The 144,179-nt window shown below is 39.8% G+C and overlaps 3 protein-coding genes and 1 pseudogene across 4 annotated transcripts; 2 read left to right on the top strand and 2 right to left on the bottom strand.

Moving 5' to 3' along the window:
• Positions 1–89,676: 89,676 nt before the first annotated feature.
• nuak1 (NUAK family kinase 1) lies at positions 89,677–111,778 on the bottom strand. Of its 2 annotated transcripts, none has more exons than XM_023348667.1 (7): positions 110,538–111,778; positions 103,076–103,196; positions 97,979–98,130; positions 96,794–96,859; positions 96,549–96,710; positions 94,806–94,938; positions 89,677–94,078 (listed from the first exon to the last, which is right to left on the bottom strand). In XM_023348667.1, the coding sequence occupies exons 1-7, from the start codon at positions 110,835–110,837 to the stop codon at positions 92,985–92,987; spliced, it is 2,028 nt and encodes a 675-aa protein (XP_023204435.1). In that variant the 5' UTR covers positions 110,838–111,778; the 3' UTR covers positions 89,677–92,984. The 2 variants fall into 2 exon arrangements, with proteins under 2 accessions (XP_023204435.1, XP_005814516.2); XM_005814459.3 differs by having other exon boundaries at positions 96,591–96,710; positions 110,538–111,777.
• Positions 111,779–115,551: 3,773 nt separating this feature from the next.
• On the top strand, positions 115,552–127,918 carry mov10l1 (Mov10 RISC complex RNA helicase like 1). Its single transcript, XM_023324800.1, has 26 exons — positions 115,552–115,675; positions 115,792–115,979; positions 116,129–116,288; positions 116,788–116,900; positions 117,053–117,240; positions 117,958–118,098; positions 118,185–118,475; positions 119,542–119,739; positions 120,224–120,338; positions 121,209–121,386; positions 121,453–121,523; positions 121,602–121,693; positions 121,807–121,862; positions 122,755–122,816; positions 122,894–122,972; positions 123,063–123,241; positions 123,352–123,498; positions 124,203–124,324; positions 124,414–124,513; positions 125,673–125,819; positions 126,075–126,248; positions 126,378–126,527; positions 126,633–126,740; positions 127,291–127,431; positions 127,569–127,660; positions 127,861–127,918. Exons 1-26 carry the CDS (start codon positions 115,579–115,581, stop codon positions 127,877–127,879), a joined length of 3,408 nt encoding a protein of 1,135 aa, XP_023180568.1. The 5' UTR covers positions 115,552–115,578; the 3' UTR covers positions 127,880–127,918.
• A 3,948-nt stretch (positions 127,919–131,866) lies between these two features.
• LOC102229549 lies at positions 131,867–133,146 on the top strand (annotated as a pseudogene).
• A 3,899-nt stretch (positions 133,147–137,045) lies between these two features.
• On the bottom strand, positions 137,046–143,889 carry dbx2 (developing brain homeobox 2). Its single transcript, XM_023325760.1, has 4 exons — positions 143,539–143,889; positions 140,711–140,794; positions 137,866–138,050; positions 137,046–137,698 (listed from the first exon to the last, which is right to left on the bottom strand). Exons 1-4 carry the CDS (start codon positions 143,798–143,800, stop codon positions 137,507–137,509), a joined length of 723 nt encoding a protein of 240 aa, XP_023181528.1. The 5' UTR covers positions 143,801–143,889; the 3' UTR covers positions 137,046–137,506.
• Between the last annotated feature and the right edge of the window lie 290 nt (positions 143,890–144,179).

Here is a 144,179-nt window from a genome sequence, read left to right as displayed (position 1 = left end):
ATCTTAGACAGGAGGAGAAACATTACTTACTGATGTTAGCGTTTTGACCACTGCAAGCTAACCAAGCGACCTTCCTACTGAAGTGCGACCAAATAAAAAAAACCAAATGCAGGCATAAAGAAAACGGGTGAGATAGTCTCCCTTTATGCTCCACACCCATCATGAGGTAATTAATTAGATGACAGGTATCCTCATTCCTGGGGAAGGCTTCATCCTGCTACAAAAGAAAACATTTATCATAAATTTACCTCTTAACAGAATGAAAATTCAAATTAACTAATGATTCAGAAGAGCTTACTTCTCAATCACTGGCTTGGATGTAAATTGTAACATAATGCTATCACTAGCAAACACAAGACAGTATATGAAGTCAAAAAAGCGACGTTAAACTAAAGCATCATGAAAAGCAATAAAACAAGATGCAATAAATCATGGAAATGTTAATGGGACAAATGGTGAATAAGTAAAAAGTAAAGCAGTTTCTGACACTCACTGTAATTTAGGAGGGAGCAAGAAATAAAAGTGGATTAAAATATGGTACCCCAACATTTTAGTTACTTTTTTTTTGTAGTAAATCAGCTTTTGGTATCACACCACCAACAAGTAAAAAGCCTTGTTGTTCAGCTCTCTTGTTTTGGAACTAAGTTGTTTTCCCCAGATAAATGGTCACACTCCCGTTAAGGATATTTAATGTTTTCTGTAAACAAACAGTTGCTTGTCCAGTCGGGTGGCCAATCAGGACGAAGGAGGGGAATATCTGATGCAGGCAGGAAATAAGAATTAGACACTGCTGCTTTTTTTTTAAAATCAATTACACTGCTGCAAAACTGCATAAAATCTTAGGTTTCATGAACTAGTTTCACACAAATTATAACAAATAAATGTGCAGACTGTGTAGGAGAAATGGATAATATCATAAGCATTTCTCTGTTTAGCCCTTTTGTATTCCATTCCCTCTTCAGCTGGCCTCCCCCTGTACCGACCAGAGGCCAGGCTGTGGCGTTTCCAGCATGTTGTGCTGCCTGTCTGTCCCTCTTTTATCAGTCTCACGATGCCCTTTACAGTTGCTCCTCCTGTATGTGATGAATTTCACTTCCTTTGCCCTATCTGTTTAGTTACCAGGCTGCAGGGTGTAGAACATGGAAGACTGAAATGGTCTGATGTAATTTACTGTAGAAATCCCATCCAGATGCTGCGGTACAGCATGCTGCGTTAATGTAAGAGGCGTAGGCGTAGCTGAGAGGTAGCATGTTGATAAGGTGTAATGTAGGACTGATGCTAATGATGGGCTCAGATGCTTTCTTTTGGGCAGATCCTTTTTTTCCACAATGTAGCTTACAAACCATCTGGATTTGGTAACAGTGGTGAGAAAAGCCATGAAATATATTATATTTTTTCAGCGTTTTTTCAGTCATTTACAGTGCTACCAGCACACAGTCTTTCAAATTTCCCAGCGTCACATTAAGGTAGGAGCAGGTGTTAAATTTACTGATGGAAAGGGAATGGCAGACAGGACTAGGACAGATTTAACTGTTTCTTTTGAAAAAACAGATTTATCTTTAGAGACCAAAATTTTCCTTTTATTTTGATGCACTGACCAGACGCACCACAGATGCCAGATTTAACCTTTCACACACATTTACCTGTTCCTACAAGTATGTTGAAATTGCCCCTGCTAGACGGTTAGTCAAAAGCCTTTTACTCCAGGCCAACAATATATTCGAGTCTCGCACGAATATATTTTATGTGTTTGAGGTGCTATGATTGAAATCTGTTAACCTGGATGTCTGTCTGTACATTCAAGGGTCATTTAATTACAAATGATTAATTACACTTTAAATAATGATTCATTTGTTAAATTTTGAAAGTGAGACTTTTTATTCCTCAGAATGATTGCATTTCTGAAGCCTTAGAGGAGGAACACAAGTCTGGAAATAGTTTTAAATGTCGTACACCTTTGATTTAAAGATTGAGTTGGCAAAAAAATATTCAAAGTGTGTATTTTTTTTGTTCTTGTTAACAAAATGCCCTAAATGCTCCCCTGGTTGCCTAATCAGCTTGTGATGTTGTTTTTGTCCTTAGAGTTTTCATGGTACCATAATTTCTGGACTACAAGTGTTAAATAGTCTGGGATTTATGGCAGTTGGAAATAATGTGATTGACAGTAAACATAGTCTTATTTTTTAGCATTATTAACTGATAACATATTTTAGTTGTGGTAAGCATAACTAAAATATGTTAAATATTTACTAAAATATCTCTTCAATTCTTTTTAAATATTTTGAAGAAGAATTCCTCCATCAGATTAATTTTTCTTCAGATGAACTTACAAAAATTGTGCAGTTTTACAGTGACTGCTCGATTTTTGTCCAAATCTATCATTTTGAGACATTTTTTTTTATGTCAGACACCTCAGCTCTAAACCATTTTGGGCTGAAATCTATTTTGATTTTACAGAAAATGATGGTACCACACTCGCTTAAGTCATTTACACGTCAACAGTCGCTCTTTCAAACTCTGAGTTCAAATTAAAATTCAAGCACCTCCTCTCTCCCTGCTTCACACCTGTGCAAAAAGCTGTCCAAATCGCTGACAAAAATAAACTAACTGTGAAGGTAGGAAAAGATACAGTGGGGAAAACGAGATGAACACATCACCAATTTTTTGAATAAGTCTATTTTTAAAGGTGCTACTGATGTGAAATTCTCAGGAGACGTTGATGACAACCCATCCAGTCCAGATGTGCAAAGAAAACACCGCTGTCCATAAATTACGTGCAATAAAATTTAATGGGGGGAAAAGTATTGCACACATAACAAAGGGAGGTGCTTGGAGGAATGGAAAGCCATGACATCAGCTTAAATCTATCAGTAATTGGAAAGCAACGCTGCTACTTAATGCAAATTAATACCGGCTGGTTCAGTCCCAACTGACGGCCCATAAAAAGGTTTCTCATTAGCAAAGTGTCGCACAACGAACATCTCAAGAACGTCTAAGCCTTATTGTTGCATAAAGTGCTGATTGTCATTTGATATTGTAGAGGTAAAGGTAAAGGTAATTTTATTTATATAGCACATTTTCAGCAACAAGGCAATACAAAGTGCTTGTATCGTCTCTGCAGGACCCAACTGCAGAGACGATACAGCTTTTAATTTAAAAATGATTTGTGGATATCTGCGGTTGGATTTCTTTGCATGTGGGGACAGAAATGGTCCCTATTGACATTTGGACATCTTTCATGTCATTTGCGCACTTGGAAGGACATTTTATGAAAGCAAATTGATGTGATTCTCGTATTTGTCTATATTAATAATTTCTAAAAACCCAAAAGTATTCCTGAAAAATTTGGATTTATTGATATTTTCAGTGAACCGAGAAGCTTGCATCTGCAATGACATTTTCTAATTCACACCCCCCTCAATGATCAGTGGAAAATTAATTATTGACACTACAGCAAAAAACTTTCTTGTAATTGATGAGCAGCTTTTTGAATGTTTTTTTTGGGGGACTTTAAGACTTTAGTCTAAGACTTTAGACTGAAGTCTAAAGTCTTTAGTCTTTAGTGATGAGCTCTCAGTCTTTGAGGTTGGAAGCCCTCCCTGCCATGACCCTAATTTGCAGCTCCCTCACGATCAGATAGAAATCGGGACTGTTGTATTTCGATGTGCTACAGCTTCTTTATCCCAGAAGGGTTAAAAAAAATTTATTTTGTAAACCATGCATGTAAAAAATCTTATTGAAATACTCCTACTGAACCAAATAGTCTACACTCAATTAGATGGAAAAAAAAATTAAAATAAATCTCTTGCTTTCCAAATTAGATTTTTTTATTTTAAATGGGTAGTGCAAATGTTTCCTTTCTGAAAAGTCATCATTATAAGGAGAACAGAATGTGCTTAGATGGGAACCAATTTCCATGAGCCACTATGTTACTTTTCAGCAAATTTGATCAGATGCCCTATTTATAAAAACTAGTTATTGGTCATTTAAGTAAAGTACACATTAATAATGAATAATGCACAGTTTGAAAATTGACCTTCAACCACTGCAATATTAATAACTACTCTTAAATTATTTATGGTACAATACTCATTAGCTAGTTTATGTGAGCAGATGCGAGGCTGAACTACTGTTTCATATTGCTTAGTTGTTGTATCAATATTTAGCCATTATTAATGCCCCTTTTAAACTTAATATTTTATTTTGAAGTGTGGTCTTTTACTTTATTAATGATATGAATGCCTAAATAATTAAAAGCTATTGAAAAGCATTGATAAAAAAAAGACCAATTTATTCTACTGAAATTGTCTGCATCACTACAACTTAAAAAAAAAGATTCCATTGGAATTGTTGATGATAAATCTTAACCACAGGAATACACTTTTCCAACCGAACAGACAAGCAGAGGAGAACGACACATTACAAAGCCATCAGTAGTTAAACTATTATTCAGAGGTTCCATTTTTTTCCTCTCCAAGTCTTTAAGTAGTTGGGTTAGCCAGGCTCTTCTCGAGCCAAGAGCACTCCTGCAGATGGTCGAGCAATAATTTTACAGCCTGGATTGTACCAGTTCCACAAAAGCTAGTCATGAATCAGTCACAGCTCGCTGGGATGACCCAGCTCCCTCTGGGGCCTTACAGAGAAAGAGGAAGAGAAAAGGAACAGGGATTATGGTGTCAAATCCAGCAGAGAGCTCAAGAGGATGAGAAGACGGACAGGTCCAGAGTCTGCAGCCGTTAGCACATATAGCGTAATTGTTTGAAGGGCATTCTCTGCATAATCTCTTTGTATGGTGTGAAATAATAATCGTTAGTTTTTTAATCAAAACACCAAAAAAAAAAAAACCGTTTCTCATTTATTTTAAACACCCAAAAAAAATGCATGTAAATGCACTCCCTGAAAAACGACTATTCATTACTTAAGAAGTGGTATTTACCATTAGGATTTGTGTCTAATATTGTGTCAGATGTAACTAAGTGCTTATTCTGCAATTAGTCCTTGGTCAGTGTTCATCGTTAGCTCCTCTCTAAACTAACGTTGCTCTCCTAATTACAAAGTATAATTACCGTGTAAACACCGCTGCTCCAAGCTAACCGAGAAAAATAGACAAGTCAAAATCTTAGATTCATATTCCAAATATATGTGAAATCTATTCTACATAATTATTTTTTGCATTTCACACATGGTAAATGTACTATAACTCCAGCTTTATCACCCAAACCAGTAACACATGTAATAGTAACTGGCTGTTCGCCGAGATGTGAACTTAAGTCATTTAACACAATGGTTACAGTCCCTTTCAGTTGATTGATTTATTGATCGATGTGTTCGTACTCACCATTCAGTGAATGAAGTAAAATAATGAATTTGAATTAAAACCACCATGGAAGCAGAGCTTTTTTAAAACCCCGATTTGATCATCTTCGCCTCACTTCTTGCTTAAATATATATAAAGAGAGATAAATTGCATAAAGCTAAACGCTAAAATCAAACATAAAGTTACACAGATTGTGTTATAGAACTGGCACACACTGATATTTAATTTGTCTTGACAACAACATGGACAAATTGACATTTTATTAGTTATGGTATTAAAAAAAAACATTGCAAACGATTAAACTTCAATTCCTGCATATATGAACATATTAAAATGCGACCAGCTGCTGTTAGATTGTGCCTGTTTTCTCTGAATTTAACCTAAAAATGAACACATTCTATGTTAATCACTGATGTTTATGTATTTTAAAACGCCTACGAGCAATTATTGACAAGGAAAAAACATAAGATTGATTAAGTACAGCCGTTCATGATGAAAGACCGTCAAATTATTTAATGCGCGCATTTGTGGGTATTGATTGTGGTCTTTGCTGAAACATATCTACCTTCTAGTACCGCTAGTATCCGACTCGTGGGATTGAACTCGTTCCTCTGAGTTGCCGCAGACAAACAGCCTGACGAAATGAAATGAGGATTGCCGAATAGAGAGAACATTTGTCATTATTGAACCAAAAACCTTTGTGCAGTCCTTGTACAGAGCGATCAATCGCACCTCCATCTTTGCAATTGGCTGTGTCGGTTGTGGATTGAGGGAAAGGGGAAGTCGGGTCAGCTTTTCATTGCACAGAAACTGGAAGTGTGCTGCAAGAAATCACTTGAGGTTTTCATACTCAGTGCAGTGTAACAAAAGTTTACTGTTAGATCAGGTTTATTTCACATTCCCTTTGTATGCATGGAGTCGTAAGTCAGCAACAAATATGTCATCTGAAGGTAAATAAGGTATCTTTACTTTCGGTGTCATTTTCACAAGCAACAAAAATCTCATCCACATCTAACAATGGCGAATTTTTTTGTTGATGAAAACCAGCACTAGCTCCACTGGCAGATTATTTTACTTATAAAACGGTAAATATGTTTTAGGAGTCAAATGCTACTTTTTAAATCGATATTGACTTAAAACGAGCCCTTATATCTTGCTGAAAAGTCATTTAAGTTAGTTTAATCTTAATTCAAGTGTACTAAGATGTTTGCACTAGAAACTGGACCAAAAAAGATTAAGATTTTGTATTTCAGCATTGTTCTCTGATGTTCTTTAACAGACCTGAACAGAACAGCCATATTTATATACTGTACATATTCAAGTGACACACAGACTGACTCGGACTCACTAATTAGGTGAATTTTGAAGGCGTCTTGTTCTGTTGTAATTCATTTTGGGGTAACATAGTGAATACAATTGCAAAAAACACTTTTCAAGTATTTATTTGCAAAAGTTTTGAAAATTATCTATCCAATCAATCTTTCCTCGGTTTTAAAGATATTTTAAAGATTTTACAGATATATACCAATTTTCCTTGAACCTTCACATCAACTCAAATAAAAAACTTTTAGGTTTGTAGCTGAAACGAGGCAAAATCTGAGAAGGTGCACAAGGCATGGATACTTTTGCACGGCATTGTATACTGCGCTAAATAAGGAGCAGTGCTATTTAAAAGAAGTGTGTAAGATAGAAACTTTTAGAAGGCTGATTGTATCTTATTGCACATCTTTTCCACAAAATCCTTACTGAAATCAAGCTGAAACTGGGATTTTAGATAGTAGAACCATCAAATTAAGTCAATGCTCTCTACAACGTCAGCCTACACAGGAGGATAGACATGTTTAATAGTCCAGCGCAAGCTTTTACTGTCATTATCCATGTTTTCACTTTAGAAGGTCCAGGCAGCAATGCTTTGCAGAGTGAGCGCCCACTTTAGCGGCGTGCCTCTTGTCTCAATGCAGACCTTTTGACCTCAGCTTATACAAAGCAGAGTTTCGATAACATATACCTCCTCTCACACATGTACTGTGTGTTTTACGTCAGATAGAGATCTCAGAATGTGTGAACTGCTGGCGCTACGTGATGGAGAACACGTCCTTAATCGCATCATCGGTGCATCTGGCCCATTAGGACTGTTCTTTCTCCGGCTGAAATTTGGTAAACACCGGCGTTTCCCCTGATCTGCTCCTCGCTGTTGTTGTCTCTGCTTAATTCACTCCAAACTGCAACTGTACTGCCAGATTGTGTTGAGCAAAATAAAATGCCAACTGTTTTATTATAAACTATTTTTAAATGTATATTTAGTTGTTATCCATGTCATGACTAATGCCCATAATTACATTAATTAATCAGCAATATTATGTTATATATATCAGAAACATAAAACAGTCCTTCATTTTATAAAACATCACTGTTTATTGGTGCATGTGCAGCAGTCAAATTTTGCTTTCATATAGCTGTATGTGTAAAGCCACTTTCTACCAGCAGGTGGCACTGCAGTAGCGGCCAAACTCCAACTCTATTAAGTCCTGCATGGCTTTTTTTTTTTTTTTGCTGCTTTTGAGGACCGTAGGACAGTAAACGGATCAAAGTCAGCCAAATAAAAACCAGACAAGCCAACAATACATAAAATAAGTCCCAAGAGCTTTCTAGTTGTTGTTTGTGAGACGGGAGAGATGGCCTAATCTTCAACACTGCAGATGGTTTTCTAGTTCAATAATTGTAACTGTCTGTTCATTAATATTTTGGAGAAGAATGAGTGATTAGCTTTTGCTGATTGGCCAAAAGGCCCTCGTGAGTCGTTTTTGAGAAATGTGCAGCTGCTTGTTAAGCGCAATCAAGGATAATGCTTAGTGATTTTTAGACTAATGCGTCTGAAGGCTGATAATTGTTTCGAAAGCAAAAAATTCCCAGTAATTATCCCAGCTTTTAGTCCTCCGCCGAGGATAAATAAACTGCTGACTGAAAGAAAAAATACAAACCAAAACAAAATGTACATTTTGTTTAGTTTTAGAGAAAACAAACTTCTATAAAGAGAGCTTTATCTGCTGTCAAATGTTACCGTGTGAGTTGAGGAGCACATGGTGTAAAATCATTAACTCAGTCTTGTTCAAAGTGGAATCCACCATTTTCAGTGAATCTAAATTACATCGCACAATACAGATAAAACACTTTTAATCTGCAATATGCAAATAAACAAATACCGAAATAAAACATGTGGAAACAGTGGGAACATGAAATTTGCTCTTTATTTTAATATGTGGTTTTGTGTTGCCATGAATTGTTGCATTCATTTTCTGAACAATTTCGAAAGAGTAAAACATAATTGTCTTACAATTTATTTCTCATGCAGACGAATTTGCAGAATTGTTTTTGAAATCCATCAAAGGTGATGTAATATCAAGAATTTGTCTTCTTAAAAATGATCCTATTTGTCAAATAGACTTGTGGTGCTTTATCGGATTTTTCTTGCCATATGAAGCCACATTTGAGCTGCGGAATTTCTTCCCACTGCTTTCCTTGTGGGTGACATTTGTGTTATTTATTGAAGTTCATGAATATTTATCACTCTTCAGCAACTTGTGCTCGACTTATCCTATCATTCCTGTTTGGACGCACTTCGCAGTCTTGGACATAGAGTGCAACTTATGCGAGCTACAAGCCTGAACACAATTTAAAAGGAAAAGCAGTCAGAATGACAGCTGCGCCCTTTACAACTTCGAGTTTAAGTTTGAATTGGCTTTGTTTTGGTTTGTTTGGGATTTTGCAATTCAGTTCTCTTTACCTGACATCTGTCTGACACTGCAAAGAGAGACTGAACAATAAATCACTTTTTGCTATTTGCTTATTCCAGCTGTTTAAATGTTGCTTCCCTTTTCCTGGCTTATAACACAGATTTCCCTGTGTCCTTAAGAGACATGGTAAATGAAAATGACTGATTAGCTTAAGACACAGGTGTCAAACTTATGGCACATCTAAAAACTGCAGGACAGTGGCCCTTGAAGGCTGGAGTTTGACACCCCTGGCTTAAGAAATACCATGCATTCCTTCCTCATGTAATTCTGTCTATGTAAAATACAAGAAGTGACTGTTTTCTCTGTGTTCAGACATCACAGACTGCAGATAATTAGGCATACAGTACAGCTTGCATTCTTAAATCATGTCAGGCTCTTTGCCCAAGCCTTTTTCCCTAGTTGACTCCAGTCTGTCTCTCATATTTAACTGTGAGGACCTAAAAGATTCACAGGAACACAGCACAGTCATCCCTTCAAACTCAATTTGACATGTTGCGCCAGGTCGATAAATGATATAAGGTTCTGCATTGTGTCCCCGACCTAAACGTGGCTCCCCGAATCTCAGAGGGGACAAAAAACAAACAAGAAAAAGAGCGGGAAGAGGAGAGAATGCCTGTTCTGCTTTACAGTGTCCTGTTTAACATGTGGATCCATTTAGAGCAGGTGAAGCAATGTTGGAAAGTAGATCCATCTTCTGTTGCATTCCAGGGGCCACTGAAAAACATAAACGTTAATCCAGGGTGAAGCGGGTGTCACAAGTCATCTAACACTGCACAACGCCCTGAACACTACATACGTACCATGAAACACGGGAAGAAAGACTGAAATGCTATTCAAGTTTATATGTAAGAAAAGGTGCAGTGTGGGATGGGTGGCAGCAGAGGGAGGGGACCCTGGCGGTCCGATCCTCGGTTGCAGAAACTGGCTCTTGGGACGTGGAATGTCACCTCTCTGGTGGGGAAGGAGCCGGAGCTAGTGCGTGGGGTCGAGAGGTTCCGGCTAGAAATAGTCGGTCTCACCTCGACGCGCGGCTCTGGTTCTGGAACCAGTCTCCTTGAGAGGGGCTGGACATACTTCCACTCTGGAGTTGCCCAAGGTGAGAGGCGTCGGGCAGGAGTGGGCATACTTGTTGCTCCCCATCTCGGCGCCTGTACGTTGGGGTTTACCCCGGTGAACGAGAGGGTAGCATCCCTCCGCCTACGGGTGGGGGGACGGGTTCTGACTGTCGTTTGTGCTTACGGGCCGAACGACAGTTCAGATTACCCACCCTTTTTGGAGTCCTTAGAGGGGGTACTGGAGAGTGCTCCTCCTGGGGACTCCCTTGTTCTGCTGGGGGACTTCAACGCTCACGTGGGCAATGACAGTGAGACCTGGAGGGGCGTGGTTGGGAGGAACGGCCCGCCCGACCTGAACTCGAGCGGTGTTCTGTTGCTGGACTTCTGTGCTCGCCATGGATTGTCCATAACGAACACCATGTTCAAGCATAAGGGTGTCCATATGTGCACTTGGCACCAGGACACCCTAGGCCGCAGTTCGATGATCGACTTTGTCATCGTTTCATCGGATCTGCGGCTGTATGTCTTGGACACTCGGGTGAAGAGAGGTGCGGAGCTGTCCACTGACCACTACCTGGTGGTGAGTTGGCTCCGGTGGTGGGGGCGAAAGCCGGTCAGACCTGGCAGGCCCAAACGTGTTGTGAGGGTCTGCTGGGAACGTCTGGCGGAATCCCCTGTGAGACGGAGCTTTAACTCCCATCTCCGGCAAAACTTCGAACACGTCCCGGGGGAGGTGGGGGACATGGAGTCCGAGTGGACCGTGTTCCGTGCCTCCATTGTCGAGGCGGCCGATCGGAGCTGTGGCCGCAAGGTTGTCGGTGCCTGTCGCGGCGGCAACCCTCGAACCCGCTGGTGGACACCTTCGGTGAGGGATGCCGTCAGGCTGAAGAAGGAGTCCTATCGGGCCTTTTTGGCCAGTGGGACTCCGGAAGCAGCTGATGGGTACCGGCGGGCGAAGCGGCATGCGGCTCGGGCGGTTGCTGAGGCAAAAACTCGGGCGTGGGAGGAGTTTGGAGAGGCCATGGAGAAAGACTTCCATACGGCTTCGAGGCGATTCTGGTCCACCATCCGGCGTCTCAGGGGGGGGGAAGCGGTGCAGCACCAACACTGTTTATAGTGGGGATGGTGTGCTGCTGACCTCTACTCGGGACGTTGTGGGCCGGTGGGCGGAGTACTTCGAAGACCTCCTCAATCCCACCAACATGCCTTCCACTGAGGAAGCGGAGCCTGGGGACTCTGGGTTGGGCTCTCCAATCTCTGGGGACGAGGTCACTGAGGTGGTTAAAAAGCTCCTCGGTGGCAGGGCCCCGGGGGTGGATGAGATCCGCCCGGAGTTCCTTAAGGCTCTGGATGTTGTGGGGTTGTGTTGGTTGACGCGACTCTGCAATGTCGCATGGACATCGGGGGCAGTTCCCCTGGATTGGCAGACTGGGGTGGTGGTCCCCCTGTTCAAAAAGGGGGACCGGAGGGTGTGCTCCAATTATAGAGGGGTCACACTCTTAAGCCTCCCTGGCAAGGTCTATTCAGGGGTCCTGGAGAGGAGGGTCCGTCGGATAGTCGAACCTCGGATCCAGGAAGAGCAGTGTGGTTTTCGTCCTGGTCGTGGAACACTGGACCAGCTCTACACCCTCGGCAGGGTCCTGGAGGGTGCATGGGAGTTCGCCCAACCAGTCTACATGTGTTTTGTGGACTTGGAGAAGGCGTTCGACCGTGTCCCTCGGGGAGCCCTGCGGGGGGTTCTCCGGGAGTATGGGGTACCGGGCCCTTTGATACGGGCTGTCAGGTCCCTGTATGACCGGTGTCAGAGTCTGGTCCGCATTGCCGGCAGTAAGTCGGGCTCGTTTCCGGTGAGAGTTGGACTCCGCCAGGGCTGCCCTTTGTCACCGATTCTGTTCATCACTTTCATGGACAGAATTTCTAGGCGCAGCCAAGGTGTTGAGGGGGTCCGATTTGGTGGCCTTAGGATCTCATCTCTGCTTTTCGCAGACGATGTGGTCCTTTTGGCTTCATCAGATCGTGATCTGCAGCTCTCGCTGGAGCGGTTCGCAGCCGAGTGTGAAGCGGCCGGGATGGGGATCAGTGCCTCCAAATCCGAGGCCATGGTCTTGAGCCGGAAAAGGGTAGAGTGCCTTCTCCGGGTCAGGGGGGGTGTCCTGCCCCAAGTGGAGGAGTTTAAGTATCTCGGGATCTTGTTCACGAATGGGGGAAGAAGGGAGCGGGAGATCGACAGGCGGATTGGCGCAGCGTCTACTGTCAAGCGGGCGCTGTACCGGTCCGTCGTGGTGAAGAGAGAGCTGAGCCAAAAAGCGAAGCTCTCGATTTACCGGTCGATCTACGTTCCCACCCTCATCTATGGTCATGAGCTTTGGGTCATGACCGAAAGAACGAGATCGCGGATACAAGCGGCCGAAATGGGTTTTCTCCGTAGGGTGGCTGGGCTCTCCCTTAGAGATAGGGTGAGAAGCTCAGTCATCCGGGAGGGACTCAGAGTAGAGCCGCTGCTCCTTCACATCGAGAGGAGCCAGTTGAGGTGGCTCGGGCATCTGGTCAGGATGCCTCCTGGACGCCTCCCTGGTGAGGTGTTCCGGGCACGTCCCACCGGGAGGAGGCCCCGGGGAAGACCCAGGACACACTGGAGGGACTATGTCTCTCGGCTGGCCTGGGAACGCCTCGGGATTCCCCCGGAGGAGCTAGAAGAAGTGGCTGGGGAGAGGGAAGTCTGGGCCTCCCTTCTGAAGCTGCTACCCCCGCGACCCGACCTCGGATAAGCGGAAGAAGATGGATGGATGGATGGATGTAAGAAAAGGCAGAAGACCAATTTTGACAAATATGCAACTCGGAGAAATTCTTTAAATATGTGATTCCTCACCTTAGAACTGTAAGGCAGAAACGTTTGGAAACTTATATTAACATTTCATTCTTTCTACAATGCGCTAAATCTGAGTACCAAATGGCATTTTATTTTCTTACATAAAAACAATAAAAGAAAATCCATGTCAAGCTCAAATGACTGTTTACATGATTTCTTTCACACACTGCAAAGCCAGTTCTTTTGGTCCTTTTCCTTTGCACTTGGATTAAGACGGAACTAACTTACAAATAACTTTTCAGCAAGACATAGGGGATTGTTTTAACGCAATTCCTTAATAGTGATGAAAAAGTGCTAGTTCCGCTTTCAGATTATTTCACTCATAACATGAGGAAAATGTATTGTTATAAGTTAAATTATTTGCAGGATTTTCAGCATTAAGTAACTGTATTGATAATTACTCCTATATCTTGCTAAAAAAGTCACTTACAAGTTTTTTCACATGTACTAAGACATTTGCAGCACAAACCGGACCAAAAATACGTAGCAAAGATTTTGTGGTTTTGCAAATCGTGGGAAATTGTTGCAGCCCTCGTTGTCAATTTCGTTTTTGTTTAAAACCTTTATGCATCTCAGTTTCCCTCGCAGCGTCCCGTTATGCAGACGCCACGCAGCTGATCGTCACAAGAAGAAAACATGCACACCGACAGTAACGACTCAAAGAGCAGCACTTCCTCCTGGAACCCAAAGCCGGCCTGGAATCGTGCAGGTACAATTCTCTTCTCACCTCACAATTAACCCAGCAATAAATCATTTCACAGCTGCACCGTTACATGCGGCCCATTATCCTCTGCAGGCCCTCACTCTGTGATAGGGGTCGATGAAAGAAGGCATGGGGCTGCAGCTGGAGCGTTTGAAGTCTGAGAGGTAATGCCCAGGGACCCTCTTGAGAGGTTGTTTGGGGTTCGGGTTGAGAGACTTGCACATTGTTTTACATTAGGCTTCTAATCCCTCTAATGAAGGCCAACTTCGGGGCTCCACTGTTGTGTAAACTCTCGTGCTTTTAATGCCAGTGCGGCGGTGACCGAACCAGCTCCCTTTCTTTCATCAGCGCAGCAGTTACACACACAAACAGTTGTTAATCAAGTCAAACTGATGGTGGAAAATCGTGCCGCGTGTATAAACACACACATTCTCGAACGCAATTAGCCCGCAGTGTGCAGAAGTGAGTTGGGAAGCGTGCATGTTCAGCTGCATGTGTTTAATCTGCTCTTAGCAAACAAACCGTAGCGCACCAAATCTGGAGACGGAATGATTTTCGTTTCAAGTGGAAAATGATTTTGTCATTCACGGCCTAATTATTGTAAATGTTAATTTCCTGCTTCCTGAACACGGCCTTGATGTGTTTGTAGGTTTAACCACATTCTGATTCTGGGGCTCCTAAATGACCCGGGTGTTTAGTTAAAGCCTGATTTTCAATCAGAGCTGTGGGGAATTGTTTAGAAAAGGTTTCCTGCATTTAAAAAGTCAGAAAAAGTTATATCACAGACCTAACTGTACATTCAAAATGTATGTCTTCTCTTCTTTTGGATTAGTCATTTCTCAAAGTGATAAAAAGATCAAAAATAATTTCACATGTGCTACTTCTCACATAAATAGGTTAATTTCCTCATCAAAATATTCAAGACGAATTCAAAAATGTTCCCTTTTCCAAACTATTTTTAACAAATCTATTTGTAGAAACACCACTTCTCATGACATTTTGCAATATTTGTCATCTTACAACCAAAGATTCCAGTTAATCTTTTTATGATTTCATGTATCATGCTAACACAAAGAAAAATGACAGTCTTCATAAAAAATAACGCAATTTCTTTGAGCTCCCCTGAGTCAGCTTTTTATAGAAACAAGTTTTGCTGTATTTACAGCTTTAAGTTTTTTTTTTTTGTATCTCCATCAGCTCCATCATCTAGAGACTGAAATTTTTGCTCATTCTTCTTTGCACAATAGTTAAAGCTTAGTTAGATTAGAATGGTAGCATCTATGAATGTCAGTTTTAATTCTTTTTGCCTCATATTCTTCTTTTAACTTAGACCTGTGCTTTGACTGGGCCATTCTAACACATGCATGTGCTTTCATCTAAACCATTCCATCATAACTCTGGGGTGTTCAGACTTGTTCTTCTTCTCCTGCTGCAAGGTGAACCTCCACTCTTGTCTTTTTCAGGAGTGAACGTCCCAGCTGCTGCCCAGCAACTGCAACTTGCCGGCAAATCAGGTGAGTCTCTAATGGTTCAAGCACATATCCGATCCAAAACTCAAACCACACCACAGGAAAGGTTAAATGGATAATCTCACTCTGAAATAGTGCAGAGCAGGATAAGGAGCAGCAGGGTAAGGGAGGGTCTCTGAGCAGATGAGCAAATAAAGATCTTCCATGAAATAGTCTTAAAGTCGATGTATTAACAAGCTAATGCCACAAGGTGGAGCTGTGGTGAAGAAAGTCAGAATGTGCAGAGGATAATATTTAAAGCTAAGCACCCAAGAGATTTCTTTCTGAAATTGAGATGGAATGAAAAAAAAAATACAAAATGATGTTTCTTGACAAATGTTCTAAAGTAAATAAAAATAAAATGCTATTTACATACTAATATTTATTCGTCTTGTGCTTGACTTGTGTCTGACCCAGACAGTGTGAACCACTCATGTTTAGCTTCACCACTGAGTGTCTGCAGTCAAGATATTATATTTCTTTTCTTTCCACTCAGACAGGAAGCTTATTATAGCATATAGTGGAAACAAAAAGAATGGCAGACACTGGAGATTGATCTTATTCTAGCTGGATTATTCTTTATAGACAATCTCAACATTAAAGTGTGTTTTCATAACATTTAATGTGAGAAATGCACAGGTTATGTAATCCTTCTAAAACTGAATGAACATATAACACACATTTTACGTGCTTGGTCAAAGATGATGAAAAGGTCAGCTTTTTTCAGTTTAACATTTCATGTATCAGATTGCAATAATCTTTACTGTACTTTCACATAAAGCAAAACTACACTAAACACTGTCATGATTTGATACCTTTGCTTGACTGAATGGATGGATGGATGGATGGATGGATGGATGGATGGATGGATGGATGGACTTGACTGAAATGCAGAGAACCACTATTGCTGGTCACTTTTTTATTAGTACTCCAAAACGCTAGTCTGGTAGAAACCATCCACTTGTTTTACGCTTTGTTTAATACTAAAAGTCTCGACCCTTGGTTATTGAGAAACAATTGCTCGCTGGAGGTGTGGACTCTGTCGAAGTTTGAAATGTTATCTAGTGGCTGAAGTTTAGCCACTGGGTATCTTCTGCCAGAGTCCACCTCTTCAGTTACTTGGCACTGGGTCAAATCTGGACCAAGATTTGATTGGGATTCATAGTCTGTGTCAACTGATCTAAATAGGGATAGCAATTCAAATAAATGGCTACACTTCAGTCACTGGGTATCATTTCAAACTTCGACAGAGTCGTTCATCATTTCTCAATAACCAAGGGTCCACACCCTCAGTGTGAAGCAAAACTGTGTAATGAGCTACTTCAACATTATGAAGCTCATCGAAAATTGCTTGCAACAGTCATCCTGCTCTGTGAAGAGAGAAACCGAGATGAACAACAATTCAGTATTTGGAAGCATGGCCAACACGGACTGAACTGCTTTGTTCACTTTCTTTGCTGCAATTGCTAAAACTACTGGTATACTACAATTCTAAAATAGCGTAGAAAATCAGCATTATTGTTCAAAACTTCTCCTTCTGTTCACTGACTGGCCCGGTTAAAATTCTAGCAGAAAAATTAACATCAATGGGAGAAACCCCAGACGGAGCAGTGAAGGGTGACAGAGCAGAATTGCGTAGGAAGGCAATGGCCAGGCTAATCAAAACAAAGACGTGGCTCTGTAGACTTTCAGACATGTACCTGGGCAAAATACTGTGGGGTAAACTGAAGAGACCGGCACATAAATAAATTCCTGACGTGTTGTGAGAAGTTGTCGGATAATCCTCTAATAATAATGGTGTTAAGTAACACATCCTGTTAGTTCTATGATTTACTGAATCATGTGGTTTTCTGTCTCTGCATCTGAGTTTATGTAATGACGACGAGGCTGAATATGTCAATGCACTTTCCTTTTATCTAAACAGTGCAGGTATAATTTGGCTTGTTCTTAAAAAAATAGAGCAGCAGTATCTTAATGACGTGTATTCAACACAATGATTTCTCCCTTGCATAACTGAGCAACATGGTACATTAAAAATGACTGATGAGCTTAATAATTACCATCCGCTCTTTTCTCATGCAATCCATGTCTGTGTAACAAAGCAGGGAGGTGAGATTAGGTGATTCCTCTCCTCTCTCCCTGGCTTGTCTCTGTTCTCGGACATCACAGACGACACAGAATGAAAAGCTCACTTCAGCCTGTGTTCTCAAAGCATGTCAAACTCATTGTCAAGGCCTCCTTCCACAGCGAACTCCAGACTGTCATTCCCATTTAGCTGTAAGCACTTGAAAGAGCTGCTGGACACATGATACAGTCATGCTATTGAACTGAATTTGACATGTTGTGCCTGATCAATAAATGATCTCAGGTTCTGCACTGTGGCCTTCGACTTGGCCCGGACCAGAATGTGGCACCCCGAGTCTGGGGCGGTTAGAGGAAAGCGGGGAGGGGGGGAGGCCTGTGAGTTGTGCCGGCCTCGGCCTGCTTTTGCCTTTGCCGTACATGCTCTTCCAATTACAGACAAAAGAGAGGCAGTCCCGTCCAACATGTGGTTCCGTTTAGAGCAGGTGAAACAATGTAGGAAAGTAGATCCATCTTCCGTCGCATTCCAGGGGCCAGTGAGAAGCAGCTCTAAATCACAGCAGAGTTAATCCGGAGGAGAACTGGTAGGGTAAAAGGTGGCCGAGGGTCCTGGAGGCTTCCTCATCAGGGGCCTGAAACCCCGGGGCAAAGTATACAGCATTTCAAAGGATTATGGGAAGCTGATAGGAGTATCACCTTCCCCTTTACCTTTTGTTATGCTTTAGACTTCTACTTCCAGCGCCATCACTCTTCTCCTACATTTAAGACCTCTAGTATTGCCTTGGACGTTGTTTTCAAGCAGGGAGAAACTTTGACCTACATTGAACCGTTCTAACCGCTCATTTACATGGCTTGCCTGGAAGACAAACTTTTTTTGGGGGGGAGAATTTATAGCATAACCCTGAATTGTTGGTAGTCAAATATGACCAGATCCCATTTTCTAGGGCTTCCCCGTGCGCTCCCCCGTGTCCTGGCACCAAATTGTTAAAATATTCCACTGGAAAATTATACACTCTTTCAAAAAACTGATACATCCTCAGGTTCCATGATTTAATATGCCTGTATGCTGATATCAGTTCTGCAGCAGCATTATTTGTCTTTAAGGGAAAAGACATGTACCTAGTAAAAACCAGAACTACTTTGATGTATTTATCATGTGTATATATTTTTGATAATGTATTTCCAATATTAGAACAACAAACTACCCTACTTGGTTTATACACATTTAATATACTAAATGCATTTACATTAGGGCAATGCCTCAGCATACATCACATTAGACATTTCAGTATTTTTTTTCTTTTGCCTTTGCCCTTGCAGGCAAATATTTTGAACTGAAATGTAAAATAATGGTTTGTTGGTATGCATCAAACTACACAGCATGTTTGATAGGGCTACATAGTCTGTGTCAACTGATCTAAATAGGAATAGCAAGCCAAATAAATGGCTACACAATGTAATAGCAAGTTTTCAGAAAATAATGTACAATAGAATAAAGTTGTGAAATTTGGGTATTTTTAATAAAAATGTATCTCCGTAATTCATTAAAACATCTAACTACATTTAAAAAGTGGCTCCCCATGATTAAAGTATATTGCTATTGAGTGTTTTGGGTTTGGTTACAAGTGTAAAATTTAAGTACCAAGGGAGTGGCAACATTTTGTTTAAACATGGAGGTGCTAAGGGTCTTATTAACCCAAAGTTTTCACATTGTCTACAAGGACTTGCAGACAAACAGTTGAATCTGGATCACATAATTATCAACATTTAACAACACAAATTCTGTTAAATTTGGCCAAAGTGTGGATGATTAACAAAGCACTGACTTGCGGTAGCAGTTGAAAGGCTAATGTTATGTTATGTGAAAAGACTTTTTCTCTGATAGTTGACGGCATTAACACAACCCATCGACATTACCATAATGCTGACATTTTCCCCATACTTATTAAATCTGGCACAGGAGTTTCAGTGAAGTCTGATTATGTTGTTGTTTTTCTTAAATTGGGCATTTGTGATGACTGAGGAGACGCCATTTTAGGCTCTCCAAACCCAAATGGAGTTGTTTGGCTGAAACATCCCAAGCTTCAGTTTCCATACAGCATAAACCCAGCACTTGGGTTAAGCAGATGTCTGTATTTGGTCATGAACAGGTACTCGAGATTATATGATTGAAACTAAAAAAAAAACAAACAAAAAAACCCTCTTTTGGTCAGGCTGACTGGAAATGCAAAAGCATTTAAGTCCAGACGGTACTGTGGATGCAGTGTGGTGTATGAGAGAAGGCTGCTCTCTACAGCATGCAGGAGAAGGTCAGCAGCTGATTTGATCAGAGCCTTTCCTTCATTTGGCCTTCACGTGAGTGCTCTGTTGGGGTTTGGCAGGTTTGTCTCTTTTCAGCATGTGGTTATATTGGGTTCATGTAGCCACTTTACTCTACTGGAAAGAATGTAGGTTAATATAGCAAGTGGGATCTGGACATCATGCTCTCGTTTGGCATTTACAGACCATAGGAGAGAGAGCAGAGCGTGTGCCTTGAGCTGTAAATCAGGGGATGTTTGGCGTCGCACTATTTTACCAGAGGGGGGAGTCTAGGCCTTGTGTTGGGCCATGGACCAGCAGCACCCAGTAAAGCTCAGACATGCAGAATGAGGGAGGAAAGATGAAAGTAAAGGAGGCATATTTTTACACTGGATAGAAGCCCAGAAAGTTTCAACTAGATACTGAGTTAACAAGGACGTTTTTTGGGGATGACTTCACAGCTTAAAGTTTCAAAGGGATACCTTTTGCTATTTGCTTCCGCCATTGCCAATATTATGGGAAATAGTAAAGGTATAGAACTGACCATGGAGTCACAGACGAAATACTTTGGCAGCAGAGAAACGACTCAAATCAACATTGAGATTTCATAGGCTGGTCAAGGATTTTGTGTGTTAAAAGCAAATATTAAAGCTGGCATTTATTTCTGTTTCCAATTTCATTGTAAGCTAATAGTATGAATGCAATTTTTTTCTTACCCACAAAGCCAACATCTTAGTTTAATGGAAATAAAAGATTCACAATTTTAAAATAGGGAGCACATAATTGTTTCTGTTCTGAAATGTGTTTTCATAAGGCAACAGATTGCTGTGTAGGTTGATTGCTGATTGCAGCTAATATCAGGAAACCGAAGATTTCAGTCTATTAGCTTTGACCCTCTTGATTGTTATGCCATTATTCATTCAGCTCCCTAAAGCTGATTCCTGTCAGCTAATACTCTTTTTATTCAACTTGATTTTGGTTCGACAAAAACTCTCATGTTCTGTTTAGCCTACTCTGTTTGAATGTTGGCAGAATTTTTTTTTTAATAAATTTTCTTTTTAAACGGATAATACTTTTTTTTTTTAAATGTCATTTTTTGTGACAAGATCCAAAGAATTGGCTTTGAATTCAAAACAGTGGCAAATTAAATTTGTACACTTAGATACGAAACAACTTTTACAGAATACAGCAGCTTTAAAGCATTTGTTTTTCTTAACATAGAAAAAAATGTACGTGGAGCTTACGGGATGTTCATCAAGTATCACCATGCTGCTTTCAAGTGTATACAGGATAATTGCTAAGCTCTTATACGCTACTTTCCAAAATCGATGAGGTATTGATTTGCTTTGTGCTATTTAGGAGTACAGCTCTGGGATATTTGTAAGACACCTTTAGTGTATGTAGCACTACTTAATGTAGTTAAGGGACTAACTAACACCAGAAGACTAGATTCATCTACTGGAGCTGTTGTCAGTAATCAATAAAACAATACAAAAGAATAACTGCTTTCAATATTATGTATTTTAAAGAAAAAAATTAAGTGAACACCACAAGACACAAACATACATGGAAACCAAAAAAAGAAATAAATAAATACAATATATATACACAGTACTGCAGTAGATCTTCTATATAAATGTGCACAAAGAGTCCTAACTTTCCCCGCTGGTCAGCACATTGTCTGACCGACACACATTTAAAAGTCCATGTTTTAATTGTCCAGTTATTTGAGATGAAAAAATGTCCAAGCGCAATTTGTTTCCACCAGAAAAGAGAATAATAATGGATTGTGTGTCTAGGTAGTGAGATGGAGCGGGAAATGTTATGGACCATCAGACTCCTACCAGACCAGTATGGAGTAAATTTCAGGTTCTCCTGGCTGCAGCCAGTTGTCAGAAGCTTGCCATCCTTTAACCCTACAAAGGGATCACCTGGCCTGTATTGAAATAAACAGGACCAGTAAATTACCAGCCTGCTAGTTAACTAGACTTGTTTCAGTTATTATATACAGAAATAAATGCAATTATATCCACAATCTAATCTTTCAAACAAATTAAAGACATCAGCATTCATCTCATTATCTTAAACACATATTGAATTTAAGAAGCTACAATTGATGATCAAACAATTAGCATTGGCTACCACCACCAACATGCCAACCAAACAAACATTTGTGTTCACTACTCACCAATTCCATAAATAGTTCAGTGCATGACAACTTCATGGCTCCAAGCTCACTGGATGTTCAGATCTACATGATTTTTTATATTGTGAGTTTCAAAAGTGCATAATAAACAAAGAGATAAACTAATTGTTTGGAAGAACAAACCTGTGGCTCCTTTGTCTCCAGCTCTCCCCCTCACACCTGACTGGGAAAGCTGGATCAGGCCTAATTAACCACTCAAGATGCAGTGATTGGCTGAATGCACTGTGTGACTGACTGTCACTCTAACCAATGGAGCACCAAAGGCGGGATTAAGGGCAGTTTTTACCCTGGGTTACATGTAGTTACTTATCCTTACTGGGTAAATACTGGGTAAGTATAAGTATAATGGCACTTTTTCAGCAACTCAAGGTGTACTTACTGGTTAACTACAGGATAGTTACTGGGCATCAACAAGACACTTAATGGCTACCTATGTTATACTCACTGGTTATCTACAGTATGATAACTTGGGTAGTCAAAGCACACTTACTGACTCCCTAAAAAACTTTCAGGGGCACTACAAGCCACTTATTCCTTAACTATGGTGTACTTATTGGTTTTCTACCAAGTTCTTAATGGGTATCGGCACGGTACCTTTTGGTCACCAAATGAGTAACTATTGTGTACATATTTGGAAGTTATTTGATACATATTCATGAACTTCTAAGGTAACGTTTGGTTCTAACCAGGTACTTACAGAATACCTTTTAAGGTACATACCAGATACTGATTTTTACAAACGGGATACCTAAATAATTACTTATCCCTAACCCCAAACACTGGATATCTATAAAGTAACTGCTGTGTACATCATTATTATGAGTATTATTTGAAACCTTAACCCTAATACTATCTTTTTGATGTATTGTTCTCACTACATACTTACGCAAGGTTGGCTTTGTGATTTTTCTTTGCCGTGATTTTATTGATCACATGTTGTTGATGCAATTTGTGTTTGTAGCTTTTTGTAGAAAAGAAATTCACTTTTTTGTTTTGCTGAAATATTTTTATTCACAAAACTAGAGTGAGAAAAGTAAAGAAGTCCCCCCCTGAATGAACAACCATTACAGACAGACAAAAACAGGTAAAAGGAAAAGAACGTTTTGTTTCACATAGGGGCAATGACTCTTCTTCCATTTAACAGTCCAATTATTAAGGGAGTGAAGAACTTTGGAGACAAATGCACCTTAGTTCTTGTTAAATTTTCATCTATATAGGGCAAAATACGTAATGAGAAAAAACTCACAGGTAGCCAGACCAACACATGCAAGGATTTAAAAAGCACAACAGAAACCAATGAAGGGTAAACAGAGGGAGGAAATGATTTCTGACACAAGACAGGTGTGATTTTGAATCCAGGACATGGCAGGCATGGAAGTAAAAGGTAAAACAAATTGAGACAAACCAGAGAGCAGACCAAGAAAATAGAATACAGGTGCAACAAACCAAACTAGTGGGATCCAAACCACCACACAAAATCATGGAAAAATAACAAAAATACCAAAGAAACTGGTCATCTCTCACAACTGCCTCTTAATTTAATTAGATCTGCCTCGGACGGAATAAATAGCTATACGCCATATATTACCAAGACCATTTGCTTACTAACTCTGAACAGAAGGCATGAAAAATGTCGTATACTAATTAAAAACAGTGAAACATTACCTGAAAGGGGCAAAAATTAAAAAGTTACTTAAAAACAAAACCAACTTCAGTCACCAAAACTTAGATATCTTCTTATCTCTCTGGATTTATGAATAGAACTAAGAACTGTAGACTACATACCTGATGTATATGAGAATGTTCCTCCATGCATACGCGTAGAGGCTGATGATGGAGAACCACTGTGCAGCTAGCCAGCACAGGAAGAAAACAATAAACCTCTGCTAGTTGGAAAAATAGGACTATATACTTAATTTTCTGGAGCTCGAGTGCTTTCTCCGTTGTCTTACTTGTCCTTGAAAAGGGTCAGAAGGAGACGTAGGCCCCATTAACCTGATAATTAACTGCACATAATATTGCATGGTGGGTGAACCTGTAATCACACCTGGAGCAAACAGCCTGTGGGGACAATTTCCTTCTCCCCCAACAATTAACCTACCAATAAATCCTTCCACAGCTGCTCCATTACATGAGGTTCTTCTCCCTCTACAGACCTCATCTTTATGACGGGGTTGCTGCTTGGGGTTTGTGATCCACATTGTTTCACCTTAGGCTTTTAATCCTTATAATGAAGGCCAGCTTTAGGGCTCCACTGCTGTAAACCCCTTTGCCTGTAACCGCCATGCTGCAGTGACTGAGGCAGCTCAGTTTGTTTCATCACTTATACACATAAACAGTTAATCAAGTCAGACTGATGTTGGAAAATAGTGTTGTGGGTATGAGCACACAGATCCATGGATCCAGTTAGCTCACAGTGTATAAAAGTGGATTTGGAAGTGTGTACGTTCAGCTGCTTGCGTTAAATTTGCTCCTTGTTAGCAGATGTAAATCTGGAGAAATCTGAAGTGATGATGCTTTTTCTTTTCCTGGAGTGGAAAGTGATTATGTTGTTCACAGCTTAATTATTGTAAATGATCACTTCCTGCTTCCTGAGCACAGCCTTGATGTGTGTGCGTGTTCGTTTAACCACTCGCTGATTTTTAAGATGTGATGATAGGCTACTGCACAACCCTGCTGTTTAGTTAAAGGATGAGTTTTAATCAGAATGTTTGGGAGTTGTTCATTAAATGCTTCCTGCATCTGTAATATCAGAAACGGTAATGTTGGAGATCTAAATATATCTTTATCAGGCATTCAGACAGAGAAGTGCTCCTCTATATCATGTATTTCCTGAAACTAATAAACATTTTAAACTGGAAGCTTCTCCAAAACCTATAAAAAGCACGGCAAAATCTGGTCAGGCAGGTGAGAAGGAGGCCGACAGAGACACTGAAGGAGCTACGGGGCGTTTTGTGTGATTTTGTGATGAAAATCGAACTTTTTCTTTATAAATCTTGCAATGTATTAGCCTGTAGAAAAGTTGCCTTGTAGGCTAGAATAAAATATTCTGGAATAAACTCACAAAACACAAAAGCAACATTGAACATTACCAAAAGAACACCACCACAGCGAAGCACGGTGGCGGCAGCATTATTATTTGGTCAAACTTGGCTGTTTGTCAAGAGAGATGAACATAATGAAAACTTTTTAATAACAGCAGGTTTTGTTTAACCCACATTATTCAGATTTTTACAAGAGAGTTGAAGATGAGGAGGGATTTAATTCTTTTCCTCATCACAGTCAGTCCAAACAAAATCACTCAAAACCTGACTCAATGACAGGAAAATTCAAGTCTTAAATTTAAATCTAAATTTAGTTCACACCGTACTCCTAAACCAAAACAAACAACCCAAAAACATCACTTCTTCCTTGTCGGTTCTCACAATGTACCATTTATTTGGAAAATTGTCCTTACAATGCATCAAACTCAAGGCTACACACACACACACACACACACACACACACGCATGCGCACATACAATAAGCCTTTCTCTCTAATTTTCTTTCTAAATATGCTATTCCAGGAGCTATAATGATCACTCTGTCCTCTCTTCACTTTCACTCTATAAAAACCCTCCAGTGTTTTGCTAAATGGCACAAAGTTCTCCATTATCCAGCCAGCAATGATCAACCCTCGCACACAGTTTTTGTGCCAAGCCACTACTGTCCTCCCCACATCCTCTCAGCTTCCTCCACCTCCTTTTACCACCCATAACTTCCTTAGAGCAAGTCAACACAAAGACAACTGCCTGTTGTTACCAACTTGGCTCAAAATAAGAGAAGAGGCTGCACAGACAAAGCTTAGCTTGCTAAATTAGTTTATTTAACAAAGACATTAAAAATATGCGAAGTGAGTAACAATACTCACAAGGTTTATTAAATATGTTGTAAAAAGATGTATGACGCAAAAATATTTCCCATGTTGGCAAGCAGCCTTCTAGAGAGAGAGGCGTTTTGCACGAGCTTGCTTTATAGACTCCCGTCACTCCCACCTCTCAGGTGCAGCTAGCTCTTTAATGACCTAACTCTGGGCTGCAGGAAAGGAAAAACAAAACAAAACAGTACTAGCAGGCCATCACGCGCCCACTCTTTTAAAAATATGGCTTAGCTAGTCATCTAATAAGTTGCTTTAAACTTTTGAACTTCCTCTGACTTACTGACTTTACGTATTAATAATTGGTGCATAAAAGAGAAAAAGCTTCTAACATTTTGCCAACAAATTATAAGGCTATGTTACCAGCCACTGGTAATGAAAATGCCTAAATATTGTCTGCACCTTTTAGCTAAATGCCGAACATCTCAATGATATGACTGAAAACAAACCAGAAAGGTGCAGCTACCATAGAAAAGTTCTTACAGAACTGTCTGTAAACAACTGACTGTTCTCCCGTGTGTTATACTTCACTTAGGCTTCATAAATATCTATACTATAATGTAAATAAAAGGAATTCATAGCAAATGACTGGTACTGTATGTCTCCAATGCTAACTTGTTAGTCATGGAAGCTAAAACTAATGACAAATTCGAGAGGAGCAAAACCAAAGTGGACTTCAACCTTCCTAAATCTTCTCTACTTTCAAAGACATCATAGTCGTTTATGCTACATTAACATATAATCACATTTGCATAGCTAGTGTATAAATAGTCATTATTTAAACATTAAAGTTGAGGTAAAATGGAACATGTTTGTCCACAAAGTAACTCGTATATCACTTTAACTTAGGAATTGTACAAATCACAAAGACATCATTCACTACTACTTTTTACACCACTTTGGTAACGAATTGGTACATGTTTCATACAGGAAGATTGGTGATGGCTCACCACCTCCCATCTTCCTTTTTGATGTGTCATTGTCTCCTGCAAACATGCAATGGCTTAAAGTTACAGTGGCTCATATGAACTTCTTGAGATTAGAGTTGCTTTAACATTGTGGAAATACGCCACATCTGGAATTATTCTAAATGAAGATGCAGAGATAGTTGAGATGTTAACTGCTTATTCATTTCACTTATGTCAGGTAATTTTTGGTGTATTTTGTTATGTACTAACTCGGCAACAACTCCAAGATCTTTTTTATTCTTATTTTTTGAAAGACTGGAATGACTAAAAACACAAGTGCTACCGGAAAGAAATAAAATGAAACACGAAAGAGCCGAGGAATGCTAATTTGACTGGAATCAGGTGGCTTTTCATGATAAAAGTCACATGGTTTGTCAACTATGATCAAACATTGTTTCAACACCAACTTTCATGTCATGGTCCTGTTTCCTGTCAGAACCTGAAGGAGAGCGCTGATGGTCGTCAGGGACAAGAAAGGACGGGTCCTACAGTCGTACCCTCACACAAAGGCCTCTGTAAGTTCAACATCTCAAACCTTTCACTGACACACCACTAAATAAACTGTGACAGGGTCTATAATCAGGAGCCATTTGTGAAATGTGAGTGAGACCAGGAGCTACACGGTTTGACCCCCTCGGGTGTGCTTGTCCTGACCTGGGGTCACACAGACATATCACGTAGCTGGTTTAAACTTTGCTCCAAATGGGAAATGACAGCGCTTAATGTAGAATCCAGTGATGAAGGTTTTTTTGATGACATCTTGGCCCAGGACTTGTGCATGGATAGTTTCATAGAACTCACAACATCACAATGAGAAATGCTTGATAGGAAAAAAAAGAGAAAGTTTTAAAAAGTTCCATGTGTTTGTGTATAAATAGTTTCTCATAGCGATATAATTATTTTGATGTTTTGTTATGTTAATTTATCCATCCATTTTTCATAATCCATCTTTTTTATGAGGGCTTTTAAAGAGGAGGTGAAATACAGGGTGCATGCAAGATTTTCTTTTGTCTTAAAGGCACAGTATTATGTAATATTAACTTTTTTGAGCTTCACATCACGTCATGATTTTATATCCTCATCAAAATGAGCAAACACCTGATGCATCCGTTGAACTTATTGTATGAACTATTTCTCAGTCCAGTGCTCCGACGAATGTTTGCAAGCGCTTCATAGAGGAATGTTGATGTGATGACGGGCTGAAGGTGAAGTGTGGCAAAGGGCAGAAACTTCTTAAAGAGAGAGAGACCCAATTGACATGATGCCGGGGATGATCGTAAAGACAGACAGCCTCCAATCAGTCCAAGCCATTTGTCAGCAACTGACCAATCATCATCGCATGTACACTCCTCTCCTCTAGAGGAACTGACCTCCGACAATATTGACAGTGTTTATCATAGCAAACACGCTGTGGTCAGAGAGGTAACATGCCCCTTTAACCTATTAAGTCTATATAAATAGGGTGGTATTTGTATGTACTTTTATACTTACTGTATATGTATTTAACCTGCTAAGATGACTTCAGACAAAGAAATTCAGTAAAACTATGATCATATTAGTTAGTTTCTCAACTTAAACAGTAATGTATTGGTTTCTATACTCTCTTCTGAACTCCTGACTGACCTTTAACTTGATCTCCATGTTTATCGTGTACTCGATCTGCAGACAGGTGAAGCACTACTGTTGTAACAGCTGTTTTTCTGAACTTCTTGTGAATGCGCTGACCTGTGAGTCAAAGTGGCTGAAAGATCCAAGCAGAGGTGTGGAAATAGCTTAGGGGTCAACAGTGACAGACACACAGATGGAGGCCATGCAAAAAGGCTGAAAGACAAAATGCTGTGACTAAGTCTTCAGTTTGACTCTTTGCGTGCAAGCGTGTGCCTTTGAGTTATGACTGCATATGTTTCTGTGTGAGTGTGAGTGAATGTGTGTAGAGTTTTCTGACAGCAGCACCCTGTCATTACCACTCTTCGTCGCTGATTACTGGAAGTACATGGCCTGTGGAAGTGCACCTGGGAAGCTCACACCTGTCCCAGCGCCTCCTCAGGTTAAGAATTGCTGTAAGGGCCTGTTTTCGATCCCCTGTCCAAGTCGCGTTCAGCACACTACTCATTTCCATGTTTTTATAATGTTTTTTTTAAACTTGTAAATCAACATGTAAGAATGTTCTGGCCTAGTCGGATGGCTCTTATGTAATGCCAGGACAGCTTGTATTACCTCCCACACAAACTACACCGGCTCCAACATGTTGCGTTGAGTGTATTTGCATGCACAGATGTTTGTCAAAGGTAGCTAGCATTACATCTAAGGCATTGTTCAATCTAAGTTGGGTGATAACGTGTCAATGCTTGATAACGTATAGGCATATAAAACAACCTTTCTGATGCCTTTCTTTGCATATGGAAAAGTTTATAATAGATGATGGCATGTTAACATTAGTGCTAACATGGCAATGTTAGCTGTTCTAATTAGCAGCTTCATAGCCAAAAAGGTTTTTTAATGTCCAGCTTGTGAACACACACATTTGCTGGTCTAGAAGTGTTATGCCACAGTTAAAAACTTGGCTGAAAATGTCACTAGATGAATGTCTTCACATTTTCTCAGCACATTTAACCTGCCTGATGGACTGAGCTTTCCATTTTCTTTAATGGAAAGGCTCTATTCCCTTCTTCTATCAAAATGAGTACTTTCTATAATGTTGTCTTCCTCCTAAAAAACTATATTTTTGACTCTATGTGCTACAATAGAGGCTTCTGCTTCCAATTTTAGACTAAGATAAGGTTGATCTTCGATGTTGTATAGAGGATGATGGATGTCTGAAGGCGACTGATGAGGTGTAGCCCAGCTGGTCAAATTGACCGAGTGAAATAGCATGGCATTTGCTGATCTTGAAAATTCAAGAATAGAGCCTTTAATCTGATGGTGCTTAAAACTGACGTGAAGGAAACAACAGTCACTGTTGTGACATTATAATTATTGCTTCATTGGATAAGAGGTTGGATCATTTGAAGCGTCGAGTACACACACAATGTACAGGAGTATAAACACAAACCAGTGCCGACACAAACATTATTGCCGACCGATGTGCCTCCAGAGTAAATCTAGTTTTAAATTACATCAGACTTCATTTCTGATTAGTGTGAAAATCAAATGGCAGTCCTGTTCCGTTGTCAGCTGTCATCTGAAACAAGTACAGATCTGTTGCTTTTGACGTATGATTGAAAAGGTTAAAGGTGAATACCACAAGAGGAAAACCTTCAAGTCTACACTTCAGAGTGACTAAACAGTAGATGATCCCTGAGGCACTGTTGAATGGTCAGATACATAACTTTTTTCCCCCCAGATGACCCCTATTTTTGTTTTTTCTTCTGCAGATCTAATTAGTCCGGCTTATGATATTTTGAATGTTTTCTTAATTTTCCCCGTGGATTCATCAAGGCCTCCATATTCTCGCTGCCTTCCGGACTCGTGAGCTGAATATTTTATATCTTCAGCATACTCCCACTCAAGCGGGAATTCAAACGATAACCATGATTCCAATTTTCTCCGTTTTTTCTGGAGTTTTGATTGGCCTTGTTTTTGCAGAAAGGCCGTAGTGATTTTTATCTTCTTTTCCACAAAGACAACAACAGCATGGAGAAGAGGTGAATGGCTCGTGTCGTGTACGTTCACAGAGGTGTGTGATGTCGGAGACCCCGTTTTGCCCCCATCATTGGGTTAGTCCTGAACTCCCAAAATGCTCGCTCCACATATCATCTGTGCAGCACTGCAAAAAGTAGGTCAGCAAAAGAAAGTTTTGACTGCGGTTTTCAGAAAGTAAAACAGGACAAAGTCTCAGCAGTAGCAGAGGATGTAATGTACCAGTGAGAATGATTGGGTTTCCCGCAGTAATCATTTTTCCAGGACAGCCTTTGCATGAACAAATAAGGAAATATAACTTCTTGATTCAAATGGACACACTTTTAATTTTAATGGGTATACCCACAAATTTATTCACACAAGCATTTCACTTTATTGCCAATTTAGCTGAGGGGTTAAAACAATATCTGTATTTAAATTAGAGAAATGTTACTGATTAAACACTGTGTATATCTTTGTGGATATGATTTCCATATAAGCTTTTTTATATTTGTTTTCATAATACACTGGAAAATAGGAGTGGGAACACAAACCTTATACTACTAACTTTAAAACAAACAAAACGCACTTTTGCATAGATGTATTTGTATTTCTTTTAAACATATATACGTATGTTATAAGCCAATGTCAACTTTTTCAAAACATATTCAAAATGAAGATACTCTTAGGGTGTTTTCACACATGATAGTCCAGTAGACTCAGTTCAACATTTGTGACATTTTCAGTTGGTGCGGTTCTCCTTCACACTGCACAGTGTCAAACAAATCAAACCCTGTTCACCCCCTTCGCCTGTGGTGGTGCTGCACCAAGAACCACTGAAGGAAACATGAAGACCTCTGAAGAAGACATGAGCGCAACTTCCTTCTTCATGAAATGTAAACAAAAATGAAGTAGCGTCAGATTTTAGCGGTTGTAGGACTTCTCTTTTGTCTTTGGTAAAAGATCACAAGTCATTTCCTGCACTAGCAGCGGACTTGTGCGTTTGTTTTGTTTGTATTTTCACCAAAATGCCCAGGCCCACACTGGGCCTGGAAATGTAATAATAACAAAGACTGGTATTCTAGAAAATATTACAGCAACGGTAACAGAGACTAGCTTGATGTAAAGTGATCTGAGTAAATAATAAAATAAATAAAGTAGCCTTGGAGAAATAGTTTTATTTTATCTTTTATAGTCAAATCATATTCTAGATTATATAAGTTTGTCTTTTTCATCATTCTTGTTTCTGTTAATGGCAATGAGTGATAAAAGATCTTCTAATTCTTCTTCCTTACCTGATTTCCATAGCCTACAGTAACACAGAATTATGAATATGAATTTATATAAAAATATACATGCAGTAGCTAGGCTAAACTGTCAGATTGCTCCCTCCTTGTTTCAGAGACATTGCTTCTTCAATTGCCGCCACCTCTTTGGCATGCACACGCTAAGATGACAACCAAGCCACACGCTCACACAAAGAAGCTAGTATGTGCACAAGACCACAGCCATTAAGCGATCTAACAGAGTGACAAGAAGGTAGATCCAGTTTCGTTTGCAGTTTCCAGGGGACTACCTTCTGTTTACCTCCATTATGACTCAAATTGTAAGGTATGCAAAAGGCTGCAGCAGCTTACAAGCTCCCTCAAGAGCTTGGCTTCCCACCTAGTGCTATCTGGTGAGCGGAGAACCGGTTTACAAGACGTGTAGTGTAAAGCTACATGCCAAAACAGAGAGCATGGAAAAACTCTGCCACTGCATCTTTTTGGGCTCAAAAAACGTTGCACATCAGCTGAACATTACCAACCTGCTTACTGTGCTTCTTTACTACCTGGGACTTAAATTAATTATTGTTTTTGAGGAAAATCATGTTTTGGAGCTGTAGTCAAAAAATGGAAAATTCCCAGGACGCTAAAGAAGAAATGCACTCTGGGATTAACTGTAATTTTATTTATTTGGTGGGGACAATGCACTAACATTTTTCTAAATGTGCCATGATTGGCCAAAATCTTATTTTTGATATGCTGTCCTTTGACAACAAGTAGTTTGTCTTTCTAAACACAAGCAAAAGTTAAACAAACACGGTTTACGACTTGACTACACCAATTTTGTTAATAAATGCAATCAATCCAAACAGTAATACAAAATAAGGAATCAACAATACAATCATTATAAAAAGTAGTAGTACTGACAATATCTTTTAGAACAGAGGACAACTGGTATATGTAGTCTGTGCGCTACTGTAATTTTTCGGAAAAGCCGCTATGAAGACATTACTGTTGACAGGGTAGGCAGATTTTTGCTTCTGACTTTTTCAGTCACACCTGCCAACCTTGCAGAGCATATCTGGAAAAATTCAGAGCTCCAGCGGATGTGGGAACGCAGCAAAAGGAAGACGAAGAACCACCAAGGGGGAACAACGTGAACACGAGTAAACATAAACCATACTATTTCCTTGGAACTGCTGTATGTACACATAACTCTTTCCTTCAGTTTTGATCAGAAGTTTACAAGTGCTCTAAGACAACGTTTGGGTTTTTGGCGATCAGTTCTGCTTCAAATCCAATCCATGTCATCAAATCCATGTCTGATGTAATGGATTTGACAAATGAAAATTGGGTGCATTTACTTGACTTTGTGTATTATTATTATTCTAATCTACACTAACGTGTGTTCATCACACAATCTTTGTAGCAATTTACATGCTTATGGCATAATTCCACTTAGATATTTTATTACTTCTCTTATCAAATTTGATATACTTAATTTAAACTTACTTCTACTAACATGTTCTACTAACATGTTTTTGGTTTTTCAATTGTCTGTCTGTTGATTGGCGGTTGGTTAGAGGTAAAGTTGACGGATTTACAGGTACGTTTGTTTTTAGATTCACTTCTTGAAATGCAACATGACTCTTCCAAACATAAATGGCTTGATTTTATTTCTGCCTTATTGTGAAACCTTTCTTCTTCTTCTTCTTCCAAAAACCTTGCGGCTCCAAGGTGTTGATTTTGAGGCAGCCACTGTGTACAGGCTGGGACCTTCTTAGTCCATAAAATTCACAATGACCCTGATTTTTGATCAGTTTCCAGTTTGTTGCAGTTTCCGAATTCTGTAAATTTAATACTTATTTTCCTTAGATCACCACTGAACCCAAATATAAGTCAGTTCAAAGAATGCAGATAAACATTTTTATTTGCTTATTTATTTTGCTGATGAGAACCAGGATAGTGTGTCAACAGCAATCATAATGGTCACCAAAAGGAAGCTAATTGACCTTAGCCATGTTGTGTTCAGGCATCAGACTCTTCAGGTCCACTTATTAAAAGATTTTTGATTAATTTATGTATATATGAGTCTGTGTTCAAAATTTAGACTCTTTGTGCCTCTGAGAAAATCAAATTGTGATTTCAAGACTAATCAGACTGACCAATGTAAAAATAATTTTAACCCTGGATAAAACATAATTTAAAGAAAAAACTAAATCTGAAAATGAGGCGATACTTTTAGCCAAAATGATAATTTCAATACAAGTTACACTGGGCTTCTGACCCAAATTAATCCAATTAAAACACACTACAGTTTTGTTGTTTTTTTTTTGTTTGCTTTTTTAAGAAAAGTTTTAATGTATCTTTAAGAAATTGACCTTTCAGAGTTCAGGGATTCAACTTGTTTGATTTAACCCTACAAGTCTCCATTTGGCTCTGCTAACTGTGAACTTCTTTCAAAGCCTCCCAGCCTCAGAGGAATGCACCATAAGCTCTCACATGTCAAGATGCACAGGGTCAGATGCCTCGGAAGACGGGAATCAAAACAAAAAATTAGGGGATGAAAGGAAAGAAGAACATTAGAAGGTGAGGCTGAGACGCATGTTGACTTCAGACATTCATATGCGCTTCCACCCATGAATTCCTGTTAAATGAAGGCCAAGCATGAGAGCTCGGATCACGTTGTCTGTCTGTCTGTTTCTGTTGTTCTTTGGCGCAGGTTTAAAAAAGCACAAGTCGATGGATCTGCTTTTACTAGAACAGGAAATATATCAAGTTACTCTGCCACCCCTGTTTGCTCCTGGGTCTGTTTAGTAAGTCATGCCCGACCGTAATAGCATTTAGTTGAACTGATCTAATAAAGTCAGAAAGTGAGAAAAATAGACCAAAAAAAGTTTTTGAAAAAAAGTTGTTGCTGAACTTCAAAAAAATGTCATTTCAGAATAAGGGGTATGTTTAATGAGAAGCACATTTAAAGTTAAATATATATATATTTTTTTAAAAAGTAAGATCAATTAATGGTGACCTTTGTGTGAACAGTGTTAGGTTAAAAATGCATCTGGCATGTTTGAAAGAGAAATGTTTGAAGAACGAAGGCCAAGCTGTCTGCGGCAAACCTTATACATGCTCACTAATGGAGGATATAACAAAAGCAAGAAGAAGTATGGAGGAAAGGAGGTTGAAGGAGAAAAGGGCGTCCCAGTGGATTTTATGTTTTAAAAACACCTAGCATCTGGGTCTCATTCAGCTCAAGAACCCGAGTATCATCTCTGTTATGCAACACAGTTAAACCAGTAATGTCTTTATATGAATTGATCCTGCTTAAGACAATAGCTGGGAAGGTTTTGAGGATAAGTAAAGTTTAAGAATCCAAGTTTTCTCCTTGACTTTTCTGTGCCTGGCTTTTAAACGTCTATGGAATGAAATGCCTGGAGAAAGATCTCATTTATCTGCTGAAAAAGTGCATGTTTACAAGCCAGAGACGATGCTTAGTGTTTGGAGGCCAACTCCGAGCCAAAAACCAACTGTGGGATCTCTCTCTGGGCACCAGGAAGCAGAGGAGGCAGCTGTGTTTTCCGGATCTGAAACGAGCTCTTCCTCACTGCCGTGAGTTTGTTGTTGCAACGAAAGCGGAGAGGATTGATGCCTATAGGTAGCAAGGGAGCGGCTTGTGCAGCCAGAGTGTCTGGAATGCATTACATATCCCTCTCCCAGTCGAAAAAATACCTCACCTCTCAACATCGCGCTCCCCATGTGGTCCAAGTCGCAACACAGGCTTCATGTTACAGAAGGATCAGGGAATCGCACGCTAACGGACAGTGGAATAAACGCGTTTGGGTTTCACTCTCACATGAGCTCATGTGAAAGGTTGAACAAATGAACAATTTAAAAGGTCAAATGTTTAAACCAAAACAATACAGTTTTTGGCATCAAATAACTCAATTCACTTGAAAACGAAAGTTGGGTAATGTTAAAATTTTACCCAAAATATGATCGAGGTGGTCAGTTGTTGTCAATTCACAAAGGTTTGGATTTATTAGACAAAATGGTTAAATGATAACATCATTACAAGGTTTATTTTCTGATTTTATGTTGGTGACAAACCGACTTGGTGCTGCTATTAAGCAGACCTGACTCGTGATAAGTGATAACTGATTCCAGGCCATTCACAAGCAGAGAGTGGATTGATTACAATGTGTGTGTTCTGTCGAGTGGTGCTTTTTGATATGGGCCAGACACACAGTTTCCCAGGGCTGAGTTAGTAAGGGCCATGTAAACACCAGTTACAAAAAGATACATTGTATTTGTTTTGGTATTCCTTGAACAAATTTTCTATTGCTTTGGTGCATTTGCAGTCAAAGGGAAGTTGGTGCCTGCAGCTTGCTGCTGATGATGCCGAGACAATTTTACCTGTTTCACACAGAACTGCAGTGGGTTATATTCAGCCCCCAAATTTAGAAGATTTTATGCATTTTGACTAGTAGGGGGCAGCAGAAGAAGAGGTTTGCCCAAAGTACCATTCATGTAAGACCCATTGCCGTTTCTGTAAGTTTATTTTCTAAATGTTGCAGACCTTTTGCTGATCTACACCATTTTCCCCCTGTGACTTGTTGCAGGACCTCCATTTGTTGGTTTCTCTTACAGTTTCTTAACTGGCTCACTGGTTCAGTAAACCTATGGATTCATTGTTGGACTCCATATGGAGACTAAGACTCTTTTCAGCAGTTTGTGCAGTATTGATCAGTAGTTTCTTTTTTTGATAATCATCATACTTCAAAGTGTTACTCCAACTGGACTAGGGCCCTTAGTCTAAATGATCAAATCTCTTAAGACCGTGGGAGGGTTGATGCTACATTTACTAATCATGCTAATCACTAATAAGATGCTAAATGTGTTTTGTATTTGTATACTCTACTAATATCCTCAAATCTTCCTTCTTACTTTGTGACACCACAGGTTGTTGCTGTAATAAAGTGGTAAAAATACTTGTTTTGTTTCTCCTGTATGAACCACATGTTTGCAGACTGAGTTGCCTCTTTGGAAAATGTTGCAAAACATTGCATTAGTTATTTGTGGACAGATGATGAGTTGCATTCCAAACATGATACTTTTATCTTGTAGTGCCCACCCTCACGTCTAGAAAAAAACAAGCAGCTGGGTGGAAACTGTACAAACGTTACTGACAAAACCACCTTAATGAGGCCAATCGTCACCTCCTGTGGCATTTCTGGATTCCCCGTACACAAGCATTTTATCCAAAGTCGTTAAAGCCACACGTTTACCATTGCTTGCCTTTCTATATGAATTTCATTGAAGACCTCTGAGGCTTTCTCTCATCAAAGGCCGATGATTACAGTTGAGCACTTGAGCCAATGGCTCTCATTCTACCATTTGCACATGCTGCCTAACACATGGTGTGTGTCCAGTGTTGCTGTACCGTAAGGATCGGACTTTGCTGGATCACATACGTTCAAATCCCATTGGGGTAATGTATAGACTTGTTCTAATCCAAACACCCTCTTAGCAGCTTAGTCAATGCTCATGCTGCATCCCAGTCTATCCGAAAATGTGGGGCCCAACATGATCTAAAGACAACCATCTTCTTTTTATTTGATAGTGCGTGATTAAGCCCAAATACACCCCCCTCACCTCCCTTACAAACACAGACACGCTATGACTAATGTTTTTATGCAATTATATATTTGCCTCGTCGGAGAAGCTCTCAAATGAATTCATCAGTTGTTGGTAATCATGAGATCTACGTTTTCCCTCCAGAGCCCCGACAATCTGGCTTGTGTTAGCCTGTCCCGGGGTAATATTTAGAGGGACATACCTTAGAAGTAATATGTCTGCTTCGTCCACATGTTGGCTGGAAGGCTGTCAAACAAAAGACAAAGGCCCTTTTCTGTTGTCTCTTGAAAGGCAGCCCCCTTTTGGGATTGACCATGGGCCATGTTAGGGAGACTATTTGAAGAGCAACCAGATGTCCGCAGGCTCAAGTCGGAGCAGGCTGCCATCAAGTGGGGCATTGCATGTGGAGAGTTATTACGCAGCTTTGGAAATTGCCCCGTTATTAAAGCTGCTGGCTTATTTTGGGCTTCACCAGAGCTCTTTGTCTTTGAAACAACGGAGGAGAAAGTGCAGGGTGGTGTGGGTTAGGGTCATCAAATGGAGGGCAAGGGATCCTCAGAGTTCATTATATCAATAAGTAAACATGTGAAGATGCTTGGTGATCATAAAGACATACTGAATATGAATATTTAATAGAAGTTTGGCTTCATTTCAGTAGCAAAACTGTGTGCTCATTTGCTGTCTTTTGACCTCAAATGTTGCAGACCTTTAGCTGATCTACACCATTTTCCCTCTGTGACTTGTTGCAGGACCTCTATTTGTTGGTTTCTCTTACAGTTTCTTAACTGGCTCACTGGTTCAGCGAACCTATGGATTCATTGTTTTTTAAATTTTTTTATCTCGACTGTGCAACAGAGAGCTGTGGGATGGAATCCAGCTTATTTATTATTCAAGACACTTTCCTCTAGAGACTGCACACGTGAAAGTTCAAGTCCTGATGATAGCTTTGCTTCAGTTGTATAGCCAGTTGAGAAGCTTTGGAGTTTAGTCAGATGTAAAGTGAAACTCCTCAATCAAGATTACCTTGCCACTCAAAAAAAGCTTTGGTGAAATCAGTGTTTGGTACCATGAACGTATGTTTGTATTTTAGGTTTCAGGTGACCAGCACTGATCATGTTTCGGGTTCATTTTAAATTCAAATATCCAGTGTGTCTTCAGTTTGTTGTGGCGAAAAGGAGCTGAGATGAAAAATAATATATGATAAATATGGATTATAGGAAGTGGCCATAGCGACGAACAGCGAACTGCCTCCGCACTCTCACAAGAATCATCAAAGCATTAAAAAGAATAAAACTGGAATATACAAAAATATAAACACTAAACAGTAAGGAAGAAAAACTAATAAAAGCTGGAACATGTAACACCCTATTGAAAAAACATATACCCTACTTTGTACAGTATGAAAGCAATTAGCAATCATATAATTTTTTATATTATACAAAATATAATACACAAAATAAATACAAATGATGCATGTACGGATATTTTGTTTTTGTTATCTATTTATTACTTATGATGTGGTGTGTTGGGGGAAGTGTTAGTATCACAGCCTAGCAGCTGCTGGGAGGAACGATCCACAGCTTCACTCTGTCAATATCTGATAATTCTGTGATACTTTTATGGTGTGTTTCAACAATAGTTGACCACTCACTCACACTAGCCCCCTGAATGTTATCATTTCCTCCTTACAACTATCCTATGTTTTGCTCACACATGTGTAAAACAACAAATGATTACAGCAATGGATATTTATTAATGGTAAATATTTAATGGAGGATCTTGAAACCGTTTGTTTTCCTGTACATGCAAATCTTTATAGCTTTAGCTTTGTGGAAATACAAAAACAATCTATATAAATCACTCGTCTGCCTGAGCAGTAAAACTGACAACATATGAGTCATTATTGTACATAAGAGCTGAAACCACAGTTGGACTCACACACCTTAAACATTTCATCATGACAGCAAGAACATTTTGTTCCATCTGTTTGAAAGATATGTGAACTTCTATCAGCGTTGGGTCTGTAGAACCTGTGTTTAGGTAGTGTGTTAACCAACACCCTGGAAAAGTTTCTAAACCCAAACACATGAGGAGATATAATACCAATGTGACATCCAGGGTCACCACCATGAACATACACAATAACAAAATGACAGCATGTTGGCAGTAATACAGAGCAAGAATAAGACGTATTTGGCAAACATGCGAAGCTGACTTTCAGTCAGAGGAACACTGAAACCTACCGCTCACATGTGATTAGAGCAGCTGAGCTGTTTTTGGGACCAAAGTTGCTGCACAAGAATTGACTAGAGAAGAAAACACAGTTCCTTTCAAAATGATTCACATCGTTTAAAGAGGGGGTATTATGTAAAAAATCGATTTCAGTAAGTAATTTTTGAAGCCGTGCATGCTGTTCGTTTAACTCAGGGGTTCCCAAAGTCGGTCCTCGAGGGCCGACATCCTGCATGTTTTAGTTCTCTCCATGGTGGCAGTAACAACCTTTCCAACATGTCAATGTTCTTCTTAGGCCTTCCAGTGAAACATCATTTGATCCAGGTACACTAAACCAGGGAGAGAACTAAAACATGTAGGATGCCGGCCCTCAAGGACCGACTTTGGGCACCACTGGTTTAACTTGAGTGGTATGTGTTGCTTTATTTTTGGTTTATTACCCAACATAACAATAAAACATATCAAAATTAGGCTATAATGTGACAAAATCTTAAAGGGGCAGTTTATGTAAAATCGACTATTTTGAGCTTTACATCATGTGATAATGTTATTTCCTCATTAAAAACATCCTTGGAGTGCTGCTTTGTTTCTTTCATGCATGTTTGAGAAATCCTTTACTCTCTCCTGGTAGCCATTCTGTTTCAGAAACGCTTGGTCTCACTATGCGCTGCCTTTTTCATGAAGCTCCTCCACCAAGCTTCCACCTCATAGCACAACTCCCCCACTCAGCTCCTACAGACTAGCCAGCAGCAATTAGCAAACACCTGGTGGAACTACAAGTCTGCTGTGCTCATCTTGCAAACTACTTCTCAGTGAAATTCTGGTTAAAAACATTGTTAAAGGGTCAGTAGAAGTAGAGGAATGTTGCTGTGATGACATGAGCTCCTGCTCTTTCCGGAGCTTCTTAAACAGACAGCAGCCTACATTTAAGGTGTTAAATTCCAAAGTTATGTTTTATATAGACAGTATTTTAATTAAGTTTTTAAGTGGCCTTTATTTGATAGTGAATTGACAGGAAAGTGGGTAATGAGAGAAAGGGGAAGACGTGACAAAGGTCACCAGGCCGGGAACAAACCTGTGCCAGTTGCATTGAGGACTAAGGCCTCCTTATGTGGGTTGTGCTTAATCCCTGCACCACCACAGCACCTGTATAGACAATATTTTTATAGCAGCTAAGAGGAACATAATTACTTGATTGTGTTATGAAATGTCTAGGAAACATATAATGCTGCCCCTTTAAAAACTTGATATAAAGTGTGATAATGTTCTAAAAGTATCAATACTTTTCAGAGGCACTGCATGTCAAAATCTCTCACTCAGGCATAATCTCTCACTAGTTATTACTAAAAGCAGTGAAACCACATCCTAACCACCTTAAACCTACTGTATTTGCCACATTGTGATTCACATCTGCCCAGCTTTCCTTCACACGTTCCTTCATCCTGCACCTTCAGTTTGGCTTTATTGTGGACCTGGAATGCCTGGTATGTCCACAGGCACACCCGTCCTCTTCATCCACACACACATGCGCACCTCTACACACGCACACACACACACACACACACATACACAAACAGACAATGCGAAGGCATGCCTGGGCTTGTACTTATGGTTTTCCACAGCAAAGCATCCTCTACTGGCAATTCTGGCATGGATAAAAATCAGACATGGTTAAACCCAAAACCCCAAGACACATCCCCGGCTCCGGGGCCTCATCTGCATGTCCGTCCCGTTGACCAGGTGCTGCCTTCAAGCTATACAGTTTGCAATTTCACCTCCGGTCACCCCACGCCTGAACTCACCCAGGGACTTTTCTTTTGTCGGGTGGCACAGAGGAATCATGTTGCCGCTTTGAAATATGCATGCAGCGCCATTCTTGATCAAAAGACACATTTCTTCTCACTCAGGAAATGTTAAAGAGGGCAAATCGAGGTGCTGTTAAAGTGAGTAAGGAACTCAGAGTCAGATATCCAAAAGAGAGCGAGAGAGAGAATGGATAGATTCTTAAGATGGAAACAAAGGCACTCATACACTCCTAGTCATGCTTTATTTGCTAGAAAATGATGGATGATGAGCATTAAATTTCGCACCACTTTGCTGAACCTTACCTCTCCTACATCCTTTTCTCCCTCAGTGGGAATGCTTAAAGGTCCTCTTACATTTTAGTTGTCCCACGGGAAATGTAAAGGGGGAAGAAGAAGAAAAAAAGGTCCTACATGTGGTGTACATAATGACTCCTTTTGGAAGTTTACTGTCTTAATGATATAACTTCACACATGCCAAGTAAAACAAAAGCCTCTGGTTTGAAAGACAAACAAAAGTCGCACACATGCTGTTTTGTTCTTATTGTTCCGTGAACAGAGAATAAACAGTGTAAAACTCAGAATAGCTGCCGGATGTAGCATGTTAAAGGCTGCGCTGCTTCGTAAAGTATTTCACGTGATTTGAACTTTTCCACATTTTTTCACATTACGACCACAAACATCGATGTGTTTTAGGGGGAATTTGGTGTGACAGACAGACAAAAAGTCAAATAATACTTGGGTTTTAAAAATTATTTTACAAATAACAGATATAACAAGTGTGATGCGCATATTTATTCAGCTTTTATTTACTCTCAGTCTCTTAGGAAAGTTCATTGTAAGCTGTCCGTTGCACGTTGGTCTACATACTACTATCTCAGTGAAACATAGTAACAAAAATTATTTGTTAAAAAAAAAGAAAACAATGCATCATATTTATTCTACTGTATAATAATACTGTATGTATTTTGTGCTGGTATATCATATAAAACTCCATTAAAATAAGTTAAAGTTGGGCGTGCTGTGGTGGTGTGGGGGATAGCGCGACCCACATTTGGAGGCCTTGAGTCCTCGTCGCGGGTTCGATTCCTGGACCCGGCAATATTTGCCGCATGTCTTCCCCCTCTAATTCCTACCTTTCCTGTCAGCCTACTTTCATATAAGGGACACTAGAGCCCACAAAAGACCCCCTGGAGGGGAGAAAAAAAAACTTTATGCTTCTAATATCAGAGAATGATATAAAAAGTCCAAGCGTTATGAATACTTCTGCAACTTCTGCATGTGGACGACTGCGTCTCAAACCACCTGGAATTCACTGAAAAATAATGTCGTGAATAATCTAAAGAGAACACAGATTAATGCTTGCAAACGTGAAATGGCAAAAATACAAGCACTAATGATAATACATGCTGATGAGGTAAAATGTAATCCAGGCAGGAAGCTGATAGCACTTGAGAGCGTAATCTAAAGGTTCTTTGACAAATGACTTTAAGGTAACGGCATTAACAGAGCTTTCAGCCCAGACTCATTAGTCACCTTGTAAATCCATGTAAGCAGAAGATGTGTTTGTCTTACAGCTTTATGTGACTGTTTGTTAATACATGTCTGCATTCCTGTGCATGCAGACAGTGTCCTCACAGAACCTCAGTTGTTTTGGGAGGTGCTCGCAGTGCTCTTTATGTGCCGTTGACTCTGAAAAGCGCCACTTCAGTGGAATAAGCCTAGCCTGTCATTAGCGAGCATGGCATGGGCATGCTTTTTAACCATTAGTGAGGAGTGCAGTTCCAGCATCAGGCTCTTCCAAGAACAGCACTGCTATGCCACGAGGGCAGAAGGGAGGAGAGAAGATTTCTGCAGACGCTTTTGTATTTGAGAGAGTTCTGCTGTGTGAGTTTGTGTGAGAACTGATTTTATACTCATTGTTTTTTGATTTTGGGAATTTTTATGGTTGCCTCACAAAAAAAAAAACAGTCAAACTGCGTTTTTTCTATTTTTTTTGTTTCCCCCGTAACTATTTCTCACTCTCCCAATCCTCCAGCATTTCAAAACCACACAGTTCACATTGATCGACAGCCTGCAGGACCCCAGTCTCCTCCTGCAGCTTTTCAGCGTGTTTCACAGAGCTGCGGGCGATGTGGGGAACTCAGACGGACGTACTAGTGACGCAGGCTGGCCTGGAGAGCCATGGAGTTGATGTCTCTGAATTACAGAGTACATTTGAAGGCATGCTGCTGCAGCTAAACCACCTCATTAGATTGCGGCGACTGCATTTAGCCGGCATTTCCCCCATCACACATCCAGAGAGGCCGCATCAGACATGGTGATTAACGGCAGAGTAAACACGTCCATCTCCAAGGTCTCAGGTCTCCACTGTGCAGTACGGAGGCCATCCCAGCTTCCTTTAACTACCAACCAAGAAGCATTGCAGGTCCCCCATGAGTGACAAACCTGTAACTGCTTTGACACATACAGCTCACCACAAAAACGCTCTAGACATTACGTGGAAATGCCTGACAAATTATGCATTTTACATTTAGACCAGACGCTGCTGGGTCTTGCTGGACCTATATAGTTCTTCAAGTGCATAAGGCCATTGGGATTTCATTTTGCCACTGTGTTTGTAAGTTTCTCCCTCAAGTTCAACATGTGGTGATAGCAAGGCGGTTTTTCTAATATTTTAGTTGGGGGGGGGAGGAACAAAGCTTAAAGATTGATTTGTCACTAGGTATTTGTAGTCATCATTCTCAGTTTAATCCTTTTGCCATTCTTAATTTCTTCTTAATTGTAACGTTCAGTCCTAAATTTACGAACAATCCAACTGTATAAGCCAAACATCCAACCGTTGTCTATACCCGCTTGTTCTTTCAGAGTCAGAGGTGAACTGATGCATATCGCCAGTGGCCAGAGGGAGATTGGAGAGGTCACTAAGTCATCACAGGGCAGCATATATGCTCAGAAGACAGACAACCATGCACATACGCACACACCCTGCACACACACCCCCACACACACACCAAAGGGCAATTTAATCAATTAACCTAACAATCAAGTTTTTGAACTGTGGGAAAGTATGATGGGAAAGCGCTAGTCATTTTATGGGTAGAACATGCAAACTGCATGCAGAAAGACACTAGACTGGGATTCAAACCCATGACCTTCTTACTGCAAGGCAACAGTGCTACCAGCTGTGTCACCATTCAGACCTCCCTGTATAAGTAGAGTTGTAATGGTTAAATGGACTGAATTTGTATACTACTTTTCTAGTCATACTGACCACTTGAAAAGCTCTACAACAGAGCTACATTCACCCAAACATATTGGAGCTAAGTGATTGGTTGGCAGCTTAAGGTTAGATGAGTAGGAATCAATACCACAGCTTTCAGATTGCAAGACAACTACTCTTTGCACTAAGCAGTAGCCGCCCCTGCTCATGTGGACTCTGTAGCTATGTATTGGAGTTCTTGATACATTTATGTGGTTTCAATAGTTAGTGGGTTTTTAATAGGATATTGTCTTCCATCCATCCATTGTTTATTCCTGCTTATCATTGCAGGATAATGGGAGTACTGGTGCCTAACTCCAGCAGCCACTGGATGCACCCAGGACAGGTCGCTGGTTTATCAAGCTAACTTGATGTTCATTCCTTTTGAGAAAGCAGTAATAACCACACATGGCAGGTACAATACAATAATATTTTTTGTTATTTTTCTGGACAATGCCAAGTTCCTGTGTTTCTGTAAAACGTTGAAACTGGGTCAAAGTGATAAAAATAAACCTTTTATAATTTTCTGCAATGATCATAAACCAGAGTAAGAAATCAGGAATTCTTAAGGCAGAATAGATGTGACAGTCAAGATTACATAGGAGGTCTGTGTCTGCTCTGTTTGTATCGAGATGGTCTCTTTTACTGTTAAAGTTTCCAGGCTGGTACTTTGGCTAAGCCCATTGATAGTTCTTTTATAGACCTGAAGATGGCATTCCGAGACTAGTGGATATATATTGTGTGTGTGTATTTCAAAGGGCTAAATTGACTGATTTTGGATATTATCTTAGCACATGCACATAAAATTGCAAGTAAATCTAGACAGTAAATGGCAATTTAGATGCTTAAGGAAGACTGAGTACATTTTAATTCAGGATGAACAGTATAACTTTCATCCTGGCTATTAAATAGTAGGCCAGAGCTTTTCTTCTGCAGATCTGCTGAGAGGGTCTTGGGAGTTTGGGTTTTGTGGATGTGGGGTAGCCAGGTTGCTTTTGAGGGCTATTTGGTCCCTGAATAGCAAAAGCAAGAGCTGTGTCTGCATTCTGAGCAAAAAGTAAAGCTCGTTTCCAGGGTGGGCTGTATTCTGCCAAGTATGCTCCTTATCCTGGACCCAGGCTATAGTGTTCATGGACAGTATCTCAAAGTGTAGTAGAGTGGAGTGCTATTTGGTCTGTGGTAGGTAAGAACGAGCTGGGCCAAAACCCAATGTTGTCAATTTACAGATCTATCTCTGTTTTAACCATCCCTTAAATAAGATGTATCGAAGTGATTAAAAGAACAAGATCCTGAACACAAACTGAAGTGAGGTTCCTCTGTTGAGTGAGTGGACTTAGCCGTATAGATAAGGAGAGGAACCCTATCACGGAGTAAAGCTGCTTCTTGATTTTGATCTTGGACCAGTTACCATTGCAACCTGGTATAAGATAAGTGGATGGATGGATGGATGAATGGATGGATGGATGGATGGACAAAGGATCTGACAGCACATATTATGCTGTGACTGTTCTGGCAATCTTTTGGAAGCACCTGTAGCAAGCAAGAATTGCATCATCAGAGTTGATTATTTCATAAAGCAGTGACATGAGTTGCTTTCAACAATTCTGCGTGAAGCATTTCATTCATAACAGATGTAGGATATTTGGTGGGAGTTTTTTTTGTCATTTGCTTAAATGTTTGGAAAACTCATGGGTTTTGGGTCCGGTAACAAAGAGTCTTCCTGTCCAGCAGAAACGACATGCAAAAATACAACACAAGACTACGTCTTGACCTAGTTTTTTGCCCACTAACCTGAATGTGTGAGACCAGCAATGATGGACAAAAAAAAAAAAGGTTTTGCACGATGTTGCTTCATGAGTTGCTGTTATTCATTCAAACTACTTATATTATTTCTGAGTTGCAGCATCTGTGTAATTATCCTGGAACTCAGGAAAAACACAGCTATGTAAACCTTTCAGATAATTCTTTCAAAAATAATGACTCGGTTTATAATGCAATGTAAGATACCACGAACCCATACTCACGATGAACCCATTTCATGCATATAAAATGGAGCTGAAGGTTGTTCAAGTCTCTTGTTTGGAATCCACGTGGACAAAAAGCCAGAATACAACAGCAGAAAAATATGTAAGCGGTGGATTAATCTTTGGAATAGCTACAGGAAAGCAGTGCTCAGTTTTTACACACTTCATTTATTTACTACCGCTTTTCTCATGGGCTGTAAATGAAGTTTACCTTACTCTTGCCACATTTTTGTTTTACTGATTTATTTGTGGAGTTATGGAGATGCTGCCAAAGCTACACTTTTGCTATATGGATGAGAAAAAAAAGAGGGGGGGGAGTGTTTATTTGCCTGTAAACATTACACACTTAAAGCTATTTCTAATTTTATAGCACTCCAAAAGTGCAGAATGCATTTTGGCGCGTGTGTGTGTATTGTGTGTTTCTATTCTGCACATTTTAATGTGCTTGAACCTACCCAGCACAAATGTGGTATGCATGTGGGTGGCTCGACAGAAAACATGTAGTTATGCTATCGGTGTCACGCTCAGGTCATGATGGATGCTGCGAAGAAAAGGAGACAGAGGTGTTGGGAAAGCGGTCTGTGCTGCAGGGTACATGACCCACCTCTGGAGCTGCAACTCGGCTTTTGCACCGACAGCTGCAGACACCCTGTCTGGATGAGCAGTTGGCCAAGATGTCTGAGAGAAAAAGGAGGGGCAGGAAGAAAGTCCAAGACTGAGAAAAGGAGAAAGGTGGATGATAAATAGGCACGAAAAGTAGAAGAAGGAATGTGAAACAGGAAAAAGGGGGAGAAGGGAGAGGTAGGCCGAGGTGACAAAAAAAGTACTGGACTAGATATAATACATCCAGAAGCTCCGGAGAGGGGCCTCTCTGTGGGAAAAGACTGGTGGAGGCTCATAAATCTGACCGGGCTTTGCTTGTCCTGGTTGCCTGGTTCCACACTGGGTTTATTCAGGTGGCCCTTTCCATCAGGCTGCTGCTGCATCCTCAGAGTGCTGGGAAAAAAAAAAAAAAAAAGCACAGCTTATAGAGAAATTTGTCGGAGGAAAGGAAGAGAAAGCCCTTTATGGTTTCATGGTTTCCTTGTCTCTGCAGGCACTCGTACAGTCTGAGCGAAACAGGCTAAGTGGCGTGACCGGTCTGGACAAGAGTTATGAGGTTGAACTTTACTCTGCGGACTTTTTAAATCTTTGACGTTCCAGGGAAAAGTTTGCCATTGGTCCTCTAAAATCTCAGCTGCATTAATGCTTCAGAATCGTCAACGTCTTCTATATGTTACTAAAAAACCTTTTTGCATTTGAGTCATGGCCTTCCGCTGAAGCTGTATTGGTGAACTGTACCAATCAAAGAAGAGCATCAATGATGTAATTTTATTAGGGAGGGATCGATTGCAGAGTTTTCCGGCCAAATGCTGATTATCGATCTTTAAAAATTCTAACCTGCCGATTTTGATTTTCACAGATATTGATTTTTTTTTTTTTTTTATCTGAAATGTTGCTAAATATAGCAAGAAAGTGGCTGGGTTGGTAACAGTGGGGTGACGATTGTTAACTGCAAATGTGTTGAAATGACCTGCTGGGCCGATCTGTCAGTCAAACCTCTCACAGCAGAGAAAAAGAGGGCAGTGGTTGAGTTTTAGTCCTTTGCCGAGGTAGATAAGATTGGTGTTTAGGATCAGCTTCACATGTAAGAATTGGCCGATCATCAAACTCCCAAAATTAAAGAAATCGGGGCCGATTTATTTGTTCATCCCTCAGCACATTTAATACATTTAGTTTTCCCCATTTTAAAAAAAGATTAAGCTCATTCAGATTGATTGACTCGTGTTTGTAAAAATGCCTTTTAATATTTTGCTTATTCATATATGTCTTGATTGTATATAACTCCATATACCATTGTATGAACTGATTGTGATTTTCTGGTAGGAGAAGGCATGGCCAGCATTTTGTGGGGGAGGCCATGGCCCCTCCGGTTCTTCCTCTTGGGTGCGCCACTGACTTGGAATAGACAAGTGGTTAAAAAACATCCCTGTCTAAATGTCAGTGATGTGATTTAAATTTGAAAAAAAAAAAAAAAGTTTTATTTTTTTATTCCCATATCTGTGGGTCCCCAAACAACCAATAAGAATGGGCCAAAAATTCTTTGACTGAACATGATCAGCCAAACCTTAAGAAAACCTTGGAAGGACCTTCAGATGGCCTGGAGTGCTTTTGATCAAGGCGACTTTAAACGATAACAAAGTCTGGCTCCATGGAAGCAAAAACATAAAGAAATGAGGTATGACTGAAGACTGAAAAGACCATATGTGTCTAATATGTGTCTGTGATTAGGGCCAATTTTTAAAAGACCTCAATCAATCAGTGCAGGGAATCAATCCTGCAACCACCAGCCAGAAGCTGGATACTTATTGGGTCTCTGGGTCAGCTAAGTTCAAGCGGAGATTTTTCAGCTCACACCACTGGAGCCAGAAAATGGCCTCTCCATGGCTGAAGTCCAGAAACACTGGCCTAGTGGGCAGACTGACAATGGGAGACGATGTGAAGAACCAGTGGAGTCAAGGATGAGGAGGGGGCTAAATGGAAAATGAGAGAGAGACAGAGAGAGAGAGAGAGAAAAGACACTCCATGCAACTCAAGCACATAAAACGGCACTACAAGTTGTTGCTCGGTTTATCTGAGTCACTTTCATCAAGACATAAAACATGGCATGAATGTTTTAATTATAGCTGAATGGACTGAAAAAAATGCAGATGAAACCCAAAACATGCCACAAACTTTCCCTCTTCGTCTAACTTCCTGGCACGAGGGAGCGTGAGTGGGATGTGAGGACGGGCCCCATTTTTCTCCTTTTTTGTGTGACTGGGGATTTATTTTCACAACCCTCCAGAGGGAGAACACTGTATTTGCTGAATCTGAAACATTTAAAGTAACTGAGGCCCTCCGTCCCTGTTTCACATTAGAGAAACGCTCCATTCATTTGGACCTGTCAGGCTGCATAATGGCTCTTAGATCATGTCTGCTTACAACTCGTCAAGCCGGGTCACACAAACACTCCAGCCCTTGATCTCATTATGTAATTTACCTCTTGTACTTGCACGGGCTCAGTAAAGGTTAGATCTTCCCTCCGCAAAAAGTGTGAGTGATCCACGGGGAGATTAGGGTAATGAAAAACGGCCATGCTGAGATACAGTATGTGTTTGCGTTTGGAAGAGGTTTCTCATTTCAGATAAACCTTGGTGTTGGGAAAGGGGGATATTACCTCTAACTGCTCTGTTTGGCACATGGCTGTCTTTACTTCTTTCAGCTCCTACAGGAAGTAATTTCATCTAATGGCTATTGAAAGATCTGACTCAAACTGAAAGGCCGGTTTTCCTAAATCGTCTGTCAAAGAGGGGTAATGTATATGAGTTCAAAGTGAAACGCAGGTCCTGCACCCAGAAATTGGGCCATCGACAGTTGGTGATTATTTGCCATATGCAGTGTCTTTTCTCTGGCGAGTTATCCACACTGCTGATAGCTTCTTCTGTCTGCTGAGGCCTTCCTCTCCCGCTGCTCCTGTGCTCACATTACACAGGAGTTTAGCACAGAGGGTTTTTCACGTTGACAGCGGTCCAACGTGAAACACGCTCTTTCGTCTCGGATTTGATCCCCTTAAGATAATTAAATTTGACTCGAGCATTTTTCTCCATTACCGGCTGCCTGGCTGCAACTTCCTTCATTTCAAAATTGAATTGGGAAGAAGCAAACGATCCATCTAATATCTGTTTCTCAGAACTCCCAGGCTGCATGCACACACTCTTGAACAAACACAACCAATAAATATCAAGGTCAGCTGTCCCCCAGTGAAATGTTCCAGTTGAGAAAGGTCTAACTAAGAACTAGGACAGATATTTTCAGTCTTACCAAGGATACTATTTCTCTGATCTTAGTTGTTTCTTTTATGTGTACTTGAATTCCCTCTATGAAGCAAAGATTGCTTGGTTCATCTTAAAATGAATACGATCCTCCCTAGAGCTCCTTGATAAGGTTTTTGACAGAATGGTTTACCATGTTGACCCAGACACAGTGGACCTTGACAAGACATCTCTTTGATTAATTGGTATATGTTTCTATGTCATGTCATGTGTTTGCTAGCTACAGCTACTGTTCTGGTCAGAAATGTATATACACTCACCATCTGAATGAACTTGATTATGTTTGGCCTTTTAGTAAACCATGTTAAGTATTCCTATATCAGTTTTAAATGACGTTGCAATGTATAATTTCAATAAGAATGGGGAGAGCATGTTTGACTCTATTGTAGAATTTTCTTAGTCTAAATGAACACCCCCACTAAAATTTGGTTTAATTTCTCTCAAACGCTTGCACTTGTTTTTGTTGCCACTATCAAGTTTCTGTCTATGTCAGGGATGTTCACAAGTCATTTTTTCAAGTCCAAGTCAAGTCTCAAGTCTTTAGGGTCCAAGTAAAATCTGAAGTCTTTTAGTTTTGTGGTTTAAGCGCGACTCGAGTCGGAATCCTGAATTCAAGTTGCCATCTCTGGTATTGGTGATTACTCCTCTTCTCAGAATAGGTAAAGCAAATTTTAACTGGTTGGTTTCCCAGTAAAACTTTGCTTTTTAGGGTAGCTTGTAAAAATTTTCAGAAGGTTGCAAGGTCATTCCAGAAGCTTGATCTAAGCATGCTCTATCTATACCATATGGGATCGTTTTCTGTTTGAACTATGTTCTTGTTCTGCCGTCCTTTTGTGATGCACAAGTACTTCTGGCAGCAATGGCCCGCTGTCATTCATGTTCGCAATCAAAACGAGAAAGTCAAGAGCTTATTTCCATCATGATCCTCTTACTTGTATTTTCTGCTGCTGATTGGTTTTGAAAATAACAACTAAACTTTTCTGACTGGATTCAAAAAGGTCTAATCTTTGTAGTAAAACTAATGACGAAAAATTTTCAAATCCACAATTTTTTTTTTCCTTTGGAAATTTTGTGAGAATTAGGTTTTATAAAATGTGCTCATTATGAAGAACAGGTCTTAGCCATGTTAAAACTGTGAAGTGACACCTTTCTAACTTTTCTTATTACATCTATCCAAAATGGAAAGCTTTTTGTGGACACTTTTTTTTCCTCCCCTCCAGAGGGGAGAAAAAAAATAGGGGCTCTAGTGTCCCTTAAATGAAAGTAGGCTGACAGGAATGGAGAGGGGGGAAGACATGCGGTAAATGTCGCCGGGTCCAGGAATCGAACTCGCGACAGCTGCGTCGAGGACTCAAGGCCTCCAAATGTGGGTCGTGCTCTCCCCTATGCCCCTTTGTGGACACTTTCAATGTTTTTACCTTGGTATTTCTCTCAGGCAACTGTACGTTCATCTAATATCAATGTTGACATTGTCCTTTTTCCGATCACCGCAGCCCTAAAACAGTCACACTTATAGTTCAGCTAACAATACTAGCAAAATAACAACATTCTTTTGTCTATCAATGTCTCTTCTTCGTGTGTTTACAAGACAACTCTCGCATTGCCAGAACTCCTCATCTGCTTCGGTCACAGTTACAAAGTCCAGTATTAGTCATCTGAGGTTTTATTTTACCTAAAGTGACTAATTTTCCAAGTAGTGTTTTTTTAAGAGCTCTTTCTGAGTTGAGAACCTCTTTTATGAGAGTCAGTGTTGCATCTGAATGCTTCTCAGGCTTCATCCAGGCAACACAACCCAACAGACATTGACTGATGGAGGTGTTGTATGCACAGACCTGCTCAAATGCCATGTTCAGTGAAGAACAAAGTCTTGATTGAGTCTTCACTGCAACACATGAACACTTGGGGTATCTCAGGTCCATTAACTCAAAAAGCAGTCGCATGGTTTGACCAGCTGACATGTTAAAAACTTTTCAAACCCCATGAACTTATGAGCCCTACCTCAATGTATTTTGGGGGGACTTTTTGTGATAGGATAACCTAAATATACCATAATTGTGAAATGAAACGGTGACAGTACATTGTTTTTACTTATGTTTTCAAATAGATCTCTTAAAAGATGGGATGGCATATGTGTTTAAAAATAAATAGTTTATATGAAAGAAAACTAAAACTGCTTGACGCTGAATACTCAACTTGAAGTGTGACAGTGACATCAGCAGTGTGGATGCTTTTCTTCAGCGGAGAAAGAGGAGCTGTGTTGTGGCATAGGAGAAGATGGTTGGAGCGTTTTCTAGGCGTCCTAGAAACCACCTATTAAAAATAGTAACATCAAAGCATATTCATTAGTTTGAATGCCCTAGTCAAAGTCTAGATCCATTTGAAATGCAGTTGTTTTGTGCGTTTTTAAATGGATATCTGATAGACAAGAACTAATGTACAAGGATGTTCTTTGTTCAGTTTTGCAAATAAAAACACATGTATACATTTGATGGGCTTTATATGGAACAATGTTCATTTCCTCAGTCTGCTTCATGTAGGCGGGTGTGAAAGCTCATCTGAACTCAGGGTTTTAGTCTGCTTGTAAGTGAAACCCTGGTGGAGTTTATGGCGGGAACGCAACTAGACCATCCAGTGAATGAAATTGAGCAAGTGAACAACAGGCAGAAAATAACATTTCTTAAATCTGTTCACACACATAGGCAACGTTAGAGAGGGGCGAATGAGCATCTGATATGAACATTTACACCTTGAACAAGTTTTCTATTGCTTTTATGCATGTGTAGTCAATGGCGACATGCCAACCTTTGTGTGCTACTGAGAACAGGGGGACTATTTTATGTGCTTTGTAAAGAATTGCACAGCATTTCATCCTGCCCAGAACTTAGGAGATTTCCTGCTTCAAGATTGACTGGAGGGCAGGAGGAGGGGCTCGGACAGTCCGTCTTTAATGCTGTCTTGCCTGCTGATACTGAGCAGCTTGAAAAAGCAGCATTTTTTTTTTTTTATCATTCCCTGCTTCATCTAACTAGGGCACCTGGACTATCTAGGAGATTGTAAGCCTCTGAACTGGTAGAGACACTATTAACAAAACCACTCTGGAAACCACACTGAGATTTTTTTTTAATTTTTTTTATGCACTATTCTGTGTTGGTCGATTGCATAAAATCCTAGTGAAATACGCTGCAGCTTACACTAATGTGAAAGTTTAAGAGCCAAGAAGACTCTGCAGAGGCAGTATGTGTCAGGACACGAGTTCTGTGTGAATCACCTGTTTTTCTCCGTAACTGTGCAGAGCTCTGTCACTCACTGCCTATAACATGTGGTTTGTGTTTGTCTGTGTTTATGTATGACCGTGGTATATATTTGGATTTACGTTTTCATTCACACACACTAAAGGGGCTCACGTAATGACATATAGCTTTTGCATATACATGGCCACTTTTTGTGGCTTGTTACGGCACATTAAGGTTCCCCTCGTCAGTCAACATGTATGTTTTTCTATTTTTTTTTTTTCTTAAACATGGGTAAGCCTTTGTGTAAAAAGAAAGTCACTATGCCCACATGCACACTCTTCAGACCCTCCTCTCCCCCCGTCATGTGTGCTCTCTAGCTTTATTAATTTTCCAAGTCAAGCTGCTTATCTGTGGGAACAAACCATTTCAACACTGGTATGATCGCAGGGTTTGACCATCATATTTCAGTGGCGAAAGACAGAGAGCGAAGGCATGTGGACTTGACAGCGTACAGCAGACTGAGTAGTTCAGTGAAAGCTATGCGAGGTTACTGTTGTGATTTACCTGTCAGAGACGCCAAACGTCAAGTGTCGGCGTTAAGGAGGGAATTTCGAGAAGCGGGGGAGGCGCTGCCAGTGATTCGAAGGAGGCGGGGCCTGGCTGCAGACGTCTACTGCATTAACGCCACTCCATCACTTACATCAAGGGTGCGATCAAAGGCTGCAATTGTAGCTCCTACGTTGGAGAGGCAATGCCAGACGGCTTCACATCAAAGATCAAATGACCTTATGTGGGTGCCTGACCGGTAGCCAAATCAGGGAGGAGAGGACAAGCCAAGGCACCAAGGACACAGACGAGAGGAGGCAGAGGGTTAAAGTTGGAAAATGAGAGACAGTGCCCAGATCAAATATTACCACTAATTGATTAATATCTTTTTATTTAATATTTTTTCTGTTATTTTTAGAGTGAGTAAAGCACACTATCAACAAACAAATCAGTAACTTTTTAAATTCTGTTCAGCATTGAGATGGAAAAAAGTATGCAACAGAGTTACGTAATTCTGTACAAAACAACTGAGCAAATATAACAGAAGTATCCCTGACTTGCATTAAATGTGAAATGGAGAAATGTAGACTCTGTCAGTGTGTTTGGCAGTGCAGCGAGTCAGTGGTGAGATTATGTATTTAAAATATTTTTAAAATTCAGTTACCTTTAACCCCAAGCTTAATTATGTTAGGCTTTATCCTGAGAAATATTGAGTAAAAAGATCAATAAATATTTATTTACTTAGGCATACTATTGTCAAAAAAATATATACATATATATATACTGTATATATAAAAGACCAAAGGTGAGTAGATGACTTCTTTAGAAAAATAACTTAAAAAACATACATTTGGTCAGATTTGGGAGCATTTTATTGTTTATACAAAAGGGGCTGATTTATTATATATGATGGAGGTGCCTGCTGATGGGCCGTAGCCATTTGAAATATTATAGGGGGAAAAAATATTTTATAAATTTAAATTAAAGCTATACTGTGAATTCCCAATTTAGGAATTTCGGTTCTGTTCTAAGTTATAACGTGAAGAACTTAAAGTGATAGGAACTTCTGTAAATAAATAATTAGTCAAATTTTGAATACCGCCAAGAAATGTCGGTATACCTACCTTCAACAATCAATTCAGATTTTTATTCTGTATCATCTCTAATTATTCGAACTGTCAAACAGGCAGTTAGAAATATGTTTCTCTTCTTTCTTCCTTCCTTTAATCTCCAGGTAGCCATCTTTTTCTCTTTTTTTCCCCTTCCTCAAACAGGTTAGGACAACAAGCTGTGAAGTCAATATGTAAATAACACCAGAACAAAGTGACCAGAGGAGAGCGGTCCTCTGCATGATCTACACAGCACCTGTTTTACTGCTGGCTCTGTATTGGAATGGAACAGCATGGTCAGAGTAGGTGCAGGCGACTCAGTGAGTCAGTAGGAGTCTATTAAATAAAATCTTTTCACATTTAAAAAGTTATGGCAGGGAATACTTTTGCCAATCAGTTTGACATAATGAACTCTCTGGGAACGAGCGGCTTTGACAGGCTTTCACTGACTTCCTTAGTTCTTTCTGACTTGGGCCTATAATTGTGTCCGAAACATTCCTCTGAAATCTTCTGCCCATAATAACATGATGGGACTTTCCTTATTTCTGAGCCACGTCAGGCATGGCAATTTGAGTGAATCTTCATCAGTGCAGACAGAGTGTCTGCATGGGATTAAGTAATCATTGTCAGGTCATTGCTTTGACATTTCAGTAGCTCTTGGGTAGACTCTGTGACAGTGATGCATAAGTGTGGTATGACCTCTCTAACGTGCTTAAAATAACCTCTCTGTATGCATGGGTCGCTCGGACCTCTGACAAGCATGTGGCTCTAGTCATGCTATTGTTAGCCTAGCTGAGTCATGTCACGCAGACTTTGAAAATTCAAATCTCTGACTCAGTAAAGCTGACGATGAGGTATGAATTCGGCTTAATTTTCACCATTTATGTCGCTGATTATTTTGAAAAAAGAAAACAAAAATGAATAGCAGCTTCACTTAGATGGAGGTCACCTTAGAAATGTAAATATCAGAGGCTTGGAAACGGGATGCGGCAGGGCTAATTGCTCAAATCTGCATTAAAATGCAAAACACGGATACTTAATTCTGTGACGGGTGTTTAAGTTAGTTTTAAAATCGCCACTAACCCAGCATTCCTGTTCTTGGTTAGTGGGAAGAAATGGACCATGGACATGATTTAAACTTGTTCTTTGAGAGACTGATGAGAAAGCCTACCACCTCCTGCATAAATAATAAAACATAAGAAAGAACATGTGAACAAAAATGATTGAAACTTTTCTCTGGTTTGTTTGCTTTTTAAGTTTAATTTTTACAAAACAAATACATGTGGCATGTTTTGAAATTATTTATCACCTCATTTATTTGCTTAGCAGAAACCTAGCATTTTTACAGAGCTGTGTGCACTTCAGGACCCTTTGCCACGCAATAAGAACCAGGAATGTGTAAATTGTTATTACATTTTCACTTCTTTCTGCTTTCTCCTTTCACACTTTTTTTTTCTGATTGTAAGAAATAATTTTCAGTTCTGCGTATAATTTTTTCTCTTACTGATGATTCGTCTCTTTCTTTTATTTTATTCAGAAAACCTAATGCTACTCAGCTCTGTTAGGCTCACTTGCACATATTCCGGTAAAAGTTAAGAAGATTAACTAATTAAATTTGCCATCATACTTCCAAGAAAACACATTTTGTTTCCTCTTCAGAGTTGGTTTGGCCCGTTTCTTCTCTTGTACTGGCACACTACATTTGCATTATGGAGACAAGTCTGTTAATGTGAGACCAGTGTGGGTCTGACTTAATGGTGCAGCCACCGCAGAGCACTCTCATTCCAAACTCTTAACTAACTCCACATTAAATTGCTTCGGCATCTGTTTTCTTTTCCCACTCTTACACAGCCTAAACAAGGGAGCGGATTTGTGTGGAAAAAGATATGAGATCACTCTTTCCTTTTGTTCTCCCTGGGGTGTCGCATCATCATACGTTATTGAATGTGAGACGCAGAACACTGCTATACCCGTCTGCTACTTATGGAGGACTTTGGGAGGCATCAGAAAAAAGAAAAGGCCACACGACACAACGCGCAGATCCGACCGCAGATGAACATGGGTGAGGAACTCGTGCATTTGGAAGAGGATAAAACATGTAGGAAAAGGAAGGCAGTATATCACTGCAAAAAAAGAAAAATGACAAGGGTCACATATGCTTGTGGAGAGGGAAGAATGCAGCCACGAAGATCACAAGCTGAGAAATAATTTATCACTGCTCCCTCTATCGTTTCTTCTGGCAGAGACAGATGGCCTGGAATCCTGTCGGATCCTTTCTGGTTTGGCTTGAAATTTTTGCCGGTTATGTGTCTTATGCACATGCACAGATTAACTTGCTCACACACACAGGAGGCTGGTTTTTATCCAGTTGTGCCAGAACTCAAGTGTATATTTATCCCCCCACTTTATGAACTAAAGCAGTGGTTCCCAAAGGGTGGGGGAGAGGCGCAGGAAGCGGTACGGATGAATGAAAAAATAAATAAAACAGTTACACAAAAGTGTTTCACTGTAAAGATGATTAGTAGTGTGTTTTGTTGCAATCTGAAGTGTGAAACAATGTCTGTGCCCAGTTGATTGTTTTTTTTTTCTTTTTTATGGGGGATTTTATTGTAATCCATAGTGGGGCCCAGAAGAAAATCTTTGGAAACCACTGAGCTAAAGAAACATGTGCATGTCTTATCTACACGTGTTATGCTGAATTTACGCTAATAATTTCTTTTTAACTGCTGATATGAAGGCTGGCCGTAAAGGTCCGCTGCTATGAGCAAAGACCTAAATTTATTTTATTTAAAGATGTAACAGTTGGTATGTTACTTTAAACTTAACTAATGTACATAAAAACCACGTCTTCGTCAGTCTAAAAATCTTTATTATAAAACAATATGATGGAGAGACTTTGTATGTTGGCGTTTTTTGAACAGAAAACACTATAAACATGTAGAAAATAAACATTAACAAGTTCTCTCCTAAATACAAGCATTTATTAAGTAACACTCAAACCCTAATAATCAGTCCACAATGCAAGGCAGAAGGGAAAATTCAACCTTATTTTTAAAATAATGTCTCCTAAACAATTTACTAAATGAGGAATGAATCAATTGGGGAATTGATTCTTAATGTTGTGTTAATTAGCCATCATGGTGACAGATGATGTTACATGGTGAATAAGCATTTTAGTTACCAATGTAAAACAGTGGCTGAGATGCTGTTTAGCAACCCCTTTAAAACAAAACCGACTACACCGCAAACACAGCAGAGCTAATGGTGGCAATCATGTTAGCATTAGCAGCTGGGATACCAGAAACAACATTTTAAATGTTTATTAACATTATGAAGACATATTATTTTGCGGGGTAGTAACATGAGAGGAAGGGAAAACGTATAAAATGGCACCAGCTTACGTTACTGGAGTAAAATGGCTCTTTGCAAATCAACTTCTCAAAACAACCTGCAGCTCTGATAGCGTTGGGCAGTTTGCCTAAGGGCCTGAATAATTAAATGCCTTTAAATTAAAGGCCTGACTAAAAAAAATAATTAAAGCACAACAAAACAAAGCAAAACACGCAGAAATAAGATCGTTTTAAGCTAATTGATGAAGTAAGTATCTCTGCCCAGACACAACCTCCTGCTGTGAACCATTCTAATAAACAGTCTGGGGTTCAGCACATCCAACGAGCCAGAGAGTTGGGTGGCGGTTTCTTCTGGGAACAGCGGCTGGAGCTGGCTAGCACTAGTACACTTGTTCAGAGCTGCAGCTTCAACGCCTCCTTCTTTAGGCAGGAGGGAAAACTGCCTTGTCAACAAAATCAGAGACGCCATCTCTTCTTGAGGAATCTATAATCTGATTCTTTGTGCAGGAGTTAAGTGAGTTTCAGGCAGCTTGTGCTGCCCTTAAGACATTTCTCTAAATAAATAAGTTCATAGGTTTAAGTATCTAAAAATATTTCTATGTAATTAAAAATTCTTGCAAGTTGTTTAGATGATCAGTTCATGCTTTATGTAAGTTTTGCTTGAAAATATCACCCGTAAATTGTGCTTCCGGTTTTGGCCGCGCACTTCCGGTTTCTGCAAGGAACCAAGTATGGGAATGTAATCGGATGCTATCCAGGCTGAATTAACAAACAGGAAGGCCGTTAGTGGAATTATTTGACAGTTTATACTGACGGCTTTGGATAGTATTGCTTATTTTTTGTGTTACTGAGCATGATGGACTTTATTTATGTAAACATCTCTCCATGTGTTGTGACAGAGTGTATTTTCCATCATTTCAGTTTTCACCATATGTTTGTGAAGACAAACTATTCTCCAGGGTCTTCATTTTGGGTCAACATCCTTGTTTAAGACACTACATGGCTAATCTTTTTTTTGTTTTTTCAGCTGGGGTAGTGTCACAACAGGTTATACTTTACTTTGGATTTGAGGTTTCTGCAAAGATGAATGTCTTTTATTTGGCCAGGGATATCGAGATGTTTATGCCCATGTGCTTGTTTCCTCCTGTGGCTGGACCTAACGGCGTTCAGCAACAAGACACTCATTGTGTCTTGTTAGGATATAATTACTGTTCTCATATGTACTGTTATACTTTAGTTTTATTTGATTGGATTAGATTCATTACCGCTTGTCTACATCTTTCCTTAGTTTGTCCCTGTTCTAGATAACTTTGTCCTGGTTTCTGTAAAGAATACATTCATTCCATTTCACATCCTGCCACTGAGTCACACCTGATTTGTGTCTCAGATTGTTACACCTGCTTTACATTAAGTCTTTACTTCTATCCATATACAGAATACTGTCCTAGTTTTCTTCTGTTTAGTGTGAGAGCCTTGCCACTGATCGCTTCAGTTGTGCCAAGCTAAGTTTTGTTTACCCTCTCTCCCCCTCCCTCCCTCCTTACCCTCCTTTCTTTTCTGGGTTTGTAATTTAGAATAACATGCCGCGGCGGTGCGTTTGGTTAGTTTCAAAATAAAGCTAAATTTGTTCCTTTCTTGTCTTTGCTGCCAAGTCCTGCATTTGGGTACTCATTACATATGTAACATTTTATGTGCGCATAAATAACTTTGGTTGTGGAGGCTTCTGATTCAGTTCAGTAAATAGAGAATATGCCAATAAATGTGCTCCTAGATGGGGTCCAATTGCAAAAGCTCACATCTGGGGACTGTGGATTCTCTTCCACTGACTCACAGCAAAGCCCATCAAAGCTTGTGGACGGTGGGGCTGTGATGCTTTGCCAAGATAATATTAACTTTTCCAGCCAAAAAAATATGCTGCTGCCATATTCTTTCCAACACCAAACACAGGTGTAACTAATCCCAGGACTTAGGATTCGATTCAGATATTCCAGTGCCAAGACTTCATACTGTACTGTTGCCTAAATGGAAACAGTTAAAGTAATAGTTACACCTGCAACGTGTGAAAGGCATGTGTGAAAAATTGTTAATGGTTGAAACTTGTTTTTATTTCCCGGGCACTCGGCGCCAGTGTTTGGAAAAGAAAGGTAAAGCTTTCAGAGGAAAGCAGAGCTTGACATGAGTGAAGTTTCTGTAATGAATGTGCTTCTTTGATTACAAGCAGCGAATTTGATGTTTATGGCCCAAATCCTGCCGCTTGTCGCACCAACAAAACGGCACCGTGACACCCACATGTTTTTACATTGTTAAATCTTGCACTACCTACCACAGTAAATAAGCACAGATTTCTGTCTCAACCAATGAGCATCCTCAAAAGCTACATTTTCTCCTTTAATGTGGACATACTTGCCCCAGACAGCAAGAATCCCATAAAACAGATATACCGAACGCTTTAAGTTACAGTGTTCCCACTTTGGCCGATAATTTCGTGCGGTAGTCAGTTTTTGGTGAAGTTTGACGAGTTTATGAAAACAATTAAGGCCTCCAATGCGCTGCATAAAGTGGCAGGATAATAATAAGAAATCTTGCAATTACAATAGGCCCTCGCCTCAGTTTCGCCGCTCGGCGACCACTGTGAGTCATGTGTGGTCGGACCACAGATGAACAGATTTTGCTCACGAGCATTTAAAAGTCAGATGGTGAATCTTGTAAAACCTTGCGAGATCAAAAGTCACTTCGAAGTAAATAAACACGACAGACGAGGACAAACCGACGGCGATCATTGTGGTCTACTTTTAACGGAGAAAAAAAAAAAACTATACATAAAGTAGAGGCGTTGGTTAAATGAAACCTTTTTATCCAGACACATACAAGACCCATAACAAACCAAAACAAGCAGAACAACAACAACAAGAAGAGACAATAAAAATCACATGAATATCCACTGCCATATAAACTAAGGCGCCAGTGATTCCACAAACTGGAGAGAAGAAGCTAACTGAGCTTTGAACAGAGTCGGTCAAAGTGGTTTAAGGAGAGTAGACACGCGAGCAAAGGCTCTGCTTACTTTTTACTTGACTTTTTTTTTTTTTAGCTCAGGCATTATTGTCTTGGAATCCCCTCTGGCTCCCAGTCTCCTCGCTTTCTGATTGGCTACACATCACGTCCAACAGGTGCCTGTTCTTTGAGGAACACCCACAAGCTGAAATATCGGGCCACGACTATCCAAATGTTGAATCTCCACAATTTGAGGTCAGAGGGTCACAACATCAATCAGCACAAAGAAGTGATTATTTTTACGACGATCCATGAGATTATCAGAAACTAAAGATCAGGTAAAAAATGGGCATAAAAATCTTGCCATGTGAACCGGGCATTACAATGTGATCGTTCTAACTTGCGTTTTGTTGCTTTGAATTGTTGTACCTTTTTCCTTGCAGAACCTACAGAAAGTAAGTAGGTGTGGAAAACATGGAAGGATGATAGCAGAGTAAAATCTTTATTTTATATTTCCTTGCTTCTATTTTTGGGTGTCACACTGGTGTATCTCTGTAGAGTTTTGCGTTTGTTGTTGGATTCTGGTGAATTTCCTGAATTAGGCTACTTTACGGCGGATATAACTTATCTAATAACAAATAAAACAGAAAACAATCGTCATGTTCTGAAATTCACATGGAAGACGAACTGAAAATTTATGTAACAATCATAAAAAATTCTTTAAATAATTAAAGAAAAGATCAATGTTTTGGTTGTTGTTTTTTTTTTTAGATGTTAAAGTTGCTGCTTTCCATTTCTTACAAGACACATTGCCAGATATAGGTTTGCCTTATGAACTTCAAATTCACGTATGTTGGGGACTTATTCAAATTCAAAATTCAAAAAAACTTTATTAATCTCAAAGGGAAATTAAATTAAATCTCACTGAAAGCACTGAGCTACTCCAACGTGCTGCCACCTTCAGCACCACAATTCATGTCAGAGTTCTGGATTATCATCACCTTTTCAGCAACTTTTGGCTGAAAAGTGTTTCTTTCTTTGCATCTTTGTTTGTTTCTTTCTTTCCTTCTTTCTTTTCTACTGTCTTTCTTAACCTTTGACATGTGATTGGATATAGCAATTGGAAGGGTGAAGGTTGTAACAAAAATCATACATGCACTTTAATGTAACTCTGGCTCAGTTTGTTGCAGATGGAAAACATACTTCATGTGTGTGTGTGTGTGTGTGTGTGTGTGTGTGTGTCTGTTCGCAGAAAAGGAAAAGGAAAAACTCTCTGCCGTCATGTATTTTTAATCCGATGAGTGATCACAGCCACTATCTCGCAAACACACACTTGTAAACATGTAAACACTGCAGGGCATGAACACTCACAAGGTCAGTTTCACCCACATTATCATGGTTAAAACATGCAAACAAAGAAGGTCTGCTGTGGTGGGATGGTGGGGGGGTTGACCCTTACGTAAGTTAAATTAAACCAGGAGGAAGATGATGCCAAAGCAAAGGAATGAGCTAATTGCTGATTTGTGTTACAACAAAAGTTAAAACTGCATTGCACCTGACTTCCCTCTTTGATGTTAATGAGATTCTGCTGGGTAACTCGGTTCGTTTCCACAAAAGGGGCACAGCAGCCCGGTTATAAAATGAAAAGAGGATGTTGTTGTTTTTTCTTCTTCTTCTTCTTTTAGACGATCAAAGTGAGCAAAGATTAGCAGACATTTCACTATCCTTGTCCTTTGCCCTCTCCACTTTGCACACACACACCTTCATAATTTCATGCTGTTTGGGGAAAAGTGAGAATGTTTGGAATTTCTTCCCCCTCCTACACACAACCAACTTGGTGTGAAGATAGTCATGCCTTGCGTTCCTCCCCTCGCAGGTGTTCCCATCAATATTCCCCGGCCATCTAATCTGTCAGATTAATCGCTGATTTGGTGAGTGACCTTTCATTGGACTTGCCCAGGATGTTTGGGAATGCCACAGGGCCTTGTTTTCCATTTGAGGCCCTGCATGCGTCTTGGTGATGGATACGCCGACCGTCACTCAAGCAGAGGGAGTAAAGCATGAGCGGGAACGACGGCCGCAAGCGAAGACAGTGACTGGAGTTAAACCCCCACAGGAGTCAGCCACGCGTATTTGAACTCGAAATGTCATATGCCTCATTTGAAACCTCAAACTCCCACATGTTGCGGTGCCCCTGCGAGCGTCATTCCTCAAAATAAAAGAGAGCCCCATGATGTGCATCATCGCACCCAAGATGGGGATAATAAAATAAAGATTAAAGAGAATCTTTAAGTATGAAAATTGCACCGGATTAAACACTTCACCAAGTCTCACACCCTCTGACACACGCACTCATCCTCCAATTCGAGACGCAACGATGTGACCCCACATCTAAGTGATGATAAATACTGTGCAAGATCCTCCCCCACCCCCTGAGCTTTATAATTACAGTTATCACACGTGGCTGTAATTCTCACTTAACACACTGACTTTAACACTTCTCAGTCTCGCCGACTGGCACGGACACGCCACGCCAATAAAAGTGCATTCCTTCTCTTAAGCGTGCAAAGATTAAGGCAGAGTTTAATGCATTAATTACTCTTAGGATGACTTGAAAGTGTCTGCTTTCAACAGCATTTGCTATTTTTCTACAGTAAAATCTTCAGAAGAGAAGTCTCTGTGTGATATTTGCTGACAAAGTGCCAAATTTAGTGACGCTAACACCAAATACCAAGTGGCATGAAGAAGTAGAAAGACAAGATTCAAAATCACCCAGAGCTTTTTCACAAAACATATGACCGAACATATCGGAGCAACAGAAAAACAGCTGTACTGTGTAATGCCTCTCATACGTTGTCATCCCTTAACTTCTTCTTGCCAGTTAATGACAACACTAGATGGTGATTTGTCTGAAACTGTGTAAAGGATCAGCATCTGCTGAAAATCCATCCATTCATCAAAACCTATATTTCCAAACTAACACAGTCATTTGTATTGCTTGCCTTTACAAACATTTGAACTTCAGTGACATGAAATTTTTAATAAAAAGACTTTAAAGTGATATCACCCCATTAGCTTTAACAGCTTCTTTTTTTTTCTCTCTGATGGCTTTTCCACAAGGTTTTGGTGTGTTAATACAAAGTTTGGATCAATTGATTCAGAAGCACATTCATAAGGTCAGACTCTGATGTGGGATGAGAAGGCCACCTTATGTTGAGAGGTCTGTAGCTATTCCCCGCATAACGTTGGTGACTTCAGCACACTCAGCCCCTAAGCAAGATTTTTCCAATGCCGCCTTGCTGAGTTAAGATAATACCCTTAGCATTTGACTGTTTTGAATATTTAGCATGAAGGAAATTGAACACATGCTCCTGGACTAAATGCTTAGCAAACACCAGGCAATATTTTTGTAAAAAATCTGTCAATAACTGAGTCCCGTTCCACAAAATAATCTATGAATATGTGAATCTATGAATACTGAACCACACATAGTTAACTCAACTCAAACTGAAGGTTTGATTTTTTTTTTTCTAAATATTTTAGGAAGGGACTATCACACCAAAATACAAGATGAATTTTAGGCCTTTTTACACATTTTTACCAGAAATGTCACTACCTGCTAAGAGGTCTGTTTCTGAATACGTTTAGCATCTATCAATTGAGGATAAGCTGTTTGACATAATTTAGGTTTACAAAGTTTTGTACTTAACTTAGTAGATAGGAATGATGATTGAATTTCCTAAAAGCATTTATTGTTCTATGATTTTTTTTTAAGGAATTACATGTGAAAGCATGTTTTTTGAGGTGTGGTGTATTTATTCTCTGATGGCTGAGTAGTCCATCAGGTATTCGTGATTGTTGAACACATAGTAGCATGAGCTAATGCTCTACAGAACATACTCTGTAAAGGTCAGTGAAATGTTAAGGAGCAGCTCTAAATATCAGGCCCAGAGACTGAATTAAAACAAGGCAGACGGGAAAACCTGGAATTGATTCACAGTCCTTTCTCATTTTTAATTAGTCAGGACATAGTGCAAATATCCAAGCCTACGTGGGAGAGTAACGTCAAATAAACATTCAATATTATCAAGTCAGGCTGTAAATGCGACCGTACGTATTTAAGAACTTTCTTTTTAGCTCTTTTGATCTTGGATAATTTCTCCACATCATGGTCTGATTTTTTTGAAGCAAGAATCTGATGTTTTCATCAGGTGCAAATATCAGTCAGGTGCATCTTATCAGATGCACTTCATTAACTGATCATCAGTGAGTCTGACCATAAAAGCAGAAGCTGTAACAGTGTGCTGGTCTTTAACATTCAGTAAATTAAGCACAAGGTCGAAGAGAACCGGCAAGGTCTCACTGCAATCGTTATGTAGACAGTGTTATGATACAATATCCAAGTAAAAGGAAATTATCCACAAGTGGAAAACACTCAGTAAAGTTGCCAAAGAGAAACCGTCTGCAGTTGGCAGCTCAACCCTGGCCTTTCCTTAACCCTGCGTTGCTCCTAATTTGTTTATATGCTTAATAGTCTCAATATAAGCATATCTGGCATGTAATGTAAAAGTCTTTTGGATCGTAGGGTTAGGGCTATACAAGGAAACTTTAATTTCATGAGCACAATAAACAGTGCGCAGTCTAAAACAAAAAAACAAAAACATTTGCTCTACCACTGGGCCAAGCGGCGGCCCAGGCGACTCCTGTTTGAACTCAGAAAGGTTTGAAACTAAACAACCAAAACTCCAAAAGTATAAACTACCAAAAGGGTGAGAGGACCAGCATCCACTGTGGTGGGACAGTGAGAAAGGTGGACATAATCAAAACCAAAGACACCTCAATGAGGAAGCTTCTGAAAGAAATATTAACTTTACATTTCATTCAACGTGAGAAGGTTAATAACCCGCTCAGAAGAAAGCAATGACAAAGGGTAAGACTGACTTTGAGAGGAAGTTCTTTGGTCCTGTGCATACTCCTGAAAGCATTAGGCCCAAACGGACCCTCTGGGACAACTGCTGGTACTATAAGTAGTCTTAATTGTTTTTGAACCCCCACCCTACCTAAAGTGCCCCCCCTCCCTCCACACTTCTCTGCATTGTTTTGTTATCGTAGACATCCAAGAAGCTTCCCCAAAACAATCCAGCATTCCAGTACATTCCGCACCATCCACTACCCATAAACCTTATCTGCAAAGTAAATAAGGGCTCCCATCCTTGTCTGCAGGGGTTATGTCTCTTTCTACACTAGGCCGTGTCTGCCAACGGTCATTAAAACATGGACAGAGGGAAAGAAAGAGGAGGGCTTAAGAGTGAACACAAGCCAAACAGGTAGTATCCCCATGGTGCTTAGGAATATTTCTGTCTTTTATTTTGGAAAATGTTGAATATTGGGAAAGGGTCCTACTTCGGTTTCATCTGGAAATATTTATTCCATGTCAAGAAGTAATTATTTTAATCTGCACTGTTTACTAAAAAGTTATTTGTGCTAGCTTTTTTCTCGCACAAAAAAAATCAAGAATGGAAACGGATGATAACAGCTCTCGAGTAAAAATAAACCCTTTCTTTTATTGTTGAGACACGCAACAACATTTTATGCCTTATTTGTTCCCCCTTTTCTTCCTTTATTGAGATTGTTAGGACAGTTTCAGTTGCAAGCTGAATAAATTGACTTTAAATACCTAAATTCTTCAGAGTAATTTTCTATTTTGAGCATAAAAGCCAGAAAACGGCAACAGAAAATAGTTCCTTGGCAAACTACAGGATAACTGTGAGTTGTACGGGATGAAAACACACACGCGCACGCCCTCTCCACCCCCCCCCCCCCCCCCCCACACACCCCCCCCCCCCACACACACACATACGGACAGGAGAGACGGGTTCAAAGATATAAACAAAGTAGTGGCATTAAAAGCCACCCGTAGATGCAGACAAGTCCGTCGCACAAATAGCTGTACCAGCATCACAAGCTGTGGGAAACCAGTCATAAACTGTCATTCAGCGGAAACACATGAAGGATCAACAAGTGGGTGCAGGCAAGCAGTATTTACTGTACGTACAGTGCCTTACAAAAATATTCACAACCTTGAACTTTTTCACATTTTGTGTCACAATCCTTGGCTGTTGGTGTTTTGGTTTTCTTGTTTTGATTGTATTCAGTTCATTTGTTTTCTCTATCATTGCTATAAATATGTGACCATATCAGCTCATTTCTTGGTGACTAGTAGCTCTTAGATGCGTGTCAGAGATTTGTTCTTCCTTTTAAGTCTTACTTCAATGCCTTTTGCATTAATTAAGCCCTTTTCTCCATTAAGTCTCATTCTACCCGGTCAATGTCCTTGCCAAGTTGTGTGTGTTTCCATTGGGAGTGTGTTCCTCACTGTGTGGGCGCAAATACGGGCGAGAACGTGGGCTGAGAGGCCTCTGCCCCAGTATTGCTGGACTCTTGCGTTACACTGCCTCCACTCTGCCTCGCAAGCTTCAACAAGACAGTTTTCTGGAACAATAACAATAGTGAACAAACACTATTGTGAAGACCAAGAACCACAGCAGACAAGGCAGAGACAAAGTTGTGGGTAATACTAAAGCGTTAAAGGGTTGGTTAATAAGACCAAACTTTGAACATAAAGAATAAAGGATATTTCTATTGTGTTTAGTAAAATAAATAAAAGGGAACAGCTTATGGAACAACTTCAGCACCTCCAAGAGCATTGATGAGGAAAAACAGAGTGGTAGGTAACTGTGGAGGAGCTGCAGAGGTCCACAGCTCTGGTGGGGTAATCTGTAGGAAAAAAGTTGCTGTAGTCAGATGAGACCAAAGCCTAAGCTTATGAAAAACTAACTCCATTATCATTTCGAGCACAGAATCCCCATGGTGAGACTTGGTGGTGGCAGCATCAGGCTGTAGGAATGCTATCTATCGTTAGCAGCAGCTGGGAAGCTGTGAAAGTTTGGTGATAAGATGGGTGGAGACAAATGTAAAGCAGACTTGGATCTAAACCAATTAGCGGATTCAAAGGTCTCCTTGCAGCAGGACAACCATCCTAACCATAATGCAATGGCTTAGGTCGAAGCATATTAATGTGTTGGAATTGCCTAGTAAAAAGTTCAGCCATAGTCTGGGGCGAGATGTTGAAGAATTGATGTTCACAGACGCTTTCTATCCAAATGCTGCTGCTTGGCATATTCTGAAAAGAAAAATGGGCAAAATACTTTATCTGTAAAAGATGCTGCAAAGAATGCTTCTTTTCTCCAACTTCACAGCTGTGCACTACATCAACTTCCAAACACACAAGGGAAACTCACAATGTGACAAACTGGGAGCGTAACTTTAAAAGTCTCTGTGAGAATGCGGAGGCTAGGTGGCAATTAAACGAAAAGTTAATCTACAAATAATTGTGCTTTCAACACATATAAATCTGCACTCTGTCTTTTATGCAAATCTGTTACAATTAGTAAGTGTTACAGGGATGCTTTGGTCGGGTTTATTTATTTTTTATTCGTATGGCCTCGCGTATCTTCTTTACTGTTTATTTACAATATCGTAAAATTATTTGATCGCCACATCTTAGCAAGCTCGGATCGTAAACCAAAATGAGCAGCAGCTCTCATAACTTGACATCCTCAGCCCTCCATAAACGTTTTGTAGGTTGCACGGAAAGTGCGGCAACCATCTATAAACCAATGCCTCAAGAGGCTCCTGTGGTCGAGCTGTTACGTGTTCAAACATAATGTTGTTACTTGGCGCCATGGAAATAAATGGAGGTAAAAATAGCCAAGGTAAAAATAACACATTCCTACTCTGTGACAGATTGACATTTGCCTATTCTGCTCGAATGTTGCCGCTGTACTCCTGTGACCGCAAGGAGAAATATTTGAGGGAGGCACGTTCCCAGAAAAAGGGCCCTTTTGTTTTTTTTCTCCCCACCTCCTGCGAGCTGAAAAGGATAATTGCTCATCTGAGCTCACAGAAGATGACTCCGTCCCGTTTCCAATGGCAACACACCGGTCCCGTTTTATCATTCTCGAGCGAGGAGTAGGGTTGACCCTCCGCTCCGTCTCCGGGCGCAGGGGGGGAAGACTGACTGCGCGTGCGTGAGTTGAAAGCACGTCTGCGCTCGCGCACGGTTTCAGTACAGTGGGACTCGTGCGTGAGAAGTGCACGGGCCATGGACGGTGATTATAAAAGCAGACGGACCTTTTCTGCAGCGGACGAGTTGTTTCATAGAAGGAAAAGAGTTTGCAGCCACAACGGCTGTAGGAAAATATTTTGGGGAGGCGAAGAAGAGGGTGAGGGGGACGGAGGGGGCGTCTAAACAGAACTGTTTAGATGTTTTGTGAGTCAGACTTTAGCAATGAGGGAGTAACAGAGGCCATGAATGAGAGAGCCTGTTTATGCGGTTCACTGTTCTACTGTTTAACCCTTCAGTTTAACTACTTCTGCAGAAGAGTTTGTTCAACTTGAGGTTGAGCCCCGACTGAAAGGACACATTGTGTTAAATCTGAAAACTCTGGTGTATATTTGCTACAGTTACAACACAGTTAGAGTGCATTCACACCAGCCCCTGCTCGGTCCCATTTAATCAAACTCTAGTTTGTTTGCCTAGATAGAAAGTCTGGTTTGTTTGGGGATGTGTGAATGCGCAATCAAACTCTGATGCATACCAAAGGAGCAAAGTCAAACCTGGGCTTCGGTTAGGTGGAAGTGAACCTGACCACCACATTCGCATAAGCATAAATACTTATACGAATGCGTAGTGGACCAGAGACCACTCCGAAAGCAGGAAGCAAACTCTAGTGCAGAGCATTCTGGGTAAATAGAACCAAAACAAACGCAAGAATCTAACGCTAGAGGGAGAAATAGGTCGTGGTCTTTTACCAAAGACAAAGGAGAAATCTTACAACTGCTAAAACTTGATGCCTCTATTTTTCCTTACATTTTGTGGAGAATGAAGTTGCACTCGTCTTCTTCGGAGGTTGGCTTTCTTTCAATAATTGCCTTTTTGGCGGATTGACAGTTGTGCCATATAGTTCTCCTTTTTCAGTGGATAGACTGGACAGAGATTTGAAAATGTGAAAACTTTCGATGTTGTTTGATAACCTTGCCCTGCTTTGACTTTTCTGTTGTGTTCCTTTGTCTTCATGATAGTGCTTCTTAACTAATGTTCCCTAACATACCTTTGAAGTCTACAGAGAATCACTTGATTTATGCTACTCATCACAGGTTTACTCGATTCACTAACATCATTTCTGAAAGTAGTTGCTAGATTTTACTTCAGAGTCTCAGACTAAAGGAGGCAGAATACAAAAATGGGACAAAGCACAAGAGGTTGAATACATTTACTTTAAAATCATTCTATCTTTCATCACAAAAGCCTGTGTGCCACAAACCTCATGGGTTTTCCATCTTCAGCAGGTTTTTGTGTTGCCACACTCACCGACCAAAAGCTGCAACATCGACAGACGAATTAACTTAAGCTTGTCTTTTTATAGAAAGCCTCGAATTAAACAACTCTCCTTTCAGGAAAGGGCAGCTGAGGCAAGAATAGAACGCTAACCTGTCGCTGACATTTCCCTCAGAGCCAAATGTGTCGAAGGAAGCTGCGGCACTCAGCGTTGCATGCACACAAATTACTTTTCCTGTTTATACAGCTGCTTTATTCAGAGAAAAAAAATCCAGATAAATCAGCCTTCTCAGGATGTAAATTAAATGAAGGAAAATACCACGGCTAAACACTGTACTTGCACCTGGTGGAGCTCAGTCAAAGTCCTGTGAGTGGCACAAATGTCAAGAAGGGATGGGAGGGGTGGCATGTAAAAAAAAACATAAGAAAATGGGATAGAGGAGCTACTTCTTGACTTGTCAGAGTTGCAATATTGTTTGCTACAGAGAAATAGAAGCTTTTCTAACCTAATCGCAAAAGCTACTAAATTCGCAACAACTTTTTATTATTACGACACCGCGACGATTCAAGATGAATTTCAGGACAGTGTTAAAAGGTTCAGAGAAAGTAAGCTAATCTCACTTTAATGATATTTAGAAGAACCATCAAGAAGTTTAGGCTTTAGTATATTTCACACTTAATAACCACTAAACATCATCATATTTGATTAAAAAAATTTAAGTGAGAAACATAAAAAAAAATTTAAACATCATTACCAAATACTAATATAATGTCGCAGTGACCTTACTGAGTTACGATAAGGCAGCCTTTATTTTCACAGTCTCATGTACAGCTGTGAACACACAGCATAAGTACAACCAGTAAATTGGTGCTGAAACCAGACTTGGATGAGGGTTTCAAATGCAGACTCTGATTTGTTCATGGAGGAACTACATCTGTGTTTGTTGGCACACCTGGGTCTTTATTTCAATAAAGTACAACACAGAGTAAGCCATTTAAACAGTCATTTTCTCAAAAGGTTCAATTTGTAGAAAACAGGAATGACTGAACAAGTGAAGCCCAAGCGTGGCAGCTGTATGAAGCATATGTCTGTAATTTCAGTTAAAAACCTTTTAAAATTTTAACCAACAACTTCTTCCCTCACTAGTGTAGAAAAGGTATACAGCATATTGTACTTTATTTTGGAATATCAGGACAATAATTAATAAAAAATTGCATGCCATAGTTGACGTTTTTGTGTGCACAAATATGAAAATTAATTTTCTGTCTTTCTACCACCTTGCAGTTAGTCGTTAACCTCTAATCCCAGGAAGACTGGAAGAGTCTTCTGTCTTTAACAGAGTAAAATATGAAAACGTAAACAAGTTTGAAGAGCTCTGTGACACAGTATATTTAAAAAACAAGCAAACAGATTTTAGTTAACACTAAAACAAATCTGTCTGCATCAAATGAAAAAGATGTTGGAGCAGAATTGTCAAAATATTTCAGTAAAATTTGCTCACATTGCCCTCTGCTCCACCCAGACAACTGCATCCGAGCCACATATTGGGACAATAATTACAATTATTGAAGGGTTGTTGATGTTTAGAGCCTTTCTCTTGAATGGCCTGATGTCAGGTTTACTGTGACTCATGACCCATGAGGCCGAATCAGAGCTGTTATGAATACCTGAAAGAGCTGACTGACTGTTCCCTCATCTCCACGCTTGATTACCGACTGTGTGGTGAGTAAACAGCAGGAGCAAAGTCTGCTGATGAACTTGTAGGTTCTGGCTGTCACATCTTAACATTTTACCTGGAGTACAACAGGATTTTGATTTTTTTAAAATTATTATTTTAGTTTTTGCAGTTTTTTTGTTTATGCAATTCAACAGTCGTTATGTAATCAAGTGTGACTGTACTTTCATAACCCCTGACAAGACTAATGAAGTTTTTCATTAGTAACATTTCAGTAACATTTCAGCATTACAGAAGCACTAAAGAGTGCATGACAATTAACGATTTTACTTCTTAAATGTTTTCATATGACACAACAGTCACATATTTTGTAATGGTAAAATTTTACAATTGGGCAAATAGTTACACTGTATTGTCAAAGGTACAATGTACAGTGAAGGCATGTAACCTTCTTAAGAAGATCATTTGTGAGGTCAGACACTGATGTGGGGTGAGAAGGTCTGACTCGTATTCTCCGTTCTAATTCATCCTGTCCTATCTGTCAGACAGGACGCCATGCAAGTTAGTCAAATTATTCCACATCAAACTTGGACCTTAGTTTTGTGTCATGTTCAGGAAAGGGGGATCGTTTGTTGTTCCCATAGTCAGGAACGTGAACCTGTCCAAATTTTCTTGGTGTGCTGAAGTATTTAGAGTTAAATTCACTTTCATTGCACTGACTTGTAGTTTTGCAGCTCGGGGTCAAAGTATTAACAAGGAAAGGACGGCAGTGATCACTCTGACTGTGACTGAATCTGATAAGCTGTTTTAAAAGGGAGTAGCACATAAAATCCTCCATTGTTATCCCCAAGAAAACATGCAATAGTCATCACTTTGCATCAAAATGGTATTTTTCTGTTCTAATTAGCTCTTTAAAATGCAGTATTGTTTGTCATGTTTATGCTTTAATCCAGGCATAGAATCCGAGTCGGGGATTTGATCCTCGCCCATTATGATGAATGGAAGAGATGGTTTGAACTTCCTCCTTCTCTCTCTGATCTGCATCCATGAAGTTTCCTTTTGAACTCCTCTGGGATTTGGGGTTGTAGTTCAGGTATTATTCGAGCTTTCGAGATGCTAATCGGCTGCTCCGAGTTGCGAAAACAATATCTTGTTGCCACGGCTACGCATCATAACAATCGTCAAAAGGTAGAAAAGCAAGAGCAAAGATCCCTAAAGCTGCACAGCATAGAAAACCTGGACATGCAACGCCTCCAAAACATTATGAACAATGTTTGCAAACAGAACAAAATCAGAAGTAATGTGAGCTACTTCAACATGTTCCCACCATAAGTGTTACAATTCTAGGAATCTGATCAAGATGTTCATTTTCAAGAAATTTGGATTAAATACAATTTGGAAACAACTCAAAAGCCTTAGCAGATACATTTATTATTATCACTTGGATTTTAGTTGTTTTTTTGTTTTTTTTACTTTCTTATTCTATGAAATATGATGACATTTTGGTTTAATTTCTACAGTGTTAGCAATTCAATTGAACTATTTGTGACTTTTATGTAAACGCGTACCAATAATTTTGCGGAGGAAGATTTATTGTCTTACATTTGTAGCTGTAATTGGAGGCAAAAATCCCACATCAACATTCAGAATTTTTGAAGACTCCACCAATGAGCATAACTGGATTTAAGTTGCTGAACGAAGGCTATTATTTTATTGTAATTTTTTATATATATATTTTTTTTTACTTTATGAGTTTGAGCTCTGGTCTTTAGTTCAGCCAACTTGACCTCAAAACCAAAAGCAGCAAACCCTGTGAGGGGAAGAGTGTTTTTTTTTCTTTCTTTTTTTCCCCCTTGGTCTTAACACTGGACTCTAAATAAACTTTTGCATTTAGATAGATGAGCTTCTCAGGGAATCACACTGTGTGACTCACAAGAGTTCAAATCCCAGTAAATCTGGGATAAAGAACAGTGATTTAAAGACTATTGTCTAAGAATGTACTTTGCTCACTCTTCTTTTTTTCTTTCTTTTTTCCTTTACCACACAGGTTGTGCGAGAGACATCTGTCCTCTGTAATCTCAGCAGGACATCCCTCTCTACCGGAGGAACGCTTGGAATGTGCCCTTATGGTCAGCAAGTCCGTAAACCAGTTATTTTGGCTAGTTTACTTTTAGAATCGGTGACAAAGGCATCCAAGTGCGCCTCTCACCTCTGAGAGATCCCGCTTGAGCCGGTCCTGAGAAATTTCTACCTCAGGAGTTATGATTCTGACCCCCGGGGTCAACCAGTTGGGGACCACCCTTGTCCAAACATATCGTCTCTCACGTTGTCCAAGGACTCCTTATTTTGGCTTTTATCATCTCTTTGAGAATGTTTTGTCATTGTGAGATGACATAAGATGTGAGGAATGTCTATCAGTTCACTGATCTTTCTCACCGTGGCTCGGTGGATGGCCCGCTATTGGAGTGTGTGTCATCTGAGTGTAGAAGATGTGTGATGTGAGAAGAGGGCTTTGAGGAGGGTGAATGCCTTTATGCCGTCTTTGATGTTTTAAAGTGCTGAGTTTTTCAGAGGGAAATGGTTTCATTGATCACTGGAACAATTGTTGGCAGCTCCCTCATAAACACAAAAATACTTACTTTGAAATAGTATTGGCATTAAAGCGCCATGTTAAATTATCTGCTTAAAAACGCTTTGCTTGCGTTTGTTGCATAGTATATGAGGGAGTTTTACACACATAAAAGGATATATTAGAGCCGATCGGGCATCATATTTTAAAGCTATTTACATCCTGGACGATTGCTTTTTTTCAATCGGTGCATCAAAGATTTTATTGGTGCATTATTTTGCGACACAAAATCGCTTCTTTAGTAGCTAGGTTGTGCTGATTTATTATGGTGTGAATGAAACAATGCAAGATGAAGCTTTCTATAAGTGCATAGGAGAATAAGAAACACTGCATACATTGTTTTTTGTTGGTTTTTTTACTTATCTGAAGCTAAAAAACGCTCCATTATTGCCATGGGAAAAAAAAGACAGTGCAGTATTGCACAAATGAATGAATGTAATTGTTTTCTACAGGGTGGGCCATAAGTTTTCATACATAGGAGAATGTAAAATGTATATTTCTTTTATATTTCTGATACCCAAGAAGATGCGTTTGACAAAAGAGCAAAGAATTGAAATTATACTGATGGCTGGATCGGGAAGCAGTCGCATGACTGCACAAAACTTTAACAGAAAACATGGAATGAGCATCACACACGACACTGTGGCAAAATTTATTTGCAAGTTTCAGAAAACTGGAAATGTTGCAGATCAACCACGAAGTGGTCCAAGACTTGCAGCGATTACACAGAGTCCCACAAAAATAAAAACGGTTGTCCAATATAAAATGTTTATTTTTTTCTTTGTGTGGAAACTTTTGACCCACCCTGTACATTCATTGGCCACTTCGTTAGCTACACCTTGCTAGTATTTGAACCTCCTTTTGCCTTCAGGATTGCCTTGCTTCTTTGTGGAATAGAATCTCTTATTTCTAAGAGATTTTGGTCCAAACTGAAAATGGCAGCATCCCACAGTTAGAGCGGATTTGTCAGCTGAACGTTCGTGATAAAGAACTGCTGTTCTGCTACATTTTGAAGGTGAGCTGGTGCATTATCCTGCTGGCAGCAGCCACCAGAAGATGAGATGGAGATGGCACACTTGTGGTTGTGACATTTGAAAAGTTATTGTTTGGAGTTTGCACTGTCCGGCAGTAAAATTATCTGCCGGACAGATTGGTCTTGATTCCAAGACCAATCAAGGAATGTGGTTAGCCCGCAAGAAGCAGCTTAACAGTACTTTAAAAATCATTTTTATCTTGTCTGTCACTTTGTCATACTGCTTTTCTACAGTACACCAAAAGGCGCTGCCAGGTAAAAAAAAAAAAATGTAGAGGCTTTATCCAAAGAAAACAACTTTTTTTTGACTCATCAGTCTGATGACCAAGATGATCAGAAAGAGTAAAATCACCAAATGTCTAGAGCTCTGATGGAAGAAAATGTTAGGCTTTTTTTGTTTGTTTTTTTTTTTGTCTAAAATTTGTAGTTTTAACATAGTTTACATATTTCCCTAAGTTTTAGTTTGTAATTTGTTTCAAGTGTTTTTATATATTCCTTTGCACCCATGTGTTTTCGTTGACTTGCTCTTCATACAGATTGTTCCGTCCTTCTCATTATTTTACTCTTTTTGACCACTAGACACTTTTTTTTCCCTTTCCATTTAGTGTTGTGGTAAACCACTGCATTGCTCTTCAAAGCTCCTCCACCCATTTCCTCTTGCATGAAAGTCCGATCTTTTGAACCCCCCCGTTTTAAACCATCTGTCTGAAACAAGAACTCTCGCCCTTTCTCCTTGTTGTTCTTCGCTTCATATAACTTCTGCATTCACTCACTCAGTTCAGTCTTGCTATCTGCTTCCCAGCTGTTCTACATTTTCTATCAGCAGGCTCCACAGATAAATGTTCTTTAAACCATCACTTTCTTCTCGCGTTATTATCTACTCGTCCTCCCTTTGTTTTTTCCCCCCCTCGGCATTTTTAGCAGTCGCACTCGAATCCTCAATGCGCGCAACAAAAAGTGGGACGGTTTCTTTTCTGGTCAAGCCTGCACATGTGGATGGAAGAAGAGGGTCAAAAGTAAAAAAGGGAGGTGGCAGAACACTGCTGGGACAGATCCATTTTCAAAGCACTATCTTTTCATTTGTTTTCCTTTTTCATATCATTGCTATTTGAGGTTAAAGGAGTGGGGAGAGAAAAAAAAAGAAGAAAGAAGGGAAAGTATACACATAATTTCACACGGAAAGGAATGTCCCAGATGGTCACCGCTCATAAAAAGAATCTTTGGGAGATGACTCTTTGGTCTAACTTCAATGAAAGACACCCTCAGCAAACCCCCACCCAACTAAACCGCAGCTGCCAAAGGGAGATTAGTATCTCTGCCTGAGAGAAAAAGCACAGAGCCGTCCAAATGTCACCTTAAGTGAGCATCAAACAGAACTCACCTGTAGCTACAAAACACTTGGTTTTACTTGAAACTCAACTCCTTCCCAAAAGAATTTCCTCGCCGGCATCTTGGCAGGCAGCACAGGCGCTAATATCTGCCTGGGTTGTTCCTCTTTTCTTAAACCGATCCAATTCATTCATTCTCCCCAGAGGGAGCTTTTAATCCCTTTATCATGAGAAGAGAACCACAAAATCGCCTCATATAATTGTCTTCAATCTTGCAAGCACACCAGGGATGAAAAGGCGCTTTCATTTGTCTGCTGGAATCTCTTGTCATTCTTGCAAAAGCAGTCGGGGAGAGCGGAACGAACAAGAAGGAACCGTGGTGTCAGGATGAGAAGGGAAAGGGGAAAAGGTCACTGCTTCAAGAATGATTACCTCAGTGCTTAGCACTTCATTACCTTCTGTCTGGTGTTGTTTTATGTGCACTGCCATGTCTTAGGTGGGCTGTAATGGGATAGCAAATGTCAGGCCACACATACTATTGGGAAGTTTTTCCTTCCTCCTTCCTGTTACAAAAAGGACAACGGTAGAAAGACCACCCTGATGAAGTTGTTGTAGTACTGGAAGTTCTTTGGTTTAATTACCAACTTAGGCAAGTGTTGTGAAGGTCAACTCAGAAAAAGATCACAAACGGTCTAAGATCAAATGTAAATTTATCTTTCCAAATACGCCTCCGGTGTCATGTTCCGTGTTTTTCTGTGTATTTATTTATTGTTTTCTGCGTCCGTGAGTCTCTTCGTTGTCCTGTCCTCCCCTTGATTGTTCCCAGGTGTATCTCGTTCTGTGATTACCCGCTGTGTATTTAACTCCACCTGTGTTCCTTGTTCCTCGTTGGGTCCTTGTCAATGTCTTGTCAGCGTCGTAAGTGCGTTCAGTCCTTCGTCTGGTCCATTCAAATTACCAGTTGCTACCGGCGTTGAGCCCTGGCTTCTGCTCAGTCGTGCTGCCTGGTTGTGTGGATTTTCTGGGCATTCTTTATTAAATTCATTATTCATCTTTACCTGGGTTTACAAGCGTCTGCCTCACCATCACCAACACCGCACCGTTTCATGGCAGCCGGGTTGAGTTACTGTCTAGATAAGCAAGCTTAAAATGACAACATAAAACCCTAACTTGTTCACAGCCATGATGGGAGGTTGGATTTGTAGACACTATTTATTTGACCACAACTTTTCTTTCAATTGGAAACAACATAAACAACTGGGAAACGATGTGCTAGACACGTCAGGTCATAATGATACCTTTTTATTTTTCATGCTAGAGTTTTGATCCAATCTCATGTATCATATGTGCCAATTGATGACTGACACTGGAAGAGCTGACTGCGCGCAACCTCTGGTCAGAGTACGAAATCAAGTTGTTGCCATAAAATATCCTAATCAGTGTTGCTAACGTATACACATTCGTGAACGACTTTGATACGCCGCACAAAAGCAGTTCAGTCGCCACTGGTAAACCATTTCAGGTATTTTTCTTGAGTTAGTTAAAAAGTTAAAAATCTCAATACAACAAGTTCACCCAACTAACTTTGAAAGCGAGAGACAAAAGGACAAAAAAAAAATTGAAAACACATACAAAGGGCACATTTCACATAGTGAAACTCCTAAAATATCAGAAAGACAATGAAAGAATGTAATAGGCCAAGGTCAGGAAACCCATACAAGCTGCTAACATTGAGGCATACACTTCAGCAGATGTCAGTGGTTAATGAATATACTAATTGTCATAATTAACAAGAATAAATGATTCAAAACAGCATTCTGTATGTATTTAATCCATATATGTCAGTAAATTGAAGAATTTACTTTTCAATAATGTACAACATAACACAGAAGTACTACAATGTTTTATTATTCTCTTTTTTTAGTACTTGTATATAGGTGAACTTATGTATTTGTGCAATATTTGACTGTGTTAAAGTGCCATTGAAATGAACTGCTGACTTATATTTCAATTCAGTTTCATTGTTAACTAAGGGTTAAAATAGAAAATAATTAAAGGCTTCCGTGTGCTTTGCAAAAGGTAACCTAAGCAAGTTGAAGAAACTGTTGATCTCTCTGTGGTTGGGTTGTTGTGGGTTGGGCTGAGGCTTTCATTTGGCAAATGGAAAACTTTTCAACCCTTTGAATATAATCCACAGTCTTTAACATCCTAGTGTGAATTTACTGCCTTGGTAAACTTTCCAACCAATTAAGGACTTTTGAGTAGTGCCAGTGTGTATGCTATCTGAAGAAAATAAGACGATAGGATTAGGATTGCTGGAAGACGATCTACAGTCTACAAAATAACTTGGCTCTGTTTAAGATTCACTTTTCTTGAACCTCATGAAGAATCTGTGCAGGAAAACCAAAGAACAAACTGATGGTAACAGAGTCCTTCAGTCTCACGGACCAATCCAAGAGGAACAGCATAAACAACGAAGGATACATAAAATACTTCTTAGAAATTACATTAACTAATTAATAGTTGCGCTGAAAAGTAAAGGTAGTACCATAACTTACACAAAAAGGTAAAGAGGAACATATTTTTTGTGTCGTGTTTTAGTCTATATTTTTCATCTCTTACGGCTCTCAGTCAGTAAAGATTACTGAATTCCAGTTTGGAACTTCAGTCTTTCATTTTTCTAGACATACAGACATTTTGTCTCAGCAGTACAGCTGTAATATTGATCTGACATAATGTTTGTTAGATTAAGAAAGTTCCTCTACTGCTTGGAAATATTTACAGGCAGTAAAAAGATAACTTGTTTTTGCTGTCAAACTAATTTTGAAATAGGTAGATGTCATTCAGATAAATACAGCACGTGTAATATATAAATGTATGTATTTAGAATGCCAATTAATAATAATAGGAATAATTGGGCTCAAAAATGATACTGGACCAGATGGTGGCAAAGTATTTGTAACTTTGTTTGTTGAACATTTAAATGTAATCTTTCATCTGTTTTGCAAAGTGCTTCAGACAAAGAGGAAAAAAAAGTTTGGTAAGCATTTGACATACAGCTCTTCCAACAATAGTTAGCAATATGCTAAGTGGGTATGCTAACACTGGCATGCTAATGCTAACACTAGTATTCTCCGGGTAATTTCTGGTTTGAAATGAGTTCTTCATCTTGTACCATATGCCTCTGTGGTTCCAGTTAATTGCATTCAGCCTAAACATAAAGAATATTCTCCTGCTTTGATAATTTATTTTGCTTTGAATATTAATGTAGTTATTAGCATCACAGCTTTTTTCCCCCGTAGATACCTGAAAATATCTGAGCACAGACCAGTTCACATACAGAAAACAGCAGCAACCAATACAGTTCTATTGTGAACATCAAAACCACAAAAAATTTAAAGATAAGAAATAACAGATTTTTTTTAGTTCATCTTAATAATATACCTCCAAGAGGACCATAAAAGGGAAAAAAAAGCTTCACAAATTGCAGTCAATGCACTGACTAATACAATTAGCTTAAAATCAAGACTTAAAACCACAGTGTGCATCATCATGCATTGATGGCTGAGTTTAGTCAGGGACTTCACTACTACATAAATAAAATATTTACATACATATAGAAATTGGAACAACATCATGAAAGTAAAATACACAAATTTTATTATAAATCTTTTTATTATTATTATTGGCTAAATAAAATTGCAGTCATTTTTATACTTACCACACACCTTATTATGTTGTATACTGGTGTACAGAATTGTGAAGGACGAACATGAGAAGATGATGATGACAAATGTTCATCAAAAGCCTAAAGTGATTTAAAAATCATAAAAACATTTTTTGGCACATCTTTGAAAAGTCAATTTCACATGTGAATCTCGTGAAGCTCCAGCTTCATGTGAAACAGCTACTTCTGGAGTGCATCAAAGCAAGAGGAAGCAGGATAAGGACACACCAACCGCGCTCATATCAATCACTGTTAAGTCACTTTGAGGATGGCCAGTCAGCTGGGATGATGATAAAGCCATGGGAAGAGTTAAAAGGCAGCAGACTGTGAGAAAGTTTAAAGTCACAACATTGTACTGGTGCAAGATCGCCACACCCCACACCACAATATTGTTAAAGACATGTCGGAGAAGAATTGCAAGAAAATACAGCACACTCGTACATGGGACTGTAGGCCAAAACTGGAAGGGAGTTTCCCTGGTAAAAATTCTGGGGCAATTTAAATTCACATAAAAATCACATAGGCAAAAATGTTTAAGAGGAAACAACTATGAATGGAAAGACGGCTTAACGTCAAAAGGAGGGGCGGGGGCGGGTGGGATTTAATCACAGAAACACTGACCCCACAAAGTAAAAGAAGCAGACACAAGTGGAAACCAGAGGAATGTAGGCCAGCTGGAGGATACATCCATCCATCCATGCGGCCCTTTCTGCTGCATTTCTACTTAAAGTTTTGGGAGAATTGTATTCGGGTGGAGGGGGTAAAATAAAATATCTCTCAGACAAAAGCCAAATTGAAGGCTGCATTAAACCAGCAGCGCTAAACCAGTGGAACTGAGTCCTGGAGCAGCCAGGCCGCACATCTCTGAGCATCAGCCAAGAATGACTTTGCTCTCCAGCTTTGGCCTCAGCCTTTAGCAAAGACAGAGTTCTCATACAGTCTTTTAATTGCTTGAGTGGCCGACGGACGGGACAGCTCGGCTATGGTTTCTTATGGGCTTCCTTGTGGTTTCAGGGTTTGTTTTTTTGTTGTTGTTTTTTTTGCCCCTGCACAGCCTTGACTGTGTCCCCACCAAACTCGACCTAAACCCACATCCCCTTATTTAGAAGTCAGAGCAGTAAGATATGTTCACGATCACACAGATAATACCTCAGTTTTACATGCTTGTGTACAGCCTGCAGTTAGAAGAAATGAGGTCAAGGAAGTTCTTATCGGTAGCTTAGTGTTTAGCACTGTCCTCACTGATTTACAATAAAATATTTGCATACCGTTAAGTCAGTTCCTCTACCTGGTACCACCAAAGGGCCTAAAATTCCTGTCCAAGCACTAATCTCTTCCACTCAAGGAAGCCCTCGTTGCCATTTGGAATGACGTGGTATTTTGTTAAGTGTTTAACTAAAGATCCTTTGGATTAAAATTTTGACCTAAGTTTAAAAAACCCGCCCAAGCATCTGGGATTTACTGCACTGACAGGCAGCAGTGGACTTCTACATATTTCTGTCATGTTTGGGTGATAAAGAAGGGTGTACATGACTGCTAATTGTTTAGCTTCCACTGCTTGACAGGTTAGGCATGCCTGAAATGTGTATATATCAGTGTAGGTCATTGTCTCTACTTGGGTAGCCTTGAGGAATGAATAGACTAGTTTACTTCATTGATGCCTCCAAGTGGCACAGGGCGGCCTGTCACTCGACAAGGCCCGGGCTCCGACAGATCTCTGCAATCATGAACAACAGGTGGGTTTGGACTGGAGTCCCTTCACTGAAAACAATTTTGCTTAGAAACCCCCGTAAGCCTGATTCAAGGCAGGAAAAACTTCCCATTAGTGCTGCTTATTTTCTCTTCTTGGACCACACACACAAGCACACACACACACAAATGTCTAAGTCAGGCAGCGTTGCCTAGTTTTCCCTCAATCCCTGGAGATTCAACCAGACTTTAAGCAACTAACCGACTTAACCTTAAAGGAAGAGAGAAAAGCTCAACAATTTGGGAGGACCGTTTTTTCCCCCCTATTGTGGCTAGGATTTCTGTTTCAGTCCATTAAATTTGAGGTTTCTGAAACCAGCCAGCTTTTCTTAGCATGGCAACATAAAAATAAGGGGAGCAAGTCAATCTGGACCAGACTAACTTTATAATAAAGACGTCAATAAATAATGTCAATGTCAAATTTATTTATATAGCACCTTACAGCAGACAAGACTGCACCAAAGTGCTGCACAAAATAACAACACAAAAACAACAACACAATGACAAAACAGAACACACATCATTTAAATGCCAAAGAGTAAAAATGAGTTTTAAGAAGCGATTTAAAAATAATGTCAGACATCACCTAAGCTCTTGAGTACCATGATTCAGTTTTTGTTACGGTAAACACCAATATCCCTAAAGTTGTACACATGTTTGTAAGGGCTAACAGTATTTGATGATAAGGGATTACAAGATAAGGATGATGATGTATATATTTTACAAGTATATAAATAATCTAGTGACCAGTCAGAAATTTCATTTTTGTGACCACAATAGCAGCACTGGCAGGAGTTAGATTTTTTTTAAAGCATATCATTCGTCTCATATTACACTGTCACAACATTGTGACAGTTTTAACAAATATGCAAAAGACATCTAAAAGCTGCATACCCCAACTTGAAGTTGAAGATTAATGCTTAGCTGAGAATAGGTACGGAGAGTTCAAGGTCCTTAAACTCCAAAATTATGTTATCTTTGATTAAAATTATTAATAAAAACACATCAATTTTAACTTTCGTTCTTTAAGTAAAAACGAAAGCCTGTGCATAAGCATGATTGACAGCGCTAAGACCCTCTGCCTTTCTCAGGTTGTTTCTAATTAGCTCTGGCAGAACTGGGAGAAGGCAGAGGAGCGCCATCTTTTCACAGGTTTTCTGTCTCATACCAAACTGTCACAACATAGTGACAATTTGAACAAATATGTGAAAAAAATATCTATTTTTATCAAAGCAGCTTTAAAGATCACATAAACCCCATTTTGAATCCTCTTCTTGTATAGCAAATTTTACAGGGGGAACTGGCATCAGTGGGTCAAAACTTTTACATTAATCAATTATTGGAAATCGGCCACGAATTCCTTATACCTGTGCGACGCATCTCTCTGTTTTATTGGCATGGAAGTGAAACAATGTCTTCTCCTGTTTCAGCTTTCCGAGGAAGAATGAGCTTCAGCCACAGTGAGCTTAAAGCTGTAATCAGAGCCCTGAGCCATCCTCCCTGCTCTGGGACTCTGGAGTGGTTTTGAGACTAGGCCAGACATTCCTGAAGAGATCGCCGCCCAGACACCCAGCAGCAGCAGCAGCAGCCAGTCAGCAACAAATTCCAGAATAGCAGTGCCGCCGCTAAAAATAGTCATCTGGACAGGAGAGGGCTGGAGAGCCGGGCGAGCGGAGGGGTCCACTGGATGGATGTCGAATGATAGAGGGAGTGGGAAGCTGGGCAGGAAAGGAGCCAGTTTGCTCCATCCCACATCCAGTCACAATGTTATCACAGCGGCGCAGAGGAGAGGAGAAGGAGTCCTGCAGGCTCGACAGTTAAATAATAATAATAATGAAAAATTCTGCGTGAGTCAGAAAGAATGAAAGCACATAAAACTGAAATAAAATAGGCGCACACGTAAGCGCGTGTGTACGCGAAAGGCGTGTAACGCACGGAAAGAAAGCGGCCTCTCAGACTGCTTTTCCCAAAGCGGTGCGTCAGCTATAACAGACTGAACACACGCTTTTACTGTACTCAGGACTTTCTTCGTGGCCGCCGTTTGTTTTTCTCTGCAATGAAAGTGCAACTCCGCTTGCAATAGACACTCTAAACCTTCACCGTGAAACATCCTGCCAGCAGCGGCGCTCAGACACCAAAAGGAGAGCGCAGGTCTTGCCAAATCCTTCACAACATTCTTTTCTATTTTTTTCCCCCTTCGTTTGCAACCATGAAGAGAGAAAAGGACTTGTAAACTTATTTAGAGTGCATGTCAGTACTTCAGCGTTCAAGTTCCAAATCCCTCTGTCTTTTTTGTTCCTTTTCTTTTCGTTTTGTCTTTTTGAAGCTGGAGGGAAGAGAGGGAGAGAGAGAGAGGCCTCTTTTGAAGTCACTCCTTCAGGCCAAAAGCAAAGAATAGGTTATATCCTTCGACATTACGTGGACTTCCATGTCTGGAGGGGATGGAGAAAGGGTCACACCAAAACAGGGGGACAGAATATTTGGCGGATCGGGGCCGTGTTACTGAGCGTGCTCGGCCCTCGCCTCCAGGGGCAAACGTGCTCACCTTCTGGAGACGGGAGGAAGGAGAGCGAGGGAGGGGAATAGTTCAGAGGGTCTAGCAGCTGGACTTTATTTAAGGGTCAAAAAGTGTAGCAGAAATTGTTCCGAAGGCATTAAAAATCCCTTTGAAACCAAGATCATATCAGTATCAAGGGTGCAACAGCTGAAATGTCAAAATAGGCTTATATATATATATATACAGTATATGTATATATATATTTATATTTTCTTCCTTTTTATGGCACTCCATTTTAGCTTTTGCAGTGAAAGTTAATTACTATAAGCATCAAAGCGTTTGCATAATTGCTATGCAGTTGTTCATCTCCCGCTCGATGCATCACATCAACCTTTCTTTTGTAACTTGAATTTTCACTCAAATCAAAAGAAATGATTTGTGTATGATTCTTGAAGACGATTGTGTCGCATCCGAGTCACAGCAAACCTACACACAACGTTTCTCTGTGTTTGCTTTGAAGACTTATTGGTTCTTGAGATAGGTTTTGCTCATGTCTGGTCTGCTCGGGCTGCGGATGCTTTCCCCACTCATCAAAACCAAAATCTTGAAAAACTCACAGACCTTCCAGCCCGCTGCTCCCCTCCTCCCCCTCCTGCACAAATGTGGATCAAATTAACCCGGCAGCGGCAATGTTCTCCCTCGACAATCAGTGGACTCTCCAAACTCCTAAAAACAGACACTCTTGTTTCTTCCCGGAGCCAGACGTTCATGTTGTCTGCTGCTGTTTGTTTGAGTCTGTCCATTTTCTAATTACCACTAAATTGCATTTCTCCGGAGAACAGAAAATACTCATACAGTGTGCTTGTTTTGCTTTCAGGTAATTACCAGCAGGTGGGATAAATACAATTTAAAAGAAAAAAAAAAATCTACCTACTTTTAGAGTCAGTGTCACAATTTTCACATTTCTTGCCCATAGAATCCAGTTTCAAATGGGAGTCAAGTCAAGTTTATTTCTGTAGCACATTTCAGCAACTAGGGGTTTCAACGTGCTTATATACGATGTTTTCGTGATGTGCAGAAACATCATACAGTCATCAGTTATGAAAGAAGCAATAGACATTACGTTTAGTCAAGTGCCAGCATCAAAATAATCGATAAACTTCAAATATGTTGATCAATGTTCCAGTTACTGCGAATCAAAGCCGACTCTGAAGATGTGAGTTTTAAGTCTTGATTTAAATGAATTCTGTGTTTCAGCTGTTTTGCAGTTTTCTGGAAGTTTGTTCCAGATTTGTGGTGAATATAAGTAGAATGCTGCTTCTCCATGTTTGGTTCTGGGGTTGCAGAACCAGAACCAGTCATGGGGGGTCATTGTACGAACCAAAGCTTGATAGATTGTTGAATGAGAACTGGTTAAATAAATATAAAGTAAAAAACAAAAAAATCTTGCTGTGCAAATAGACACATATAATTGATACACAAACCCAAATTATACTTATTTTTCATTTGTCATAATCCGCTGCCAAGTGTTCCAAACACGGTAAATGGCTTCAAGTGACACATTACTATTCTGCATGCAATAGGAAAACAGTGTGCTGTAATCAACAGTAATGTGCTAAACATGTTTGGAAAGCCTGAGAAATGACTGATCAAGACCTCTTCATGTAGATTACAGAACGTTCTTCTACTCTAAGTATCAACAAATAAGGGATCACTTAAGATTTGTACGACTCAGCTGACCTTTATGGAAGTAGTAGCAAAAAATATGGGACCTCAATGAAAGTAATACAACTCCGCATGCACTTTTTAATGTTTTTTAGCAAATAGATAACATTTTTGCTACCATTATCTGATCTAAACAGCAAACGTTTGGTCAGATTCACTACCAAAAAAAGAAAATGCTTATACTCAGTGTCTGGTTTCAAGTTTATGTATGTTAGACTCTGTTGGATAAATGTAGGGAGTGATTATGTTTACATATTTCTATTTTACACCTGCGTACCTTGATATACCACAGAAACAGTGCAGTTATGAAAGGGTGTAATACATGCTGCACATATGTTTAAAAAATATTTATTTTTCATCCCCCGTTTTCACTTGTTCACAACGTAGTTAACTCTTTTTATTATTATTATTAAATTACAGCTCCAATAATTAAAAAACAATATTTTTACAATATTTATTTCTTAACTGGTGAAAAACCGGGAGAAATGCCTTGTAAAATACAAACATTGGATTAATGAGTAAACAGAACATTGTAAGAATGTGGAAAATACTTTCTGTAACATGTTTTTAAGATAAGCAAAAAATACTGTCTTACTAGCATGTTTTGATCCCCTCGTCCCCCTGCTTGAGTTGTTTTGATTCATGTTTCCTCTGTATAAATCGGTTATAACTGGAATTCACTGTAAATTGATGCTGACCATAACCACTGAGCTATTTCACAGCCACCTTTCAAGGCCACATTGACTGACTTGTAAATACTTAAATAAAACAGAATGTGGGTGGAGTATCACTTTAACATCCATCAAGTTAATTTCACTTTAACTACATTGGCTAAAGCTGCGTGGAAAAACTGACTATTTCAGCCCCAAAAGCAGACCCGTTTTCATTGGTTGGTCCTTTTTTGGACAAGCTGGCAGTCTGCTTTTAAACAAACCCAGACATTCAAAATAAATTTTTAAAATGCATCAAACCGACATGCACTCGTATGGAAACCCTTTAGCCCCTAGAATGCAAATTTTACACTTCGAATTAAGGATGAAACGAGGACACCACTCCACCACAGTGGACCTCCTCTAAGTTTTAGTGAGCTTCTGGGTCACTTGCTCTTAATATAGAAAGGAAACCAGGGCATTTTTCTAACTATGGCTTACCCATATTTGGTCAAATTTCTGGGTCTGCTTAACACACATCCACCACTGGATAAAACCAAATATTTATTTCTAAATAACAAGTTTCATAGAACTCAGACTGTTATCCAGAATAATCAGTTTCGAGCTAACCTTGTAAAAACCAGCCCCTCTCTCCGACAATATTTGCTTCGTACTGGGTCTGGGCTGCCGGCTGTTGAAAAATGATTGCTTCCTGAAGGCGTGGGCTGTGTTGAGGTTTTAAATTTTACCCAATCGCTAAAGTTTGTCCGTGACACATGTAATGCACCACTTTGATGCCAAGAAGCGTTGTTCACTTCCTTCCGCTGCCGTTGCTAAAACTACAGGCAGACTGCAATTCTGAAACAGTGCAGAAAATCGAAAACATTGTTCACAACTTCTCTTTCTGTTCGCTGATTGGCCTGGTCAAAAATCGACCAGAGACATTCGAGTGTCCAGAGAAAGTTCAGTTTGAGCTTTAAGCAAGATTTTTTTTTTTTGAACAACGTTGCACAGGACTGACTAGGCTAGGTGTGAGCTAGAGAGCCATTTACAGCACCAATATACGTATGTCCACAGTAGGTTTAAAACATTCTTCATTCCTGTTCCAGTAGGGATGCAATAGTTTCCAGTTGCAAGGTATTAAAATGTACTAATGTTGTGTCGTACCGGTTTGAGGAATAGACATAGTTTTCTCTAGATGGGTAAAGCACACATTTAATATCTATTACTACAATCTGTCAGCCAAGTTTAATGACTGTAGGAAGGAATTGTGAAGATATATCTATTTTAATTTAACCATAAAGTAATTTCTTTCAATGGTATTAATCTATAATTCCTAACAAGAAATCATTAGAAACCAAACTGTGTATTTGGAGGTCAGCGCATCACTAATATTTGAGATTGGAGAGCTCTTTTTGTTGTATCTATTTCAAAGCTGTGATAATTTCATAATAGCCTTCGTATCATCCCTACCTGTGTCGCTGAGTGGATATAAAAAGAACTAAACAGACTAAATCCCCATTTGCCCCCCCCCCCAAAAAAAAACAACAAAAAACACAGAAATGTTGAGATCCTTTTATTTGGATTGATACAGTACTTCAGGGGCATTGTGTTGACCTGAATAATGAATTAAGACGTTTCCAGATTTCCAGAAACAATTTATTCTCCGATTGAGATGAAACTACTCTCTTTGAATGCAGTATGTCTAAATCTTAACACACTGTCTAAAATGGCTTGATCAATAAATATAAGTACAAAAAGACAATCGTTTTTATCATCAAACAAAAAAAAAAAAGAAAGAAAAATCATAAAATAAACCTCGGCAGTCCAGGATTACCCACAAACAAAATCATTAAAACATAAAAAAAGTAATGAGCAGTAACAAAAATAATACTTAAATAACATAATAATACTAAATTTATTATTATTGTCATAACAATATCCAGTCAAGTTTTCCTATGATTAGATTTTCAAACTAACTAATATGCACCAGTTATTTCCAGTTTGGCAGAGTTGAGCTTTTATTATCAAATCATTTTTATTGCTTTATGTTCTTGCTTTATTTTGGATCTCCCACACGTTGGCAAATTAAAGAAGTTAGATTTTTCTTCCCCCACCTTTTCTCAAATAGTTTTTATATATATATATATAAATTTATATATATATAAAGTTTATTGCCACTCTGACATTTTGGCGTGCCAAAACAGCGAAAAATGAAATTACAACACCAATTTCACGTTGGATTAGTGCGTCCACTTCAGAGAAATTCTAATACTTCGAGGAAGGAAGTACTTGTTCTTCTGCCGTACATAAAGCAATATAACATTCCTTACATTTTGGAAAATCAAAAACAGAAGCGTAATAAACCAAAAATACTAACATAGTATAAGTTTTTCACTGTAAATCCAGTTGACATTAAAATGCAATACAAAAGGCAATAAAGTACAATATAATAAGCAGTGGGTCGTTCGTTAAACTCAGTACCCCGGGATCTTTCCTTCACGCGAGCTGACCACCGAAAACGTTCAACATGTGTTCTTTTTTTATTTGGGGTCACCGACTGCGTGTTTTTCCCTCCGCATCATCCGACGCTGTGAATTCTCCAGTAATTTTGTTGCTGTTTTAAAAAAGTATCATATTTTCTAAGGTTATACAGAAGAAATGTGTCACGCAAGGAGCCTCCAGACAAGCTGTATCAACAGCCTCTAGCATCCCAACCAACAATAAATGAGCACAAATAAAACATACGTGAGGTTCAGCCATTGTGGGGATGGATTTATTCACCAATGGGGGACTCCCCAAGTCAAAGCAACTCATTAAAGCCTATTGAATCCTGTCAAAGCCTCATCAGATCTTTGGTACAAAATAAAATAAGAAACTTTCCATCTACTCTTTCTACTCACTTTCTTTGTTCCCGCTATTCTACGTTGCAAATCCGTCAAAAAGAAATACCTCTAGAACTCTGACCCTTCCTGCTTTCCACAGGAACGTCCACTCCTATCTTCTGCACCACATCTCTCTCTTTCTCACACTTTTCTTCTGCCTGCAGCTATAACTCTCTACGCACTGCATCCCCTCTCACGCTCGAATAAAAACAACGACGGGCTAATTGTGCTCAGTGGACACAATGAAGAAAGTATACACAGCTGGGAGGCTGAGCACAGACCGCAGATTCCACCTGTGCTGAGTCGGGTTTGGGGGTAAGGGGGGTAATAAGGGATCTCTAGAACTAACACATCTCCAGCATTTTGTTTGAGGAATTTGCTGTGTCATCAGCAAAAAAAAGAAAAGAAAAAAGAACTTGACTTAGCTCTTTGAAAAAGCTGCGGGTGAAATATTAACTAGTCTCCCAATGGAAAACACCTGAAATGTCTTTGGTAAAACATGAAATAAAGTAAAACCACATCGGTCAAACAGCGATCGTAAGATATGCAGGGACGTTTCGGGACTAGAGGACCACTAAGATCAGAAACTGAGAATTTCAGCTGGATGGCACCTGACCAGTGACCGACCGGTCAGAAATCCAATCTTTTTTCAGTTAGTCAAAGTGCTATGATTCCACTAACCTCAACACTCTTCAGTGCTGTTGCTGTTACTGAGGGAAGAAGACATTATTAGAATTCTGATCGGTGCCCCTCTATCCAGGATTTGCCACCTCCAGTCAAGGAATAGTCCCACTACATGAGGACCTTTGAATTCTTTGTGCTTCCAGCAAAAAGTGTGTTCAGTAGAGCCTATGCAGCGACTGACTGTGGCCTTATACACTGAAAAAGAACAAGGAGGCGGCTTTTTTTCCCTTTTTGAATCTGAGCTGCATATGATTTTACAAGTAGAAGGAAAGAAAAGCAGAAAACCAGAAGTATTTGATCTCTACTACCTAAGAGTTCAACCTTTAAACCCATAGAATAAGGAAAGTCAGTCAGGTATGCTCTGAAGGCCCTGGGTTTCTCCACAATCACAAACATATGAAAAATAAAACTGGCTTCTGGGTGGCCTGGCTTTTCCTTCTCCTTTAAGGAAACAACATACATAATTCTTATTATGAATCAAAAAAGGCACTTCCTACATATTCCTCATATCATACACATATATAGGACATACACTTTTAAGAAGGTATACTTGCCTGCGTGTTACAGACACAAGCATGGTTATATATGTTGGTTAATAATATGTTTATCACCGAGTAACATCTTTATATATGTCAGTTTCACCTAAAGAGTTGGAGACAAGGAGATTCTAGTATCAACCAGCCACCCACCAGTTTGGCACCTACAACTAAAGCTTAAAAATATTAATAATAAATAATCATTGTTTTTTTTTGTTGTTTTTTTTGGTTTTAGTTTTTTTCTTAAATTCAGAACAAGACCCTGGTTTGTTTCTTCTTTTACAAGGAAGTAAAGATCACAAAAGCATGTGCTCTGTGTGAGTTTTAAGGTGCTTTTGTAAACTCAGACTCAGACATGGGTGGTGTACAAGAAGGAGAGCCAACCAGTTTCTGGTTGCTGCGTTTGTGATTCTAACTTGCCTACTTGCTAAATATGTAAACATGTTCAACGTAGCAGAGTCTACGGCGGGCCAGGACAGCAGACTGGGTGGCATTCTCTTTCTCTCTCTCATGTGCCATCTTAGAGTCTTTCTCTTGTTCACAAAGCCTGGAACATAATTCCCACTGACCAGAGAAGTACACCTACATGTGTGCATCTGTGTGTGCAAGTGTGTGAGCGCAGGCATATCTTTTGCATCTTTCAGCCCCAGCCTCCTAAAGGTGTATCCCAGTAACACACTGGTCGTTAATGCTGCGCACACCCTTCATTGCACACACAGAGTCACAATCGAATCCCTCTGCTTCCTCATGCTCTGCCACCCGCTTGTTAGGTGAGATTGTTGCTGATGTCCAGGGCTTGCTGGTACACCTGAGTCATGTCTTCCAGATCCCCAAGCAGGGAGAAGCTGCCGTTGTCCCCCGGAGAGCCTTTCATTTTGGAGCCGCGACTAAACTTCGGACCTTGGATGGGCGGCGCGGTCTGAAGACCTTTGAAGTTGGCGAGCTGAAGCAGGTTTTCGGCTGAGACGCAAGCCCTGATGTTGGTGCGGAGGTGTGGGGTGGAGGGATGCCACTCGGCTCCACCGAGGGAACTCGGCGATAGCGACAGAACAGAGCTGTCCTCCCCCACGATGCTGGAGGGCCGACTCTGACTGCGGGACAGGCCCGAGTCGGTTGTGGGAGGAGGCTCGCCTAGGACCCCTGCTACTGCTGCCGAAGAGGGCAGCCCACTGTAGGTGGAGTACTTGCCATTTCGCTTCAGAATGCCCTTCCTTCCCATCATTCGCTTAGGAGGGGAGGTAGCTACCAGAGACATGCTGGCACCTCCTAAAAGCTCAGAGGATTCACTGCGCTCCGGGGAAGAGTAGTACCCTGATTCCCGCTGTTGGTTGTTTTTCAAGATGCCTTTCTTTGGTAGAGACGGTACCATCTTGGCTGGTGAGCCACCTCCCAACACTGGCTCGTTTTCCTCTCTGTCAGGGCTTGAAGCCTCCTCTCCACCGTCAGCTTGTTGAGGCAGTGCCCCTCGACTCAGCTCCACTTCTTCAGGACTGGCGGACGTTTGCTCCTCAGTGACCCTTGTCTTCAAAATGCCCTTGGGTCTCTTCAAACCTGGTTTATCCTCTGCGCCCTCTTGGGACTGGCCAGCTTCAACGTTTTCCTTCTTTGATTTCTTGGGCCTCTGCCGCAGGATCTGGGGTATGGCAGCAGCTTTGGCTCCGGTACTACGTGGCTCAGTGCGATTCTGCCAGTCGATGAAACGGGCAAGCATGGGCGAGCCACCGTGGTCGCGCTGGCCCTCACAGTCACAGACGCTGTTTTTCCAGCCCCAGTTTACCCACCAGTGATTGGCTATGTCCTCTACTGTGGCTCGCCGCTCGGGGTTCACCATCAGCATCCAGCGGATCAGTCCACGGGCATCTATAAGCAACGCAATATTGTGTTAGATTGTATCAAATGTTGAAATTACAGGCAAATGTAAAATGTGAAGTGAAGCTTTATAATTTCAAAAACATATTGGAATGTCCAGCTTACTGAATGTATTTCAATTAGAGATGCACCAAGATTTTGGCAGATAACCAGAATCAGCCCATTTTCATTTTCACCATCCCCAGACAGTGACAGCATTTTTCCTATCTGAGAATGCACCATAAACTGCACCAGGTCATAGGAACAACAACAAGATTCAATTCGGATGCAGTTACTGGGGGAAGAAGACTCAAAGTCAGCTATTTTCAGTATCAGTGAAATGTTTTAAAAAATTCAAGGATGCAACAGATATTCAAGAGCATTTTTGAAAGGTATAAAGATTCAGCGACATGTCCAGACATGTCATTCAGTCTGGGTTATGGTTAGAGAAAGCAGGAGAGAGTAGCATGTAAAGCAGATACCAGGAAGGCTGCTCTATGCCCTGTTTTATGTCTTTGATCTTTCAATCTCTCTGTGTCGTGGAACATGGTGTGTTTGTAAATGTTGACATCCTTTTGGAAATGTCAGAAAAAAGGTTAGGATTTATATTCTCCAGCAATAGCTGATGTAACGTTTTGAACCGTGAGTTAACATCATAATAACTAGCTTATGTCTATGACCCACACCGACTTCTTGCCGTGAAATATAAAAAACAAACTTCTTAGGTAGAAAGTCATACCTGAAGACTGAGTGGGCTCTTTGTATTCACCATTGCTTATCTGACGAATGAGCTTCTTGTGGTCTCCCCCATCAAAAGGCATGGTTCCATAGACCAGGGTATACAGCAGCACTCCGAGAGCCCAGCTGTCCACCTGGTGAAGACAAAAACCTGGTTACAGACTTATCCATTTGGTTATAAACAATCTGACATGCTGTATATATGGTGGATGTCAGCAAAAAATACACAAAGAAGTTGAGGTGTGTTATGCAAGCTAAATGCAGTCGTCCAAACCTTGCTTTGATTAGTGATTCATGGCATGGAAATGTGGAATGAGCTCAGCTCTACTCAACATCAGATTGGAGCTCCGAGAAACCCTCTAGATGTTTGCAGTGAACCAAATAAACACTACGTTCACTTTTTTTTTTCACACTATCCTACAACAACATTACTGTTTAAAAGCTTTTGACACATTTGTCAGATGAAATGATGGCAAATGATGGTGATATGGTGGGAAAATAATTGCTTCCTCAAAGATTAGTCGCCCCCTCTCTCTCCTGCCATGTCAGGCAGGAGCAAAAATGTTCGTAGCGCCAGCCTAATGCATTATGACATTCTAAGATGTTACATAAGAGTTTATGTTTTGTGACGTTAAGAGGTATGGGGGCACGGAGTAAAGTGGTGGGAGCGGAAGAATAATAAGACCAGAGGAGATACCTGTATTGGGATATTTTGAATTCCTAGCAGCTTACTGGAGACAAGATTACGACCTGTTTCTAGGATTCTGTATCCATGACAGGAACCGACAGATTCTGTGCGTTGACGTTAGATTGCAGGGAACACTCACAATGTTATTTGCTTTCCTCTGGGGGTAGCTAAGGTTTAAAGAAGTAGACGAGGAAGAGGAAATCAGATAAGACCAGTAAAAGAGCTGGTGTACTTCCTGATAGGTTTTGGACCTGCATCAAGAATGCTCCACTCTTCGGTCACCATTGGTCAATTGTGTTGAAGGCGAGACCGGGTGCATACTTTTCTTGTGTTCTATTTTTGATGCTGGTGTTCGTTCTGATTTGCGGCCTCGCCCCGAGTGTGGTTCTGTAATTTCGACAGCAAATGGGTTTTCACATCCCTAAGTAAATTATAGTGACTCACGCTAATCTGGATAGTGAACAGATTTAAACAGATTTTACAACTGAGACACAAGTGGAGTTATAGTTTATAGAACTTTTTGGAGTCTTGTTTTTTTTTTCTTTTTACAAAAAGCAAGATATACGAGAGATCCAGAATTTCAGGTTTAAGCCAAAATCATTTTTTGTGTGGAACTATGCAGTCCCCTTGCAAAGGTTTTCATACCCCTGAGATTTTTCACATTTTGTCACCTTGCAGCGACAAACTTTGTGTTATTGAGAATCTATGAGATAAATCAACACAAAATAGCATATATTTGTGAAGTGGAAGTATGTGACTTCTTCAGAGGACATGGTGAAGACACTGTCTAAACTGATAAGCTGAACAAGACAAGCATTAATCACAGATGAAGAAAACTCATAATTGGTAAAGCCACTGGTTTGACCAAGTATTGACCAAGAGAAACTGAATACAGACGCATAAAGTGGACACAAATTTTTAAACTATCACTTTAATTATGCAATGGAAAGATTTCAATGCAATACAAAATGGATTGTAAATACTTCTACAAGGCACTGTTTGTGAAAGCTTCAAACCAAAACCTATAATTAAGTGTGTGACTATGACTGCACATACATCAGAACAGTCTGGATCATTGCTTGCTTCACTGAGCCTCACCTCCGGGCCACGGTATGGTCTTCCATTGACAATCTCTGGTGAAGCATAAAGGGGGCTTCCACAGAAAGTTTGCAGCAGCTTGTCCTTATGGTAGAGGTTGGACAATCCAAAATCAGCGATCTGTGGACATACGATTAAGTGATTCTTGTGTGACTGATAAAACTTTATAGATCCTTTGACATACGTACAGGAAAGCAACTCACCTTAATATTGCAGTTTTCATCCAGTAGCACGTTTTCCAGTTTCAGATCCCTGTGCACCACTCCATTCTGAAAAATTAAAGAAAGCAATCCGAGTGATGCATCAACAAATTTTTTTATCCGTCATCCTCCCATTGTTGTTGCGTAATGATTTACTCTGACTGGCATAGCTTGTGACTCTCTGGGGAAATCAAGGCGTCCTGTTGGTCTAGCTCAATTTTAATTGCTCCTGTGCCCTCTGGGGTCCTTCTGTTGACATCTGCTGCGATTTCCATTTTAAATCAAGTCACATGTGTCACATAAACATAAGCCTGTAATTACGGGGCCTGTGCAAATGATGTTCTCACAGCACTTAGAGAACATGGTATTAAAATAACAATCCTGATAATGGCTGGGTTTAAGCAAACATCTAGGAATTAACATGTGGTACGCAGAGCCCCGCTCAGATGTGGAGGAATGACTTCATTCGTCAACCCCCCACCAGCTTGTGCTGATGATCTGCGAGGCATCTCGCATTGGTTGTTGTCTAGCACGCCGCTCGTGTTCACATGACTCTGATTGGTGGATGTGAGGGAAGGAGTGATTGCTTGCTTGTCGCGTCAGTGACTCACGCCATCCCACCCAGCAGGAGGCTGCACTCACTGGTGATGAGTCATCATTTATGGTTGTCTGGGACTCTCCTATCTGAGGACAATGATGTCAGCTCCCATCTCGAGCTGGGACAAGCATGACAAGTATGGGAGGGGGGCGGCATCCAAACAAGCTGTGTGACCTAAGGGGGTTTTTCACAATGGGAACCATGCTGCTTGGTGTGGAGCATGGGTTGAAATGGGTGTCACTAAATCTCCTGGGGGGGCTCCCCTGAGCTCAGGGGAGAGCCTGGAGCATCAATCAGAGTGTGAGCACAGAATGAATGTGTGGTCTATGAATGGAGTGTAAGCCTGAATTAAGCTGGCCTACGTTCTATCTTCACTTAACTAAAACAGATGACTCTTTAACCCCAATGTGCCAAGAAAAGCACGCAGTGCAGTACCGGCAGATTATCTGACTACACAGCTAACTTTGTGCAGAATGCTTCCTGCTCCAATTAGCCTGGAAACCAAAGCCTGTACAGGGAGTGAGAGGTAAAGAGTTTCACCTGTATCTGTTTATCTTCATAAAAATGCTGGTTAAATATGCTTTTCTCACCTTGTGGCAGTGGTGCACAGCAGAGACTATTTGTCTGAAGAAGTGTCGTGTCTCCCGCTCACTAAGGCGCCTACGCTCGCTGATGTAGTCGTACAGCTCCCCCTTACTGGCATACTCCATGACAATCACAATCTTGTCCTTGTTCTCAAACACTGAAAAGTAAATCGAGCAGAGACAAACTTTTAGGGTTCGAACAAGTTGAATTTAGGCCATTTAAATGACAAAAGAAAAAAAAAAACAGTGACCAATCCTGTGAGCCCCATTTTAGCTTTGGAGCAGAACTCAAAATTACAGAGCTGCACATTTTCTTGACAGCTTTCCCAAAGTTACATCATCCAAACCCCACCTCACGTGCCTGGTTTCTATACAACATTGCAGAAGGAGGCTGTTAATTTAATCAAGCTCCATATTCACAGAAGAAAACAGGTGGAGAAAAGCAAAGAAAAAGCTAAAGGAAAACAAATGAATGAGGTAAGAGTAAGCATGATATGAGTTAGTGGATTAAAGGCACCCACTTTACAGCATGTAAAAAATATATCAATTTGTGATCTCTCTCTAAATGTTCCCTTTTATAATGACACTGTTATGTTGTTCAGCTTCAACCAATTTAATGTATTTTGGACTTTAAAATGTCTATGATGAATTGCAGTCCAGATTCTAAACACCCTAAGAGAACAACTCTTTTACTTGGCTCTGACAGGAGGTTATCACTTCAGGCTTATTAGCGGCTAATGTTTATTCACACTGCATTCTCACAGTGTTGTCAAATTGTTTGTAAGTTGTGTGTCACTTTGTTGCAGTTAGTGACACACAACTGCAACAACGCATCTAAAAATGCTGATGTTAGCATTTTTCCAAGCATCTAAAAATGCTGATGCAAAAAAGATTCAAAAGTGATGAAAGTTTCTTTACAGCTAGCCTTAAAAGTAGTTTTTATTTTGAAGATTCAAATACAGACTTTTAGGTTTTGGACTGAGGACGTATGAAAACAGTCCAGACTTGACAACTGTAACAACCTCTTTAGCACAGTGTGTAGGTAGAAAGCTAAAAAGAGTCATTAGCACTGTTAGCGGCTAACGGTTAGCCAGTTGCAAAGTACCGGTGAGAAATTTGTTTTAGTTGACTCCGTCGCCACAATGTGGCGATTTAAGAAGTACTCAAACATAACAAGGCATAAGGTTTAAGTCACAAATCTTCATGTTATCGGCTCATAATATCTGCTTAGTCTGTTTTCACCAGACAAATTCACATGCTTATATTGCATCTTCAGCTTCACTAGGCCTTTTCCTTATTGACTGAGTAGCCTGAAGCAATTCACAAAAAGAGAACCGATGTAGTTTAAGTTGAGAGTTTAAATTCCCAAACCGTACCGTTTATGATACAAAAGTAAAATTGTGACAACGCAGCATATTACTACCCCACTGCAAATCATTAAACACATAATTGTGTGTCATATTTTTGGCTTATCAGTGTAAGATTTCAGCTTTGGAAATATAGCTGGTCTATGAGGAATGACAGTGGTTAGGTAAAGAGAGAACGGAGGAGGGAAAAAATGAGTACGTGACAACAGCACAGTCAGTCATGTTGCTGTGTATTGTGGGTGTTGATTTTCCCACACAGCAGGGTTACCGAGGGTGAAGACCTCAACTTTCTACACTCTTGAGTGAACACCTTCATAGTCTGTCCCCGTCTTAATTCTTTTTCCTCTCCCAGGGTCCTTTTAAAGATATAATCCTCTACAAAAACACACGGTTGTTGAGTGATGTTAATGCTCCCTGATTGTGACTGTCTGGCTGCTTGGGAAACAGCAAGACGGTTGTAAGCCATTGCATTCTGCAGGGCAAAGACGATCCAGCCGTCTGATTGGCGGACAGAGTGGGGACCTGGGGTGACATTCACACTGATCCTTGATGGGCTTGTGCTTGGTGAGCCAATTCTCAGCTTGCACTCCCATTTACCTTTAACCTCTGGTGGCGAAGTAATTACCTAGCTTACATAAGTCAGGTTTGTTACGGTCTGCTGGGAATGCCAGACGGTTTCTTCATCACTCACTGAGCTTTGTTCATATGTCAAACCTTCACATCTGACTAATTTGCAGCTATTGTTCATTTGCCTGTGCTGATGGAAGGCTTCTGTCGCAAACTTTCAAAGCGATAAATATATTACAATAAAATGACAAACAAGCATTGAACATGTTTAGTCACAATGTAATGCAGGATTTCAATGATTACAATGTGAAAAGAAAACATTTCAGATAAAAATATTTGTTTTTCATTTCAAAAGAAAGTACACAGATCTTAGGTCAAGGTTGTTAATATTAACATTTCTGCTATTTTGTTGTTTCTGCTATTACATCATTCCTAATGTATTTTTTTGCACTTTGACTTATTGGCCTACTTTGGTGCACTACTTTAGAAGTAGCTGAGGCAGGAAGTAGGAAGTAACAGAAACAAAATATTTGATGTGTGTAAGGTTCATAATTATTTAGGGCAGCTCAACTTGTTGGACTTGGCTGTTCAACCCGAGCGTGATTAAACAGTTCCTCAATCAAAATCTCATTGTCTTGTTAGTCTATTTTTGTGTCAAAGACTAAAGTACAAAGGTGTACAGAGAAATTAGCTTGCGACTGCAACTGAACCATTCGTAACATGATCATTCCCGCATGCTGACTGTGCAGCTGGAAGTTCATAATTCAGTTAGCAAACTATACTCAGGAAAAAGGAGGACGGAAGAAGCAGAGAGACGTGAGAAGCAGGACATGAAGACCTATCTGCAGTTCATAAAAGAGAGAGCAAGACCTACAGCAAATAACAGGAAGGCTAAACAATTGGCCTGTTTATTCTTTTAAGGTTTCCACTTAGTTTTTTTTTAGAAATGTGGTCAAGATTTTTGGAAATGTCAGCTCTTTTAAAGATCTGCTTAGTGAAGGAGAAATAAACTGGTGTTTGCATGTAGCAGTGCTAACAATTCTAAAGACAATTTAAAAAGCCATCTTCTTAATCATTTTCTCTTAATTTTGAATCCGATACCGAAACGGTTCTCCGACACATATCTTATATTGTTATTGTTAAAGAGAAATCAAAATTGGCTGAAACTGGTACTGTCCAGAAAAATGGAAATTGATCTGAAAATACTGACTGGTGAGTCGCAAATTTTACCACTGAGTCACACCAAAATTTGATGTTGCATATGCATATGCATATGTTGATGCTCATATCTGTGTACTTGTTGCTAACCAGTAAGCCAAACCAGCATCACTGCATGTACTCAGCAATAGCTTTGCATATCTTAGCCTGAAGTAGGTCATCCCTGCCCAAAATCGTTCTCTTAAATGTCACATTATTCATAGTTAGTGTAAAAATGACTCACTTTAAACATATACAGCTTGGAAGAAGACATGTAAGCAAAGATTTTTCTAATCTCACTTTGTTTCAGACCGTGTTAGTTTGTTCAATTACACCCATCTATAAAGCTGACACTTTGTGTAAAAAGGAGGGCACTAACATGCAGCGGAGTATCGTTCGCTTCTAAATGCCCCACTCAGCATGCTGACGAATGCAAAATATAAGGGAGTGGTAAAAATCCATCTTCACGCACACATCTGGTTCAGCTTTGCTTCACACAAGGCAGTTAGCAGGGGCTGTTGTAAGAGGGTGTTGCCGGGTACACAAATCTCTGGGCCTCCTATATATGTGCTGCAAGCGAGCGAGGCCTGGGTGGAGGCCAGGCCACAACAGTAAACGCTGGCTTTGGGGAGAAACACCAAAGAGTGAAAGTAACGAGTCTGGTCGAGACTGCTAGCGGACCTGGTTGCTTATAAATGAGGACGAGACTAACAAAAAGCCTGATATGGGCTCCTCAGAGTTTACAAAGCTGCCTGTTCTTTTAATCATTCCCTCAAAAGACACATAAAACTGTGCTGCTATTTAGCAGCTGATTACTGACACGTTCCCATGACAAATTGTGTTTGTTTATGAACGCATTAGTGATAATGATCTGGGGACTTTGTACTTGGACAACGGGACAGACGGTAAGTCTGATTGGGCAATGACTCCTAACCTTTTCGTTCTAGGGCTTCTGTCCCAAATAGAGTTGATACAGTCAAAGGAAAAGTCACAACAAGTAACTTAAACTGCCCCTGCCCTGTGACTTTAACTAACTGCACATTGTTGTGACTTTAACTAACTGCACATTGGCCAGACTAAGCAATGATTAACTGCGAGCAGTACTTCAAGCATTCAATGCAAATTGTTCAGTGGAGTCACCATTAATTCTAATCTCTGTTTTCCTTCTTTGAGGCTAAGGTAATTCGAAAGGGCTCAAAAATCGGAAGTTCCACAAAAATAAATATCCGTGCTGTCTGGGCCTGATGTGAAAGCTTTGATATTTACAGAGTTGCTTACTGAAGTACGCTTCTGGTTGCCATTGCTCCAGGGAAGACTTAAGGATTTTCCTCCCACTGCATAGCACTGGACCAGAGTCAAACTGGGAGCATGCCTAGGTCATAGAGGTCAATCTAGCTACACATAAGTTACACACACTTTTACACACAAAGGCACTCACACACAAGTAACAAAACCTCTTAAACTGACACAATTACACCGGGACACACACGCACACGCATGCCGAGTACAGTCTGGCTCCCAGCTGCAGTTGTCTCTAAGCATCAGCAGATGTCTGGCTCTGAGATCAAGACCAGAGAAGACAAGGGATGAGACTGCTTGGATGTGGGAAAGGAGATCCCTTAGAATATCACCCCCCCCCACACACACACACACACACGCGCACACACATTAAGAGAAATCCAGACACACACTGCCAAAAACCTTCCTAGCTTTTACTGGTCCAGGCAGCCAGACAGAGGAGATGAATAACATCCCAGATCTGTAGCCTGGGACTTATTATGACATATGCATGTCAAAATAATGACAGTCCTGCAGCTTGGCCACAAGTGCTACATGTGTTGAAGGAAATATGCATTTTGGATTTGTGTGTTTTTTCTCATGTGTCTTCAGGATGTACAAATGTCTGATTTTTTTTTATATATATATATATATATTTTTTTTTTTCTTTCCAGACGCTGCGCTCGCTTCTTACCTTCGTATATAGAGATGATGTGTGGGTGGCGGAGGGATGACATGATTTCGATCTCTCTGCGGATGTGCACCATGTCCTGCTCATCCTTGATCTTCTCCTTCCGAATTGATTTGATCGCCACCTGAAAAGAGACAAAAAAAGAAAGAAAAAAACCAAACACTTTCATTGGATAACTTGAAGAAGTTTAAAATAGATATTTTTGGCTACAGCACAGTAAGTCAGATTTCCTGTTTTTCCCCTTCTAAACCTAGTAAATAAGCTTAATTTTAGCAGGAAATTGTTAAATAGGAACAAATTAAAGTCACGCGCATTATCTTATCAGTGACCTTTAACTTGCACGCAGTCATTTCACAACACATGCGGCGCGCTGTGTAAAATCAATCATTCTCAGTCAAAATATGTGCCCCAGAAAAAGATAGGTCATATAAGTCTATATGTATAAAACACATAATGGAACCTTGTCTTGTATGTTTAAGCAGATATCAATCAACAATACAAATTAAGCTATGATAAGTACCCCAATTCATTTTTAGCGAAAACATTCACAGGCAAAAACACACTGGGTTGCTTATCAGCAATCTACATGGGAGCCTTGGATAATAAGCTGCAGAAAAAAAACTCACTTACTTTACTTATCTACTGCTCCATTTATACCAATAAACACCGAGCAGTTCACTCACAGCACTGCTGACTGATTCTAGATTCAGTTTTACAGCCACTCTGGCACAAAGTAATGCTTGGTGCTAAATGGAATTTATCATCATAATCCCAGCACCCTCCTTAAATTTAACGTCAGCAGATCATCATTCTTCTAGATCATAATAAGTTGCGATGTTTACAACAGTTAGCTAAAACCTGAAAAGAGCTGATCCTTTCAAGATGCACCTTTGCTATGTTGCACTTTTGCAGTTTTGGCCGTTTCATGCCCAAAGTAAAAGGATTCGTCTGATGTTGGGACATTTTCCATCTAACTTCTTGGTCAGCTGAATTTACACTTAGTTGATTTCAGAAAATAAAATCAAGGTATTTGTCCTTTTGATGTTTCAGGGTGCTTTTTAATGTTGATAATGCTAACCATGCTGATTACTATTACAAGATCCTAGAGAAAGTTTAAATTATCAGCTATTTGATCATTTTCTCTCTTTTGAACTGCACAACTCTTGCTTTACGGAGATATTTTTCACACTCTTGCCTCAGCTTCTGAAACAATGGAAAGTCAGCACTTTACAAACAAATATCAGAAATAGGCAACAAACTAGGGGTGTCCTAAATTTTGGGAGATCTGTGATTTTTACATGTGAAGCCGATCTTATCCACCGATGTTGTCAACCTTGGCAACGGTCTAAAAATCAACCACTGTGCTTTTCTTTTCTCCTGTGAGAGAGGTTTGACTGACAAACCGGCCGACCAGGTCATGTCTGCACACTTACAGTTAACAATAGTCACCCCCTTGTTGCCAATTCAGCAACTTTATTGATCTATTGAGCAACATTTCAGACAAAAAATCGGAATCGATAAGTTAGGCTTTTTAAAAGATCGGTAATCAGCGGTCAGCCAGAAAATTGCAATCGGTCCACCCCTACAACAAACTTTTCTAGTATGACAATAAAGGATGATGTTCAACATCCAACAGTCTTTTCAGGTTTTGCATATGCTTGGAGGACCTACAAAATCAAGTGAATCCATAAAAGGAGAGGCCATCATGTCAATGTACTAAAAGTAAGGGGACTCCTCCAAAAGACAAAGTGTTGCTATTCAAAAAGTCATTGAGAGGACACTAATCACAACCTGGCAACCCACTTTTAGTCATTCTAATAAAGAACCTTAATTCAAAGCAGCTGCTAAAGCTGTCCTGCTGGGAGTTTCAAGCAGGAATCAGAAGAATGAGCAGACGTTGAGAAAGTGATTCATTTCACTTGGCTTGCTAAATGGGCCTGAAATCGGAAATCCAGCTGCTACAAACAACACTTGATTTGATGATTCTTCAATGCCGCTGGCCTGCCAATAGCCACAACTGTAGGCATCAAAACCACTAACCTATGCTCTTCATAAATGACAACTTAGCGGCACTCTTCAAATAAACCAATTGAGAGTGCGCAGGCTAGCACATCACGCTAATTGCAGCCTAAACATCCTGGATCAAGTCCTGGGTTTTCTTTGATCATGCCTGTATAGAGTCTGTTCACTCTAAATACTGTTAGTTTAAACTTTTGTCCTCTCCTTGCAAAGTGGCTGCCTTCGAAGGAGCCCATGCAGGGGAAACCACAAGCGGTAGCGAGTGCCAAGCTAATTACCATGTACATCAATAAAAATAACCCCAATCCGGAATAACTCCCTCCCAGACCATGCCTTGATTACACAGAATTTAAAGACATTAAACTATAACAAATGTAGCAGCGGATTTGCATGCTGTGTTCCTAATTTGTTGCTTTGAGTTGTTCTGTTTTGTTGTTGTTGTTGTTAAATTAGGCTTAATTATACCACACAAGTCACTGAGTTCTAGAACATGAGCAACATTTCTTACACGCAGTGGTGGTAACAATTTTTTCCTTCCATTATTTGATATTACAAAAAGTTAGGCATGCTATGTTGTGACAAATAAGTTTTCGACTCCTTGCAGATTTTTTACTGCTATTGCTTTTTTATTTGCACTAAAATGTTTCAGATCATCAAAAAAAAGTTAAAATGGGACAGAGACAACTTGAGAAAATGGCAAACACAGTCTATAATGTGCTATCATTGAATAAATGATAAAAGAAAAAAAACTCACCAAACTAATTTGCAAAAATGTGAAAAGGTTTGGGCAGCGGCATTTCGAACGTTAGCTGGAGATAGGCACCAACACCCCTCCTGACCCCTCTAAGGGACAAGGGTGTACAGAAAATGGATGGATGGATATATGGTGAAAAGGTAATTTCCTACCTTGTTAAATCATGAATGCTGTCATTAAAAATAAATAACAGGATTTCTTTCATGTAACTTTCACGAGCCGTACTGTGGCCTGATTACTACCACACCTGTAAAATCAAAAAATCTCTTAAACAGAACCTGCCTGAAAACGTGAAGTAGACTCAACTATAAAAATAAGCAACACATCTGAAGAGGAAAAACAACATCATTGATATCTATTAGTCCAGAAAGGATTATAAACCCATTTCTAAAGCTTTGAGACTTCAGGAAGAGTCTTTCACACAACAGTAGTGTAGAGCTGCATAATACGCAGACCCTCAATCTCAATCAATCAATGAATTTTTAGTGCATGTCTATATATATATCTAAAACATTTGACCAATGATCATTTGATCAATACATTTCCCTTAATGCTACATAAATCATATTCTGTAGTGGGTGAGATGCTTGGAAAGTGGGGTGATGATAAAGAAATAAAATTTATCAAGAAAGGAAGGGTTAATGTCAGTCAGTATTGTAATCACAATTTTGAGTAATACACTGCTCAAAAAAAAATAAAGGGAACACTTAAACAGGTGTTTAACACTTAAAGTGTTCCCTTTATTTTTTTGAGCAGTATAGTATGGGATTCAATATTTTCCTGAAATTGTTCAGTACTACTTTCTAGCAATGGCTGACGTATCAATTTAATCCAAAGCTTAATTCATCCAGTAGGCCACAAAAGTGGCATACATTACAAAAGCTTCATGGCAATTGTACCAGTTGTTAGGTTCAAGAGATAAATATTATATACACATTAACCTAGATTTGTTTGCATCATCAGTTCTAAACATATTTTGCATTCACTATTTTTGTCGGACAGTCTGAAATATTTAAGTGTGGCAAAAATGAAAAGAAGAAATCTGTAAGGAGGAAACTACATTTTCACAGCACAGTGCGTTTTCCTACTAGAATGGCAATAATCAATCTTCAACTGCAATTTTATTCTAACTTATTGAATGACCCTGTTCTCCCTCACTGGACTTGAGACAATGCCAGGTATTACCATCCTGGAGCTCCTCATGTTCCCATGCCCAGAACTCGACGTGGATCATTTAACAGGATTGTGGATCAACTCCTTGCCAGGCTGGCTGACACAGCTACGCTTGTTCTTAAGTGGATCCCCTATTACCATCAGTCACAGTAAACAGTCCTCGGCACTGCTGCCCATGTTGCCCCATGCCAAGATTTGGGGAGACCTCCACCCTCCCCTCCAACCCCCAAAACCCGACCTATGCTCTAAAAGGAGCTTGTTTGAAGTGAAAATCTGTGCCTCGCTTCAGTAGAGCCTGACATCTTCCAGTGCTTTCTCAGGCTATTAAAGCAGATAAAGTATTCATCACAAACTGACCCGTCCGCGTTTTGTCTGAAGGTCTTGATCATCTGCTGTGTTGACTGCACGTCTGAGTCACTGAGCAGAGAAAGCGAGAGTGGGAGGAAGAGGCCCGTCACTTTTCCAGAGAACTTTATCCTCAAACACAGCCAGGAGTCATAATACCTCATCAGCGGCACCACATATAGCAGAGGAATGTCAAAGTTTCTTTCCCCTTCTGTGCACCTCCCCATTGAAGCCATTATTGGAGAATGATGTAATCTGGTGCTTTAAGATCACTTTTATATGACTCTGTGTTCCCTTCAACTTAGGCAGCCCGTCTCTTGTTATTGTGCTGGGGTTCCCTTTATCCCTTGTGCTAACAGCTCACCTCCTCCTGCCTCTGATGATTCCTCTATGCAGGATATTAACCTTCCCTCCCATCTCATTTCCTGCTGAGGATGGCCTTTCATCTGTCGGTGTTCATTTCAGGTTTGCCTGTCGCCACGTCTTTTTTACTACAGATGTCATTTAATACATAGGGGCTAAGCCAATCTTCTCCAGGCATGCTAACTCAAACAAGGTTGTCGCATTTTCACGCGATGAAAGAGTTCAACTTCATACAGTTGCTGGATTCCAACTCGTACGCCACATATGGCTGTCCTGATTAAAGCAGACGCGCCGTTCTACTTTCACTGACACACTAAACGCCCTGCATCTAATCAATCTTCATCCAAAGCCATACGGTTAATTCCATCACACAGACACACATAGAATCACAGCTTCCTCCATTTATCTCGTCTGTCAGCTCCTGTGATTGAATTTGAGGAATGAGTCGAGTTTGAACCGACTGTTGTTATCTACCATATGGACACGAGGGACTTCCTCTGGGTTAAAGGTCGAGTAAGCTCTAATCGTGTAACGTCAGACGCGCGTGGTGAGGAAGTCATGCTCTGTTAGTGCTGTGTTCCATGAGGGGAGAGAATGTCCACATCAAAAGGTGGTAAGGTATATTAAAGTCTTAAGAAGTTAAAACTGTGATAATTTTCTGATAAAAATAAACTTCTACAGTTTATGGTTCACATGCTAGAAAGTGTGTCCGAGTGAGAACACTCCCCCTCAGCCCTCTTGTTAAAGGATTTCTCAAAAATGCATGAAAGAATCAAAGCAACACTCCAGGTATGCTTTTAATGAAGAAATAACATTTTTGTTTTGCGGAAAGAAACATTCAAAACCTACTACCCAAGTTTCTCACAGTTGAATGGCCGACAAAGACAAACACATGTCAAAAGATGTTCATCTTCCCACCTCCCTCTGCTGGCAGGGAGGTGGGATGAAGGTAACGACCTTGCATGCAGGGTTTCACGGAAAGTTCCACATGTCCTGCCAGAGTGGGGACGGGGTCATATTTTGCCATGATGCTTAACTCATCACGAGTAAGGATATATCAGCGATGGGCGGGTTTGATATGATGCATACAGCTTATCAGGCTTAAAAAAGAAACAGAAAGTGGCCTGCTGACTTAAAAATAAACACACACTGGTTTCCAGCATCTTGTATAATCTCCAACGCAGACAGCGGCATTAGTTTCTGCCATATTTTGGACATTGTCTAAACCTATGGTTGTCAAGCTGTGGTACAAGTAACACTATTAATACCTGGGGAGCAACAATAGGTCTTCAAGTAGATATCTGAAACAAGTAAGCTAAAAAGCACCAATAGCCAAAAAGATTAATGACTCAAAAGAGTTCAAAAACCAGTGGGATTTGCTAATTGGTAAGAGTTGTTATATATGTCAATACCAATGTATTTCGCTGCATGACAGTAGGCACATGTTCACTGAAGGAGGTTGGTGTGAAATTTATAATGGGATAAATCTTCCAAACTGCAAATAAACTTAGTTAACTGAGATTATCACTAAGCTTGACATCCAAGGCAGCCATCTTGGATTTGGCGTCAGGGTTGGTCGGAAACCTGCAACTTTCCCATTTGGAATTTGACATCAGAGGAACTTTCTGTTCAATTGACCAACATGAAACCGGGAACATTTTCATTTCTAAGTAGAAATGGAACATGCGCCACCAAAGCGGTGTCATTCAGTTAAAAATGTTCCTGTTCTTGTTTCTTTTTTATGGCCCAACACAACAAGCCCAAGTTCTGTTGTAGTACTTTGGAACAACAGTGTGGACAAACTTGGGAAACTTGATATTTACAGTGTTGTCTTGAGAACCATCAGACCGTGGGCGTTACCAGACCCATTTCACTGGCATGGTTGCCCTTGAACATATCTTCTGTGGCCTAATAAAACTCCCAAATGCAATTTCCACCAAAGGTTGCCACTGTTTAAAGAGCCTATAAAGATCCACTTGAAAAGGTTACAAAGAAGTCTGATTCATGGAGTAAAAATATAAAGGAAAATTTAAAAAAAAAAAACAACAACTAATGAGTAATACATTGCATTGTTAGGTAGCATTGTGAAGTTGGTAAAAAAATTTTTTATAAATAAATAAAAAAGACAGAAATGTTGCAAATGTGAATCTGGAAGTAAAGTTTAACAAAATATCTCCTTGAGTTTTCTCCTTCAAGTGGGAGTGTGGTTTTACTCATTTAGATCACAAATGTAGTAGAAAATTAATCCTTTCTTCTTCTATTTTTTTAAGTGTTTCCCTCCTTTGGTTTTCATTAGTCATATTGTTGTTTACTGGCTTGGAGCGCACTGACAACAGAACCAGAATGTTTGCGTATAAATTTTAAGTACGGGTCTGGATTTCATATTCATCTCTTGTGCCCCAGCACTACTTTGTGTGTAGCAACGCCCCTGTGCTGGACGTTGGAACAAAGGAAAATGACCTCTGAGGTATCATTCTGAGGGCAACTTCACAGCAGTCGCATCAGTCTGTCAGTAGCCGGATTTGAACCCCAACATCCGGCCGGGAGGCCGCGCACAGGACAAGGCGTGTGCTGCACAGCTTCCCGGCCCCACGGGTCTTATTTTTGAGCGTAGGGGGAATTCCCGACGGGGTGGCAACGGGACAGCTAAGCACACGCCTCTGACTGCAACGCTGCACTTCCTCCGAGACCGGTGTCGTTTGCAGAGACTTCTGACAGTATGCGTTTAAAACGGGCGTCTGGGGGCGCACTAAAACCCACAGCGAGAGGTTATTTACAGCCGCTGAGGGGCGGCTTGTTAAGGGGGCTCACCTCTCTGCCGGAGTGCCGCTCAATAGCCTTCTTGACTTTGCCGTAGGTGCCTCTTCCCAGCGTCTCCAGGAGCTCGTAGCGGTGTTTGAGGTTGTGCTTGTGGTGGTGCTTCTTCACGCCCGAGTTCCGCCGACCGTCGCCTTGTGCCGGGGTATCCTCGGGTGAGGCGCCGGCAGGTGAGGCCGGAGGTGGAGTAGGAGGGGAGGGGACACCCGCCGCCGGTCTGCCCGCCGCGCTTTGACCCCTCAGGGACTCGGGACGGGCGGCACCCCGGCGGGGTGATAAATAAGCGGTCTCCATTTCACTAGGGAGACGTTTTAAACAATCTTCTCAACTGTTAAATATATTTAAACTACTAACTTAAACTAATCAATACGATAATACTTAAAAGACCTAATAATAGTAATAATAAATAAATAAATTACAAGTCATAAAGCAAATGATATTATCACATATGGAATCTAATATTCACTGATTGTCTTTGATCGAAGTAAACAAACATTTCTTCTCTTAGCTATTTTATGTGATAATCGCGTTATAATCGACTACTATTGAGGCGCGCTGATCTAAAATGGTCACTTTATAATAACTAATAGGCATACAAATTAAATTATAATGCCAACGTAGCTAATAAAACATAGACTAGTCTGTGTTCAGATATCGACAGCAAGGCTGCATGTCGCAATCTGACCACGCTTTCGTTCTTGCTTTTGACAAATACTGGCTATATTATCTCTGCATGCTGAAGAAAATAAAAAAAAATAAAAAAATAAAACATAAATAAACTGGCACGATCTAACTGTGGTCAATTCTATGTTGTTCACGTCATCTGTCGTCCTACACTTTGCCAACATCACAAGAAAGGCGAAAAAGCTGCGACGAAACCGGCGTTTAGGGTGAAGATGACCCTCATTGTGTCCACGGCCCAGGTACACAGCTCCTTTCATTCATGAAGAGGCTGTCTATTGTGCGTCTGCTTGCTCCGGGCTCTGCTCGGCGGCGGTGGGAGTGCGCTGTGCTCGGACTCTGTCTCACGCTGACGCGCTGTGGATACTGCCATGGTCGTTTCGCTGCGCCCCTTCTTGTTTTTCCCCCTCTCCTTCTTCGTGTGCCCTTCTTGTGTTTCTCCTTCCCTTTCTCTCTCTACCCACGGCGTGAGGGGCCGTGAAGAAGGAATGCGAGATGATCCGAGATCGGAGGCGGAGTTTTTAGGCAGACCTCCTCCTACTCTCTCCTGCCTCTCCTTCCAGCGGTCTTGTCCCACATACACTGCTCGCTCTCTTCTGACATGACCACGCAGGGGCGTAGCCAGGTATTACAGTGTTGCTGGCTGCAGTAATTGCCCATTTATCTCCCGTTGCAGTGGCGCAATCTTAATCTGAAAACTTTAGGAGGTAATATTCATTTAAAGGAGGTGGACAATGCGGATGTTCTTAAAGCTGCAGTAGCTATACAACTTTTACAAAAGGTACTTTTTGACATTTGCTGAAACTGTCACTATGCCATTACAGTATGGCATGAGGCAGACGGTCTGTGAAAAATTCAGCTCCTCTGCTACACCTTTTTCCTGTTGTGAATGCTAGGCTAGTTAGCATGGACACTGATGACAGCAGGTAAACGGTTTTCCTGTAACGATTAGTGTGTTTTTTTGCTATTAGCACATTTAGCAGCGAGTACTTGACATTGATTGACAGTGTTAAGCCCCTCCTCCTGGCTCTGATTGGTTGTTTTTGGTGCATTTTTTCAGATGGCAATAAAAGCTCAGGGAGGAGGTGGAGGAGATCGAACTCTTTACAGATTATTTGTCCCAAGACATACTGTCACAATATGGTGACAGTTTTATAAATATGTAAAAAAAAAAACTTTATATATTTGTTTATATATATAAAAGTTACATACTGCACCTTTAAAAACGCAGGCATCACTGTTTAGTTTTTATTTTTCTACCTATGATCTGACTGGCCACGGTAGTCAGATCAGATTTAGTAAATTCCAATTTACTAAATATTTACTACCAATATTTAGTAACTTGGAATACTATTGAAAACATCATTCATTTTAGTAACTCCGATCACTAAATTAAATATTATATACTTTACACACAGAACAATTCCTATTAAATAGACGTTTTTCCCCTTGATGTTTTTCTTGGAAGATAACATCAGATCAATAAAACAAATGTTTTTAATACAGACGTGGACCTAATGAGAATGGTATTTAATACCTGTGTAAAAATGACAAACAAACAAACCTCATCGGACATCTTGTAACAAGGCCCCGCCCACAGGCGTATGGGCATGGTCAATTTTTTTGCCAACGAGATAAAGTGTGCATCCACACAACAGGATGGACCAGACCAAGCAGTGGCGCCTCAGAATGGCACAAAAACACCAAACAACACAGGACGGTAAAAAAGACGTGGCTTGCATGTAGATACCGAAACATGGAACTTTTGAAATTTTCCCACTCTGGTTTTTCAAACACTACTGTTTTTCTATATCGATGCGCACATAAAAGCTAAACAATAAAAAAAAAAAAAACTTTTCTACATAGTCGCTACAGACATTGCCACATCTTGTCTCTGTGTGGGCGGGGCCTTAATTATTAAACATAACTGTGTTGTGTATTTGGTGCCCCCATTTGAATGGGAGTCTTATTGTTGCTGAGTCCATACAGTCTCAAATGCGAATGTCCTCAGAGAGTCCAGGAAGACCTCTGTGTACATGTACAAATGGTAAAACTTATGTTTACACAGGCTTTGCGATCGAGTGGACAATACAGCTGTCAGGGAGGTATAAATCAGGCCAAACAAGGTTTCCAGGGCCAAAGGAAAGAAAAAGGTCCACGGCGTTACAGGTTTTACACCATATTTTGTATTGAGGTGCTTTTCTCCATGTCCGTCTTTTGTTTCATGCCAAGCCCATCTAGAGTGTTTTTCTTTCTCTCTTTCTTTCCTTGTCATGAAGCTAAGTTTTAGAATGCGTCAGACATCAAACTGTCAGAAACTGGACAGAAATGATGTGATAAAATAGCCATGGTTCAAAGAAAATCATTAAGAGACATAAGAAAGTCTGGAAAACAAAAACTCAACGCCATCAGGGCTGCAGTAATTTAATTTAAATTGTGTTTCATGAAGGCAATAACAGTTGTCAATCAGTCGTATTACATTTACAGTACAGAGAGACACAATTAATCATCTTATCGTCTTCAACATCTGGGTTTAAGTAACTTGATCCAACTTAATGTGAATTTATTTCTGTTTTTGTTTAGAAGGTGTCTGAGCTGTGTTACAAATTACAGCAACAGATCTTCTACCACACTTCCCAGTTGGTCTGAGGTGCTTTTCCAGATTCCCATCCTGTTTTTCACACCAAACCTACCAGCAGTGTTTTGTAAGAAACAGCTCAAGCTTAGTCTGACCTGCAAAGTCCAGTTAGTTGATCAAACTCCACATGTTTACATATGGGATGGTAGAACAGAAAAGCCTTTTTCCTGGCATGCCTCCTAAACAACCAGTTGGCATGTAGGCAGCATCTAACAGTTGTTTTGGCAACACGAGCCTCGGTAGATGCCATTCTATACTACTACTTCCTAGAATTTTTAGTCCTCTCATATAGTACCATTCTTCTCACTTTGCTTGGTGCAAAATAAACATGAGTGATAGTGAGCGATCACCCGAGCGATCAGTGGTGAAATGAAAATGGACGTCTGTGTAACGTGTTATGGTCTAAGAAAACATGAAATCATGAAGTACTCAACTTAAAAAAAAAAAAGAAAAAAGGTTGTGTGTACATTAAACAAATGCTTAAGTTCCATTTATTTTAAGGGAATTGTTAGAGGTAATGTTGTAAAAATAACAATTAATTTGTTTTAACTTTGCTTAGATTTTTTTTCAAGTGGACAACATGCCTTTGGAGTGTCCTTATATATTGTGAAATTCAGCTATTACAGGAAAAATACCTGTTCAACATTATCTGATCCAACAGCTAAATTTATAGTGAGCAATTTCCTCTGGTTATTACATAAAATAGCTTTTTTACATGTTATATGTCTTTGATAAACAATATGAGTTGAGTTTCTACTTATAGCAACAGACTGAGATGAGTATCTGATCTATTTCCTTCGCTTGGCCTCATCCGCTCTGTGTTGTCGAGACTGGCTCTGTCCTGTGCTCAAAGAGTGCCACCACTGCCCTCTTGTGGTGGAAGTAAATATTTTTGACATACAATGGAAGCCGATCTATTCAAGGGAGGGGAGCTGTCTGTGCTACCTATGACCTAAATATTGTACTCAGGATTACTCAGTAAATAAAAATAGATCAATGATATAGATTAATAATATTATATATACATTACATTAATGATTGAATTAAATTTGCACAACAGAATGGCACGTTTTTAGATGTGTGTGTGTTTTTTTTTTTTACATAACTTTCTACAAATAAAACCAGATAGAAGAAAATGTATTCTATCTCTATTATAAAACCCAAATATATATATAAAAATTGTAGTTCTTTAAAAATGAGAGCATGCTGCTCCACTTTTTGCCTCACACGTTCATCGTCACCTTGGTTGCTCTAGCGCCCCCTTTCGGTAACGTGGCCGCATGTCTGATGACCTCACCCTCATCAGCGCTCGTCACTCACGCACACCTGCCGCCAGAATCTCGACCACAACGCCTGAAGTGTTGTATAATATCTAATAACTTGTATGAAACGCGGTAAGCCGCTTATATTTTCACTACTTCCGCTGGAGATTTTTTATTTATTTCTTTTTATAATATTTATCTACAGAGTTTCAAGCGGTAGCTAATGTCGAGACTGGCTTTGTCTCGACATTAGCTACTGTGTCTTTGGAGTACCCTGAAAAGCTTATTTTCTTATTCCAGTAAGGTGTCCTCTTTCATTCGTTGCTTATTTTCACACCGAAATATACTACAAATTGTGCATTCAATAAACTGTATCGATACTGACGCATATTTAATGTACAATTTGTTTTCGTAGCTCGGATAGCTAGCTACGCTGCTCCCATTTCCCGCAGATATGCTCACTTCTGTGCGCTGCGTGCTAACCAAGCTAGTTTCTTCAATTTGGAGAACTGCTGACGCAGGTGGAGACAACATCTGCACGGAAATCGCTGGTAAGCGCTGTTAGTCTTCCTCTAGTTTGCGACACATTCGGACAGTAGCATGTCGTGTTTGTTTGTTTTTCTATTTATTTATTTTTGGTGTGTTTTTTATTTTTTTTGCTGCTCAGGCACAGAGGACATCCGCCATCTGCGGGGCAGTGTGGTGACGCAGCTGTGTTTGGACTACGGGATGATAGACGATGCCATATACTTCACAAGCAATGAGGTTTTGGGCGGAATTCCACTAGAAGAGGGAGACCAGGTGAACTGCATCGCAGTCAGAGATGGTGCTGAGAAAGGATGGAAAGCTCTGAGGGTGAGGACCCCGTCATCCATCATATGAAGTAGCCATTACCTTCACCTTCTGAGTCCTGCTTGGCCATCGGCTCCTTTCGGAAACTACAGATCAAGTTTGCAATGAGGTTTTGGTTTGTCAGGCTTGCACACTTCAGCATTCTTTTTCAGGTGGAGAAAAGTGCAGATGCCTGGGAAGACGGAGGGAGGACCTCCTTAGAAGCCGACAGCATGCAGCTGCGCCCTCTCATAGGAACCGTCACGTCGTTTGAAGGCGATAGTGGCTACATCAATCAGACCACATACTTCACACGTTACAGCCTTTCAGAAGGTAGCGAGATAAACTTTTAATTTAATAAGACTTTGAACTTCACAGCCCTTGGATATCTTGCTTACGTTGCCCAAGTTAAATTGAGTTACCAAAGTTGTTTGCTGAGCAAAACTTTTCATTCTACTTGTACTTTCTCCCATTTTATCACTGCACAAAATTGTATTGTATAGTATAGACTATGTTGTGTGAACTTAAGTTCTCCATTTTTTTCTACAATTCATTTTAAATACACTAAATGAAACTACAATGCTCTCCATAAGACTCAGAGCACACAACAAAATGTATTTGAGTGCTAAAAAGCGGATTTTGCACGATATGGTCCCTTTTAAGAAAAGACGGGATAAAAAAACAAATGAGACTGTATTTTTAAGCCATATCATCCAGCTCAAGTAAGAGGTGATGTCATTGATTAAAAACATGGACTATTTCCAAATCTGATAAAAGCTTGTTATGCTAACTGTGTTTATCTACAGAGATTTGCTTCTTTTCTCTCTGACAGGTTATGAACCAATGAAAGGTGACTGGATTCAAGCTAAGTTTTATATCAACCCCACCCAATGGACCACCCAAGCTCATTCTGTGGCTCCATTACGCTATAGTCGCCTAAACCAGGTGCTTATTTTTATTTTTATAGTATATTCACTAATGTTGAAAAATCTAGTTTAGATATGACTAATTAAGCTAAATAAAGCTGTGGTGTTAAACCTGGATCATTTCCTTTAGTTGAGTTTTGTGGCCTCATCGGAGCGGCTCTCTGTTTCCAGGTGCGAGTGACTAGTGTGTATGGAAACAGCGGAGTGGTGGAGGACAGTGTTTTCTTTAGCTTGGACTCTCTGCTCCTGCCAACCCAATACAAGCCTTCACCAGGGGATCTGGTCAACTTGGTAATGGTGGAAAGCTGTCAGTCCTTTTACTCTTGGAGAGCCCTTTGCATTGCGCCCTGCTGTCAGAGGTACCACTGAAAATATAGATCAGGTTGTTTACATATATGCCACTCAAGTGGTAAAGAGATTACTGCTATTGATTATTGTGATGTTTGGCTAATCAGATTTAAGAAATGGTCACATTTTGCAGATTTTTCATTTAAGCCTCTTATGTGATATTACAAATACATTAAAATATGAAAAAAATTTTTATTTTTTTTTAATAAGAAACATTTTATTTCCCATAATGCATTGCTTTAGTGAATGCCTGATCATTTGTAGCAAAGGATGCTGCTTGACTTAACATTAATACAGTGTAAAGCTGATCTGTTGATTTACTTTTTGATTAACCAATTAGTAGTTGGACAGCAAAAGGTGATTAATAGAAGACTTCATACAGAATTTGAACCAGGTGAAGCTAAAACTATGTACCTTGAGTTTCGGGTAGAACACTGAAGGTACAAACGTTTTTTTTATTTGATGTTAAATGCAGAATGTGTGTGTTTTGTACAGTTTCACTTTAATTGCTTATCTGAGAGCGTTCTCTCAGCAAATGGCCTTTTTTACCTGTACTCCAGTTGATGAGTAATGTATTAGCTGACAATTATTGCAACAATTGATTGGTCACAGTTAATCAGATTAATTGTTTTAGCCTTAAAAGACTGATAAATAACCAAATTAACTTTTTTAAATTTGTCTCTTTCTGTCTTGCTGATCTTAGTGTGGTTTTATTTTTCTGGTTGCAGTATGAATTTTGCTGCTGAGCCTCTCCTGGAGGCTGAGTTGAATCACCTCTTGGAAAACAAAGGCGGGCTCGACGTATCAGACTACGGACAGTTTGGGGACTTGATGCTGGGGGAGAGATGTGAGCTGGTGCTGTGGATACAGTGAGCTGGTTTTGCCTTTTTGGTATAAATGACAACAATTTGAAGACAGAGACAATGCTTGTTCATCTCTCTCTTTTCTGCAACAGAAATAATGGCTCCGAGTCTCAAAGACTGAAGTGCTGTGACTTTGCTGGGTGGGACTCTGAAGAGCAGTTTACCGTGGTTACCGTCAGCACATCACCCAACCAGAGACAGAAACCTGTTCACAAAAATTTAAAAGAGTCCTCAGAGAAACAAGTCGGAGATGCAAAGGAAGTAGAAAGAGAAAATGGTGCAATGCAGACAGACACAGTCCTACCTCACGACGCAAGAAAGGAGAGAGAGGTGGAAATATCCCCAGGAGAAAGAGTGTCTGTTGTTATAGCCTGCAAAGCAAAGTAAGGTGTTCCTAAAAGTGCGTATAAGTATGCATCATGTCTTGCAAAATGATTCATATTCCTTTAACATTTCACTCCTGGGTAACAACCACAAACTTTGTTTTGTTGGGTTTTTATGTGATTGTCCAGCACTAAGTAGTGCATAGCTGTAACATGGATGGAGGAGGGATACATGGTTTTTAATTATTTTTATGCAAATAAGAATCAGAAAAGTGTGGCATGTGTTTGTAACCATCTGTGGTAAGGCATACTTTCTAGAGCCACATTGTGTCTGCAGTTACAGATATTGTGATGCATCTCCCAGATTTATAGGCTGAAATGTTTTTGCCTTCTTTTTTTTATTTGTCAGATAAGAAAAAATCTGGAAAGGTGACATTGAATGAATTGGTTCCATGAAAAATAATAGTCTTGGCTTAGATTTTCATTTGAATTAAGGTCTGGGCTTTGACTAAGCCAATTTAACACATGAATATGCTTTGCTGTAACTTACCCATTAGGGGTGCACCGATTTATTGGCGCTGATTTACTTAATTTTAGGAGATCAGTGATCGGCTAATCCCCTGATCTTATCTACCTCAGCAAATGTCTAAAAGTCAACTACTGTCCTCTTCTGGTTTTCTGTGAAAGCGTTTTGACTGATAGACCGGCCCACCAGGTTAAGTCTTTGTATTTGCAGTTAACAATAGTCACCCATCTGTTTCCAACTCACCGACTTTCTTGCGATATTTAGTGACATTTTAAACAAAATAAAATTGGTATCAGCTAAAATTGGAATCGGCTGGTCAAGCTTTTTAAAGATTGGTAATCAGTGATCGACCAGAAAACTGCAATCGGTGCACCCGTGCTACCCATTGTACGTCTGGCTGTATGCCTAATGCAAGGAGACATTGCTTTTTTTTTTTTCCCAATAAAATGTTTTTGTAGCTTTATTTCAGCCATGATTTCTTTTGCTCATTCATAAAGAACACATTTTTATTGCATCAAAATTTAGATTAAAAAAAGCATTTTGCACGAATACTTATTTGTGGCACATTCTATATTTTTGTGTATGTTGGGATTCCCCCAGGAGCCTTGGATGCTGTACTGAGCTACTGTTGCTGCACTTCTCTTCTTTCACCATCGGGAGGCGTCTTCTGGTCACAGTGGGCAGTGAGGATGAAAACCTGCTGAAGCCCTCTGAGGTTTATTGTCCCAGTAATGCCAAGGTGCTCTCTAAAGCCCCCTGCCATGTTGTCACCGTCTCAGCTCCAAAAAATGTGCCGAGGTAACTAAAGAGCTCATTAAACCTGTTACTAATCAACAAGTAATAAAGGTTTGGGAAATGAATGCAAGTTTCAAGATTGTTGTATTTCTTCTTTAAATGCTAGAAAATATTTGAAGAAAGATGTATAATTGTGTGTTGTTTTTTTATTATTTAATTTTTTGTTAACCTGATGTAGATCTGAAGTTATACCTGCTCTTTTACAGTTTGTAATTTGTTTTCAAGGAGTTATTAGTTAGTAATTAGACTTAGGTTTATTTTCAGATTGCTAGATATACTAGTTGGATAAAAGTACAAAATATTTTAGGTGTGCTCTTTTTCTTAATTTATTTTTATTTTTTTATTTCTGCTGCTGTTTCTGGCATCCATATTTAATCCTAGTATTGCTGACCTCAGTGGCTGGTGTTATTTTCCATCCTCTGAGAGATTAGGTCGTTTACATCAAGAATATCCATGTTGATTCTTGTTCGACTCGCCCACACTCCAGGCTCAGTAAGCGACGGTTGCCAAACTTCCTGCCAACCTTTCCGGTGCCGAAGGTTCTGAGAGACTGCTTGGAGTCACAGAAGGACGTGCTGGCTGTTCAGCCATGCTTAGGAGAGGTGAGCATAGTAATCATTAGGTCTGAGTCATAAAATTATTTAGATAAAGATTAATTAACTATTAACCCTTTGACTGCAATGGGAGAGTAGTAAAAATAAATTTGGTTTGACAGCCCAAGCGGTTGATATGGACTGAGCTTTTATTTTTCATTTTTTTCTGACAAAAAACTTTTTCAAATAGAAAATATTGGTCAAAGCACAACATATTTCTTTAATCAACAGTTTTTGCTTTAAATTGAATGTTATTGTGGATATGGCCACAAACATCTTGTAACTGTAACTCAAAAACAGACTCGAATGAGAAGCCATTGAATAAACGTTGTCAACACGGCACATGTTTTTGAAGAGAGTCCAGTCGAACTCCTCCCCATAGTTTTTCAAGACAAATCACAACACTTCTGTAACGAGAAGTGTTGTATTACATGTGCTATCCCGGGAAAATGAATTAAAAAAATTTTAACATTTAACTTTTCTTTGGAATCTATAAAGTATTTTTGAATATGGAATATAACTAGAAATAAAAGTGTGAAAGATGTTTCACTTTTTAAACCGAATTACTGAAATATTCACTTTTCATTAATTGACATGAATCTGTAGCTATGCCTCTCCTGTCCAGATCATTTTTGAGCCAGGCTTTAATTTCCGAGTCATAAATTACAACAACAGGGCTTCAAGCTCGCCAAACGGATTTGGCTTCAGAGTTCAGGGTTTTGCAAAATAGCTATTAACGCTAGAGAACACGATGTCTCTCAAATCCTTTTTTTAATTCAAACCTATATTAGTGAGATTTTATGATCGCACAAGAAATATGCAAAGAGAAAAAGTAGATTGCAGATCAAGTAAAGTGTCATGCTGCCCTCCTACATTCAGGCTCTCTCACCATCCAACATGTATTCAAGATTCTCGACCCTCCTGTGGCTTGAAGAGCTGAACGCAGAAAGAGAATTAAGGGAGTTCTCCATCAGTGGAGCGCTCCTCCGCAAAGGAGGCACCCACCTGCACCTCGATGTGCTTGGGCTGGCTGAAGGCAGACCTTGTCTTAATATAGGTGATGTGACCTTCAGCATGGCCGTTAAATGTTGTGTAGGTTTCTGTTGACGAGCTTTCTCCACAGGGGACAGAGTTTTACTGAAGAAGCTACAGAGCGACAGTTTGGAGATGGAGTACATCAGCTACGTCACTGAGGTAACCTGCTTGTTTGGCTCTGGAGCATCTCTGCACACACTTCCTGTTCGAGACTAATGCCGTAATGGTCCTGTACAGATCAACGAGGAGAATGTGAGTTTGAGAGTGAATTCAAACTTTCACCGCAGTTACCTGGGCGAACCTCTTGATGTCGAGTTCACGTACAACAGGTAAGAAGGAATACACTAGCGATTGTTCGGAATGTTTCTGGGTTCGAGTTTCACCTTATTTTCCTGTTGATGTATAAGTGAGTGTTTTTTTGTTTGTTTGTTTTTTCTTTTAGGTTAACCACAAGGCGATGTCACAATGCTCTTGAGCTGACGAATCATTTTGGGGAGAGTGAGTTGTTTTTGTTTTTTATATTTCTAGACAGGACTCTATTAATGATGGAAAAGTGAATATATGTTAGCTCATTAAGTCTGTGGTCAATTTTGAAGCTTTCTTGCGGTTTTATATACATTTTATCATTTACTTTTTTTAGCAACCTTTTCCTGGTTAATTTGCTACTTGAAAAATTTTCATCAGAAATTGTCAATTGTGACCACTCTGTAAACGATTAATTTCACAGAATTTATTGTCTGGGGAAAAATGCTTAACTTTATTTTTTATACATGTTTGAATAATTACAAACTGTTCTTTACAGAAAGCTTCCGTTGCTTAATCAATTTTATTTTTAGGTGTTGAATAAAATATCAAACATGTAGTAATGACTCCTTTTGTGTTTCAAAAAGGTCATTTTCATATTTTTTGGCGTCGGTATTTTTTTTACTTTTACAGTCTGAAACTTTTATTTGTAAGAAATATTTCTGAAAGATCATCTCTTTTCTTTGGGAATCCAAATGTCATGTCCCCAAAGTCCCTCTCCATTCCCAAACACTCACTGTAAGGATTAGCAGACGTAGACAATAGGTGTTGCTTTTCATTTTTCTTTTTTTTTTTGACCAAATCACCAAAAATCGTCATATGTGTAACAGTCTGGATTTTTTTTGTGGGAGAGCACATTGTAGTGGCACATCACTACATTACCCACCATCATTTGACCTTCTCTAAGATGCACAAACAAGGAAAAAAAAGTAATAGCCTTCGAAATGAATGCATCATTCTTCCCTCTTTTTCTTTTACTGGTGCTTTGAATCACTTTTACAGAAAAAATAAGGTTTTTAATTTAGTCCACCCCTCTCAGCTAATAAAAGAGGCCTCCCAGTCTGACTGGTGCTAATTTCTTGTGTAGTTCTCTTCCCCACCAGAGTGAGGCCTCAAACCCACTTGTGGACTGGAGAATGGATGGACGAGGTAGGCTGTAACTAACAGACTTCAAATGAAAACAAATCTAAAAAGAGAATAACTTCAGAAGCCTTTATAATCACCAGAATCCACCAACGGAAAATGGAGACGCGTCGAGCTCGTGTGTCAATATGAAGTCGAAGGCCACACAGAGTAAAGGCAAAGGTGTCCAATTTTTAGATCTGTACAGAATCTGCTTGTTTTTGTTTTTTATATCAAAAGTTAACATAACAATTGTAACATTTCTTCTCAAAGGAAAACAGACCTCCAAACCAATGCCCAGCAAAGGGCAGTTTTTTAACCCAGACCTTAACCCTTGTCAGAAGGAGGCAGTGAAGAGGATCCTGGAGGCAGAATGTCGCCCTCTTCCTTATGTGCTGTTTGGACCTCCAGGAACCGGGAAAACCATCACTCTTATTGAAATCATACTGCAGGTGCATTCACTAATTATCTGTCTAGATTCTTCAACTCCTCCTGCATGTTAAGTTTGGCTCAGATTATTTTCCTTTACCTGGATAATCCTATGAAGCCTCTCGACCTCTAGGTCTACCACTTTCTGCCCAGCAGTCGGGTGCTTGTCTGTACTCCATCCAACAGCGCCGCTGACCTCATCTGCGTGCGTCTGCATCACAGCGGCTTTCTGCATACCGCTAGCCTGGCCCGTGTTAACGCCTCCTCTAGAGAGACTGAGGTACTGAGCTGCAGCATTAATGGTCTGCTCATCAACTGCTTTCATAATTCATGAGGACGGCCCCATCCAATTACAAACTGCAATGTATTTTGGGGATTTCATGTTGTAGGCGTACACAAAAAGATTTGTAAACCTTACGGGAGGGAATTTATAGATGGTATTAATTATTTGAATTTTTTTTATTATTTCTTTACAAATTTTTATTCAGCCCATTCTTCTCCGATTCCTGCAAATAAAATCAAGTGACACTAAACTGCCTTTTGAAATTACCTAAATTGTGCAAAAGACTTAACTGGTCCAGAGTTTCACTTACAAACAGGTCATAACCCTAAACATACAGCCAAATATACAGTATTATGGTTTAGATCGTAGTGTATTTATGTGCTATAATTTTTCAATCAAAGTCCCATTCTAAATCCAGTTGAGAATCTGTGACAGGACTTTGGAAGTTGATGCTTGATCTGAGCTCCAGCTAATTCGCAAAGAGCACTGAGCAAAAATTTTGGTGCATAAAGGTGCAAAAAGGAGGCTGAATATAAATCCATAACATACCTTTTGGATTTTTCTTTATGAAAAAATTAAAATTCACAACACGTGGAAAAAGTTCAAGGGATGTGTGTAACTTTTGCAAGTCGCTATATGAACCCTGTATATCTACAGGGTTGCTAAGATGGCGGATTATTTTACCAGTTACTTTTTTTTAGTCCATTACCGAAGTGTTGCAGCCGTACTCACGGGCTGGAGAAGACATCCGTCATGCTGCTTTCCACAGGATTGTCGTCAGCACCTGCTCCAGTGCTGGCATGTTCCATAATATTGGAATACAGTAAGATCAATGTTTTAGATATGATTAAAGTGAATATATATACGCATCATATACTGTCTTAGTAGAATATTAATTTCTGTGTTTTTCAGAGAAGGACATTTTACTCATGTGTTTCTGGATGAAGCTGGCCAAGCCACAGAGCCCGAGTCTCTGATCCCCATCAGCTTCATTTCAGAGAGAGATGGACAGGTTAGAGCAAATGAGTTTACTTCAACACCGGTCGGAAATGCTCTAATCAGCATAAACGTCGTATTAATTTTGACCTCATTAGGATGCGTTTGAACTGGAGTTTTTTCCCCAAAATGAATCGCACAAAGGCTTCAGCTTAACCAGTTATTTAGATGTAGCTGAGCCAGGTTTGTAGGCTGCCTTGCCTTACACACTTTTTTCCTTCATCAAGCTCTCTCCTTATGATGCCATCTATTTTGTGACGTGCACCAGTCCCTCTTACAGCGAAACACACTATAACAATAATGTTTTATGTTGGCAAATTTTTGCCCTTTTCTCTAAATATAACAGCCTGTCTGCACAGCCTTAAGAAGTCTTAAGTTCTTGTATCTAAAATTAAGGCTGTGAAATGTCTTTAATTTTCAAAAGTAGGTTGGCCTTTAATGTGTTAATCAGAGATATTAAATTTTGTCTTGGCAGAACCATTAAATCTCATATTCTGTGTATTTTTTTTCCCTGCTGGAGTTTTCTGTCTGACAAAAGTTGAAGTCGTACTGAACTCCGACGTCTTTATTTCGTTTTCTGACTTTAGATGGTTGAGTCTACTGGTAGCTCATTACTAACGTATCCTTGCAATGATAGGTTTGCATCTATCATGGTTCAAATTTATTCACACATTCTGTGGAGATAAAGGTCTTAAATTCCATTCATAGTGGTCTTAACGAGCCTTAAATTGAATTGGTGAAACCTGCAGAAACGCTGTTTGGCCAAACACTTAATTTTTGTAAGTCAGAATGAATTAAAACCGAAGGTTTGTCCATTATTGCATTTCCATCTGATTATTGATCCTTTTTTTTGTACATAGTTTTGAATTAGTGGCTTTTTACTCACTGAGTGGCCAATACAGGACTGGTTTTACTGTGAATAGTAACATTTTACCAGTTTCAGTCAGTTTCTTAATGTTTGAGCACCAAGGAAGCAGTGATGCGTTTAAGGTGTTGTCCGAAAATGCATCCAAAAGTGCTTATTCATTTAATCCAATGTGATTCATGTGAAATAACCAAACCAAAGACATTCTCAAATTGTTTAGAAATAGTAATGTATTGGATTGGAGTTACCACTATATATTTATTACTTAGTTTTGTTGTTGAATAAAGATGCTTCCTGTTTTCCTCCTCAGATAGTGCTGGCTGGAGACCCCTGCCAACTGGGTCCCATAGTGAAGTCCAACCTTGCCATGGCCTTTGGGTTGGGCATTTCTTTACTGGAGAGATTGATGGCCAACCCACTATACACCAAACAGGACTGGGGATATAATCCTAAACTGGTTAGTTCTCTGATTGGGAAACATTTATGAAGTCATAAACAATTTGTGGTGTTTTTTTTTTCTCCTGCTAACCTGCATCACAATAATGTCCAAAAATCTATTTGAAATGTTTGTCCAGAGACAAAATGTAAAGAGGAACAATGTCAAAATTTTTCACAAATCTTCACATAAGAACAATTTATATTTCTCTTTTTCTTCACATAAATAATTGTTTGAATGCCCCTTTGTTTATACAAGCATGCTTTTCTCTAACAGGTGACCAAGTTAATCTACAACTACCGTTCCCACGAGGCCCTGCTTATGCTGCCCTCCAAGCTCTTCTACCTGGGGGAGCTGTGCTGCAAGGCTCAGAGGGAGATCGTGGACTCCCTCTGCCAGTGGAAAGACCTGCCCAAAAAAGACTTCCCCCTCTTTTTCCATGGTGTTAGGGTAACGCACAAATAAAATCACAATGTTTGCTTTAAAAAAAAAAAAAAGCATTAGTGCCTCTGAGTCCTGTTTATTTACTCGCTTTCAGCAGTAGTCCAAGTTCCCATGTTTTTGGTTTTTCTGTCCCAGGGCACAGAAATGAGGGAAGGAAAAAACCCGTCATGGTTCAACCCAGTAGAGGCTGTGCAGGTGATGCTTTACTGCTGCCAGCTGGCAAAGAAGCTCTACAACCCTGTGCACCCCTCTGACATCGGCATCATTGCCCCCTACAGGAAGCAAGTATGTTTCGCTCTTTCTCTGAGGTTATTAAAAGCCATGTTTGAAATCATTCTCGCAGGTCAACATACTGTAGATTTTAAGGTGAGCTTTCATATTGCTGTCCAGTGTGAGAAGATTCGAGTGCTGCTGTGTAAGGTAGGCTTGTCTGACATCAAAGTGGGCTCAGTGGAGGAGTTCCAGGGACAAGAGTTTCTGGTCATCATCTTGTCGACGGTATGTCAAAATAAGTTATTACATTTAATTACAACCTACATTTAGTTAGATTTACCAAGATTTTTGAAGGGCTAGGGAAACAGTTTCACTGGAAAACTTTTGCAATGTCCTTTTGCTTGCCTTGAAAAATGTTTAAATAATTTAGGCTAAAGCGAGCCTTTTCTTTGTAGATTTATTGTTTTATGTTAAATGTCTTATTTGCTTCTTCCCTTAAAGAAACAGTACTTAGTTTTCCAGCTAGTGATGAGTTGGTGTAGAGCCTATGAACAGATTTTTGCCATGTTAAAGCAACCTTAAACTCAAAGTAGTTTAACTGAATGCTAATTTTTACAAAGACCTGGATAAGAGGTCAATATTTAGTAAATTTGCACTCGGATGCTATATTTAGTCTTTGTTACAATATGATATAATCCAATTTGTAACTTCAGTATTTCTAATCAACGGTATTACTATGGTTTACTACGATCATGTCATTGTTTTATAAAGGTACTTCTGATTGTACAAACAGCCCAAATTGCAGTTGATTGATTTGATCATCTTAATTATCCAGGTGCGCTCTAATGAATCACTGGAAAGCGAGGATTTGCAGAGTTCGCTTGGTTTTCTGGCCAATCCAAAACGCTTCAACGTGGCCATCACCCGTCCCAAAGCTCTGCTCATAATTGTTGGAAACCCCCACATTCTAATCAGGGTGAGTGGGAAAAAAATCTCCGTAAATCTGTGATTTGTCTTTTTTGTCACGTGTGTGCATTTGTTTTTGTCTCACTACCATCTACTGCAGTATGTTCACCATTAAAATGCACTCCAAATGTTCTGGTTTCCTTGTAGGATCCCTGCTTCAGGGCTCTGCTGCAGTACTGTTTCAGCAATGGGGCATATCTGGGCTGCGACCCTCCGCAGGCCCTTAGGACTTCCCAAATGTTTGTAAACTAACATCATTAGAGTTAACCTTGTGGAGATTTATTTTTACAAAAGGAAACTTGTTGCATAGTTTTGTTTCACATTTCCAATTAGAAGTACTTATGAATAAATCTCTGATTATTTTATGCTAAATTAAGTTTTATCTCTGTAGTTCTCCTGTAAATTAATCATCTTTGTCTCTTTCTTTTAACTTCCACAGCATTTCAGAAAACCAGTGAAGTGCGTAAGAAGAACATGGTGTCACTGATTCTGTTACACATTGTTTTTTTTCATTTCCTTTATATACTTTTGGCTTTTTCTGTTTTGACTGTTCTTAAAGTTGGGATTACCTCATAACTGATTGAGGGAAAACCTTTAGATTTTGTAAGAGAAAGATGCCTGCAATTAAAAAATTAAAGATTATGTCTGTACTCAACAGTTATTTTTGTGCTTGATGTGATATTTTATTTTTATATTGCAGTAAGTGAAGACAGAAGCAGGACAGTTTAATCTGACGTGCGATAGTTTTTGGATTTGTCTGCAGATTCTAAGGTTGGGGGAGCAAACAGTCTGCTCATAGCCTGACTGTGTCTGCCCATAAGGCTTGGAGACTGGATGTGACAATTGAGTGCTATTGACAGTCTGTGCAGGGACTGTCAGTCCTGCTGGAGCCCAGCAGGAGGGTGAAAGGAGGGGGGTAGTGAGGGACAAATGGGAGTTCAATGTATGAGTCTCCTGTGTACAAGGGGAGACGACTTTTATCTGAGTTTGCAGAACTGACACCCAGTTCTCCTCCCTGTCTTCCTAAACACATCTTAGTCTTTGATGTGCTGCAAGGACTCATTTTGCTCCAGCACGTGGCCAGAAAGCAGCTGCGTAACATTACATTGTGATAGTTGGCTGACATGAGACGGGCGACTAATGGTTTTTGAAAGAAATGTTGAAATATTTAGTTGTGTGAAAATCCATTTGCCTCCTTACAGATTTCTTTCTTTTTTGCTTTTTTGTCACACTTCAGTATTTCTTGTCACCAGTAGAATTTAATGTTGGATAAAGATAACCTGTGGGGGAAAAAAATCAGTTCATCACATTCACCAACAAATATCTCAATAATCCCCAAAACTTCAGTGGTAATATTCTGTGGACTGACGAGACAAATGTGAAACTTTTTGGATTCGGTGTCTGACCTAAAACTGCTCTGCTTCCTCAAGACCTGATTGACTTGACCTTAATTGATAGAATCATGAATTTTGCTCTAGAAGGGAATGCTGCATAATGTCTAGCTGGTCAATACAGGACTTTAAGCCCAATCACATTTTGGTTCAGCACCAAACTGGTGATAAAAATACAATCGCATGGCCACCTCTTAAGGACTAATGCAAAAGAAAAAAAACTGAAGGAAATAAAAAAGACGTTTTGGAGGTGGCCTCTCTGAAATCTGGACTTAAATGCAATTTATATATGATTTTAAACATGCAAATGCTCAAAACCCTCTAGTGTTGCTGAACAGTGGGCCAAAATTCCTGAGTGGTGATGTGAATTTCTCATTGCCAGTTAGCGTGAACACCTGCTGCTAAGTGTGGCCCAACTAGTTATTAGGACAATTTGGCCAGGTTTGGATGGCTTTTTTGTTCCTTTGAAAGGAAATCGCTTCAAAATTACTATTCATGTTTTCTTTATGCATTAAAAGTTTCAGATTAAACAAATTGTAAGTAGGCCTATAGCAAAAAAGGGGATGAAGATGCAAAACAGAGTTGCAAATCTAAAAATATTCTGTTTAATAACAGATTTATTTGGTCATTAACTTATGACAATAAGTGTTAAATTTACATTTTAATATATACCTTTGGCAGACAAAAGAAAAAGGTCAGAGAAAGCTTTCTGATGCTGGTGTTGAGTGAAGGCTGTCCTTGGGTCATTACCACAGACCTGCCCAATACTGAAAATTTCTGAAAGGCTATTGCTCTATCTGATGAAGTGCTATAAGATCACACTTTGTTGCATATTAAAATGTACCCAAGCATTAACGACCGAATGGATTCCATCATTTTTCCATCCAAATTATGTTCCTGATGCAATGATGTCAGTCACAAAGCAAAATAAATTCGAGACTGATTTGATCGGCATATGTTTTAGGTTTCAAATTTGATTCCAAACCTCTGGAATCAAACTTCAGAAGTTTGATTTCCAACCCACAAATGATGAACATTTTGTGGGTTGGAAAAATTAGTCGGGTGTTGAACCACTTGGTTGACTCCTACTTGACCTTCTCATTCACTGAGTTTGGGGCAAGCAGCTCATTACCAAGACAGACACACTGTCTACACAACGGCCATTAGACCCGACAACAGACCCCTGTGGAGCTCCTGGCAGGGGGAGCTTGTTAAATGTGTGGACCTATTGTTCGGCCAAATTGGCCTGTGACTCTAATTGCCCAGTTAGTCCCCTCTAATGGGCTGAACCCGTCTACCCAATCTGGAACCAGTCTTCGGATCATGTCGTAAAACGTGGCTCAGTTGTGGCCGGTTACATATTCATTGTCCCTTTTCCAGACACACCTGTTGTAAAGTCACATACATGGGAGTAGTCTTGAGAGCTGACTCTACTTGGGCAACTCCAAACAGACTGGGTTCTATAGATACCTCTGGTTCATAAACAAAAAAAAAAGGCCTGAAGGAGCTGGCCACGATTTAGATACACATCTAAATCTGGAGACAGACGACCTCTAAACAAAAACACTGAAATGTAGTGTAGTTGAATCAAGTTGCATTAAGCGGTTTGAATAAAGGTTTTAAAGAGAATGGGGTGTAACTCTTGGCATATTAAGCAGGTTAACAGCATCCAGATGTGGCTGTTTTGAGGAAAACGTTGAAAATATGGTGTATATGTAGAATCACTAAAAGTAAATGTTGAATTATGCAATTGGGGGCTTCAGAATTGGCTTTCGTGCTCTTGCTCAGTGGTGTATTTTCGAGCTCTTTTAACTTTTTTTTGTTTTTCTCAGACTTTGAGTGAAATCTCCTGCCAGCTTAACAGATTGTTGTATAGTCACCTTGTTAGAGTTCACCACAGGGTAATAAGTACAGCTTTGTTACGAAACAATAATGAAAAACAGCATTGACCAAGAAACACAAGAAAGGCCATGGATAGTTATGGAAACTATTGGAGGTTACAAAATAAAAATGCTAGACAATTCACAAAGCCCTGTTCAATCCATAATCAAAAATTAGAGTTGAATACTATGCCACAACTCCAAACCTATTCATGACTGTCCCCCAAAGCTGGCAGACCAGTCAAAGAGAGTACCAGTCAGAAAAAAAGCCCTTTAGTAACTCTGGAGGAGTTGCAGAGGTGGGATAATCTCACAGTTTGGGCTCAAGCCACCTCAACCATGTATGGTCTGTTCAAATGAGACCAAAATCTGATCACAACATCCTTGTCATAATTAATTTATTTTTTAGCAGGGAAGCTGCTAGGCTATGACATTCCTCAGGATTCTGTTGTAGGTTGAAGTGTGAGGCCCCATGTGTTGGTCTGTCACACAAAATTAAATTTAAACACATTAAAGGTTTGTGGTTTTGACATACAAAACTGTGAAAGTTTTGAAGACTTAAGTCTTTAAAACTGTAAACAATGCCTCACTGTATATAGTGAGGCATTCTATGAAAAGATTTATTTCACCGTGCCTACGCATAAAATTTTACATCCGTAACTGCCGTTGAGTCGGTAACAAAAACATATTTTATTTTAGGTTAAATATACAGCAAATAGTTGGGCAAATGATTGGGGTTGTAAATGACTATTTTAATCCCTTGTAATGAAACCCTGTCATTTTGAAACCAAAAAGTCATAAACAAAAAAAATCATTTTTTAAATTTGGAAAATCTCTGATTCATTCCAAAAATGTAAGCCTCTTGGGGTATAAAACAGTGTGTAGCACATGTTGGTTCAATAGTGCTATGCTCTGTTTTTTGTCATCCTCTTCAAACTTTAGAAGCCAGTGAAATGGATTGTTGTGGCTCCTCTTCACTCAGTGAAAACTGGGGTGTGATTGCCCATTGTCACCCTCCTCCTACCTCCACACACCCACCCACCCCCGTCTCACACACCCTCCATCTGCTCGCTGCCTCCTTTCTGTCTGCAGTGATCACAAAACAAGCCGTTGTCTCCAAACACATCGTCTCTATGTCTTTTGATAGGTAGTTGATAACAGACTCGCTGGCTGATTGAGCTGGCTCACCTTGCTGTATATAAGAGGAGAAGCTCATGAGAGGGGCAAGCAAGCGACTCCTCTCTTCCTCCTGTGTGCTCTTCCGGGACTTTGTCACCTTTTCCTTATGGCTGCTCTCTTGGCTGTAGCTCTTTTTGCGTCTCCTTTACTGGCATTCGACCTGGGCCAGTCCACTCGGTGCGTTACCATCCCCAACCAGATGAAAGTCTGCAAAGATGTTGGCTACTCTGAGATGAGGCTGCCAAACTTTTTAGGACACAGCAACCTTGAAGGAGAGGTGGTGCCACGCTCTGAGGACTGGAGGCCCCTGCTGCAGACCGGCTGCCATCCTCAAGCCCAAGCCTTCCTCTGCTCCATCATTGCACCTGTCTGTCTCGACACGTAAGTTTTTTGGCTTTTTTTTGTTTGAGCTTTTTAAAACATTTCCGGTTGCATTTTTTTTCTGTGATTGCAGTAAATAAATTTTTTTTCTTTCTTCCTCAGCTTCATCCAGCCTTGTCATAGTCTGTGTGTGGCAGTGAGGGACAGCTGTGCCCCAGTGCTTGCCTGCCAGGGACATCCATGGCCCGAGGCTCTCAACTGTGACCGCTTTCCTGCTGAGGAAGACATGTGTCTAACCCCCCTTTCAAAATTTAGCCACTTTATGAAAGGTGACGAGCATAAAATGACAATTTTATTCCTTCATTTTAATGGTCCTTCTGATGCCTCCCAATCCTGTCAACAATTAGTAAAAATACTTTTTTTTTTTTTCTTTCTCTCTGAATTGGCAGATTTGCCAAAAGCTGTTTGCCAGAACTGTCCTTCAGTGGAAGTAGCTCCTGCAACGAAAACAGTAATGAGTGCTTTATGTCATCATGACTTTGGTAGGATTCCAGATTCTTTCTAAGAACTCAAAATGCACTTTATTGTTTTTATGTCAGATCCTCAGTTTTTCCAGATGTTAACATCCTTCTGTTCTCCACAGCTGTCACCGCTAAACTCCACCGTCTTCGTCACCCCACGCGGGAGCCGGAGTTCCAGGTCGAGGGCCGAGTGGAGTTTATCCGTCAGGGCCCTCTGTTGCCTTATGACACTCAGCATCTCCTCCGGGATTGGCTCCTCATCAACCTGAGCTGCGCCAGCGCCCTGGTTCGTCCGGGCCGCTCGCAGCTCTACGTGCTGACCGGTTCCGTGCAGCCTGACGGCAACATCGCTCTCGTTCGTCTCTTCCCCTGGCACAAAAAAGATGCAGGCATCGCACTGGCCACTCGCAAATGGAAACATCACAGATGTTGAAGTGCATGGAAAGTCAGGAGCTGAAGATCAAATTGGAAACGTGTGATCACTTCAGGACAGGTGGAGAAAGTCATGAGACTTTTCTTTCACATTACTGCTAGATCCAGGTCAAACTGCATTACTCTCTTTACTAATTTGTTACATTTCAGCTTTTTCTATCAGTATGCTATAATATTATGCACTAAGACCTGTAAATAGTATTAAGTGTAAATTCATATATTTTATTTTCTTGGAGGATATTGATGTATTTATCACATTTTTTGTGTTTTGTGCAAACATGACAAGTAAAATATTTTATATCTTGCATGATGCATAATATTTTAAACGGTTTGTGACCAGCAAATACTGTTCTGGTTATAAGTTTGCATACACTCATCAGCATGAATGTCATTTTTAACATTTATAATTCTAAACACAAATAATTCACTGCAAAAAAACACAAGTATAGTATTTTTATGGCTAGACAGTTACTTGCAATGTACATAGAGAGTGTGCAGAGTAAAGAGGTTTAGAGGTTATGATTTATTGTGGCTTACTTTGGTGTACCACAAGGAGGGGTGATTGGTCCAGAATTATTTCTTGCATTATACAAATAACATTTCCAGTGTTATTACAGATATAATTAAATATATATTTGCAGATGAGAGTAATTTAGTTTGCTATTGTAAAAGCTTCTAAAAATCATTTTCTGTGCAAAAACATTTTTTCTGGCTTCTAGGATTTTAATGATATAATCCTGGAAACCGCATATTGACTATATGAAAGGGAACATCAAAGTATTGCTATAAAAATTCATGGATTTGTTAAAATATAAAATATTGGGGACAGGGTTCTGCTCACAAATTCTAAAGGGTCCAACTGTAAACCAGTCTATAACACAACTTGCTTACAATTGCTAACTGTAAACAAGTCACATCATAAAAGATTATTCTCATGCAAAATTTCTAAGTCCTCATGTTATGAAATGTAGTGATTTAAAATAATGCAAATATTTAGAGCAGCAGCAGTGTCATTTCTAGATTAATTTTTTTCTTCTCCATGGAAAGTATGGTCTAAGACATTGGTATTGGAGATTATTAAAGGCTCTAAGATGAATCTGACATTAATGCCTATGACGGGTTTATGTAAACAATGACAAAATTTTGGTCTCTTTATCACTCTATATACTTTATAACCACAAGGTGGCACAGTTAGAACAAACCACAGGCCTGTTGTGGTTTGTTCCAACTGTAGTTTGTAAATACAAAACGCATTTAAACTTCTCATTTGTCATAAAAGTGACTGAAGAAAATATCCATCTGTTGTGGATGAGTCATGACTGCTAGCAGAGGACATTCTGTCCAGTGTAGCACTAATGAGAAGATAAATCACTCATTCTGCATCTCAATTTGCTTCATTTTCTCTACAGGACTGAGTGGGTCTATCTGGCATTATTGAACAAGGACTCTGTTCAGTGCCTTTAAAAAAAAATATTTTTAAAGAAGACCTATTCAGTTTTATGTTGCACAGTTCAAAATGGGATGATAATTTAACTCAACAATGAAAACAGATTGATTTTTGAGTAGATTAAGCTCCCCATTACGCACCAATTGTCTCAAATGTGTGATGTTTTCATCTCAAAATAACGATGAAGAAGTCTATTCTCATTATTTACTGATTCACTCTTAGCAGTTTTAAGATTTTGTCAGCTTTTTTTCCAAAGTAACATTTACTTTATAAAGATATTTACTTTTATGGTAGTTTTTAATACTGAAATATGGTGACATTTGTTATTGACAGTGAGATCAACACACTGCCAATAACAGTGTGTTGTTGGATGCCTTTGTGACCACTCTTAGCAGTCACAAAGGCATATGTTGTCTTCCATTCTACTTGTATTTTTTTTGTAATAGCCATATACAACATAAACAACAATTTGTACACTCTAGATTGTTAAATCTAAGATTAAATATAACAAACCTCTGTGATTTCAAATTTAAATGATGTAATATGACAAGTTTCTCTTCATAGAAGTAGTTGAAAACAGCACTAACATCCAGGCTGTGCAGCAGGTCCGGAACGGAGCATGAAGCGTTCATACTCCCAGAATTTGTCAGGAGTGCCATACAGCAGAATGACTTTTGGTGAGGTTTTAAAACAATATCCCAGGCTTTGCAGATCTCACAGAACACTGTTCAATCCATCATCTGAAAATTGTAGTCATAAGATAGCGCTGCAAACTTGCAAGACCAGCCCATCCATCTTAACTGACGAGCAAGGAGAGCGTTAAAGCAGCCAAAAAGGTGCGTGATAACGCTGAAGCCTCAGGAGCTGCAGAAGCCACAGCTCAGGTAGGAGAGTCTGACAGGACAGGTGGGTTTTAGTTGTGCTCACAACAAACCTGGCCTTTGTGGAAGAGTGGTAAAATGAAAAAAAGACATAAGAAGTCAGATTGTTTTGTTTATCGAACAAGTGATAGAAAGTTGGGCGGAAACGATTAATTGTGATCAATTGATTATTGAAATAATTGTCAACTAATTTAGTATCTTAACAGGAGTGTACAGACTCTTAAAAAAAAGGACATTTGCTGAAAGAACGACAGAGCAGTAATTAGCCCAAAACTGTACTGTACGGTTAGTATAAACGGCAGACGGCACTGAGGATAAAATCTGCCTGCATTCGAGGGAAACGTTGGTCACTTTAAGAGTCTATCAAACATTTTACAATTCCTATTTCAACTTTTTTTTTATTAGTGTGCACACACATGCACGCATCCCTACATATGTGTGTGTGTGTTTTCATTTGAAGAGCGCTGTTCTCACCTTTTTTGCCTTTCCAACTAAAGAAACATGACCAAAGGTATGTTTTCTAAGTATAATTATGGATTTGGGGAGATTGATGTTTTAGCAGTAGCATAGGTGGGGAAAGTTCCACTCCAAACCTCTTTGAAAGATTAAGTCTTAAAGCAATCTAAAGTAATTTATGGCATTTGCATTTTGAATTTGAGCATTTTGTCAGGCTGGACATAGTATCATCCATCACCACATAAACAGCTTTGTCAGAAATTCCTTCATCATCAATCACCCATGTTGGAGTCGACTGTTTTTCAGACGGGGCTGAGACGCCTTTGGATTTTTCTCTCTGCAGAGGAGCAGTTAGTCTGTCGGTGCAACAGTGCCACACATTGGGGATAATAGCACTAGATAGAAGCACACCTAAGCCAAAATGCTCATGTTAAATGTTTAAGCATACGTTTATGGCTTTACATGTAGAAGGAAGACATTTGCATGAAAGTGCTCCGTCTTGGTAAAAGGAGCACTGGGACAAGTCAAAGAAACTTGAATTTTTTCAGATGATCTGTCTTCTACTGTGATGACATAATGATAATTTTAGCAAACATTTAAAAACTTTTTTTTAATATAAGTTACATACTTCAGCTTTAAGAGTTGGGAATCTTTTCCTTTATTCTCTTAGAAAACATCCACTCAATTGCCCTTTGTAGTCTAAATATTAGCTGAAGTTAAAATAGCAAATCTCACAATATATCTGTATGTTTATTCATTTATTTTTAATTAGTTTGCACTTCACGTTATTAGCCTAAATCATCTACTTAAATTCAAATGTTGGGGGTGGTAGTGCCAGCAGCATTATTGCAAACAATGCAACAAATTTTAATAACAATAACATGGGTGATTTATGAATTATTTGAACCCTGATGGAAGAAATGTCCTGATTTTTAAATATTAAACTTTTGTAAACTTGTAAGCTTTTTACTTAAGCATTTTTTCAAACATTCCCTTAGTTTTCTCACGTATTATTATTTTTGTATCATAATTGATACATTAGGCTCTTGTGAATATGAATATACACTTGTGAATATACATTTTGTGTCTTTTATAAAACACAGCGCACACTTAAACAGCAATTTACACCAAATTTTTCCATGCATTCATAATATTTTATGATAAAATACAGGTAGTTTTTGAGGAAAGTACTAACATTGTAAACGAGGTGGAGGACTCACCAATACCTGTATACTACAGTTAACATTAGTCCCTAATAATATGGTATAGTAGAAAAGTATATCATGCTATTTACAATGTGACGATTTAATAAAACATTTAATTTACAACTTATCCATCCATTCAAGACATTGAGGGACATATTATCTACATGTAACTGGCTTAAAAAAAAGAATTAGAAGAATGTTTCTAGAATGGATTTTCAGAATTTTATGTAATTATATACAGTATGTAGCTCATTTGACCTCTAGATGCATTTTCAGTGTTAGCCTATACAACTTTGTGTGTACCGTCAGTATTCAAGTCCTTGTAGAGAATGTTGCAGACATGAGAAAGTCACTTTCTCAGTATCAGCTCATTCATGCATCTCTGGTGCTCTTCTGTGGCGCTGAGCTGTCTGTGTTCATGTCAGCGTGATTGTGGGACGTTTGCACTTCGTCTTGAGGACGACTTCTGGCCAATAGCTCATCCATCGGTGAGCGAATGCTATGAACCTCTTTCTCCTTGTGGTTTCTCCATTTCATACGACGGTTCTGGAACCAGATCTTCACCTACGGGAGTGAGAAAGCGGAAAACATTTCAGTTTGCCTTACGATGGGGTTATTAATTAAGTAACCCCAAGCTAGAAGAAGATAAGGTTCCATGTCATATTCTCCTTTAACTCTTGCCTTTTTTGGTATTGTAGAATAAAAAACCCAGATTACCTCAACTCTATTACCTGTGATTCCTTCAGGCTAAGATCAGCCGCCAGTTTGTTCCTGTCCATTTTGCTGATGTACTTTTGCCTCCGAAAGGTTTTCTCCAGTTCCTTTCTTTGTTCTTCGGAGAAAACAGCCCTCCTGAGGATCCCTCTGCGGGATTTAGGGTTTGAATTCGACGACCACATTTGAACATTTCCTCCTTCTGAAAATTAATAGATGTATGTTGTTTGAAACTTGCAATAGCATTTCTGCCTTTTGAACTTTTCCATCCTGTCTCACCACACACTTCAATTTGTTTCAATGCAAAGTTTAGTGACTGAGCAAGACGAACCGAAGCATTATATTGTAGTTCCTGCCTACGAAATAGCACGAACTCAGTAAACATCAATTTTCACATTTTACCTCAGATTCTTAACTGGATTCCGGTCTGGTCTTTGACTAGGCCTTTCTCACACATGAATATGCTCTGACCATTCCAGGTTAGCTCATGCCTTATGTTGTGGGTGAATGGGTGAAACTCTAAAAGGTTTTATGATAAGATTTCTTTCTGTACGTATCTCCAACAGTCATCCTATTCACTCTAGCCTGTACCCTATTAAGACAAGCAATCCCACAGTATGATTTTGCCACCACCATGTTTCATCATGAAGAGGGGGTTTATGGTCATGTTTTCCACACAAAGAATTTTTAATTTTGGTCTTTAAAAAGTTACATTTTGCCCTCATCAGAGGACCTTCTTTTTCATATTTTCTGGCCCCCAACATGGCTTATGGTAAATTGGAAACAGGACTTTCCGTCATTCTCTTTAAAAATGTAACAATCTTGCCAGCAATCTGTAAGGGCCATATTTATAGTGGACAACTAATATTTGTACTATCAACAGATTCTCTAACTAAACTGTGGATCTGATTAACATTAATATTCTCCTTGCTTGACCAGTATGTTTTGGTGAATACTCCACGTTGGTCTATCCACCAGTATGTGGATAGACCACATACTATCCACCAAAACATACTGGTGGATGGACCAGTATGTGGATACTGGTCTTGGTTAGGATTACAGTTTACTCATAGTCTTTCACTGGATAATTAACTGGACTGGACTTGATGAGATATTTAAAGCTCATTATATTGTTTAATAACCCTTTATCAACAACTTTATCCCTCACCAGTTTGCAGCCTTGGTTTTTAACTATTGTTTTGTATGAAAGACAGGCTGTATATTGATACCAAATTGAAATTACATACTGCTATTTATCGTTGATTGATAAGTGAATACTACTTATCAATTAGATTACGTCTAAAGGATTTTGGTTGTTCTGGTTTTTATTTTTAGTTATGAGAGCAAAGGGGGCTCAATACAAATTCATGCCAGTCTTGTTGTCCCTTTGTCTTTAAACCAAGTTAAAAACGGTTTTTGCCATCACTCATTTTGACTCCCCTTTTTCTGACTGTCCGCTTTAACAAACTTGGGTTGAGTAAACTGAGTAGAGCATTGCTTCTACAAAGAAAAAAAGAGATTTGTTGACCTGTAAGAACCAGTCCCACAGTGCCTCACTCACAGGTTCACGCACAACAAAAGTCAAGTGAAACAATTTATCTGATACATTCAGCATTGCCTTTTTAATCTGTACGACAAATCTGCACATAGACCACCTCCAGGGAGCACAAAACGCATTTGGATATGCTTCTCACTTCTCAATTGGACCTCAATAGCTTTTACCTAAATGGCTGATTACAGGGTCATTCCTGGGTAATGTGTGTCTTTTCTAGTGGGCTAACCATTGAGCCCTGTGGGACACCAACAATGCATCCGTACAATGGAAATGCCATTACTCGATGGCTCAGTGGCCCAACACTAAATCTTTTCTCTCGTAGGTTCGAAGCCAGTTTGTATGTGAAGATGAGCTCGAATAAGTCTATAAAAGTCACTTTCATTGAGTGCTTTATGGCCCAGTCAAGTGGTCTCCAATGGGCCGGAATGAGCATTGAAGGACAGGAGAAAACAGGGGGGGTCTGCGAGTCAAGCTCTTTAGCCATACAATGGGCGGGGGATGTTCCTCGTCCGGCCCTCTCCTGCAGAGGAATGGCCGAGTTTTTTCTTCACGCTCAGCGGAGTTCATTGCGGCAGTGAAAAATTGCAGTGAGGTCGCGTGTGGATGGTGGAGTGAAAGTGCCGATTGGTCACGGCCGCCATTGGCATTGTTTTGTTGCCGGGCACTGTGGGAAAGTGTCACCCTACTAAGAAGACTCCAGCGACTTGTGGGATGAAGGCTCCCTGATTTGTGCTTTTCTCCACAACACCTGACAGCCATCATGAATCGCTGCAACTAATAACTTCCAATTGCCGAGGAACAATGGCTAAAGAGGACGAGCGTTTGACTTAATCAGATCTGTGTCAATTTATGGGAGGCACGGGATAGTAGCAGTTGAAGCACAAAATTGCATTTTCTACCTAGATGAAATGGCAACATTTGATTTGTACTTGTACCTATCAAATTTAATTGATCCTAAAGGTAAAGTCTCATTAGAAGTAAAAAAAAAAAGACATTGTATGTCTTATCTAGCAGAAAGAATTCCTGTCACATTATTGTCTAAATATACAGAGACAATATGTTCACTATTTCTGTATGTATGCAGTGGTAAACAAGTGTATTTGTATCTACAAAACACTGACCCTTTGGGACTCTTAAACCCCACCCTCTCAAATCCGTTCCAAACAGCCGTGAATGCTTATGAATAGAGCAGTGCAGAGATGAACAGAGAATTAGCTCTCTGGCATTGCATCAGTAATTAGCTGTGGAAAGTATGGAAGACCTCACTGCTTAATGTTTAGAGAGCAGCTGAGGCATAGAAAACTCACTGGAGAAGACGGGAGCGGGACTGGACCCACCGCAGCATGCCAGCAGATACGGCGGGCTCTGCAGGAAAGCGCTGCTCAGAACATCTGCGAAGAGAGATGCAATCATGAGCCATATGCGATGTGTGATCTATTTAAGTTTTTAAAAGTTTTGTTGTGTTAAATGTCAGTAGACACACATTTCTTGTGTTTGAATTATTTCAATCTTACAAATCTAAAATAGTTGTACTTAGAAAGAAACTGAGAATTGAGAAAGACCAACTGCTTTAGCTCTTAATCAGGGGTTAATGTGGATGTTGGACATTAATTAATTATCACATTAATGTGATGCTGCTGCATCATAGACAATGGCATAAACGTTTATCTTTTCTGAATATTTTACAAATTATGTAAAATATTGTATTCAAATAAAAAAAAATCCCTCATCCCTCCAAAAATGAAAAAGAAAACCCACCAAAAAATAAATTTCAAGATTATGTCTTATTTTTATATCTTAAGACATAAAGGTCATCCTAGGCATGTTTGCTTTTGGTATGAACATAATGTGACAAAGTAACCATTTTTCCTCACACCACTCTTTAAACAGCTGTTCATTAGCATTCAACTAGCTAAGGTAGATGTCTGTTGATCTTCTTAAAGCTGCAAGAAAAGCTTAAGAGCTTAGTCTAAACTATCCCTCATTCAGTCTTAGCAGGATTTAAAAAGTTTTAAAAGGAGTTTATCTGGATGCTACACACAATGACGAAGATGCGGTAAAGAAAATCTAAACTGATCCTGAGTTTGCACATAAAACAGCAACATCATTTCAAGGAGTCCAATAGTTATATTTATTGAAGGTATCTGTACTCCTCTTTATTTATAAAAATGAATTTAGTTTTATTTCAATGCGGCCCATATACAGTACAGACCAAAAGTTTGGACACAACTGTGTGTCCAAACTTTTGGTCTGTACACAACTGTGTGTCCAAACTTTTGGTCTGTACTGTATATACTGATTATAGGGTTGCACAAATTCTTGCTGATCATCTTTGAAAAACCTGACCTGCCAATTCCGATTTTAGCGGATACATTTATTTTTAAATAACTGAAACTGTTATAAGGTCATAACCCACCTTCAATGTTCTAATCTTATTTAATTGAAAAACACTGAACAATATCGCTGAAATAAAGCAAGTTTGTTTTAATTAAGGAAGTGCTCTAAAATTTTACAAAAAGTTTAGGGCATTGCTGTCCAGACAACTAAATGACCAAAAGTAAGCTAAAAAAAAAAAAAAAAAAATCAGTCCCTTTAATCTTTCATTTTTTCACATTTGAAAAACAACCAAAATGTGTACAACAGTGGTATTTTGCCTTAACAAAATCACAAGGTTTGAGATCAGTTAAGGACAAACTATGAAAATGAAAGAAATTTGTGGAGACAGGAGTTTTGCCTGCAGAGAACGGTGATACCCTGATTGTCATGCTACTGCAGCCAAAATGAAGCTTTGAATTGTTAAATTGTGACGATGAAAGCATAATAATGGTACATAACATTTGAACATTATATAAACCTAAACACTAGCAAAACTTAATCTATAGGTTGAGTTTTACAATTTTTAATAACATATTATTTCTGGACTGCGATGGACTGGCGACCTGTCCAGGGTGTAACCCGCCTCTCACCCGTTTACCGCTGGAGATACGCACCAGCACCCCTCGCTACCCCACTGGGGATTAGCGTGTAAAATAAAGGATGGATGGATTATTTCTGGATGGAAAAACACAGGAAAGGACGTTTACGGTCTCGTTTTGTGGCACCAAATATCAAATTAGTTTCATTTTAGAAAGTCTTCAGCAAAGTTGTGGCAAAGAGCGGCTTTCTGAAAGTCATTTGTCAAACTAAAGCATTATTATTGGTTCCTTATGTTCTCCTTTTTGTAAAGTGTTCCTCCAAAGGATTGCAAGAATGTAAAAGGCCAGTTTTCTTTTGTTTTTTTGCATAAAGAAAACATTGGTTCTTTATCATTCCAATCAGCTAAGAGTAAAAGTTTGTGAAAGAAAAACAAAACAAAAAAAACCTGCAATGTTGGCTACAACAATTATTTTTAAGATGGGATTATTTTTACCCCCACAAACAAATGTGCTCAAATAATTTTCTTTTTTCAATAGAACTTTCACTGTCAAGTTGTTCCACTGCAATAGAAGACTTTTTAAGGAATTTCACACATTTTTACCAGAACTATCAATAACCGTAAGAGTTCTGTGTTGCAGGTGCCATCACATACATGAAAACCAACCATGCCCTGACATCTCCATGCTATCGTTTTGAACAGCAAACTAATATGAAACTAGGCAAAGGCACACGTTTATATGAAGGATTTGTTGCCTGAAATTAATCTGTGGTTTTAAATGATGAAAAATTAAACCACAGATTAGTTTTTCTTTGCCATTCAGTCTGTCGTGAGTTAACGTCTCACCCAACATGGGTCAGAACATGCTTTTTTTTGTTGTTTGTCCTTTTTTTAAGTAGAATATCAATTATGTTTGTGAGTACATCGATATGCTGCCATTCTTATTAGCAGTTCAGAAAAACTCTTGAGTCAATGTGGCTGTTCAGGTCCAACTCAGAGTCATGGCTGTTTCTAATGCACCACTATTCATCCGTCTCTTTTGGAAATTAGTTTAAATGCAAATATTTGAGTTGTCCAACATTCCCTATTTCTAAAAGTAATATTTAGAATAGATAATGATTGCACACCTTTCGCCAACAACGATTTTTCAAAAAAAAAATCTTTATATAAAAAGACTTGAACCAAACATATGTTGCTTAAATCAGTCAGAAATAATAATACCTGAACAAGATAGAAGTGGACAGCCATTGATTTTTCCCTGTGGAGGACTCAGGCTGTGATGGGCTCCACGCTCCTGGCCCCAGGGTCTCCTGGGGCGTTCACATGCAACTTGTCTGAGGTGTCCACATGCTGTTCCCTCCGGATGGACAGGAGGACTTTGTGATTTCAAAAGATTGTCGATCAGAAAGCTCTTTCCGGAGCTTCCGAACCCTGGTAAATTTGCAGCCATATTCCTTCTGCTGCAGCTCTGAACCAAGACCATCCTTCACTCCGGTTCCTTCTTCAGCAGTCACAGTTCGGTGACTCTAGATTCCGTTTTAATCCTTTCCTGGGTGACCCGGGCCAACTTCATTAAACTCTGAGGAAGACAAAAGTTCTCTGGTCTTCTTCTTTCGGGCCTGTACTTTGCTCCAGGGCTGTGATGTGATTGGCTGAGAGGCTCTAATGTGTTTCTCAATTCAGATAAGGCTGGGGCCTTTCTGGAGTGGCAGAAGGTGGGTCTGCCTCATTCATTATGTCAAATAGCCTATTAAATGATAGACACCGGAGACAATGAGGTGCTGGCCGAAGTTTAACATGAACCAAACAGTCCTATGCAGTAGTAAATAGTTTTCTCTATTCTCCAGCCTCCCTCAGAGCTC

The sequence above is a fragment of the Xiphophorus maculatus genome, chromosome 2, assembly GCF_002775205.1.
Source record: "Xiphophorus maculatus strain JP 163 A chromosome 2, X_maculatus-5.0-male, whole genome shotgun sequence".
Lineage (NCBI taxonomy): Eukaryota > Metazoa > Chordata > Actinopteri > Cyprinodontiformes > Poeciliidae > Xiphophorus > Xiphophorus maculatus.
This window is presented reverse-complemented; position numbering and strand designations above follow the sequence as displayed.

Coding starts and splice junctions, on each gene's coding strand:
- nuak1 (XM_023348667.1), bottom strand. CDS start 110,837: ATGGAGACCGCTTATTTATCACCCCGCCGGGGTGCCGCCCGTCCCGAG. Junction 96,860..97,978: donor CTGTGCACCACTGCCACAAG/GTGAGAAAAGCA, acceptor TTAATTTTTCAG/AATGGAGTGGTGCACAGGGA. Junction 94,079..94,805: donor AGAGCCCACTCAGTCTTCAG/GTATGACTTTCT, acceptor CGTTGCTTATAG/ATGCCCGTGGACTGATCCGC.
- mov10l1 (XM_023324800.1), top strand. CDS start 115,579: ATGCTCACTTCTGTGCGCTGCGTGCTAACCAAGCTAGTTTCTTCAATT. Junction 123,499..124,202: donor CCTCCTCTAGAGAGACTGAG/GTACTGAGCTGC, acceptor ACTTTTTTTTAG/TCCATTACCGAAGTGTTGCA. Junction 124,514..125,672: donor TTTCAGAGAGAGATGGACAG/GTTAGAGCAAAT, acceptor TTTCCTCCTCAG/ATAGTGCTGGCTGGAGACCC.
- dbx2 (XM_023325760.1), bottom strand. CDS start 143,800: ATGGTCTTGGTTCAGAGCTGCAGCAGAAGGAATATGGCTGCAAATTTA. Junction 140,795..143,538: donor TCCACTTCTATCTTGTTCAG/GTATTATTATTT, acceptor CTCTCTTCGCAG/ATGTTCTGAGCAGCGCTTTC. Junction 137,699..137,865: donor TTAGCCTGAAGGAATCACAG/GTAATAGAGTTG, acceptor TCACTCCCGTAG/GTGAAGATCTGGTTCCAGAA.